Source organism: Prionailurus bengalensis, chromosome A2 (genome assembly GCF_016509475.1).
Source record: "Prionailurus bengalensis isolate Pbe53 chromosome A2, Fcat_Pben_1.1_paternal_pri, whole genome shotgun sequence".
NCBI classification, from domain to species: domain Eukaryota; kingdom Metazoa; phylum Chordata; class Mammalia; order Carnivora; family Felidae; genus Prionailurus; species Prionailurus bengalensis.
Window position 1 is genome coordinate 112,219,555 of NC_057348.1, and position 144,179 is coordinate 112,363,733.

General features: G+C 36.1%; 1 protein-coding gene across 1 annotated transcript; it reads left to right on the forward strand.

Moving 5' to 3' along the window:
- The first annotated feature begins 20,691 nt into the window (after positions 1–20,691).
- Positions 20,692–105,788, forward strand: ITGB8 (integrin subunit beta 8). Its single transcript, XM_043589060.1, has 14 exons — positions 20,692–21,930; positions 47,856–47,941; positions 53,518–53,689; positions 68,928–69,174; positions 70,504–70,669; positions 71,268–71,426; positions 81,678–81,773; positions 85,029–85,118; positions 89,212–89,346; positions 91,906–92,311; positions 94,806–95,031; positions 97,688–97,794; positions 100,747–100,910; positions 101,007–105,788. The coding sequence occupies exons 1-14, from the start codon at positions 21,804–21,806 to the stop codon at positions 101,127–101,129; spliced, it is 2,304 nt and encodes a 767-aa protein (XP_043444995.1). The 5' UTR covers positions 20,692–21,803; the 3' UTR covers positions 101,130–105,788.
- Positions 105,789–144,179: the final 38,391 nt, after the last annotated feature.

A 144,179-nucleotide genomic window follows, 5' to 3' on the forward strand; every position in this document is an offset into this window, starting at 1 on the left:
GGTACACAAAAGTAATTTAAACTAGATCCCCTAGATGGTCTGAAATATTTCCATTCCTTCAAAAAATAGAATTTATTTCTGTTTTTATTGTGTACCGCCTCCATTCCTAGGCCCATCTTGAAAATGGAAAAATACTTAAGTCATGGTATCCAGCTTCAAGAAGCATGCACCACTTATGAATGTAAGAAACCAACATCTTTTTTGTCATAATCTATATTAAAATTATCATTAATTGGATGCCATGGAGTAAATCTAGAAGCCTGAACAAAGATAAATGTATCTCATTTCCAACTTTACAAGGTAAATTCAATTAAACTCATGTTTATTGAACCATTACTGAATGTAATGTATATGCTAAACTCTGCAAATTCCATATAGAACATTCATGACAGGTGTAATCTCTTAATTGCACTTGAGGGTAAATGGGATACAGAATTAATAATTCCCAGCTTTGTATCTTCATATCCATAACTTCACTCCTTTTATTCTCCTCTGAAGAAACACTTGATTGAATCAGGCCAAACATTTCTAACACCCTACTTGTATTATGAAAAAGTCATGTTTGGAGAAGGGAACCAATGCAATCTATAATATCACAGTGAAAAATTAGTTATGAACTCTACAAACTTCTCATCTCAAAATCCATATTGATAGAACATCTATGAATCATGTCAGTTTTTCTTAAAGAAGCAGAAAAGTTTATTAGCATACTCACCTGCCATTATAAATTCCAAGTATTTAGCTCTTGATTTATTTATAGGCCACTATTCACTTATTTATTATTTCAAAAAATATTTATTACACACCTACTATGTGCCAGGTATTCACCATTATCAATGTTTAATAAAACAGACTGGTATTTGCCATCATGGGGCTTGTGAGGGAAACAAAATAAATAAGTAAACAAAATGCATTATGATACAAACTACAAAAGAACTTAAACACACTGTACTGTAATAAAGAATAATGGTGAGGAAAGACAGACCTGCATTAGGTAGCATAATCAAGAAAGGCCTCTTGGAGGGGGCAATACTCAAACTGACACCTGAGGAACAAGGAGCCAGCTCTGCCAAGAATATAGAGAAAAGGCATAAGGAATTGTCTATACAAAGGCCAAAACACTTAGTGAGGGCCAAAGGATCTAGAGCAGAGTGAGCAAAGGGGAGTTTCGTGAGATGTGGAGAAGTAAGACGAAAGTCCATCATTCAGGATGGTGAAGGAGAAGCTAAGGACTTTAGTTTTATTTGAAATAGAATGGAAAGTCACAGTAACAGACTGGAAAAGGAACTGATTTGATCTGATGGCTGCATGGAGAAGGGATTGGGGGCAGCCAAGAGAAATAGGAGAAAGAAGCCTATTGAGGAAACGTAGGTGGGAGAAATGATGTGACATGGACAAGGCTGGTGGCAGTGGAGTCAGAGAAGTGAATATATCTGAAAGGAATTCTGGAACAAAATTCAATAGGACTTGGTGGTAGATTAGATGAATCCTTTGGTTCTTGTGTTTCTTCCCAGCTTATTAGCATTTGCTGATACAAATATAACTCTGAAATGTTGATACAGTTTATTAGATTTAGAGTGCCATATTAGATTTTATGTCACACCTAAGCTTTTATTTTTGTAAAAAAAATTAAGAAAAATCTTAATAGAATGAATTATTTGCATGTCAATAAGGAAACACTTATTATCTAGCACCTTCTACCAATGAGGCAATCTACAAAAAATAATTTTATACATAATGGAAGTTCGTCTACTAAATCACCAAAGCTTATTTAATTTTAACCACTTAGAAGAAATTTTTTTCTCAGATTGTTAAATATTTTCCTGATCTCTTAAACAGAATATATTTAATATCAGTTAAGCTTTTCAAAAAGTCAGACTTACTATGATGAAAAAATAGTTGCTGGACCTCTGTACTAGAATGGTGCCCTTAAAAAGAGTGAGATATAAAAGTGGGTTTCCTATACTCTGAAAAACTACTCTGCTTTGAAATAATTAAATTTTTGTTGTTGCCTCAGTTCTACTTCATTGTGCCAGATTGTAGTCATTCACTTCTGACGCATTCTAACGTGATGTTTTTCCTTTGCTGTAAGGTGGGAACCTTGCTATCAGACTTTCATGCAAGTTAATAGCATGTAAACCAAGTAAAGTATAAACTTTTGTATTCTATTTTGATTGCACAGAGGCTTTTTTTACATGCTGCTTTCTCAAGTATATTTTAGGTCATTGAAGTTGCTTGATCAGCAAAGCTCAGGGAAATGTCTTCTACTAGCATTTATTTCCCACATATTTCATGAGGTTCCTTGAAAATGGAATTCCCATCACCATATACATTATCATGTCAAGTTTCTACAAAGAATCCTTCCTTATGACACAAGTTCAACTACATCATTATAAATGTTGCTTTTTCTTTTGATGCCTAACATAAAAGCATATAAAATTTGTTCATAAAACTAGACTTAAAAAAAACCAGATTTCTTGATTGTGACTATAATGTAATCTCTTTCCTTTTTTTTCTTTCCATTTTGACATGTGTGGAAACTAAAATCAAATGTCCACAAAACTCCAATCAACAACACTACTTTCAAAGTGTCTCTTGACAAGTAACATGTGCATATTACAAACCCAAAGGCATGTCTGAAGTGATTCTTCTGGAGACTTACATTCCTCAAAGCTCTCTCTCTCCTCAAAGTATCACCACTTTGTTTCAGAGAAGAAAATGTGTAAATGTGTAATGGAAATGTGTAAATGATTAAAGCATCTGTATAAACAAAGAACATTCTTAACACGCATAAGAATTATTTTGAGGACTTCTCGAAAAACCAGACACCAGATGCCTAAATCTGATCTGCCAAATGAGAATCCTTGTGAGAGAGGTCCAGATATTGGCATTTAAAACAATTAGTAACCAGCTTATTGATATATGTGGTCCTTAGTAAAATCCTTAGATAACAGTGTCATAGACTCCAGATAACCAATTCTAAATGATTTGCCATTTCAAATTTGTGGCAGTTTGTATTTTCCAAAGATGACTATGGCAATACATACCGTCTTATGTGCTCTTCCTATAAAGTGACATGGACATCTCTTTGCCAAAAAATGGGGTTTATGTTCCCTCTTCTTGAATCTGGGCAGACTTTTGACCACAATGGAAGTGATGTTATGTGACTTCCAAGACCAACTCATAAAATGCAAAACAGCTTCTGAGTGGTTCTCTCGAGACACTTGCCCTTGGAATCCAGCCACCATGCTGTGAGAAAGCCAAGCAGCCACATGAAAAGGCCACGTGTAGGTCTTTCAGCCATAGCTCCTGCTGAAGGCCCTGTCGACAGCCAGCCATCAGCCAGCAGAGTTGTAAGTGAGTTTTCAGATGATTCTAGCCCCCAGTTTTTGCACCACCCCAGTAGAGCAAAAACAACCTCTCTCCTTTAGCCCTGGCAAAATTGCAGATTTATGAATAAAATTAATGTTGTCACTATTCTAAGCCACTATTCTTTACATTTTTTTTTTTAATGCAGCAACAGATAACCAGAAAAAATCCCAAATAGTTCTGTGACTTCTTTGGATAAGATGTAAAGCCTCAGATAAGCCTTTATGCATTCCAGTTTGCATTTAAGGATATCTAATTCTATCCAGCTAGATCCATCCCTGAATCATTGCTAGGTCCTGCTTTAGTTTATTGCCTAGATCTGTGGTTCTCAGCCAGAAGTGATTTTGCCTGTTAGGGGACACTTGGCAATGTCTGGAGACATTTAATGGTAGGCCCAATTTGTGAGGGGGCGGGGGGGAGGAGGTTGGAAAGAAATGCAATTGGCATCTAGTGGGTAGAAGCTAGGGATGATAGTCAACAGCCTACAATGTACATCACCGCCCCACTCCCCAACAATAGTTACCATACCTAAATAGTGCCAAGGTTGAGAAACTCAGACCTAGATCTGCTTCAGCAGTGGGGTATTCCATTCTTACCCATGATTCTCTTCATCATCATATAAATCTGATGTTCTCAATCATGAGAAAATGGTGCGTGTGTTGAGGGCAGGAGGAGTGCAATGAGTTAGAATATCAGGATTTTCAACCTATACAAGTGAGCCTGTGATGTTCAACTCTGGAAACAAATTAGAATAATTTGCCAAATTTTTACTTTTTGTTTTGAAATACTAACTCTGTTTAAATACCAGCTCAATCCCCAACTCTAAGGATTCTAGTTCAAAAAATACTCAATGCCAGTAGTTTTTAAAAGTACTTTAGGTGATTCTAATATGCAGCTAAGCATCAGAACCAGAGACACTGGCCCTTTTACCTGGAGACTGTGACTCTTAACTTGGAGAGAAATGTTTGTAGAGTCTAGAGAGTAAAATTAGAAAATTCCAATAGGTGATTCTGTTGGTACCCCTCTGCCTCTTCCTCCACTGAAAACCTTTGGCCACCATGCATACCTGAACTTAGCCTGCCAGGTTCAGCAAGAAAAAGGACCTATGCCAGACTCTCATTTCATTCTTCTGCACTTATCTGGAAGGGAAGCAAACACTAAGGCTTCATTAATTCTTGTTAAGCCAGTAAACAGCACCATTTAGTAAATGCTGAACAGCCAATTCAGATTGAATGGGCTCAGTCTGCTATGTACCTCTCCACTGATAAAATCAGTTCTATTTGCTGGATTTTCCATTAATTCCCTAAGGTGTATATAAAGACATCAGTCAATATTCTTAGAATTTTACTACTGGAGTGTCAAGCTAAATCAAATAATTTATATCAAATCAAAAATAATATTATGATTTACATAGTTCAAGATGATAACTAAAGTTCTTGATAAGTTTTGAACTTGCCTTGCTATCCCACCCCCCAAAAAACAACCAGTTACGCAAATACATTGCCATCTGCCTCAGATGCTAAGCAGATGAAAGTCTGCTTATTAAAAAAAAATGACTTGGGTGGAGGAGGGAAAAATGTGAAATAGCCTATTATTATAATAATTACCTTGGCAAAAATATGTTATTTCATCATGGACAATAAGCTTTTCTGAACATGTTATTATTACATTACATTTGTGGTAAAAAGAAAAAATCAAAATTGTGTTTTTCTTTTCAAAATCTATTTGTTGAAGGAAAACACCAATTTATTAATTCAATTTCTCAATTATTGCATTGTAACTTTTCTGTTTTTAACCCTTTCCTCATTAAAGCCAAAACCAGAGTCTTTAATGCCATATGTATGATCCTTATCTGTTAAACAAAAAGCTGAATGTCTCTAACAGTTTCAAGTAATAATTATACAGTGTGCCTATATCTGGTAGAAGATGGTCATGATTAAAAGCATTTCCCTCTTAGTTAGATCGCCTAGGTTTAAATGCTAACTCCACCATTTACAAAGTGATCTTGGACATTATTTTAGCTCTTGTGACTAAGTTTCCTCTTCTCCAAAATGTAATAATAAAAGTATTGAGGTAATAACTGCCTTTGAAGATTAAAAGATAAAATGAATAGAAAGTGTTTAGCATAGTCCCTGGCACATAAGATGCACTAAATGAATGAGAATCAAATTTAACTGTGAAATATAACTAATGCTGGTTTATGTTACTTATTCATTGAGCAACTTTGATTAAATCACATTACCCTTCTACTACCCAATTTTTCATTTATATTACAAAAGGCTTAATTCCTAAAATTCAATTCAACAATTACCCAGTGTGCCAGGTTCCTTCTAGCTCTTTATGTCTAAGAATCTGGCCTCTAAAGCAGATCTTTACCTATTTTCCCTATATCAGAGTGTCAAACTTACACAAATATGTTTTATTTTGTCTGTTATTTTAATGATTGTACTGCAAATTCTGTTGCTATAGCTTCCATTTCTTATATCAAGTATGCCTTGAAATACAGGGGTGTTTGAATTTCCCTATCAAGTGTTATATATAATACTTATTTCCTCTTAGACTGAAATCTGAAATGTCAATTCCTACCCCCAGGAAGGCTGACAACAGATAAACTGTCCTACAGACATGGCTTATGTTGTGATACAAAAGTTTCCATATTGATTTTATAAAAATATGAATATGGCAGCATATGTAAAGATTCTTTGAGAAATGCAGAAGTTCCTGTCAGGTTATTCTGTCCTCTTTCATCCTCTTCTCATGTCAGTATCTCAAAAGATGTCTCCAACTTGTTCATGTAGTGCAGTTTGGCTTCTAACTCACCCTTCACAGAGGATGCTCTCCCTGACAACAGCAGTGATCTCCTGAGTTCCAATCAAGTAGGGCATTTGAAGCCCTTATGAGAATTGACTTTTCTATAGCATTTGACCTTCTAATCACTGCTTCCTTTTAGAAATGTTGCAGCTTTTCTTGGTTTCTATCAATGAATCTCTACTATCTTTGTTTTCCTGCCTCACTGACCACCTTGCCTCAGCCTTCAGGTGCTGTTTCCCAGACTCCTCTTCTTGGCCATAAACTGTAATCCTTCTAAATATTTCCCCAAAGAATGCCCATGACTTCATATATCACCTAGAATATTTTTACTTTCAAATCTATAATAACAGTATATACTTCTCTTTTAAGTTTCAAACCTATATTCCCAACTTCCTTCTGGATATCTCCATCTGAAATTCCTACAGGCCATTTCTAAATTATCTTCCCCAGTATATCTTAGTTTTCCTCTTATATTCCTTAACTAATCACAAAATTTATCATAAATATCTCTTTTTTAACCTCCTAAATATCTCTCAAATCTATTACCTCCTCTCCATCACCAAATATCACTTTCTTGGCCCAGGTCCTTTGCACATGTCACCTAATCCTGCTCCATTCTCATCCTCTGACATTCACTCCCCACACTAACCAGAGTGATAAATCCAAAATGCCAGTCTAACCAAACCATCTGCCTGCTTAGAACTTTTCAATGACTCCCCATCATCTTAGGAGAAAGCCTAAGCTCCTTGGCCAATGGGGTGTTCCATGGTCTATTTCTACACACCTCTCTAGTCTCATTATTGGCTACTTCCTCCCACCATCAAACTGGAACCCACCACAAAACTTAATAGCTCTGGGCCCTTGCACATTCTGTTCCATCCACTTCATTACTCCAGTATCCATTCCTCATTCTTCAAAACCCTGCCCAGACTTCTCTCATGTAAAGCCATTCCCAATTCTCCGATGGAGTAAACTTTTCACTTCCCTATACTACTCTATATATTCCAAACATATTGCTTTTATAATCAATATAGGATTATATTGTAGTTATATTTTAATTTTTTAAGTTTATCTATTTACTTTGAGAGAGACGGTGGACAGGAGGGGCAGAGAGAGAGAGAGAGAGAGACAGACAGGGAGAATCCCAAGCTGACGGCACAGAGCTCAATGTGGGGCTCAAACTCACAACCCTGAGGTCATGATATGAGCTGAAATCAAGAGTTGGAGGCTTATCTGACTGAGCCACCCAGGTGCCCCTGTAGTTATATTTTAAATGACTATCACCCTCAGTGTACCATGAAGTCCTAGGACATAAACACTATGTCTTATTCATTATTGTATCCTAGAATTTAGAAGAAAGATAGATGTACACCAAAGCTCTATAATGTTTCTTGATTTAGTAATAGAATAAAGATATAAATTGGTTCACTAATGATTTACTCAGTATAAAATGTATAATAATAAAAACCTAAGATAAATATAGTATTAAGGTTAAAATCTTACTTGCGAAAAAAATTTCAGCTTCATTGAGTTAATTGGCATACAAAATTATAACATATTTAAAGTGTACATCATGGTGATCTGATGTAGGTATACATTGTGAAAGAATTCCCCCCATCTAGGTAATTAACACATCAATCACCTCACATATTTATCTTTTTGTACAAGAATATTTTTCTACCCCCTTAGCAAATTTCAGTTATACAATACAGTGTTATCAATTATAGTTACCATGTTTTACATTAGACTCTCAGACCTTATCCATTTTTCCAAAGCTCTTACTTTTAATTTGTCCTTAAACTTTTCATTCATACCTGGCTTTTTATCTCTTACCTGCACTGAGGTACCACCTCTAATCTTCCTGACCCTGTTCACTCAACTGCTCTAGGTTCTTTTCCATCTCAGGATGGCTGAGCCTTGAGAGAACTTCTTATGTTATGCTGAAAGGGCTTTAGTCACTTACTTAATCTAATATGTCCTACCAAGAAGTTTATCTCTTTGAATCCTTCTTAGTCTTAAGAATCTGGTTTCCTGTCAGCAAAAATTATTTTCCACCTTCCTCAAAACATAAAGATATATGTTTTCCAACATGTCTCTGAATCTTCTGTACTGGGGTCTAAAACAGATAAGAGAAAATGAAGACAGAGTAAGGTTGTTGGACTGATTTTTCAAGCTCTGTTGATCTTCTCAAGTAAAGTCATGTGACCATTGTGCCTCTAGTTGTTACTTCTCTTCCTTCTTTAGACACAGATTGTTTGCTATTAGGGTAAAATATTTAAAATAAATCTTTAAGTTCTTCAAACTCTTGTTATCTTTTAACCTTCCTAATAATCTAAGGAGTGTTGACAAATAGTTCTGGGCCTAAAGTCCTACTAAATATTTTATGCAAATAACAAAACTCGATATTGTTCAGTTGTATGTATACCTTTGCTTGAACATCACTCCAATAGCATCTTCAGTGTCCATAATGAAGAGTCATACTATTATTTAGTTTCAGGACTTAAAACCATCTGAGAAGTGTCTAATTTCACAAAAATAAATCTATTTTAATGAGAGAAAAGCTATTATAATTCCAACCCACTTCCTGCAGGTCAGGTAAAACTCAGAGAGAAGAAGCATAATGGAAAGTGGTGAGGTCGAGGACACACAACAGGTAACAGGCAATCACTATTTGGTAAAAGGAATTGTGGAAACATTGCCAGTAATTTTACTTATGCCACATTCCACTGGTGATAATGTAGTTCCTGCTGCATTGAGATTAAATGGACATTTGATCCTAAGAAAATAAAGAACCGGAGGGTGAAATGGTCATTTGATCCTAAGAAAATAAAGAAATAGGAGGCTCGGCACTGCCTCCTTTGTCCATGAGTCACTAGTGCAGGGACTGCAAACTCCAATGACTATAGAACTTGGGCATGGAACATATACGAACAAACCCAGCCCAGGTATATGAGAAGCAGTAACATGATCACGTTGCAAAATGATAACTATCATAAACAGAGCAGGAGTGGTGAGGACTGTGGCAGAGTGAAGCGCCTGGCAGCTCCTTCTTAGGTGGTAGCAGATATACAGCTCCAGCTCAGTGCCTTGGAGAAATGTAGGTCCAGTTGTGTTCAATAGTCTGACTGGTCAAGAGAAGCTAAAAGTAGGATTTTTTGAGATCTCCCGGCTTTATAGCATTCGGCAAAAAAATTTTTTAAACAATTAAATCACTCTATAGGCAGATAGTATGAGGGCCAAACAAAACATGTGTTCACATTTGATTCTGAAACTGTGTTTCACAGTGAATCAAGAAGATCCAGTGAACTCAAACAAATAATTAGGGGTATATCTGAGAGGAAATTTACTTTTTCTAGCAGCAATAAAAACACTTAATAATTAGGCAGAGATGTGAAATGTAAAGGGCAATTTTCATGTTTCTTTTGCTAATCTTGCCAAGATAGTTTATGGCAATCTTAATAAAGCCAATCTCCTTTCCTTTGGCCATTTGATTGCCTTTGAAGTTAAACACATTGGATACTTTCCATTTACCTATCCAGTTCCCTCTCTACCCTCTTTGTCTCCCAGGAAACTGGCCAGTGTAGATTGCATTAAAGGGCTACTTTAGGGGCGCCTGGGTGGCGGAGTCGGTTAAGCGTCCGACTTCAGCCAGGTCACGATCTCGCGGTCCGTGAGTTCGAGCCCCGCGTCAGGCTCTGGGCTGATGGCTCAGAGCCTGGAGCCTGTTTCCCATTCTGTGTCTCCCTCTCTCTCTGCCCCTCCCCCGTCCATGCTCTGTCTCTCTCTGTCCCAAAAATAAATAAACGTTGAAAAAAAAAATTTAAAAAAAAAAAAGGGCTACTTTAATTCTGGTTTTCATTGGGTTTGGTCCCTCTGAGGCAAGGTCAGGAGTTTGGACAGTAGGAATTGATATCAAGGTCTTTATTTGCCCTTCTTTTGCCCTGCTGGCTTACTAACTGGTTGGTTCCTTTCTTCCAGTCTGGAGGCTTTCTTTATACAGTTCCTTCATGCCCTTTGTGTGTGTTCCTTGAAATAACACCTCTTCTTAACCCTACAAGCCAAAGGTGCTAAAAATTCCTCACTGCTATCAGCCCCAGAAGACCACACTATTACTTGTTCCCTTCCATAAAACCTGCCTTTAGGCTTCAATTATCCAGCTTAACTGTGCTTTCCATTTCCTGCTGGGAGCCTCCCTTAAGATGCCATTTCCAAAGACACAATGATTTCCCAGGGTTGGGCTCTTCACTGGGCAAAATTTCTCATCAAGTCCTTTCATTCTTATTCTTCTGGGTCCTTTGGAAAAGCAAAGCTATTCGGCAGGAAGTATCAAGAGCCTCAAGAATGTATCTAATCTTTGACCCAGTAACCTTCACCTTGAATTTTCCTAAGAAAAGAATCTTTAAATATTTAATAATTTAAATAAATATTTATGCAAATATGTTTATTATTAAAATGGTCAAAAACCGTAAACGACTTACATCCCATCCTAAGGGTATGCCAGGTATCTTTTGCTTGCCTCACCAGCTTTCCACTCCACTATGTTGTCTGCCATAAGGGGCCAGCCTGCCTGGACCCTGGCTATGGCTCCACTATCCTCTTCTATCCTTCTATCCTAAGGGATAGGCTTCGCCCATGGTATGTCTTATAGGACACCAGAGAAGAGAAAAAGAATGAAGTGGGGGCAATTATTCCTCCTGTCCCTTCTATGCAGATGACCTCAGGCTGGCTGTGACTCTTGAATGGAGGTAACAGAACTTGTCACGTGATATGCACACACTCAATACCTCTGGGGTTTAGTAATGCACCCTTCTTTTACTCTTTGAATCCTAAGGATAGTGATGCATCTCCTCACTGTTTCTAACTCAAGAATACAGCATTATCACTGACACTCTATCCCCATGTTTATAAATAGTCCCTTTATTAACAAATTCTCCTCAAATTATCCAGTTTGAGTAAGCTATCTGTTTCCCTGCCAAGAATCTGGTGGAATCAAGGAGCATATTTAAGTAAACTGAATAACAAACTCACTAGGGAATAATATATAACATAGAAAGATATTCATGAAGAATGCATATTAAAAACAAAAATGGTAGATCCAGTATGAACAAAGCCACATAAAAAAGCAAATAAAATTCACCATGAAAATGCAATATATTCTTCAAATTTTCTAAAATAAAAACATGCTACTTTTTTAATGAAATTTTTTTTACAGATTACTAAAAATGAAAGATATTGTAGATTATGCCAAAAGAAATTCTGAAAGATTTTGTAGAAGTGGCATTAGAAACGATTCTCAACAATCAAGTTAAGGTCTCTTTCATGTCTTAGAGAAAGGATGGGTAATAGCATAAGATGAACCATAGAAAGTTTTAAGAAAATAAAAAGTTTAGATTCGTATTTCAGAAGGAAAACTCCTATGGCATTGTGGGGATGAGAAGGCTGGGTGTTCAAGAGAAGGATTAGAAAAGCCTGAGCTGAGGCAGCAGTAAAAGCATTTAATAGGAAGGAAAAGATTACGGACATTTCACTAAAGTGAGATTAATATAATTTGTTAACTAATGAAAGACAGGTGTTATGTAGCATACATCTCTGAGAGAGAATAATAATACCTAGGGTACACTAAAAAACTTGATAATCTTCTCATTAATTTAGCTTGAAAAGGGTTCACATGGCCAAAAATATCATTTGCATTTTTTGTTGTTATTGTATATTATACTGAAATGTGCATCTTTATAAACAATTTTCCTATATTTCTGCATATTTACAGGACTAACTTCCCAGACATGAAATTAGTGTTGCACATATATCTATTGTAAACTAAATATTTTCTTATTGATTTGTATGAACACATGCTATGGTGTATGTTTTTTACCCTTTTATAAAGTAAGTATAAACACTTAGGTTTTAAAGAAATCATCATCAAATTTGTTGATTTGCTCTTTTGAAATTGGATAAATAATCTTTACAGTTTAGAAAGAAATTTTATTGTCAATATCAGAAAAGAAAAGAAATATATAGTCTTGTAGTTTTACACTAAGCCCTTTAATCCATCCTGAATTTATTCTGGTATAAAGTAAGTTTCTAAATTAATATTGTTTTTTCCCAAATAGCAAAAATGATCCTGATACCATTTATTAAATTATTTATTCCTTCTCCATCAATTTTCAAAGGATATTTTGCATTATATTAAGTTTTTATTGATGTTAAGGTCTACTTCTGACCTATCCTATTTACCAACTCAGTCACCTTTTTTTATTATTACATATTATTTCCAAATCAGATTAATTAATATCTTTGAGAAAATGATAGGATCTATCACTTTACACATAGCAAATGTTCAATAAATATTTACATATTTATTAAATGAATGTTGAAATTGAATATCCTGTGCCTAATTTACAAAGAATTTCCTTACTATGTGAAAAGGTCACATTCTTCAAGGTGAAGCATGAAGTAATTCTGAAATTGGAGAAGGGGGACAAGAATGGAAGCATTCCAAGTATAAAAATGCCATGTGAATCTGATTAGAATAATTTAAATTTTGTAGTGACTTCATTCTCCAGAGGCTATGTGATCATGAGAAAACGCTGAGAGAGAAAATGTTAGTAGTGGGCTTACTCTGAGTTATTGAAGTTCAGAAAGGCCTTTAGCTGTGTAATGACGTGCAAATCAGTCCACATACCATCAAGGCTCAACAGATGAACAATGTCAGTGGTGACATGTTGTCTTTTTAATATCTGCTGATACCTTTATTTGGGAAAACCAGCTGTGGATCCTTAACATTGCTATACATTTAGAGTACTGAGCAATAAAGCAATAACATTTAAAATAACTACATATACATATTACCCTCCTGACCACATGTAAGTTTAAGCATGTTGGATTTTAAATAAAAGGCCGTATTAAGTATATTGCCCCTGTCATGTACAAATGAATGAAGCTTTCATATAGTCTTATGTCAAACTGCACAAGGATGACTTCAGGCTGAAAGACTGCAGAACAATTTTGTTTGATTAAGGAGACTTAAAACAAGACCATCATATGGGGCGCTTGGGTGGCTCAGTCAGTTAAACGTCCAACTTCGGCTCAGGTCATGATCTCATGGTTTGTGAGTTCGAGCCCCGCATCGGGCTCTGTGCTGACAGCTTGGAGCCTGGAGCCTGCTTCAGATTCTGTGTCTCCCTCTCTGGCCCTTCCCCTCTCGAGCTCTGTCTCTCTATTTCTCTCTCTCTCTCAAAAATAAATAAACATTAAAAAAATTTTTAAAAAAAAACTAGACCATCGTAAAGAATGCTAGGAATACAGGTGTCTATATAAAAACATGCTCACTACATCCACTGATGTACGTAAAGAATTGTATAGTTACCAGAAAAGAGTTATGTATTCAGCAAAATCAAAATTTTGGGTGATATTTTTACGATAAGATCCAAGTCTTGAAATAAGTATGTATGTATTTTCAATGTTGTTTATATTGTGAAGTTTAAATAATCTAAATTGCTACTGCAAAAACCCTTGAGATAATATATGGTGAATTCTAACATGTTTCATTCGTGACCTTTCCTTTGATTCTCATAATAATCTTATTTGGCAGGTGTGTGTGTGTGTGCGTGTGTGTGTGTGTGTGTGTGGTGTGCGTGCGCGCTATATAAACTTGAGTATTTTTAGTTTCACTGCAAAAATGAATGGAAAATACAGAGAGTTCCCATATGCCTCCTAGCTCCCTGATACACACAGCCTTCCCCACTGTCAAAATCCCGTATCACAGCGGTACACTTGAAACAATGGCTGAACTATACTGACACATCATTATCACCCAAAGTCCATAGTTAACATTAGGATTCACTCTTGATGTTGTATATTCTACAGGTTTTGACAAACGTACTATGACATATATCCACCATTGTAGTATTATATGGAATAGGTTCACTGCCATAAAAATACCCTGTGTGCCATCGATTTATCCGTCCCTTCCCCCTTACCCTAGCAACCATCTTTCTACTATTTCTACACTTTTGCCTTTCCAGAATGTCATATAGTTAAAAGTCAGACATTATGTAGACTTTTCACATTGGCTTACTTTATTTAGCAATATGCCTTTAAGGTTCCTTCATATCTTTTCATGGCTTGATAGCTCATTTCTTTTTAGCACTGAATAATATTCTGTTGTTTGGATATAACCACAGTTTATCCATTCACCTATGGAAGAGCATCTTGATTGCTTGCAAGTTTAGGCTATTATGAATAGAACTGCAATATACTTCCATGTGCAGGTTTTTGTGTAGACATAAATTTTCAACTTCTTTGGGTAAATACCAAGGAGTGCAATTGCTGAATTATATGGTAAGAGGTGCCTTAGTTTTGTAAGAAATCATGAAACTCTCTCAAAGTGGCTCTACCCTTTTGCATGTCATGCCAACAACGAATGAGGGTTCCTGTTGCCCCATATCTTTGCCAGTTGTCAGTGTTCTGGATTTTAGACATTCCACTAGAAGTACAGTGGGGTCTTATTGTTTTAATTTGCAATTCTTGTAGTTATCTTTTTTTTTATTTTTTTTTTAAATTTTTTTTTAACGTTTATTTACTTTTGGGACAGAGAGAGACAGAGCATGCATGGGGGAGGGGCAGAGAGAGAGGGAGACACAGAATGGGAAACAGGCTCCAGGCTCTGAGCCATCAGCCCAGAGCCTGACGCGGGGCTCGAACTCACGGACCGCGAGATCGTGACCTGGCTGAAGTCGGACGCTTAACCGACTGCGCCACCCAGGCGCCCCTCTTGTAGTTATCTTAATTTTGTTGTGCATAAGTGAATAAATCAAGGCTCAGAGAAGGTAAATTAATTAATTAATTGCTCATGGTTCCACAGCTACTAAGTAACAGATTCAAATTTAGATTTTTCAGACCTCAAAGCTCCTGTACTTTTTCTTCTGTGGGTTGCCTTATAGCTAGACAAGAATAAAATTCAAATTCATACATGGAGGAGTCCAGAGAGTGGTTTTTCAGGCTCATTTGTTATTTTTCTTAGTTTAGGTTCCTCCAGAAGAGGACCCTGAGACAAGGAAATACTAGGGAACAGTGGAGAAATGAGGGAGGAAAAAGTGGGCAATGAAGAATATGTCTGAATACAGTTATCTCTGTGGACATCTGTGGCTTACTTCTATAGGGGAACCTGGGAAAATGGTGCTCAATATTGCTCAGAATGTGGTGTGTGATGGTACCAATGTCTGCACCTTCCCAGACTGCTCCAGGATAAAACACGTATAAAAAATAAAAGTTTGTATTGAGGAACTTTTATAAAAATTTGACATTTGGGTGGCATCCATTTTTCTAGTAATTCATTATGTTTTATTGTTTAAAGTACTAATCAATAATGGATTGAAAATTTCAAAACTGGTCCAAAACTAGTGTGAGAAGCACTAGTATAGAACACAAGTCCCAAAGTGATTCCATACAAAGAGCAAGGAAGCTAGAATATTTATTTCTCCATTCCTATTAGGTCAGTCCTTGGTTGAGACAGGGGCCATGAGTGTTCAGTCCGCAGCACTTCTGGCCATGTGGAATGAAGTAGCAGGGCTGGAAGGACACAGAAAGGTCAACAATAGGATCTGCTATAGACTTGACCAATAAAGAATTTCACACAGCTCAAAAATTACTTCAAACGTCATCATATCTCTATAACGATTCTGAGGAGTTAAAGGCTGAATAAGCATTAGTTTGCTGCATATGCTAAAGAAAGATAACAGAAAGCTAGGATTAGACTGTGCACATATAAAATGTTTCATTCACAAGTACTCATGAAGATAACTAATACCACTAACCAAAGCATTAGTTAGTAGGCAAGGTAGTTAAATTAAAGCTTCATCATTACCCAAAATCCATCTGTAATGCAAAGCAGTTGCCTGTGGAAGCCAGGATATGTGAGTGATGAGCGTTTGTCACTTTACAGGGCTCCCTTCATCAACCTAAGGCGGCTTCATGTCATTTTGATGGGAAATGGTATTATATTTTCCACTGAGGAAGCCAAAGGCCAAATATCCTCCCCACTGCCCTCTACCCTCAGAAGGCCAGGGGACTGGCATGTGACTAAAATTCTGAAAATTAGACATTCCCAACCAGGATTCTGAATGTGCAAGTTGTATAAAGATGAAGGACTGCTTAGAAAAGCATTCTTGTTTGCTGGACCCTTACTGCCATTGCTTATGCCTCCCTTGGTTTTTGACCTTGTTCAGTCCTGGTCAGTCAGCCTCCTGCTGATTCTGTGAGCTCTCAAATTCCTTCCAATAACTTCCCTTTTCACTTATGGCAGTCACAGTCTGAGTCTGTTACTTGAAACAAAAAGTAATCACTGATATGAGGTGGTGGACAAGACCCAGGGCTCTGATTATGTCTGCTCAATAATTCTCTTCAAGAAGGTCGGTCTCCTCACAATATGGTTCTTGGTTTCCACATTTATAAGATAGGATTCATTCAGCAGTGTGCTTTATGGAAAATTAGTCTGTGAAATGTTCTCTGAATAAAGGGTTCTTCTTTTGAATAATCCAGTTGCATTTTAGCCTGTATAAGTTCCCAGAAAATCCTCCCGTAAAGGATTTAACTTTAACTCAGCATTTCCCAAACTTAGTCATGTAAGTCTGTTTCTGAAAACACTAACATCTCATAGAATTAATCATCCATAGAATACCTTGAGAAGAGTCATTGGCGCCAGAAATTCTTGTGTCTTTGGCTTTGCCTCTGACACTGGAGTTTGTCTATAAGCACACGTGAGGCCTTTGAGGAGTTTCTGTATTAATGCATTATGGCAGAGGTTCTTAAACCTCATTGCATGAAGAATCATTTGAGGATCTCATAATAATAAATACTGCTGGATACCACACCAGATCTGTGAATTCAGAATCTCCTGGAATAGAACTAAGGAGTCACTTGGTAGGTAATCATGTTGTAGGCAGTCTTCAGTTCTCAGTATGAGTAACACTACCTTATGGAATATTTCAGTGAAAACTGTCTTGCAGTACATCATTGGAAGACACTAGAAGACATGGTTACAACAATACATCCCACTTACTGGATCATTCATCATCTCCTAAGAGCTGTAGATGAAGCAAGCTCATAGATAACTTGTGAACTTCTGCTTAAAACACACTGAACATCTGATCCTAACTTCAGAAAGATATAATATTAAAATATGTATATGGTTTAACTGTAACCATGAGGTCAATAACTTGGACAAAATCTAGTCAAAGGTGGAACACATGACAAAAGAAGCAGTCTCTCCTAAGTCTCTCACTGTTGCTATCCATCCATAGCCTATTCATTGCTAGAAATCAAAGGAGCAGGGAAGAAACTGAATTCATCTAATTTTATGACTTTTAGCAACTAAAAGAATCTGATGATAGGAAGACTGGAATGAATAGCTAAAATGATATTTTTAGACTATCTGTGAATTTCATTTGCTCTCATTACCACAAATGATGAAAAATTAGCCGTCATAAATTTTAAAGCAAGACAGCAGAACATGCTAGAAACAGGAATTAATCAACTGACTATCTTCTGGAACTTTTTTTCCTCTGTTAGAAGCCTTCAGGTAACATGATAAAGGTAACAATACTCTACTTCTTCACAGTATCTTGTATATTTTATTATAGAAAAAAAAGGATTAAGTTGTGGTTGACCAATGGTACTTATTGGAAATAAGCAAAATTGGTGCCTGGGCCCTAATTATTCTTATTGAAAGAAAACCCTACAAATGATTTGCAGGACTCAGGAGAATTCACTTATATATGTATAGCCCAGAATGTACATTTAACTTGTTTGTAAATAACCTGCTAGGATCCCGATCTCAGCTGGGATACTGTTTTATTTTATTTTGATAACCAGAATTATAACCTCTTTACAAATAGGAAGTGTTGATAAATGGCACTGATATTACTCTTCAACAACTCCATAAAACTGACATCCTGATATATATTTGCATGGGTTTCATATAACAAAACATGGAAGTCTTTCTTTTTAAATGACTTCAAATCTCCTGCAACAAATTTACAAACTTTATTTTGTTCCTCTTGCTACACAGTTCTTTTGGCCTAGCATATAAAATATCTAGACATCTAACAATACCGGCAGTCCCTGACTTAACGATGGTTTGACTTAAAATTTTCTGGCCTTACAATAGTGCAAAAGTGATATGAGTTCAGTAGAAACCATATTCAGATCTTTTCCCAGGCTAGTGACATGTGGTAGGATACCTACCTCTCATGCCGGCAGCACCAGCGGGCTGCTGTTCCCAGTCAGCCACACAACCACAATGGTAAACAGCCAATATACCTACCACCATTCTGTACCCATATGACCATTCTTCTCACTCTCAATACAGTATTCAATAGGTTGGATGAGATGATCCACACTTTATTATAAAACAGGCTTTGTGTCACATGGTATCGCACAACTGCAGGCGAATGTACAAGTTCTGAGCCTGTTTAATTAAGGTAGGCTAGGCCAAGCTGTGACATTCAGGTTAGGTGTATTGATGCATTTCCAACTCACAGTAGTTTCAACTTATTATGGATTTATGAGCATGTAACCCCACCATACATTAAAGAAGATATAGAGAGAGAGTTAAAACTTAGTGCATACCTCTTTAATGTCACAAAACTATACCCATTATTTACATGCATTTATATTTCATTTAATATTCTAATTTCCATTTACATTTCCAACACGAAGAATTAGATTATTAAAATGTCATATAACGCTGATGTGATAGTCACTTTACAGTGCAGAGTGCACCTATACACACTTCCTTACAGGGGTTACGAACTGACTTTTTCTCGTCATTGTAGCACTACACGGTCTCAATGGTGGCTACATTCCTTGGGACTGTGAAATACTCTCTGGAAAATACACATGCTCCCCCACTGAAGAATGATTCATGGGAGTTAGAATATGCTCCTTTTATGTTCAAATTTAACGTCTTCACACCATCCCAGCCAGTTTCCAGGCCTTTCCTTTAAGATCACCTAAAGCAAAACCAGAGCTGTTCAAACTTGTAACTAAAGAAAGAAAATAAGTTATGAAGCTGGGCTAGATTTAATTCTATCTATTTAGAGTACATTGCCTATGGTGAATTGTGTTTACAAGGATTTTTTTTTCAGGTTTGGATCATTCATTCATTCGGTCTCTCAAAAGAACCCTTTTTGTACATCTAGGGCAATTTTAATTTTCCAGCTGGGTTCTGGGTTTGCTTAGCTAATTCTGTGGGTCCCAATGTACAGTCCACACCTGAAAAGGGGGAGTTTTCAATGCTGTGGCTTATTAACCAGGTACTTTCCATTCACTCGGTTAACAATTAGAAAACAGAAAAAAAAGAGAGAAAGAAAGAAAGCCTCCTACTTGTTTTTTTACTCCAAATATGGAGATGGAAACTATTAAACAAATAAGAAGGAGGGGAAACTCCCACATATTTCACCTTGACCTGGCTAGACTGGTCTGATGTCTGTACGAGGCGGGTGCTCTATGAAAGACGTCGCGCAGGCTGCTAGTGGAAAAATGAGAGGTCAGACTTTACCACAGGGAACCACTCCTGCCCCTAGAGGAAAAAGAAAACCATCACTCTGTGTCTCAGAATGCGAACAGTGCCTTGTTTTCAATCCGGGGGGACTGGGTTCCCTCCCTCGGTCTAGAGTGGTAGTGACAAGATCCGAGGAGGCGCGCGGCTTCTCTGACAGTTGCCCAGCTTAATACACGCTCCCTTTTTGCACCTAAATTTCTGAACTTCAAGCAGGCAGAAATGCCCTCTCTCACCATCTCCTTAGCTTCTCTCTCCTGCTTCGTTCGCCGCACTTCATAACTTCTTTGTTCCGTTTATTTGAAAGGTGACGCTTAAGGTCAAAAGACTCACTGTAACTAGCAAAAACCCAGAGCCACCACCAGACCCTGGGAAGAGCAAGGCTGGACAGCTAAGGACTGAGGCTCCGCGAGAAGGAGCGAGAAATTTCAGCTAGCAGCTCCGGGTACAGCCTCTGCGGACTGGCCCAATTCGAAGTGTTGGGAAGATGCCGGATGGTCTTGGGGTGGGGTGAATAGTGAGCTCCTAAATCTGCAAGCGAAGTTGTCAGTGCGCACCCGCGGAACAGAGGGTGTTGGGGGCGGGGAGAGGCCCCTGTGTTCCACTTGGTACGCTGCAGCTGCCGGGCAGTGAGTATTTCGGAACAAAGAAGCGCAGAGTGCCCGGGTGAGAGGCTGGGATCTGCGCGCAGCTGCCATTAGTACTTATCAAGTCTCCACGCCGGCTAGGGGAGCGTTGGGGTGTAGGCATTCGGCGAGGAGGGGGAGAGGAAACAGGGCGAGCGATTCCCGTTGCGCAGCTACGCATCAGGAGCTCTGGTGAACGATGGGAATGGCAACTATCAGAGCCAAGGGGGAGAAAAAGAGCTGGAGTGAGCAAAACAAAGAGCGAGTGTGGGCCGCGGTGACTTCATGCCTCACCAATGTCCCGCCCACGCTGCTCGGAGCTGTTGCTGCTGCTGCCGCCGGAGCCGCCGCTGCGCCTGCAGGCGGCCGGGGCGAGGCGCCGGGTAGCGTGGGGCGGTTTCCTAGCAACTCGCGGCCCCGAGCGCGCCCAGCTATCAGCACTTCGGGAGCCCCCCCAACCCGGGGGCCGGAGCGGGACCACTGCTCCCCCGCCCCTCGCCAGCCTCGCTTCCCTCGCCTGCTCGCGGGGTGTACCCCGGAGTGCGCCAGCTGCCCGGGTTCTGGACGGTGGGACGCCTGAACCGCACACCGGGGCCAGAAGGACGAGGGTACGAAGCTCCCGCCCCGCAAGGCTAGGCTACTGCACCCTCGCGGAACCTCCTCTCCTGTGCTAGAGGCCGTGCGCTCCACTCCCGGCGAAGCGGGGAGCTGCTATGCCTCGCTCTGTGTCCGCGGGCGCCGGCGGGGGCTTCTAGGGTGCTGCCGGAGCCGGCTCCCCCAGCTACTGGCACCCCGAGCTTCCTCCCTCGCCAGCCCGGACGCTGCCGTTCTGACTTTGCCCGCCGCTCAGCTGACGAGGCTGCAAAGCTGTAACTAAGTGGAGTTGGCCTCCCTGCCCACCTGTGGAAGAAGCTCGCGCTGATTGATGCGCCATCGACTTTTTTCCCCCTCGGCCTCGCCGGCGTCCCCTCCCACAGATGCAGCATCACCCAGTGATAGTACTTTAGGCTGGTTTTTCCCCCCCGGCTTCGGGCTTTGTTTGGGTTTGATTCTGTTTGGCTGTTCACTAAGCTGATTTATGCAGCAGAAGCCCCATCGGCTGGAGAGAAACAAAAGCTCTTTTCTTTGTCCCAGAGCGGGCTGCGGAGCCTTCGCTCGCGTCGCCGCCCCGGGCCACTGACCGTCAGAGGAGGTGCTTCTCGCGGAGATCGCGGGACCGCGGAGCAGAGCTGGCAGGGCCGGGGGTGCCCTGAGATGCCAAGCGGTGCCGGGGCCAGCATACCTGCACCGCTTGCTACGAGCCGCGGGGTCCGCCTGCTGGGCCTTCGGGAAACGTCTTAGCGACACTTGGCCGGCGGGCCCCGAGGTGCGCCCGTGAGTCGCCAGCGCGCATCCGGATAGCAGCCAGGCGGCGGGCGCTGTGCGGGCTGCTTTGCATTATGTGCCGCTCCGCCCTGGCTTTCTTTACTGCCGCATTTGTCTGCCTGCAAAACTGCCGGCCAGGTCCTGCCCCATTCCTTCGGGCGGCCTGGGTGTTTTTAGTTGTTCTTGGACTGGGCCAGAGTGGTAAGTTGTTTTGTTTTCTTTTGTTTTCTTCTCTTTCCCAAAGGTCTTGGGCTGTGACGAAGCATATCCCGGCCAGGTAAGTGGCCCAGTGTCAGCCTCCTTGCCCTAAGAACTTCAGAAGGGCGGGTGTGTGGCAGCGTCCTCCCTTCAGGCGGCCTGAGGGAGGCCAGGTGTGAAGTGTTTCCGCCCCGGAGTGACAGCAATAACTAATTACACGAGGAGACTCTGTGTGTTGCTCCGGGTTTGGGGCAAGCAGTAATAGAATGTAAGTTTGGACGAGTGGAAGGCCATATTTACATAAGTCACTTTAGGGGTTCTGCTCCATCCTTGAAGGCATTCTTCTTTAAGTCATCTTTGAAGATGCCCCCCATATTTCTGCATGTGGATCCACTAACCACTAACTTGCATTTGATTCAAGGCTGAGGATACATTGGTATAATGGGAGTGAGTTTTCTGGTTTTGAGTCCATGAGAAGATGGCTGCATACAAGTTGCTTCTATCATAGTGGTCAGCCTGAATGAATTAAATACACTACCAATATTCTTTAGGTCACCATTTTTTTTTCAGCTTAAACAAACAAACAAACAAAAAGTCCTAGCTGGTTGATCCCTCAGTGAGATCAGCCCCTGAGACTGAAACACAGAGACAGAAATTTAAACCAGGATTGACACCATTTAATCCAGGCAAGCCACCTCTATCAGAATTGTCTTGATTTGGAAAGGATACTTCTTTATAAAGTATATTGTCCTTATTTTACAAGTGAGGACAGTACCTCCCTCCCTAAATCACAAGGAATGCTCAAGTCGAATAGTGTGTGAAAAGGTGTGGCACTTTTGAATTACATGCAAATTTAAGGTGGCTGTACTGTATTGTTGGCAAACAGTAAAACATACAGTAAGTAATAGTGCTAATCATCAATTTGGGATGAGTTCTTCTTGGTTTTAAATATAGGCCAAACACTTTTGGTCATCAAGCCTTTAAATTCTGTTAGAGCCTTTCTCTGACCTCTGCTGTTGAAGTAGGGTTGTAATTGTTTTGTAGACTAAAATTTTCTTTTATACTTTGAATTGATGTGCCATGTTTCCACCTGAAGCTTATAAAAACGATCAAGTCATAATCTCTTACGTTAGAGTTTATAATGGAAACATCCAGCTAGTTTCACTCATTTGTTGCACATATCATTGTCCAATATTTGTTTCAAAAAGAGATTTACCCAGTTATGTGAATGAGAGTAATTAGAGTAAATTTTTATCTTGTAGTTATATTTTGGTTTATATGTTTATTTCAAAATAAGTGAAATTTAAAGCAAAGGAAATAGTAACATTGTCAATTATCTCTTCAGTGGAACATCCATTAACTGCAACAGATTTTCCACCAAGTATAATTCCATCTTCTGTTAATAGTGACAAAGTATTTTTCTAGATGTAGTAAACACACACACACACACACACACACACACACACACTCAATAGTAAAATGGCCAAGACTGTGTCAACAGAGTATATTTTGTCCCAAATATATTGACAAAGAAAAAAGTGCTACTTGCCTCTAGAATTTACTACTAATAACAATAGTTTAAAAATATTCATGGGCGCCTGGGTAGCTCAGTCGGCTAAGTGTCCGACTTCGACTCAGGTCATGATCTCATGGTTCCTGGGTTCGAGCCTCGCATCTGCCTCTGTGCTGACAGCTCAAAGCCTGGAGTTTTCTTCAGATTCTTTGTCCCTCTCTCTCTCTGCTCTTCCCTCGCTTGCACTCTGTCTCTGTCTCTCAAAAATGAATAAACATTAACTTTTTTTTCATGTGCTTGTAAAGATCAGTCAAGTTCTCATGTAATAGCATTGTATTTTCATCCAGTGACTATAACTGGTTTGAAGCAAATGCTATGAATGGGCTCCCTTGCACCTGCAGTTGTGAAAAGGGAATGCTTATCTGAAATCAGAACAAGACATCCTTTTCCCAGTCTCTGTCAATATACAAAGGTTTCTGATGTATACTGGTTGGCATTGCAGTTAAAATCATGCAAAAAATTTAAATTATAGCCAGTACAACTCAGAAAATTAGAGATCAGCATAAACTGTTGTACTTCCATGATAGAGATACAAGTCTCAAATTATATGTCTTCACAGTGCAAATTAGATGCTTAAAGCAGAACAGAAATTTAGGTATCAGTTACAAAAGAAATCTTGTTCCCTTGTTCAGTAGTTTACACCAAGGAAATGTTTAGGTCAATAAAGGCATACGCTAGGAACCATAAACTGCACAACAACATAACTTTGGGTTTAATTTTTGAAGTAGGGTTTATAGGCCCCAAATACATAGTGGACTTTTAATAATGACTATATGGTGAGCAAGGGGATGTTGTTAATAAAACCTGAGCATTTTTCTAATCTACAAAAATGTTTTTCAACTTTCCCTGGTGGAAATCACCGACAATTGGAGAAACAATAATAGAATAAAATGGTTAATGAGTAACTGGAAAACACTAAAGAATACTTAGTAGTTAATATTTGAAGAGTTAATGTAGCAACACTGTTGTTTCTACATTTGCTCACTTTGCAAGGTTAAAAATCTATTTTGCCTAAATTTTTATATGGCAATATGAGTGACAAATTTCAGAAAGTATTTTCTTTAAAAAAAAAAAGGTGTTAACTGTTATTGCAATGAAATTTTACCTTCGGTGCATAATCAACTATTCTTTTAAATAACAATCAACTGGATTCGCATTATTTTGTAACTGTAATATTATTTTACCTTAGAACATATTTCATATCACAGGTGTTCTTAAATTTCTTTACGCTTACCTGAAGTAAGAGGATATTTAAGATTGTTGCACTATATGCTACTTTGGATGTAAATTTAACAAAATAAAACATAAAAAATAAAATTAAAATAAATAAATAAAATAAAATAGAAACAAAAAGAGAGAATCAAGGCTTCATTTTTAAAAGTCTAGTCTTCCAAATTATTTGCACAATAAACATCCAAATTAATTCTATCTTAATGCAACTAAGACACTTTCTGAGAAAAAAAAAAGCTTGTGCTGTCTATGAAAAGTTTTTATGCTGTATAAGAAACAAACAAACAAAAAACTGATTATGACTTGGGAAAATTCCTGTGCCCCCAAATAGCTCCATCACCTGTTAACAAATGATCTAAAATTTCACTATTGTAATGGGTTTCTTTGGATTAAGTGCAGTACTGACAGTAGGTTTCTTTTCATTTCACACTTCATATTTGGAAATTTTCAAACACATACAGAAGCAGAGAGAATGGTATAAGGAATGCCCATATGCCTATCACCAGGCTTCATCAACTATCAACTCAGGGCCAGCTTCCTTCTTTCATCTCTTCTACTCAGTTCATCTCCTTCCCCCAATAAGATTATTTTGAAGCAAACTTCATATCATTTTATCCCAAAATATTTCAGTAAATCAAAGTACTACTGGAGGAGAAACACTATCATTTGTTTCACAGCATGATTTTTTTAGCTGAAATTTTGGGCTATAGAAATGTTTACTATGTTTAAGGGAAGAAATGCAGAAGTGAGGGAAGAAGCAAAGATAAAGAGAGTTTGAACCATTTACTTTTCAGTGAGTCTGTTATGGCTGCATTAAAAATAGTTCTCTTAAAACTATGCCTATGTAACAGCTTTTTGGTATGCATGTATATGAAAAAGAAAAAAAACAGCATGAGTACATCTACTTCCCCAGACAAACATCAATTATTTTATCACAGTGGAATCACAAGTGAGGAGTATTGCAGACAGAAAGAATGGACAACTCCTACAAGGATTTTTGCTATAAAGGAGAATGAGAAATAGAAGACAAGAGGTATTACAACACGTATGGATATGCACATGCAATGGTCCAGTAGAGAGGAGAAAAACTGTCAATTGAAGAGACAGGAGGAACAACCCTTAAAACTGAAACTCAAAACAAGTTATACCTGAACTTTCTTTTATATATATATAGAGTAAATATATATATATACATATACACATACTGGACTAATGCAGTCTTGGGTCTTAAATACCACTTGTATGCTAACAATTGCAGTCCTGACCTCTTCCCTGATCTCCAGAGAACAGAGCAGACTGCCTCTTTGGCATATCCACTGTATGTTTAAAGGCAAAACCCTAATGTTTTCAAAACCAAATGTCCACTTTTCTCCCTCAAACTTGCTTCTTTAATACTCTTCCTCATCTCACTTTGTGATCAGCCATACTTCCAGTAGTCCAGGGTCACACTTTGGTGGCATCCTTGATTTCTGTTTCTCTCACATTCCACAAGTCAGTTTACCACCTCCACTGCCATGGAGTGGTCCACACCATTTTTTGCTTGAACTCTTGAATGGCTCTTAAACTGGCTTCTCTACCTCAAAGTGTAGCCAGGCTCACTTCTTAAAAATGTGCCTCGGGTTCTATCACTCCTCCCCTCAGAACTCTACATGTTTTTCATCTATCTCAAATTGAAGGCCACATCTTTATTTTACATGGCTTCCAAGATTCTGATGACTTCCTGACTTTACCTCCTAATCCTCTTTTCCTCTCTCACTTTGTTACAATAATGCTTGCTTGCTTCTTGCTATAGCTTGGATGTACCAAACATGATCCTACCTCCAATCCTGAACTCATTGTCCTGTGCCTGGAATGTCCTTCCATGAGATATATTTCTGATTCCCTCTCTCTCAGTTCTTTCAGATGTCTATTCAAATATCATCTTAAAAAGACCTTCCCTGCCCTCCTTATCAACACCATTTAGTTCCTTACCCTGCATCTTTTTTCTTTTATATATTTTAGCACCCTGATATATTATGTATTTGTTTGTTTTACTGTCTCCCTTTTCCCAACCTAGCAACTACATTAAAGCTTATGAGGAAGGTACTTTGTTCTTATTTTACTTATGGAAATGCCAGCTACGTACAGGGTGCTAGGTACATATTTGTTGAGTGAATGAAAGAATGAATAAGTAAATTCTTCTTAATTTTTTCATCAGATTGATTATCTTATTCAGTCTAAGACAAGGCTTCATTTTTTTCCTATCAATCTCTAATCTTTGCAAAAAACAGATGAACTGAATAATCAAGTTCTACTACATTTACGAGACAATAACAGAACCTTCTCCAGAAGAAAAATAAAGGTACTTCTATATTTAGTATAAACATGAAAAAATTGCCCAATGAGCCAATTTGGCTGTGATTTTTTTTGTGTGTGTCCATTCACATTTGATAAAGTTGACTTAATATTGTAACCTCTTTTTTTTTTTTTTGTTTGAAGTATACCATATCTTCAAGTAGAACCATTTATATAGGACTCTAAAAAATAGGACTGACCATGTATAAAAAAATTATCTCAGAATAATTCTGCCAGCTAATAATTTTTTCCAATGTATGTTTAAGGTTTAAAGGTAAATTATTTATTCATGAACATATAAAACTGGTAAGCTAATTAAGCCTTGATTAGACTGAAAAAATTAGTTAATAATTTTAATGAATTATTAAGGGGAGTCAGGAGATATTTTAATGAATTATTTGGAAATTATTTTAATTTTAATAAAGTATTAATGGGGATCAGGAGATATTATTTAGGTGAATAAGGGATATATTTGAATAGGTTTTAATATAGGTAATAAGAAGATAAATATGATAATCAGTTTTCATTCCAGTTTGATTTTTTTATGAGGCATGAGAAATATCATGATATAGCAACACTATATTGCCTTTTCAATTTTCCTGTTCACCATTTTGAAAGAACCTTCCTCAAAGCAAATAAAGTATTTGAGATAACCCAGTCTTTGTTGTTCAACAGTTTAGAGCCTTTTCTGTCCACCTGTGAAATAGCTGGGTGTTAAATTCCTCATTTTGTTAATCAGCACCAGCTCCCCGAAGTCATTTTACTGTTCACTAGCTGGGTGTCAGAGGGTATCGTTTTGATCTCAGCTTCTTTAGATGTTAATAAATAGGAGCCAATCCTTGGACTATCAGTTTTTTTGAAAAGTAATAAACGTTTGCCTTGTTATGTAGCCCTTCTCTTGTTTGTACTTAATAAGTTCAGATGCTCAAAGTATCCCCCCTTGATAATACCTATTGTATAGCATTCTGTCATTTAAATGATGTCTTTGTGCTGGTTTCGTAAGTCTCATTGAGTAACTGGTATAAAAATGGTATTACTTATGATATTACTGAATCTTACTTTATCTGACCTAAGGAAATAGTCTGTTTACATGTTCCTCAAATAACCTAACAACATCCATAACCAACTGTGTACTGTATATGATTAGTCCTTCTTGGTACTCAAAATTAGTCCCTGATGCAGCCCAAGTCTATAAATTTAGAGTTTTGCAAGCATGAAAATGCTGAGCTCTATGTATCTTCTCTAATTATTGATGAAATATATTCTGTAAGCTGTATATTGATTATAAAAGAAGCCATAGGAAAAAATATCTTCTGATGATTCATTTTGCATTTTATTAAATTGAACAATTAAATACTGAGCTTAAGTAGGTGACCTAATCATTAATCTCTAAAAATGTCACTTTCCCAATTATATCCTAAAGAATTCATGTAAGTGTGGCTTCTATATGTAGTGGAAAGAACTCACATAATTTAACAAACTGTTGGGTAGCTCTTACTCTATATCATGCACTCATCTAAATGATTCACCATATTAATTTAATCGTCATATTAATACTATGAGAGAGGTAGAATTATTATCCTTGTTTTAGAAATGAGGAAACTGAAGCACAATGGAGATAAATAATTTGCTCCAAATCACGTAGCTAGTAAGTAGAAGAGATGAGATTTGAACTCTGTTATGTCGCCTCATACCTTTTTCAAAAGCTTCTGGATGTTGCTCTAAGTTATACATTCAGTGTGACTATCACATGAAAGAGGACTTTCACATACTCCTTCTATTGGGATTCCTGGGTCCTGCCCTGTAACAATGTTACTAGCACAGAGTAACTACAGATGAGAGGATACTGATTGGCGAACTGGGGCAGGGTCAAAGCGTACCTCCTGTGGAAGCCCCCAAACACTCTCAAGTTCTCTTAAATGTACCTTACAATGGTTAGTTTCTTATCATAGTGAGAATGAAGAGAAGAATGTGGCTTTATGAGAGTAACCTGGAATGTAACTCTGCCTTCTACAGGATCTCCAATGTGTTACAGATGTGCATGACTTGTGGTTATGAGAGAACGAAAAAGAGACTAATCTACTACATAGCTGGTTACCTGTTCAGCCAAAGTGTTCAAAGGGACAAAATCATGGTATATGAGTCAGACTGTTGATTATCATAGGGCTTTGACATTCCTAGCTGCTTGGAGCTACTCTATTATAGCTTGATGCTCTATATTGTTTAATATATTCATATTAATTTTTCTCCATGAATTTTTACTAAAGTAAGTAGGCCTTCAGCTGTTAAATATTTGCGATGATTAGCCATGTCTAGCAGTATTGGTTAATGAGAGGATTTCCAATATATACTAGGCTAAAGGTATATAATAATATGTTTTCTTCAGGCAGAAGTTTTTGCTGTTGTTTTGTTTTGTTTATTGCAGTTTTATGACTTTGACAATCAGCAGTTAGTTTTCATCCATATTTACATCTATAGATTTTTGAAAGCTGTGACAGGTACATAGATAATGTACGTAGAGTGCTCGTTTAGTGAATCTTCATCCTCATGTGTTCTGGACAACCAAATACAGATACTCTGTAGGACATTCCTTATTCCTTTGACCGAGAAAGCTCTGTTGAGCCTGGTGTCGTTGCACACATCTGGAGTTCCCTTCTCCTTGATGGCAAATTTCCAGGCACTCTTTTGAGTGCCTGAGGGGCATGGTTCTTAAAAGCCCACTCCATGGATGCACTTGTGAATGCCCTTGGGGTATTCCCTGTGTATCATCTCATTAAGGGCAGAACAGCCCTTCTTCTTGTTACTCTTCTTTGAGGAAGCCATCCAAGGAGCACAAGGGACTGTATCTCTTCAGGCAGAAGTTTGATGAGATATCAAAGGCTACGCCTAAGCCACTAGGAAGACAGCAGACAGCAAAACAAAATCCCTGTCCTCATGATGCTTACATTCTAACTGATGAAGACAAATATATATGTATGCATGTGCTTATATGTATATATAAACATATATGTATGATTGATATGTTATATAGATCTCATTACATGACACACGTATTTTATCATACATGTATGTTATGATAATATGTTATGATATATATACGCACATGATAAAAAGAAGAAGAAAGAAAGCAGAGTGAGGAATTGTCCTGAGAGAGACCAGGACAGGCTACTATCATATATGAGAGTCACAGCAGGCCATTTTAATAAGATGACATTAAACTTATTATGTTTTCTTTGTACATCCACTTAAGGCATTTCACAATCTTTTCTATGGTTTAGCTCCTCTAAAAAGGGTGGGGGGAGACATCTTAGGATTTCCAAGTGGATAACAGCAATAGGAATTTTTTTCTCCTTTGATATTAAAGGTTATCTAAGTCTCACGTACAGCTAGGAAGAAAAGTGTTGTAAGGTAGTGGAGGGGTGACAAGATGATAAATAAGTGGGTGAGACTAGTGAGATGCTTAAAGGAAAATGGGTTTTTTTTTAACATCAACTCTTTGTTACAAACAACTCTTTTGTTTGTTTTTTAACATCAACTTGTTTGTTTTGTTAAAAACAAACAACTCTTTGTTTGTTTTTTAACATCAACTCTTTGTCCATAATGGTATCTCCAATCTATCCCCTCCTTTTAAGACAATGCCACTAGAGTGGAGAAAGCCTGAAATATCCTTCATTCTATGAGCTTCCTAATCAGTCTCCATCATTTCAAATCTTTGTCCACATTTTACCTTTCTACTCTGAATCTTTTATGGCTCCCACTGCCTTCAGGCTCTTCCATATGACAGACAAACCCTTTCCAGAGCATCCCATGCCTAACCCTCTGGATCCTTGTTCATGTCCCATTTGCACACCCACCTGGTACCTCCTTAGGAGAGAAACTGCCTGTTCGTTCTGTGTCTCCAATGCTTGGCACCCAGTAGGTCCTAATAAACTATTTGAAGTAAAGGACTCAATGAGGTGAGGACAATAGTGATTAGTTTAAATTGGGTATCTAAGCAAATAAGATTAGTTTAAAATTGGGTATCTGTATCTCTAATCCTCATTAGGATTTGAACTTTAGGAAATATAGTTTTCATTTAAAAGGGAGTTCTATTATAAAAGCTTTAATGCTGTAAAATACACTTGTGTCTGCTTTCTCAGTCCACTCCAGAAAGCAGTCTCTTGGTTTTATAGGCAAATCTTTAGCAAAGATCAAAATAGAGACTTGGTATTTTTTAACCTACTTTTTACAAAGTTGTTTTCCTTTTGAATTTCTGTGATAATTATTTTCACTGCTTATAATTAAGTCTAAAAAGTAATCTTGATCCTTTATCCTCAGAGTGTATTTTAAAACTGATTTCTATTTAGATTATACAAACTGGAATTTATAATCATTTAACCAAATACCAAAAAAGATTTGAAGGGGGACTATTCTAGTCCATTTAATCATTATTCATTCAGATTTTCTTAAAGCATCTACAACTTTGTGTCAGGTACAGTTCTGGGTTCTAAAGTTAAAATAATAACAATAGTTAACATTTGTGAAGTATTTTCTGTATGCCAGATACCCTTCTGTACATACAGAATAAAAATATATCCTTGGGGCACCTGGGTGACTCAGCTGGTTAAGTGTCCAACTCTTGATTTCGGCCTAAGTAATGATCCCATGGTTTGTGGGATCAAGCCCTGCTTTGGGCTCTGCACTGACAATGCAGAGTCTGCTTAGATTCTCTGGCTCCCCCTCTCTCTGCCTCCCCTCCCTCCTCTCAAAAATAAATAAACATAAAAAAAAAACACAACATATCCTTTAATGTCCACAGTCCTCTAAGGTATGTACACTGATCATTCCCATTTTATAGTTAAACAAATTAAAGAGATATTGAATAACTTCTTCAAGATCTCTTAATAATAAATAAGTAATGGAACCAGAATTCACACCTGAGTGGACTGACTCTATACTCTCGATCATCATTACAGACTATCCTCCAGGAGGTGAGAAGAGTCCCTCTTCTGGCCCTCCCCAAAGGCAAGTTATCCAGGCTATATGACTATTCAGTCTTCAATACCCTTTTAGATCATCTCCAGAATTCTCTGCCCAAACAGCCCCAAATTATTCTCAGGGCCATCCTGTGGGTAGACTGTATTCCAAACTCCAGGAGAGGGGGAACAAACAGAGCTTGGAAATGTATGTTGGGAGTGTCCATGTTGGTAAGTGATAGGCTACTTGGCAATGTAGAATAAAACTAGGAGTAAGAGAGAAGAGGAGCAAATCAAGGGCTGGAGGGGACAACACTTTACACACTGCCAGTTCCCAAACAGAAATCTAAAGAGTCAGAATTTCTAAATTCAGATCCAGCCTTGTAGAGCATTATCAATGCATATTTATCAAGATAGGAAAATAGAACTTAACTTCACTTAATGATTTCTTAGTCTGGGTTGTAACTGTTATTTGGTCATGTTATGCCCACCACTATTTTCACTCTTGCTTTTCACGCTAATGAAGTTAAGGACAGACTTGTCTAGTAATTTATATATTACTATAGGAAAAGTAACAAACAATGAAAACACCAGTGATTATTGCATAAGGAAAACTAGCTCATGACAAGGTGCTTTTCTTTGTTAGTAACTAAATGCCTCTTGGTAAACTCAAAGATGTGAAGAGATTACACTGAATTCTATTTTCTTGCCAAGAGCATTATAGTAAGAGTCAAGTATATGCATGTTTTTAGTTTTACTTTTTATTTCCCCTTATTAATTTAAAATATGTCACAGAAAAGAACATTTTACTGACATGAATTAGCCAAACTTTGTTGAATTAGTCAGCTGGCATATATTTAATATCTGTAAGTGAACGAATAGGTAAAATAAACATTTCCATACTACTTTCATGGACTAAAAGAACTATTTTTCATTTTAAAAATAAGTCTTAATGTGACCACCTTTCTGTTTTCAGAGTAAGTAAATTAGCTTAATTTACATATCAGAGAAAAATGTAATGAAAGTCAAAATGGTTTCCATTGGGATTTTATAATTGAATTAACAAAAGTACTGGGATCAATTCTTGCTCCAAAACTACTAATATTAAACAGATTTATCAGAATTGCCTTCCCTAACTTATTTTTAAAAGCTCCCAATTAAAAATTAGTTTAGGAGATAAGAATATGATCATTAAGTTAGAATTGTAGTGTTAAACTATAAGTGACATTACTAGATATATACTCAAGATGATTTTTAAAAATGTTTTTGAGTGCAGTTATTTAAAGTAATAAATGTTCATATTTTAAAACAGCTTATGCGGCCTTAAAAAGTGTCCTTTTCATGATAACCTTACCCATGAGCCAACCATCATTATCATAATGGTTTGGAGATGTGTTCTCTCTCATTCCCAGGTATTTTTGTTATTTTGTTTTACTTTGTTTTGTTTTAATCAGCAAACACTGTTACATTTGTCCAAGACAGAGTCTGTTGCCATTCCAGATCAGCACTGGTGCAGTTTCATTTAGAGAACTGCCCCCCCCCCCCCAAATCACAGTCCCCAGGTTGTATGGAGTAAGGAATCAGAGTAGCTGCCAAGGACTAGTTCAAATCAAAGTTGATGGGAGAAACCAAGTTCAGAAATGGAGGGAAAGTCTAGTAATGAAGACAGGAGGATAAAAGACAAGAAATGTCAGCTCTAAAGAAATGGACCAAAGATGTCTTATTAGGTGTGTGATGTGGGCAGTGGCTTTTGGCCCAAGATATTTTGATGTTTTGCATGGTTTAGGATCCACTTCCTTTTACAATGGAAAAAGTTGGCATTTCAAGATATGCCAGTGGTAAAATGCAGCTACAGTTGAGATACTGTTTGTTCCACATATACATATGGTACCAGGGTCCTATCCTAGGAATTGAACACAAACATTTTCCCAGATACAAGCCATTTTTCTGCTCCCGAGGAGCATATATTTAGTACAATTCCCTAGTAACTGTTATAGATACTGAGTAGAGCAAGAAACTGGGTGGAGAGCTTCATCCTTATGGAATGAGGGATTATTGCTATGCTCCAAAACAGATTTAGAATATTTTGAGGCTGAACAAAGAAAAAAAATTAAAAGAAAATTTCAAAATTCTACAAGATTAGGCTGACAGAAGGTGCCTTAAGTAATGCCAAACTAGGAAATGTCTTTCCTTATTGCCAGCTTGCTAGGAGGCTGGACTAGCTATGCGGAGTGGTTGGTGTAAGGTATTATTTGACTGCAGTAGAACAAAGAATGCAAGCAAGTTTTGAGATGTGTAGGGATTGCTGTAGAACTGGCTGTTCTAGTTGGAAACAAAGAACTCATTATAGCAGAACTGTATTATTGGCCAAAAAAAAAAAAAAAAAGGAAAAAATGACCTAGCTGGTCTCTTTTTTAGTATAAGGCATACCTCCCAAGGTGTTGCTGTATTGTCTTTTTGTGCATTTTGGTTTGAACTTTTATTGAATTTATTGAGTTGAAGAAGAGTGGATTGTAATTGGCAAAAGAAGCTATCTAGAAATGATAGATGGGGCTCAAGTTCCAAGGGAATTCATTTGGAAGATAGTAACACGGATAAAAACACTCAAGAAGAGAGAAATTTTGATTAAAAAGATCCCTTTTGGTGAGTGTTTCAACTAAAACTATCTAGAACAAGAGCCTTAATGTGAGGGCCAATGTAATATAACCACATTGCCTAACCTCTGAGGTTGGTAATGGAAACACAAGGACTAAATGATTATTAGTACCAGTCTCTAGTTTAGAGGATGTAGTTTGTTTGATGCCTCTTGAAGAATCCAAAGGCACACAATGCATGATGACATTTCATGGGACTATGATAGGATGAGAGAGGGGAGTGGGTTCCTCAGCATGTCCTGTGCCCTGCTGAAGGAAGCATAGCCCAGCTGGAGAATGAGGCCTAGTGTTCTCTGTCAGGGTGCACATGGTATTGGTCCAGGACCAATGGTTGGCTACTCTCGGAGGTCAGCATAGCATTGATGCCAGAATTCAATGCTTTCTGAGAACAGGGCCACAGACTAGATTATCTGGTGATAGACATGTGGGGCAGAAATTGACTTCCAGGTGTTATGAAAAGTCAGATATTACTTTCATGATTTCATCATCCAATGGCCTCTCATGAGAATATACCTCATGAGAATTCCTTGCCACGGTCCCTGGCCCCAGGGATCACTAATGGTTCTGCCCAAAGTAGAGATAGTGAGATATGTGGGTAATTTGGGTGATTACATGGGATCAGATGAGGCCAAAACCCAAAAGCAAGGGGTTGAATACATTGTAAAATTTAGGAAAGCATGTGGTAATAACAAACATGGGGAGAGTCCTATTGAATAAGAGCTTTGGACTTCGAAAGAATAGAGGTTGGTATTTCTGGGAGATGAGGAGGTAGGGAGTTAGGGGAGAGCCCTATAAGCAGGCAGTGAAAATGAGAACATTAAAGCATTGGTTGAAGATTTACCCAAAGAAAGATGAACTCTGATAAAGCTGAGTTTTGATGAGGGAGAAGTAATAGCTGGGCCATTTGGGTACATATGGAGAATATGGAACAAGAATTTCATAGGACAATACAGACAATAAATTAGTTAGTTATATAGTATCACTATTAAATGTCCTGAATTCACCACCCTATGGTGGTTTTTGTGGGGCACCTGGGTGGCTCAGTTGATTAAGCATCCAACTCTTGATTTTGGCTCAGGTCATGATCTCACAGTTTGTGGCTTTGAGCCTGGCATCGGGCTCTGCGGTGACGGTGCAGAGCCTGTGTGACATTCTCTCTCTCTCTCTCTCTCTCTGCCCCTCCCCTGCTTGTGGTGTCTCTCTCCCAAAATAAATAAACAAACTTAAAAAAAAAGAAGTATACACAAAAACTATGAGGTAAAGCCTTGTCATTTGACATACATGTATAAAGATGTACTTAGTCAACTTCCAGGAAATGAAGTTAAACTAGGCAATTATTAATTGAAATAGTTTAAGATAATTGAAGTATTATAGAAGATTAAATTTCTATTCTATAGGGCAGGTGAAAATTTTCTTATTATAATTCAGAATTTTCTTTGTGTGAGCCCAAAAGTAAGATGAATTTTATAAAAGACACTCAAGTATTGAGGATCATCTTTGGCACTGAGCACAGAAGAAACTTTACTGTAGAGAATAGAATATAAAATATATTATTAGGGGTGTCTGGGTGGCCCTGGGTGAAATTAACTCTTGATTTCAGTTCAGGTCATGATCTCAAGGTTTGTGAGTTCGAGCCCCACAGTGGGCTCTGTGCTGACAGTGTGGAGCCTGCTTGGGATCCTGTCTTTCTCCCTCTCTCTCTGCCCCTCCTCTGCTCTATCAAAAATAAATAAATTAATTAAAAAAAATAAAATATATTAATGTGTACTTCATGCTGTATTAGTATTATTAGCGATAATAGTATGAATTACTAAGATACTTAATTTTACATTTGGTATTAATATGTACTCCTTTCAATTTTTCATACTGATGAGGACTTACAAGAAGTTCCCAGTAGAATATAAAGACTCATTTTTGAATTGGAAAAATAATTTTATCATCTGACAACTGGGATCAGTCCATTTGAAAGAATATTAATATACCCCTTGACCTGAATAAAAATCATGCAAATCAGATAGTACAGTAGGGATAAATGACTTTAGTTACCCACTAATGGACCTGTTAAGTATCTGTAAGTTAAAGAATTTATGTAATATGTCATTGGCTTACTTTTTAAAAACCACATAATTTACTATTTTTGTATATACTATCAGGAAAGGAATATATTTCCTCACTGTGCACTGACTGTCCTTTAGCTAACAAAAAAATACTCTGTCAAAGTTAATTTACAATGCTAATTTTAAATACGATGTATTGGCATAATTTACATCAATAAGCTGCATTTCTTTAAAGTGTCAGTGAGTTTTGACAGATGTATAGGCCTGTGGCACTACTGCTACAATCTGCATAAGGAACATTTCTATCCTTCAAGAAGTTTGCATGTGCCTGTGGTTCAAAATGGTGAATGATTCTCAATTACCAGATTACTGATGGGCAACTGGATATACCTAACATACAGGGTTTGGGTGGCTTTTTTAAAATAAATCTTACAGGAGTACCTGGGTGGCTCAGGTGGTTGAGCATCTGACTTCAGCTCAGGTCATGATCTCTTGGTCCATGAGTTCGAGCCCTGCGTCGGGCTCTGTGCTGACAGCTCAGAGCCTGGAGCCTGCTTCAGATTCTGTGTCTCCCTCTCTCTCTGCCCCTCCCCCACTCACACTATGTCTCTCAAAAATGAGTAAATGCTAAAAAATTTTTAAATAAGTCTTCCCATATTATAAATTGTATCTTAAAATATTCCCATAAGTTAACAGGACTGTGCATGTTATAAAGCAAATGTCCTCTATCCAATCATGTCATTTTAACCCAGACTCTGCATTTTGAAGTGTTTTTAGAGCACATAAAAAGGAGGAGGATTTTTTCTACTTCATCAGCAAGGAAGCAAAACCCCAGCAAAGTTAAATTATCAAGCCAAGGTCAGAGAATAGGCAGTTAGGACAAGAACAAGTTGCCGGCTTCCCTGTTCCAGATTTGGCTTCCAGGGCAGAACTGGAAATTCACAAATGGAAATAGCAACTGCAAACACCATCTCAAGTGCTTCTGCCTAATTAGCATTCAGCCCAGAGCTGTCCCCTGGCAAGAGGTTGGGGAAACACGGTTGTAAAAGAAGTTCTCCCTTGTGCTGAAAAAGTGCCAACCAATCTAATTTAGGCACTCGGCACTCAGTGAGATGTTCAGGCTGGAGCTTTGGTATTAAAACTCAAAGTCTCCTTGTGCGTGGAAATGAAATGAACTTTGAAAAGAGCACTGTAGTATTTAGGGAGGTCTTTGGTACTGAGGACAGAAAATAATCCTGCTGGGGGAATCTAACATCCTCATCCCGAGAGTGGGAATAATAATAGGAAAAATAATGACATACTACTTCTATGAAAGAACCAGCTTGAGGTACATAGGAATTATTACTGAGTCATCACTGAAGGACTAATAATAGTTCAATTAGTGAGAGTTTTAAGTCATACCTTGGTATAACTGTCTTTATGTTATTCTCTGTTCCATATAGGACATTATTTAAGAGAAAAGCCTCTATAATCAGAACAGGGTTCAAACTTGGTCTGTGTACTCATTAGCTGTGTGACTTTAGGATGAGATTCTTCCCTAAGTTATAGTTCCCCATCTGTAAAATAGGCATATTAATGATTTCCTCATAGGATTTTTCTAAAGTTTCAATGAAATCATACACCTATTTTTGGTATTGTTACATAGAAGAACACCAACTGGTAGAGGGCCTAAAACAGTAATCACTTAATAAATATTTATTCTTTTTTTTATTTTCCCTAATTTATACAGTTGCATATATAGGTTTGCTTTTTTAAGTGACAGAGTAAAATATAAATACCTTTTTCGTCTTTGAAATGTAATTGCAGGAAAATCAAATGCTAAATGAACTAAATTTCACTTTGGGCTTTATTTTTTTTTTATTTAGAACAAAATTGTTCATGATATAAAGTGTTTCTTTGCTGTTCTAATCAAGTGCATACCTGCAATGTGACTTCAGGTTAAAAAAAATAAGGTATAAAATGCATTCCTACTATCCTGGGGCATTTCTTTTACACACTTAAGTATGGCATTTGAGGTTTTGATGTGAATAGCAGTGTGATTTTTTTTTAAGTGGGAGAAAGGAAATTCATACCTTGGAGAGGAAAATAGGAAGAGCCCCTGGACCTCTAGTGTGTTAGATTAAAAACATTATTTAGAGGAACAGAGTGGGAAACCGGTGAATATTTTGGCTTTTATAAAAAGGGAGTGTGCCTCATAAACAGGACAGTTGGAATGTATGGAAAAGTTCCAGTTAAAACAAGGCACAAAGCACATGACTAATATTGCTTTTCCAAGTTAGACAAATGCAGCTTTAACCAGAATATGCCTCAGAGGGGCCTCTGGAGCCCTCCCTGAATCTTGAGATTTTTGATCCTTGCTCAAGTTCCAAGTCTGAAGAAGCAAAACTATACTGAGAGATGCTGTGCCCTGACCCCTATCTTTCTTTTTGACTGAGTGTCTCTTACTTCCTCGCAAATTTCCCCCAGATGAATAAGTGTCAGAAGACAAACTGATGTGCTCAGGTAAGAGAGCAATTGCAAAAGTGAATTTGATCCTCTTCAGGAAAAATTCTTGTTACACATTGAAAACCTGCTTGGACCACCAAGAGAAACTTCCTGTCAAGAAAATAATATAAACTGCAAAGTCATTTTCAAGTGCAAACAAGTATTCTTCATATTCTTTCATCTCTTTCCCACATCTAAGAATATGTCAAAATACATGAAATATAAAATATAAACATATATGTTTATATACACATAAGCATATAAACGTGTGTGTGTGTGTACACACAATCTAAAAACAATCACAAATTTCAACAAGATTGCTGCATTGCACCTGTCTGGTCCTCCTTAATGTCAAGAGATTACTTCATCACTAACTCATGGCATTCTCTTTCTCCTGACATTTTCTGTCACCTTAGCATGGATTTCCTTGTATATTGTTTTTATTTCTTGTTCTGCACCACCAAACTCAAGTACATTTAGGATGACCTTAGACTTCAGCTTACCTGAGAAGTTCCAATTTATACCCGTTGCACCAGTGTATTTAATAATGGCCTCTTTTGTGTTAAAAAGTGTTCTGATGTAGAGCATAATTTATACGATCACCCACTGTAAGCTGCAATAATTTTTTCAAAGCTAAGTTGACTGAAGTGTGTGTATATGAATCACAATGAAACATTGGTGATATGACCTCACCAGACCACCCTTCTTGTGATGGCCCATTTCAACACAAATGAGTGTCATCAGTGGCTTCATGATGGTTCTTCTTGTAAATTCCATCATGAACTAGCATTTTGATTTATGCCATCCTAGCCCACTTCAAATTCTGACTCACGTTGGGATTGCCCCAAACAGGGCAGGGCAGACAAATGGAATGTGTAGTATTGCCCTAACATTTCTTAACCTGCCTGGCATTGAACATGGCTTTCTCCCCACTTTTGTTCTCCAAAAGTCTTTATGCTAGCATAAAACCCTATTGAGGTCACATGAATTTTTTCTGTGTAATGAGGGAGGTTGAAACTTGTCCTTGAAACATAAAGATTACAATAAAAACCTAATAAACCTGATTAACAAGAAGAAAAGATTAGTGCTATTTCATAACATTGGCATTACAAGGAAATTCTGCTCAGTAAAAAAATACTCAACTTTACAGGGGCAAAGAACATTTGCCTAATTGAAACTTGATGTAGATCTGAGCCATAATGAAACATCAAGCGAATCTGGTGGTTTTGCATCTGATAATAGTGGCAATAAAAATGTGACTTCAATTCAGTATCATTCCCTTGACATATTCAGAATTCTTTTAGAAACTACCCTTGCTTTAACACAAATTAGTAGAACTGTACATTATCAGAAAATTAGATGTAAAAAATTTGCCCCTATAGGTAGGTTCATTTTTTTTCACATTTGAAAACATCAAGATGAGTTCATCCAGATATGTATCATTAAGTAAGTATAATTATATTGCCTTTTATAATAAATAGGTTTTAGAAATGAAGATTTCTTTAATGTAAATAATCAAGAGCTATAAAAGCCTCAGAAATTAAACTACCAGATCAACCTCCACTTAGACTAGCATTTATTCATCACACATTTACTGAGTGTGTATCAGATGCTATACTTGGATTTTGGGGATAGAAAGAAAATATATGCAAGCACCTTCCCTCTACAGTCTAGTAGTCTTACTTTTCCAAGGGAAAACAAAATGTATCTCTTCAGAGTGGATGGTCTATGTCATGTAAAGTAATGTTATGCCTAACATTTCTAAAAAAGCATTTACATTAATCCTGCTCAAGTCTTTCTTCTATTATCTTTCAAACCCAGGTGAATTTTCCTCTTACTTCAGAAACAGCTCTGAGAGACAACCCAGAATGGGGGCAGCAACTCCATGGTGCTGTGAGGGGCTGGGCCCTCTTTACCTTTGTCATTTAAAAATGTTTTTTTAATTATTTTAATGTTTTTTAAAATTTATTTTTGAGAGAGACAGAGCACGAGTCAGGGAGGGGCAGAGAAAGAGAGAGACAGAATCTGAAGCAGGCTCCAGGTTTCGAGCTGCCAGCACAGAGCCTGACACAGGGCTCAAACTCCTGAATCATGAGATCACTACCTGAGCCAAAGTCAGACACTTAAGTGACTGAGCCACCCAGACGCCCCTACCTTTGCCTTTCTTACCCTTGGCTTCCAGTAGGAGGGTTCCCTCAGGGCTCAAGATGGCTGCTGCTAGTCTAGACATCCTTTTATAAGACTGGGGCACCATGCCCAGCTGCTCTGAGTTCTGGCCTGTTAACAGTTCACAGTTGCCACGTTGGTGGAAAATTGGCTTCCCTCCATCAAAGAGAGCCACATCCCAGCAATGTGTAAAGGTTAAGCCACCCCAAGTCTCAGCCCTCTCTGGACTGACATCAGTCAATGACTGACTTATGGGAGGGTATAAAAGCCAGACCCACTCTTTACCTCAAAGTGGGACAACTTTGGGGTATCATTTGTGCTCCAAGTTCTGGGTGGAATCAGGCTAAGACCAGAATTTGACTGCAGCAATATCTTTGTGCCTGGCCTTCCTGACCTTACCTTACTTCCCTTCTCAATAAATCACTTTCCAAGAATCTCTAGCTCAGGTTCTTTCTTTGGGGAGCTAAGACAATTATTTTTCTCTTATAATGTCCTCATTTCCTCACCTTTTCTCTTGAGCCACAACATACATATTGAACATTATTGAACATATTGAACATACCACGACCTTTTCCTCCAAATATATTTTGAGACTATCAAACCTAATCACTGGAACGGCTAACAGTGAAGTCAAGAAACAAAGGAATCCAAGCTGATTTTCACCAAACAAAAATATGGGTATATTTTTTAATTGCAAGTAGAAGCAAAATTATTTAGACAAAATGGTTTTTCCCATAAAGATACTCATTTTCATTTCCATGGCCTGAATGCTTGTTTGCTACAAGTTTGAAACAAACAATATGGTAAAGGCAAAGGGGAGAGAAAAATGCTCTAGGTTGGGTATTATTGCTGCTAGACAATAGTATTTTCTGAATATATAATTTAGTACCAAATTACAAAGATTAAAGTGAATTTTTCTACCAATTCTATATGAGTACAGAACTATGAACTATGCATTTGTTGCATAAAAATTATTGTAGTAAGCTGAAGTTCTGGCACAGATGCATTATTTTAATTTTAATTATATCTTGTTCTTTGTCTATTCAACAGTAAAGTTATGTTTCATATAGTCTAAATGCTAAGTTAAAGAACAAATGCAAAATGTTAATAAATAATGTGGTTTTGTATTATGTTTATATGAAATCCAAGGGGAAAAAAAACAAAAAGAAAAATACAAGTACTTGTACTATTTCCTTGCTCCCTCTGTTTTGCAATACTCCCTTAGTCACTAGCTTCCTCATGATACATCTCTAGCTCTTCAGAGCTTCCTTATTCAGATCTACCAAGAGCTTCCCATGCTTCTGCCTTTTCTTCCATGCCCCTTTACCTAATCTCTCTTAAAATTAAACTGACTTTGGTTTTGTTTCCTGTGCCTGATTTTCAAAGAAGTAGTCTTAACCACCTCTTCCCTCCCTATATTTTTGTAGGGTCATTTAAGAAACAGCACCTCAGTCAAAACTTGGAATAACTAGGTAACAGCAAGTGATTCAAACACTAATCTATTGCTTCATTTTTATTTTTACATCAAATGATAGCGTGCTAAATTTCTGTGCAAAAGAGAACTTTCAATAATCAGGTAATATATTTTGAAGACATCTGTAACAATTACATGGCCATGATATACATCTAGAATAAGCAAACTCCAAAATAAAGCAAAACTTTATTCTATGTGTGCTCAATTTGTCTGGTTTTGACTGCTATCAAAGTAGAGTATGTATTCATTGTAACAGTGTTTATTTTTTTTAAGGAAGTAGCTTTAAATAATTATCCAAGTTTAATTTAATTTGTATAGTAAATGCAATTAAGAAAAGGATACTGCCTGGAAAAAAATGCATTTCTACATTCTTCACAAATCATTCTGTCTATTCTTAATAGGAGAATCTAGAATAATTGATTCTGAATTTAAAATACTAAAATCTGTATCAGTTTTAATTGTTGGTTCTTCCAGATAACTTTGGGCATCCTTTAAATTTTGTTGAAATTTTGTGGTGTAGACTGTAGAGCAGAAAAACATTAGAAATGTTTCCTAAAACTTTCACTTTCTCTGATCACTTGACTTACGGAAAGATCCCAATGTAAACATTGAACCCTATGTTCTTTTTTAGTTACTTTTTTGGTCCATTTCCCTTCTCTTCTTACTTCTATAGATTAAACATTCTCAAAATAATATGAATAAACGTATCATCCAAAACAAAGAATACTTAAGTGACAGTCACAAATATGTAGTTTCCTGATTTTTGTGTACTTTATCCTGTTGTTGATGGATATTTATTACACTTTATGACAGACTGTTATAAAGGTCATTTCACATGCGTCAGAAACATTTAATTCTGGGAAATAATTAGAAAAATATTCAGATTAAGTCAAGGTACCCTTTGAAGAATGTGAACAAAATGAAGGTGTTGTAAGAGATTTTCAGTAACCCAGTATAGTTATGCCAAAATTGTATTTGTAACAGATTGGATTGATGTGTGTATATTTGACTAAATTGGCTTTTAAGAATCATCTTAAATAACTAAAATAAAAGCAGTAGCTTTTTATTTTTATATATTAGCTATATTTTTAAAACTGTTAAAGGGGCACCTGGGTGACTCAGTCAGATAAGCATCTGCCTTCGGCTCAGGTCATGATCTCATGGTTTGTGGGTTTGAGCCCCACATTGGGTTCTGTGCTGACAGCTCAGAGTCTGGAGCCTGCTTCAGATTCTGTGTTTCACTCTCTCTCTGTCCCTCCCCTGCTCATGCTCTGTCTCTCTCTCTCTCTCTCTCGAAAATAAACATTAAGAAAAATTTAAAAATAAGTAAATAAAAATGTGTTCATGACCCAAAGGACTTTCATTTGAAAGATGATTAATTACATTTATGACAAATTTAAAGACATGTAACACCTCCCTTTTCTTTGAAGCTAGATCTAAATATGCATACAATATATGTATACACATATAATAACTTACACATGTAAGTTATTATAACACTAATTATAATAACATTGCAATAATCCCTTTGCTGAGTGTCTATTATATCCTACACACCATGCGTGGCATGCTTATGCTTGCTCATTTCATCTCATATCAGTATTTTGATATAGGTATAATTAGTTCTACATTACAGTGGAGGAAATGAAGCCTCAGAATTTAGGTAACTAGCCTAAGAACACATCGCTGTTGAGTCACAGTGCTATGGAAATTGGGAACTTTATTTCTAGTGACTATTTAGCAATGGTACCTCATCACATCTGTTACCTCTAGTTGTAACATGAGTAAAAGTAAGACTCTCAGCCTATGCTCAGAGATCAAGGAATAGAAATTTTCAGAATGTACACACTTACATGACATTAAATTCTTTACTAATTTCTGTTTTGGTAGCACACTTTTTAATTACATGGGGTTTGTGAGGCAGTTAGGAATAAGGCAAATGAGCACAAAAGAGGGTTCTGAAGATACATGGTATAAAATATGATTCTGCTTCTATTGTCTTTCCTAATTTCCATTAGGATCCACAAAAAAAAAGTATCTTTAATAAAAACACAATGCTAAATAATACAGTGCTATGCCACGTCACTGGATGGGCAGCTACCACTCTCATAGAGTGGGAAGAAGAACCACTCAAGCACACCCTCTAATAAGGTGTCAGTGCTGAGGACTGCTAGGAAACCTCCACTGGAAAGCAGCCTCCTGTGATGTTGCATCCGTAATGGGGCAGCGAATGGACTGAGTAGACCTAGAGGCTGATGACAAACTGCTTGTGTCTGTAAACAGCACTCATGCATTGATGTGTGTTCAGTGTAATATTTCTACTTACATGAACGTGCCTGGCAAACACACACACACACACACACACACACACACACACACATCCCTTTAGCACACATTGACTAACTGCCTCCCTAGTAGCATGTCCATTCAGTGTAAAGAACTGCTTTAATTGGTGTGATATTTGCATGTTAGGTATTCCCTTAATGTGTATTTAAAATTAAAAAGAAAAAGCCTTAAGATTCTGCTTAGCAGAGTGTGTCTGGTTTGTCTTCTCTAAAGTCCCACCATGACACTTTCCGGCAGTTAACATTTGACATTATTCCCATGGAGTTCAATTTATGGCCCTCCTCCAGTTCTGCAGAATCATAAGGCCTATGCCATCCATATCCATTTATGGGATCATTTTACCTATAATTATGTAGACTGAGAAATGTCAACCCTAGAACCTGAGAAGTATTGACAGGACCAAAGTTTGTAGCCCTGTTGGTCATCATTCTTAGGTATCTGAAGTTTGAGAACAGAAGTTGGCACTAGAACTTTTTTAAACAAATGGTCAGAAGGCAGACTGTAAAGAAAACAGATTTTTGCTTGTAAACTCATTATTTACAACTTGTGTCTTGGAAGTAGGAGACTGACCTGACCTTGAATCTGGGTTAACTTAGGACACAGTCTAACAACTATTAGAAACAAAGACTATAGTCATAGAAGCTTCAGCTTCCCTTCCAACAGAGTGCAATCTTAACTGCCAAAGTCCTACCTATTGAGTGAAAGAGCTAGTCAAATCTAAACTGAAATAGACTTAATTCCACATTCCAGTCAGGTCAAGTTTAAGACTTAGTGAAGGCTAAGTTAGGTCTGCAAATGTGCTTGATTTCTTTCTGAGAACAAAACTAAGAAGGTTACTCTCTCCTCTGAATACTTCAGAAATAAGCACCTTTTATAGGTTGGCAGGCTAAGCCAGATGGAAGGATTTTAGGCTATGGAGTTTTCATAGTTAGGTGGCCACCCTAGTAGTAAAGGCAGCCCAAACATCAGTTATTTTAGCTAGGCCAGGTTGGGACAGATCAGTAAAGAAGTTCTAGATAATGTTTATCAAAAGCTGGTATAAAGCCAAGGACAAAGGCTGCAAGGGGACACAGAGAGGAGATAATGGAACTGCCGTTAAGTGTTCAGGAAGGATAGTTTTGGCTTAACCTGTTGGTTGTCTGGGGAAATACAGAGGAAGGGTGCTCACTATTACCCCACTTAGTACCTCTCTGCTATATTTACTCTCTTGGAGTTTCTCTTTTTATCTTCCCACTGCCAAAGCCCACCACATGCCACCTCTAGGTCACAGCAGCTTTAATCCTGTATTGTAGAATGTTGGGGCAAGTTGAGAGAGAAGAAAAAGAAAAACTGATTGGATGGGGACAACCAGAAATTTTGTGGGTTCCATCCCTTTTCAAACTACCACATCCCTGTGTGATTGTATATACACACACAAACACACGTGGCCCTCTTTCATTACATTTTTTTAAAAAGATAAACACAGATTAGAAGAAAAAAAGTGAAATGTCAAAGAGACATACTAGATATCACTGCCTTTATGGAGTCATCCTTAAACATACCCTCTCCCCCCAACCCCTATCCTTCCCTCCAGAGCAGAGAAGCCCCTAACTGTGTGCCCATAGTGCCTTGGTGATATCTCTCGTTGTGCTTATCACATTGTATTTTATTGTTTGCCTATATAGTTATCTCCTCACCCAGACTGTGAACTACTTACAGCTAGAATGTGTTATTTACTGTATGCCTGTGGGTGAGATGAATAAAATGCTGTGATTTCCAGTGTCCAGTGATTTCATAGTAAAGGATGGACTGTAGGAAGTATGTGATTATTCCACTAAAAACTCATGGTAAAATAATTTATGACTCATGCTTTATTATATTTTATGTGTTTAATCTCGTAATGATGAGCCTCCTTATAATGATACAAGTAGTTAGTGGCTAGGGATAAAGGTAAATAGTTTCCAGGCACAGCCACGTTACTAAAATGTCACAGCCAAGTGGGAATCTATGGACAAGTGAATTGGTCACAATCTGGAAGTGATCTAGTAAGAAAAATTACATTGGGTAAACTAAACTCATTCAGTTACTTTGTATCTAAAATGCTGAATCATGCTGCTACATTTGGTTCTGATACCCATCAAGCCAAAATAATCAATATTAACACAATCAGAATCCCCATTTATTCTATATGTCATCATTTCTCAAGAAATCAAGATCATTTTTCAGAAAGTTAATTCACTATAACCCAACATAGATTGACATGTTCAGATTGGGGTCAGTGTATGACTATATTTACAGGGAAAAATTCTAGATCCAAAAATGCCTCATTAGTTCAGATAATATGAAATATAGTGAAACATTAGCACACTAAAAAAATGTGGATCGTGTTTTACTATTGTAGTAGAATTCAAGCCAAACCCCAAACCTACCTAAATTACATTTTAATCACCCTACTTTTTTCCAACCTTATAAAACCAAATAATAACTATCCAGGAAATGTATCTGTTAATTGTTATGTAGTTAACCTTGCCCCTTCCCAAAGAAATTATGTATTTTTTAGTGTCATGTACTTAAAACTATTGGTCAGCTTATTTTGGTTTTCAAAATACATTTTGGTTTAGAATTGTATATACTTCTCAATATGAGAGTAACACCTCATTTTATCCTCCATTACAGAAGACAATAGATGTACATCCTCGAATGCAGCTTCCTGCACCAAGTGCCTTGCTCTGGGTCCGGAATGTGGATGGTGTGCTCAAGAGGTGTGCCTTTTTCTTTCTTATTTTCTTTCTTCTTTCTTCCTTTCTCTTCTCTTCTCTTTTCTCTTTTTTTCTCTTTCCCTGTTCTTCACAGTTGACTTCTCTAGGCATGATTTTATTGCCCTAATATTTTGTGCTTTGAAGGTGCATCAGGAAAAAGAAAGACAATGCTGAGCATCAGGAAAATTTTATTTGGTTGTATGCTTAGAAACAGCATATCTGGCTAACTATAAAATAAAGTATAACCTTTTCATTAGGAAAATTATGGTAATTTTGAAATGAAGTGCAAGCCATTTTATGTTTTCCATCTGTCCTATAGAGAGAATTGGCAAACACAGATAGTGACTTTTGATAGGTCAGTAGGTTTTGTGTGAAATTCTTGCTACAGCTTGGGGCATTAGGTTATATATCCTAGTTGGATTGTAGTCTTGTACTTGCTTATTAAAGAAAAGCAAGTTAGTTTATAGGGCTGTTTCATTTGCTTTTATTTGAAATACTTAAAGATAAGTTATTTACTCCATTTCATAACATTGTATATCAATTCATTAGTTACTTAAGAAAAATGGGATGCTTTTCCTTTGACATGTGACCCTATTCGTGTGATACTGTGTACATTTAAATTCTGTGGAATGGAGAATAAATCAGAAATCTTTTATTGTTCAAAATTAGTGTTTTTATATTCTAACAAGAGAAACGTACCCCAATAACAAACTTCTTAGTAAAACAAATATAATGCATTCCTTCTTTCCTGGCTGTGAAGTTGTTTTGTGAATTTTTTCTTTTGTTGATATTCTTCCATCAGAACTACTTTACATAATAAGTTGCAATGAAGAAGCCATCTATAATCTGGGGTTCTTTTGTGAAATTACAGAGATAACTTTACATTTGTTTATGTAGCTCTTGGGAATTGGAACAAGGAGATATTTAATGACCTTTTGCTTGCTATGAAGATCTCTAGCTTTTGCCTTCTCTGATTTTGCTCAAAAACTGCACCTACCATCATCTTTCCAACCTCTCCTGTTACTACTTGCCTATAACTTATGCATCTCCCAGAAGGAAAAAGAAAGCTAAAAAGTACCAAAGGATGGTGGACATTACTTTCTTCTAAAGCAAGTCAGTAAAGAGACAGAGGAGGGGTTCACAAAGTAGTCTTAGCCATGTCTGAAAGTGTCTCCTACTGACAACCCAAAGTCTTCTTGGATATACTCTAGCCTTTACCAGTGAGGAAATCAGATGTCACTCGAAACTAGGCAGTGCTTCACCAGAACCCATGGAATGAGGCAATGTCAGAGAGAGGACAATTCCAGAATTTCTATGACAAGTCCCATCACCTCCTATGAGCCAAATGACCAGACAGAACTCACTCTATTCTCTGAGCCTTCCTTTCCTCATTTCTATAACCCTGAGTTTGGAATTTACTTCTAGGTTTTTCTGTCAAGAGTGTTTCATGGCTTTATATTTCCTGACCCTAGGCCAATACTCCATTTTAGATTTTAACTAAGGAAGCCATGAAGTTTGTGTCAACTTGATGTCAGCTGCTCAGAACTTTATTAAGTGTAGCTTAGAGGAACTCTCAAAAGATGATTAAGAAACCCAGCTGTCAGCCAAATGTAACATGCCAGCCATATAAAATTCCAAGTTCCAGAGAGACCCCTTTATCTGATATCGCCGCTGGCACAGAAAATCTGGAGAGGCTCAGTTATGGGAATAGCAAATGTCAGTCCTGCCACAAAAGGAAAGATTTTGAGTATTCAGAGAAATTGGTGGCCAAATGGCAAGAGGTAATCCAAGGAGAAATGTGAGGTGGCTGCCAGAGCACAGGAGGCAAACCCATGTCTGCTGTTGATCAAATGTTTCAGAAGAGGATCTCAGAACACATTTGGAAATCACTTGGCTGTTTGTGTTCCAGAATATCCTTCTGTGTAGTACAGGGCCATCTAATTCATGTGTTGAAAATGCAGGCTCTGAAATGAGGTCAACTTGGGTTCAAATCCCAGGACCATCAGTTTCTAACCATATAAACTTGCATACATTACTCTAACTACTCTGAACCTCAGTTTTCCTTAGCTCTAAAATGGAAATAAAAATTGTACCTATGACATACTGTTGTGAGGATTAAATAAAACCGTATGTGACAAGCATTTGACACAGGCATTGCTTAAGAAATGGAGTTGTTACTAAAAGAACTTGAGTGAGACTCCAAAGCAACTCATTCAGGTTTAGGAAACCAAGAGGACTGTGTTAAGAACACAACTTAGGGGGAAGCAACCAGTGTTAGGACTCAGCTACTAGCACATCATTAACAGAAGGAGCTGTCCACTCCCTGCAGGCTGACCTGACATCCTTGAGAAGAAGAATACAATGATTAATTTTGAAAGATTACCCACCATTAGACACATATGCAACTGAGGTCTATTATTTCTTAACCAACGAGAGTGGAGGTATGGGGAAAGAATAGGCTTTTGTTTTGTTTAGTTTTTTTTCTGTGTTCATGATCAGAATAGTTAAAACTAACAAATTAAGCTTGGTTTGTATAATTTTCAAGGCTGGTCAAAAGTAAAAGATCACTAGAAAATTTGGACAGGGTATATTCGATTTGCCTACATTCTTGTATAGCATGTTAACCTGATGTTCTAGATGTTTTGCCTGCTCTTTCTCTCCATGTTACATAAAAATAATTGTAAAATAATTAGGATGGAAAAGACCTTATCAGTATTGCCTAGTTTAACGCATCAAGCTCCTTTTTAACATATGTAAAAGACTTGATGAGTTTTGAAGAATTCTCTTCTTCTCCTGCATGCTATGTCATACACAGATTGTGATCACATAGTCAGAAGTTCAGAGGGCAGCCTTCGAACGTAATTATACTAAAATACAACACAAAGGTATTCACCGTCAAAAGGAACATGATAGAGTTCTTTCATTTCCGTGCAGATTGCCATGTTTGGAAATCAGAAAGACTCAGAAATAAGAAGAAAAAGCTTTTCTTATTTTTTCCACAAATAATTATATTGAATGGATAAAAGTAACAAATGATGAAAAGCTACCTGAGGTAACTTCAAACCTGGGCTTTTCATTTACAAATGGGATTTAGATGCAGAAGGAGTATGGTTTTGCTTGTGTATTTCGTGTAGAAAAAATAAAACACAAGCATTAGAAGAAATTAAAATGACACAAAACACCACAAATTAAAAGGGTGTGGTTTCAAATTCTTTTCTTTTATACAAAGTGGAAAGTAGGCCGCAGTGGGCAGGGGCAGCATTCCATTCTTTATTTTGATGTCACGGTCTTTTCTTCCCTTCTCAAACCTAATTGTCAAATTGGCAGTGCTTTTCTAACTCCGTTTTTACAGCAGAGTAAAAACAGCCATGCTGATTCAGACATTGCAAAATAATTGAGACTATTTTGCCTATTTCAGCAAAATGATTTGACATTTAAAGGTCAAATGGCATAGCGTGATGTATAGTTGCAGTGAATTAACCGTAGTCCCTTCTTTTCCATTTCTGTGTACACAAATAACAGAATCCCTAGATGAAAAGAAAAATCAGAATTACTTGTATTTTATTTCTTTTCTTGATTTGAAGTCTTGGTGTTTTTCCATCTATTAAATGCATGTAGCCCTTTGTCTGTGGCCTGTCATGAACATAGAGGTACCAAGTCTTAAGTACCCTCAATATTGCTCAAACTCTAGGACAGGAAGGATCCTCTCATCTATCTTGGAGCTTTCTGAAGGAACGTGATACATATGATAGCAATATATGCCATCATTCTTTGAGCTAAATCTTATATTGAGTACCTCTAAGTTTTATCAATGGACAGAATAAATTTGGATACAAGAAATTAAGGTTTTGGAGATTTTTAAACATCATGATAAAAATCTGGGTATATGGTCAATAGCAAAGCAAATTGAATTTTTCTATTCCCATGAAGTCATTTACCAAATGACAGCTGGAAATCTTGATTGAAAAGAATATATCCTCTTAATATATCCTCTTAATATCTCTTAATATATTTATATTACAAGGGTGCTTCACACTCTAATTCAGGATCAGTACTGTAAATATCAGTACAGTAAATATTTTTTAAGTTTTATGGGCCACATACTGTTTCTCTTGTATGTTCTTTTTTAATCACTTAACAGCATTTTTAAAAGGTAGAATGCATTTTTTTTAGCACTCAAGCAATACAAAAACAGGGCATGGATTATTGTATTTGTACCACCAGGCCTAGTTTTTGAACCCCTGTTCTAAATTAAGAGAGGAATTAAAATCTTTGTGTGAATGTTTTTATATTGCCTACCACCATCCCATCTATACTAGTGACACAGATGTTACTATTCATAATTAGTGATCTAATATTCAACTAATATTGAACTTGATAATTTCCTTCTTCCATAACCCTTTGAAATTCTATGCTTCCCCTAAATCTAATGCCTATAATAATTACATTTACTTGTTTAATGGCTGGATTCATCAATGGCCTATTGACTCTTTGACAAGGTCTCTGTCTTGTTCCATTCTGTATCCTCAGCACCTAAAAACTACTGACCCTGTGTAAGTATTCAATCTGTATTCTTTGATTGAATGATTAATTTGAAATCCAATTCCCTGGATCAGCTGAACTGAAGAAGGAATGACTGAATGTCAGATCATAATAGCCACTGCCAGTAAAATCACTGAGCAAATAATCTAGCTACTGTGTAAGCAAATGTTCCAAATAATTCAGGCCAACATTATATATAATAAAATATATTTCTATACTTTTTAATACATTTCCTGTTCTTAGGGGAAAACATGAATGGTTACATGAAAAATAAAAATATCAATTTTTTTTCTCAGGATAAGTTAAATTTTAAGCTTGTTCCACTAATTCCAAGTTTCTTGAATGGCTATTGAATAAAGATCAACTAACCAATGCTGAATGGTAATAAAAGTTCTAGATTCACTTGCAAATCCAGTATAATTTTAGCTCCAATTTTCTATCTTCCAGCCTCATTATGAACATCTTTCTTGGTTTATTAAATTATTTATAGGCTATTGTGTGTCTAAGATGGGGGATTTTGTGGTCTAAGAAATATACATCTCCAGTTCATCCTTTTGTGAATTTTCAGCACCTTACATTGGGCATGTGACTCCTGAGGACCCTCTCTCATATTCTGAACATAAAAATTTATAATGCATACACCAATTGGGTTATTTGAGAACTGAGACTTACATTTGGAATGAATGAATGGTCTATTTTGGATAAATTTTCTTTTGAAGTAGTCTTTCCAATGTAAAATATTTAGAAAGAATTAAGTTGGAATGATTTTACAGTGATCAGTTAACAATATTTAAAGTACTTGGTTTAAATCTCCTCTTTAATTTTCTTCTTTTTAGATAAGATTTAGGAATTAAAGCTTTATTTAAGACAAATTTTTTTAGTATTCTTTTTGGAAACAAGCAGGTATTTTGAATAGTTGCATAAGTTTTGTGACATTGGAAGATGGCTTCTTTACAATATTTGCTGTGTGGTTTTCTTTGGTTATAATTGAGACAGTATGCACTAAAAACATCAGTGATTTTCCTTCTTTTAAACAGGATTTCATTTCAGGTGGATCAAGAAGTGAACGTTGTGATATTATTTCCAATTTAATAAGCAAAGGCTGCTCAATTGATTCGATAGAATACCCATCGGTGCATGTAATAGCAAGTGAAAATGAAATGAATACACAGGTGACACCAGGAGAAGTGTTGATCCAGCTGCGTCCAGGTTTGGTGATTTTCAAATAAATCTTGATGATTCAGACTTTAAATTACATTTAGCTTTATTTGCTTATATTTAATATTTTGTGAAAGGCAATATTATTGTAGTAGAAATAACAGCGGGCTCAGAATAAAGAAATCAGAATTCTGATCTTTTTTTTGTGCCTACAGCTAGCTAGCTGTGTGGCCTCGGACACTCTGCAAACCTGACCACATTATATTATAATTATGTGTTTCCAGACTTGATCACATTGTAGTGTAATTGTGTTCCAATTCCATTGCCAGCTCTTGAAGAAAGAGAACATGTTTTATTCCCCTTTTTCTCCAAAGCCTCACAGAGTGCTGGCTTTTAGTAAGCACTCTGTAAGTATATGTTGACTTGATTAGTTGATTAATTAATTAGTAAGAGATGTAAATTAAGCTAAGTCCTTAGAGCCTTTGCGATAAACTTTTAAACACAAAACTACAATTCATAATTATCATAATTGAGCTGCTTTGTGATGGCTCCTGAGAGTAACACATAGTTCTCCTCCTATACCTCTCTTATACTTGCCATTTCATCACATTGTATTACACAGTTTGGCACATGTAGTAGGCCACCGGAAATTATTCATTTTCTTCCACTGCTAGAAAATCCCAGTGTACAAGCTACATATGACAAGATAATTTCAGGTACATAGGTATGCATCAGTCAATTAGATGCATTTAGATTTAAGCAGTATGCAATTGCCTTTAAGTCTTCATTATTTCATTCTGGGTGGTCTTGTCCTGGCATTAAATTTTTAAAAAACCATTATTGACACATGACCTCCCTTTTCCAAAGCTGAGCTATTTCTCCAGATTCTTCAGTTACCAGAAAAACAAAGTCTATTTCTTTCTTGGCGTCAGGCATATTCCCAGCTTCCAATTAAAACTATGCTCTTCACCATATAAAACAATTATACAGCCCAGTATGGACATATACAAGCAACAGTTGGAAAGGGATACACAAAAATGAAGGTAATTAGGTTGGTAAGATTATGCCATTCACCATCTTCTATTGCTACCATAACAAAATTGTGTACACTAGGGGACTTAAACGACAGAAATTTATTTTCTCACAGTCCTGGAAGTTAGAAAGTACAAGATCAAGGTACTGGCTGATTTCGTTCCTGGGGAGGGAGAAAAAGAGACACACAGAGAGAAGAAGATGGAGATGGAGGTCTCTGGTGTCTCTTCCCATAAGGGCACTAATCTCATTAAGAGGGCCCCACCCTCATTACCTCATCTAAACCTAATAATCTCCAAAGGCTCCATCTCCAAACAACATCACATTATGGTTTAGGGATTCAACATGTAAATTTGGAGGGAACACAATTTGGTCCATAGCTCTTGATATATAAAATAACATTTTCAAAGGCCATGGAGTAATTTTAGATATTAGTCATATTTTAGACAAGAATATTTAATTCCAAAAAGCAAAAAAATATTTTTATAGGTCAATATGTGTGTACATTGTGCTATAATATTTGAAGTCAGTATAAGAGAATAAACAAATATTAAATAACAAAGAAAAGTTTCTCCTAAATAAAGTCTGTCTCCAAGAATAAATCAAAACTCTAGTCATAGACCATTTAATAATAACAATAACAACAACTGACATCAAAATACATGGGATGTCGGGCACCTAGGTGGCTCAGTCGGTTAAGCATCCAACTTCGGCTCAGGTCATGATCTCACAGTTTGTGAGTTCGAGCCCCACGTTGGGCTCTATGCTGTCAGCTCAGAGCCTGGAGCCTGCTTCCAATTCTGTGTCTCCTTCTCTCTCTGCCCCTCCCCCACTTGTGCTCTGTCTCTCTCTGTCTCTCAAAAATAAATGTAAAAAAAAAAGTTAAAAAAAATACATGGGATGTGAATGAAGTTGCTCCCAGAAAAATTAAGATCTTTAAATACTTTTATTATTAAAGAAGAATGAACAAAAATTAACTAAGCATCCAAATTAAGATACAGGAGTAAAAAAAAAGGCCATAAGGAAAACAAGGGGAAGGAATTAATAAGTTAAGAAAAAAATTAACAAAATGAAAAAGAGAAATAAAAAAGGAAAATGAATGTATAAATCCAAGAGCTAGTTCTTTTTAAAGTCCAATAAATAGACAAATTGCTGGCATAGCTAATTAAGAAAAGAAGAAAAGAAGTAAATAACCCAGTTATATAGATTACAGCCAGAGAAACAAATATTAAGGGAAAAAGCCATTAAGAAAAAATTAATCACAAAAATCTATGGTAAAATGTATAAATCTTAATAATATAGGTAATTTTAAGGAAGATATGCATGATTAATATTGACTCAAGAAGAGAGTGAGCCCTAAGAAAGCTAATAAAGATCAAAGAAATTAATAACATTATAAAATTATAAAATACTCACATTAGGTCTAAATGTTTTCTTCAGAATAAATGATTTAATGTTCACCCAAACATTAGGAAATGCATTATACCTGTACTACATAAACTCTTCCATTAGTTTTAGAAAAGCCCTAGAAGCTACTCAGTTTGTACAAGGTTAGCATAACCCTAGTATTAAACCCTTAACATATTAAGAAATCACATTAAACCATATGTGATAAGAAAAACAATGCCAAAAGGAAAAAATATATGTTTGTTATCTCAACAGATGCTGAAAAATTATACAATAAAATTTAGTGTCTATTCTGCCAAAATAAAAATTTAAGAATAGTTCCTTAATATATATTAAAATCCTTCTGGAAGTTTTATGTAAAAGCAGTGAGACAAGAAAACCAAATATAAGTTATAAATATTTTTAGAAGATAAAGCAGAATTATCATCATATGTCTATCTCATAAATCCAAGCAAATCAACCAAAAATAATTTTTAAAATAGAAAACAAAAAATAGGGGAACCTAGCTGGCTCAGTCCACAAAGCATTCAACTCTTGATCAGGGCCATGAGTTTGAGCTCCACCTTGGACCTAGAGTTTACTTAAAAAAAATGAATAAAAAAAAATACCTCAGCCTTTGTTATATAAATAAGGTATGCATATTAAAATAAATATATAAATATGCACATAAATAAATAAATAAATAAATAAATTAATTAAATGGCAGGTTTTTTAAAATATTCAAATCAATGGATTTCTTACATAATATTAAATATAATTTAAAAAGGGATAAATTCCTAGCAGCAATCTAAAACTCAAACTGTCTAGGGATAAACTTTAAAAAGAAAATGTATAAGATCCACTGTGCTACCTAGAAGATATGAATAAATGCAGAAGAATTTTATGTTGCTGATTAGGAAGACAATATTATGGCAGAAAGAGTTAAGATGCCAGAGTAGTAAGGGGATCCTGGGCTTCTCTCTTCTCTTGAACACAGCTAGGTCAACATCAAACCATTTTGGATACCTAGGAAATTGATCTGAGGATTAACAGAACAATCTTCATAATTTGAGAGAAAGAACATGGCAGCTTCTCTTAACAAGCAAACCAAAACACACCTAGGATCTAGGACCTAAAGAATTATTTTTAATTTTTTAATTTTTATTTCATTCTATTATTACTGTTGTTGTTTCTTCCTCCAAAATGACAAGATGGAGGAATTCCCCTCAAAAGAAAGAACAGGAAGAAATTATGACCAGAGATTTAATCAATGCAGATGTAAGTAAGGTGTCGGAACCAGAATTTAAAACAATGATTTTAAGGATAGTAGCTGGGGTTGAAAAAAGCATAGAAGACACCAGAGAGTCACTTCCTGCAGAGATAAAAGAACTAAAATCTAGTCAGGCCAAAATTAAAAATACTATAACCAAGATGCAAACCCAAATGGAGGCCAAAAAAATGAGGATGGATAAGGCAGAGGAGTGAAAGAACAATACAGAAGATAAAATTATGCAAAATAATGAAGCTGAAACAAGAGGGAAGCAAAGATCAGGGATCATGAAGACAGACTTAGGAAACTCAGTGATTTATTAAAATGTAATAACATTTGTATCACAGGAATCCCAGAAGACAAAAAGAGAGAAAAAGGGGCAAAAGTTTATGTGAGTAAATTATTGCTGAAAACTTCTGTAATTTGGGGAGGGTGACAGACATCAAAATTCAAGAAGCACAGAGAACTCTCATTAAATGCAACAAAAGCTCATTATCTCTAATACATATCATAGTCAAATTCACAAAATACACAGACAAGGAAAGAATCCTGAAAGCAGCAAGGAAAAAAAAAAAGCCCTTAACCTACAGGGGAAGACAGATCAGGTTTGCAACAGATCTGTCCACAGAAACATGGCAGGCCAGAAAGGAGTTGCAAAAGATATTCAGTATGCAGAATGTGAAAAAATATGCAGCCAAGAACACTCTATCCAGCAAGGCCATCATTCAGAAGAGAAGGAGAAATAAAAAGGTCCCAGACAAACAAAAACTAAAAGAGTTTGTGACCACTAAACCAGAACTACGATAAATTTTAAGGGGAACTCTGAGTGGAGGAAAAAAAAAAAGCAACAAAGACTAGAAAGGACCATAGAGCATCACCAGAAATATCAACTCCATAGGTAACACAATGGTACTAAATTCATATATTTCAATACTTAGTCTGAATGAAAATGGATTAAATGCTCCAATCAAAAGACATAGGGTATCAGAATAGTTAAAAAAAGAAGATCTGTCTATATGCTGCCTGTAAGAGACTCATTTTAGACCTAAAGACACCTGCAGATTCAAAGTGTAGGGATAGAGAACCGTCTGTTATGCTAATGGACATCAATAGAAAGCTGGAGTAGCCATACTTATATCAGACAAACTAGATTTTAAAACAAAAGACTGTAACAAGAGATGAAGAAAGGCATTATATTGTAATTCACCGTCTATCCATCAAGAAGATCTAACAGTTGTAAATATTTATGCCCCCAACTTGAAGGAAACCAAATATATAAATCAATTAATAACAAACATAAACATACTGCTAATAATCCAATAATAGTGTAGGACTTTAACACCCCACTCACAGCAATGGATAGATCATTGAAGTAGAAAATCAACAAGGAAGCAATGGCTTTGAATAACACACTGGACTTAACGAATGGACTTAACGAATATATTCAGAACATTTCATCTAAAGCAGAATATACATTCTTCTTGAGTGCACATGGAACATTCTCCAGAATAGATCGCATACTGTGTCATAAATCAACTCTCAACAAGTACAAAAAGACAGAGATCATACCATGCATGTTTTCAGATCACAGCACTATAAAATTTGAAGTCGACCACCAGAAAAATTTGGAAAGCCCTCAAATATATGAGGTTAAAGAACATCTACTAAAGAATGAATGGGTTAACCAGGAAATTAAAGAATAAATTAAAAAAATACATGGAAGCCAATGAAAATGAAAATACAACAGTCTAAACCCTTTGGAATGCAGCAAAGGCAGTCCTAAGAGGGAAGTATATTGCAATTCAGATGACATGATACTCTATGTAGAAAACCTGAAACCAAAAATTTTCCAGAAATGTCCCAAATACATAGCCTAACCTTAGGCTATGTAAAACTAGAAAAACAGACAAAAATAAAAACAAAAAACTATCAAAATAAAGTCGAAAGCCAGCAGAGGAAGGGGAATAATAAAGATCAGAGCAGAAATAAATGATATAGAAGAAAAAAAAACAGAAAGGATCAATGAAACTAAGAGCTGGTTCTTTGAAAAAATAAACAAAATTAATAAACCCCTGGAAAGACTTATCAAAATGAAAGAGAAAGGACCCAAATAGATAAAATCACAAATGAAAGAGGAGAGATCACAACCAACACCACAGAAATACAATTAGAATACTTTGAAAAATTATATGCCAACAAACTGGGAAATGTAGAAGAAATGGACAAATTCCTAAATACTCACAAACTACCAAAAATGAAAACTGGAAGAAGTAGAAAAACTTGAACAGAACCATAACCAAAAAATGAGAATGATTCAGTAATAAAAAAATCTCTCAACAAACAAGAGTCCAGGGCCAAATGGCTTCCCGAGGGAATTCTACCAGACATTTAAAGAAGAGTTAATACCTATTCTTCTCATAGTGTTTCAAAAGATAGAAATAGAAGGGAAACCTCCAAACCCATTCTATGAAGCCACCATTACCTTGATTCCAAAACCAGACAAAGACTCCACTAAAAAGGAGATTTACAGGCCAAAATGAAGAAGGATGCAAAAATTCTCAACAAGATACTAGCAAATTGAATTCAACAGTACATTAAAATAATTATTCACCATGATCAAGAGGGATTTATTCCTGGGCTGCAGGACTAGTTCAATATTCACAAATCAGTCAAGGTGATACATCACATTAATAAAAGAAAGGATAAGAACCATATGATCCTGTCAATAGATGCAGAAAAAGTATTTGACAAAATATAGTAATTGTTCTTGATATAAACCCTAAACAAAGTAGGGATAGATGAAACATACCTCAACATCATAAAGGCCATATAGTAAAGACCCACAGCTAATATCATCCACAATTGGAAAAACAGATCCTTTCCCCTATGGTCAGGAACAAGACAGGGATGTCCACTCTCACCACTACTATTTAATATAGTACTGGAAGTTGTAGCCTTTGCAATCAGACAACAAAAAGAAATAAAAGTATCCAAATCCACCAGGGAAAAGTCAAACTTTCACTATTTGCAGATGACATGATACTCTATGTAGAAAACCTGAAACCAAAACTTTGCTAGAACTAATACATGAATTGAGCAAAGCTGCAGGATATAAAATCAACATGCAGAAACCTGTTGCATTTCTATACACCAATAAAGAAGCAGCAGAAAAAGAAATCAAGGAATAGATCCCATTTGCAAATGTACCAAAAACGATAAGATACCCAGAAATAAACCTAACTAAAAAGGTAAAAGATTTGTACTCTGAAAACTATAAGAACACTTATGAAAGAAATTGAAGAGTACGTAAAGAAATGGAAAGCATTTCATGCTCATGGATTGGAAGAACAAACATTGTTAAAATGTCTGTACTACTCAAATCAATCTACACATTAAATACAATCACTATCAAAATACCAGCAGCATTTTTCACAGAGCTAGAACAAACAATCCTAAAATTTGTATGGAACCACAAAAGACCCTGAATAACCAAAGCAATGTTAAAAAAGAAAAACAAAACTGGAGGCATCACTATTCCAGATTTCACGCTATAATACAAAGTAATAGTCATCAAAACAGTATAGTACTGGCACAAAAACAGATACATAGATCAATGGAACAAAGAAGAAAACCCAGAAGTGGGCCCACAACTACATGGTCAACTCATCTTCAACAAAGCAGGAAAGAATATCCAATGGAAAAAAGAGTCTCTTCAACAAATGGTGTTGGGAAAACTAGAGGGCAACATACAGAAGAATGAAATTGGATCACTTTCTTACACCATACTCAAAAATTAACTCAAATCGATGAAAGACTTAAATGTGAGACAAGAAGCCATAAAAATCTTACAGGAGAACACAGCCAGCAACCACTTTGACATCTGCCAGAGCTACTTCTTATTAGACACATTGCTGAAGGCAAGGGAAACAAAAGCAAACATGAACTATTGGGACTTCAGCAAGAAAAAAAAAATCTTCACAGCGAAGGAAACAGTGAACAAAACTAAAAGGAAGCCTATTGAATGGGAGAAGATATTTGCAAATGATATGTCTGAAAAAGGGTTCGCATCCAAAATCTATAAAGAACTTAACAAACTCAACACCCAAAAAAAAATAATCCAGTTAAGAACTGTGCAGAAGACATGAATAGACACTTTTCCAAAGAAATGGCCAACAGATACATGAAAAGATGCTTAACATCACTCATCATCAGAGAAATACAAATCAAAATCACAATGAGATACTATCTACACCTTTCAGAAAGGCTAAAATTAACAACACAAGAAACAACAGGTGTTGGTGAGGATGTGGAGAAAGGGGAACCCTCTTACACTGTTGGTAGGAATGCAAAGTGGTACAGCCACTCTGGAGAGCAGTATGGAGGTTCCTCAAAAAACAACATATAGAACAACCTTACAGTCTAGCAATTGCACTATTAGGTATTTACCCAAAGAATACAAAAATATAGATTTGAAGCAGTACTCAAACCCCAATGTTTATAGCAACATTATCAACAATAACCAAACTATGGAGAAACCCAAATGTCCATTGACTGATGAATGGATAAATAAGATGTGGTGGTAAATATATATAGAGAGAAAGGGAGAGAGAGAGGGGGAGGAATATTACTCAGCCATCAAAAAGAATAAAATCTTCCCATTTGCAAGGATGTGGATAGAGCTAGAATGTGTTATGCTAAACGAAATAAGTCAATCAAGAAGGACAAATTCCAGGGGCACCTGGGTGGCGCAGTCAGTTAAGCGTCCAACTTCAGCCAGGTCACGATCTCGCGGTCCGTGAGTTCGAGCCCCGTGTCGGGCTCTGGGCTGATGGCTCAGAGCCTGGAGCCTGTTTCCGATTCTGTGTCTCCTTCTCTCTCTGCCCCTCCCCCGTTCATGCTCTGTCTCTCTCTGTCCCAAAAAAAATAAATAAACGTTGAAAAAAAAATTTTTAAAAAAGAAGGACAAATTCCATATGATTTCATTCCTATGTGGAATTTAAGAAACAAACAGATGAACATATGGAGGGCAGAGAGAATAGAGGGAAACAAACCACAAGAGACTCCTAATGATAGAGAACAAACTGTGGTTTCATGGAGGGAAGTGGCTGGGAGATGGGCTAGATGGGTGATGGCTACTAAGGAGGGCACTTGTGATGAGCATTGGGTGCACTGCATTCTACTTCTCAAACTAATATTGCCCTGTAAGTTAACTAAAATTTAAATTAAAAAAAAGGAAGACAATATTACAGCAATGGCCGTTTTCTATAAACATACTCTATAAATGTAACAAACCCAAATGAATCAATAAATAAGACAATCCCAATCCAATTTGAATGAAGATTTTTAAAGCAAATCTTCAGTGATACTCATTATGCATGTATCTTTGTATAAAATAGAATATTCATATAGGATAAATTCTTATAAATAGATTTACTAGGTCAAATATATATAAATTTATATAGGTTCCCAATGTATATTATCAGGTTATTTATAAGAAAAATGGATGTCCAGTTAAGGCTCTCAGAGTCAACCTTGCCTTTTCATTCTTTTTAATCTCTTAAGTTTTTACATGTAACTCGTCTGTTAGCTGTTTTCTTTTCCCTTTATCCTAGAATTAAAAAGCTGCAACATTTTTCCTAAGCTTACTTTAACCATCTTTAGTTCTTTTTGTGTATGTTATTTGCCTTTCATACAAATTTTCCTGTTTTTCTAACTGAACACTAATTTTTAGTAGCTTATACATGAAGCTTATCATATATTATTTGCCTCAAATAAATATGACTATATCCTCTCAAAATGTCTTTCTCTGTTTTATATACTCGGGATTTGAAAATTATAAGGTGAATTTTTTTTTCTATTATTGTGTTACACTTAAATATACACATTTAAATGAATTTAAATTTAGTTTGTTCCTTTTTGTATATATAATGGTGGTTGATTCTTCCTGAGACTAAAAATTAACAGTTCAGAAGGTGCGTAACAGTTTCAGTGCTATAGATAAACAATAATAGTAATGGTGATGAGGCAGGAGAAAAATGGACAGGCATGAGAGATGTCTCTCATTAGCATCCCCAGGGGTTGGTGATTGATGAGCAAGGAGACACTGGAGCTGTGGCTTAAGTAACAAGGTGAGAGGTATGGCTGCCTTCTGTGGAAGGTTGGTACTGAGTTCAAACTGAGACATCTTAATTTGAGGTAGTGACTTACTGTATCTGAAGCTGAAGTTCAGCAGGAGGTACAGGTTGGATAAAGATGTGGGAGACCTCAACGTGAGTTCTTAACTAAGGTCACTGAAGGCAGTATGGGGAGTAGAAGAGTGAAAAGAGAAATGCTTAATGTCTATGTCAATCACTATGGGGCTTGATTCTATTTAGTTTCCCACTACTATTTGGATTTCTGTATGCAAATTAGCATAATTGTCTAATGGGTGTAAGCCATCTTTCCAACATAGCTATGACAGAACTCTATATTATAATATACATATACAACAAGTAGTTAGTAAATTACATTTAATAAGTTCATCTAAAAAATGCATATGATGGGGCACCTGGGTGCTTTAGTCAGTTAAACATCAGACTCTTGATTTCAGCTTAGGTCATGATCTCACAGTTCATGAGATTGAGTCCCACATTGGGCTCTGCGCTGACAGTGCAGAAATAACCTTTAAAATAAATGCACATGGCACCAGTTGTTTTGTTTTGTTTTGTTTTAAGTTCATTTATTTATTTTGGGAGAGAGACAGCTCAGGGGAGAAGCAGAGGGAGTGGGAAAGAGAATCCCAAGTAGGCTCTGTGCTGTCAGCGCAGACCCAACTCAGGGCTCAATCCCATGTCTCTGGGATCATGACCTGAGCCAAAATCAAGAGTTGGATGCTTAACTGACGGAGCCACCCATGCACCCTGACATGCCAGCTTTGAAGCATAACATATGAAGCTACACTTTACCAACTCCAGATATATAGAAACATCACTCCTCATGATATGAAAGTCCTCTCTACCATGACACATATAATGCATACCTAAGTGTAAAATGAATTTATCCCCTAATATTGATATTGATTTGATTTATTTATAATCACTTATTCTTATCTTATAAAATTCATTATGTTCAATGTAGCATCTATTAAGAATCTAAAAAATTTTTCATGAATACTTCTATTAGATCATATACTAACTCAACTTTTTAAACAATGTTGGTAGGATTCTATTGTATATTTAATATATGTAATATATATTATTGAATCTTTAAAATTTTAAAAATTTAAAAGTGACACTTTCTTTTACTTTTTACTTCTTAAACTATACTTTTTTTTTCTTATTTTTACCTATCAATCTTATGGAAAAATAGTAACAGAAGCTACTGATCCTACTTGATGTTCCCTAAGAACACTGAAATGAAATCTTTAGGAAGGTAGGAGAGAGAAAGAAATCCTCTAATTCTACTTCAGAAGTAATATAATGTATATGATAAGGATAAGTATAATCTATACCTCACTAACTTAAGAAAATGTTTCAACATTAATTCATTTTTGTATTGTAAAAAAAATCCCTTTAGTGTAGCTTAATTTAAAATATAAGATTTTTCAGGTATTCTTCTTAAATTAAAAAAAATTAACCATAAAAAATATAGAAGTCATTCATTCTTTTCCCCTCTACCCCTTGGCACAATCCCTTATTTTATCCCCCACAGAAAGTCAGAAACGTGCTGGAGTCTGTGCCTTGATGTTTCAAACCCATCTCATTCTGGGGCCTTCTTCCCCCACCCAAGTACAAGAAATTGGCTCTTCTTTCTTCCTACTAGTTTTCCGCAGTTTCTTTATAGTTTTTCAATTTCATCTTATGTAGAACGTTTTTAGTTATCTTTTCTTAATGTCCCACCATGGTTGTTTCAGCCAAATCTTCTGAGCTGTTAACACCATTATTTGAGTGATTTAAAACTCATTCTCACTACTTTTCATTCTTTGCGCTATTGACACCAGTACTGGCAATAGCTCTAAGTAGGTCTCAGCTTTCCCCCAAGTCCTATTTCTTATTCTATGTCACAGACTCACTTCTTCCCTTTGAAGTTAATTGACAGAAGAAAGGATCCGAGCTTTTAGAATCTCAAAAGGTATAAGAATGAAACTTTCTTGGAAATAATATAAGTAGTAGCATAAACATTTGGGGCCAGATGATATTCTTTCCTCCTCTGTGGGAAAGAAGTCATAGATATTAGCATCTCAGGAAGGTAAATTTGTGGACCTTTTGAAATGCTGTATCAAAATGTGCTTCAGTGTAGTTTAGTTAAACACATCTATGAGTGCCTATGCATGTACCAAATCCAGAGGCTTCAGAGATAAATGAATAGTTTTTACCCTAATGAGGCTTATAATTTAGTAATAGTAAAAATGATAATTACTAATGTGTGTGTGTGTGTGTGTATATATATATATATAATATATATATTATATATATAATATATATAAATATATATTTACATTGTACCAAATACTGCAGTAAATATTTTACATAATGTTACTTAGTAGCTCTTAGCCACTAAAAGAACCCACCTCTCTCAGAGTAGCATTTATGACATTACTGCCTACATTGATAACCTCAAAGCAATGATGATCACAGATACCAAATCTTATTTTTACATGTGTTTCTTTCTCATCCATTATATTCAAAATTTCTAATGTCATCTGTCTTTTGAGCCCTGTGTTGGTGGTACCCCAGTATGAACTGAGTGGAGATTTTATATGGGGACACAGTATCCATGTCCCCATGAAAAGGTATTTCTACTACCTCCAAGAGAATGTTTCTTCCTCCTGTATAAATGAAGCCAAAACCCAGCTAGAAAGCATATATGGAAATATCTCAAGCTCATGGGAAAAACAATAATCCAAGCATGGCCCCTTCAGTCTCCTCCTTAACAAGCAAAGTGGAATTTGGGATTAGTCTATCTAGGGCTGCCTACTTGAGCTGACAACTAGAACCTTACAGGAACCTCAAATGCCTTGCAGTTTAAAAGAGGTAATGTTTGTTTTCTCCAGCAATGACTAAAAAGCCTGTGCGTGGGAAGAGTCTCTTTTCCCCTTTATTAGAAACTTGTCTTACTGAGGCCTCAGCCCAAGCTGAGGTCTATATACTTCAAAATCAAGCTAGGGGCGCCTGGGTGGCGCAGTCGGTTAAGCGTCCGACTTCAGCCAGGTCACGATCTCACGGTCCGTGAGTTCGAGCCCCGCGTCGGGCTCTGGGCTGATGGCTCGGAGCCTGGAGCCTGTTTCCGATTCTGTGTCTCCCTCTCTCTCTGCCCCTCCCCCATTCATGCTCTGTCTCTCTGTCCCAAAAAAAATAAATAAATGTAAAAAAAAAAAAAAGAAAAAAAAAAAAAATCAAGCTAGAGCAGCCTAAACCCTCCAGCCCTGACCATTTGGCAAGGCTTCTATACAGCCATCTTCTCTGAGGCCAGTGAGACCACGATTTGCTTGCAAGGCTAAGAGCAGCTACTGTATGCTGAGAGCTCTTGTATGGCTAACATTTGGTTGGGCCTCCCCTAATATCTTAGTCCTCTAAGGAACTATGCCTTTGCAGATTCTGTTGGCTAAGATAACGAACCAACTTTATAACAACCTGCATAATACACTAAATATCTAGGGCATTATTCAATAACTCCATGAAAACACACAGCCTTTCATCTTTAGACAGAGACACAATAAACTGTAATGATCACCAAGATGAAAATACCATGTGGTCAGTGCCTAAGGTCTTCAGCTTATACCCAAGTCAACAGTTAAAAAACAATTACACAACTGGTAAAAAATAAAAAAAATAAAAAAAAAGGAAGAAGCTGATCCACACATTAAACCACATGAACCACACTCCCCAATTATGTTCCATTTCTATTTCTTATCAACTTGGCTCTGTCTAGATTTCTGACATTCTCCTGAATTGAACCTCTCCATCCAAATAGCAAGACATTTCCACAGGGACAGGCATTCTCGCTAGCTACTGGGAAAGCAGAGCTGAATATACGCTCTTTGGAGGCAGCCCAGCTCCTAAAGGGAAGGAGTGAGGGAGTGGGATGGGTGGCCTTCACATGCCAAATTCTCCTCCCAAAAGCTTGGACACAAAATAAGAGTGTTACAGTAAAGGGATTTCCAGCACATACAGGCAAATTAGTAATGAGTAATTTCTCCCATCATTATTATTACATGCCAGAAAAACCTTATTATATTGAATACATTCTGTAACTGACTTGAAAACATCTGACTTATAAAATAATTTGCAAGAGATTATTGCTACTTCTGAAAATATGATTTGATAAATTAGAGGATTCTTTTGATAGGTAGATCAGGCTACCTATTGTATTTACAAATTGGTGTTTATTAAAAAATTTTCTGCTCAAATTATTCTCCACTGATACTTAATGACTTACGAAGCACTTACTTTATTGTTTAAAAGTGTAAATTCACAAATTACCTATATTTAAATTGATGACTTTTTACCATATACTTACAGGCTTCCAATTATGGAATGAATAAGTCATGGGAATAAAAGGCACAGCATAAGGAATACAGTCAATACTGTAATAACAATATAACAGTACCAATGGTAGCTACACAGCATAACATAAAAACTTGACAAATCACTAAGTTGTACACCAAAAACTAATGTAACATTGTGTGTCAACTATACTCAAATAAAATAAGTAAATAATAAATAAAAATAAGTTAAAAATAATTACAGAACTACCAACTCCATAGAGTACTATATCCTTATATACAATGATACAGGTCCTTGTAGCAAATGATAATGGATAGAGAATTAAATAAAATTGCACTGCAGACAGTTGTTGGGAAGCTCCCACATTTCTCCTCATGGTGACCCTCTCCTCTCATCTAGTTCCTTGGCCTCCATGATCCCTCCTCAACATATGTTTATCAAGTATCCACTATGCATTAGACAAATTGTGTTCCCTACATTGCCCAGGTACCCAGTGGGGCACTGCTGGGTACCATTCTTTAGATTACTGTCTCTTTCCTTCTCACGATTAACTGTCGGGAAGAATCTCATTATCTAATTCATAATGACATACTACTTATTTTGAATAGGTTAACATACTGCTCAGTACTAGAGTTTTCACATCTCATACGTAAATATGCCTTAACCCAAAGGGATAAATTTGCATCTGTATCCAGTGAGAGGTAACTTTTCTTAAGATGCCTTTCTAGTTTTCCTCAAACCAAAAGCCACTTTCAAACCAATACAGCCACCTACTCTTGAGATAGAATGCTACTTGCTGTACTGTGCTATGCTTTCCTAGATACTAAGGGAAACACAGGTTCATGTGGCAATATATTTCCTATTGCATTTATACTGGCCCATATGTTATTATCTGTGCACTACAGAATTGTGACAAATCCATTGTAGAAGCTGGAAACAAATAAATTGATGAGGTTTTCAAACTGCTTTAAAATTATTCCAGGATGTTCCTAACTTCATTCATTATGTAAAAATTTGTGGTAGTTGTTCTGTAGATAAAATATAACCGATTCATTGAGAGCTTATCCTGAAATGTTTACAATGAATATTATATGACGTTTGTGTTTCTTTGAACTAGAAGCGGAAGCTAATTTTATGCTGAAAATTCATCCTCTGAAGAAATACCCTGTGGATCTTTATTACCTGGTTGATGTCTCAGCATCAATGCACAATAATATTGAAAAATTAAATTCCGTTGGAAATGATTTATCTAGAAAAATGTCATATTTCTCCCGTGACTTCCGCCTTGGATTTGGCTCATATGTTGATAAAACAGTTTCACCATACATTAGCATCCACCCAGAAAGGATTCATAATCAATGCAGGTATCTAGAGGTTGATGTGAATTTCACAATGCCAAATTAATTTTTTTCTTAGAAAATCTATTTGTTTTTATATAAATGACTTACTAAATTTTGTATTTGTTTTATTAAGTGAGAAATGAAAATATTTGGAGAGGAAGTATGTTTTTATCTGAAAACTTATGAGCTTATAACTTGGACTTCTTGTTTTATGTTTTTTCAAATATGATTCAGTTTTATCACAAAAAAAAAACCCTACAAATAATATTAGTAATTTTAGAAAAAACCCAATATTCAGGCTACTATGTATAGCAATACCTGTTTGAGAATCCTGTTTTTGTCCTTTTTGATTGCTCCAAATTTGTTAAATGAAGGTTGGTCAAATTTAAAGTGCTTATATTGCCAGTACTGCAACTGTCTTTCCTTTACTGTGTTGTGACTAGGTTTGTAATTTTGTTGTTTAAGATGTGACTTCAAAGAAAGCTCTGCTGAAAGAGCCTCTTTTCTTATCATTTTGAAACTCTGATTCTAAATGGCATATGCTCCACTATGAAACAAGAACTAACCTTAAAAATAAAAGTTTCTCACACAGTATCCCAATTATCCTGTCGAGTTGTGAGGCAGAAATGTGTTCAGTTCTTCGTTAATATAACATTTTATTTTAACATCTTTCTTATTTCCATAATCTGCCCAGATCACTTTAGAGTGTACACTCTAATCTGCCCAAACAACTCTGCTAACTGTTGTAATGGATGCATGTCCTCATGGAGCTGTGTGCACCTTCTCCTGAACGTGCATGTGCCTGAGAAATTGTTCGCACTTTTGGGGACATCATGGGATTCTCAAAACAATTTTAATAAACTTTCATGATTCGTTGATACTTTCACCCCAATTATCACTTTAAAAACTAGCATAATATTTTAAATATCAAACAATGGTATAATGTTTTCACTAAGTTCCTAAAAAACATTTCCCAAAAAGTGTTTTTCAACTATTCCATGGTCAAATATGATAGGAAAGCACTGCAAATTCTTATCTCCTCTTAAAAACTAGCCATGCATATTAGCATAACAAAAGCTCTGTAGGTGTCCTATATTGAACACGCTTAGTCTTTAGTTTTTGGATACCAAACCATTATATTCCTATTTCCTACTTGCAAAGAAACATCCAACAGTATTGAACTTTTCTGTGATTTTATAAAGTACTGCTTTTCTCTAATAAAAGTTCCTTGGCAAAATATTATTCTATGTTCTTTTTTTAAACCAAACCACACAATTTTACTGTGAGTAGTATTTTGGATCTTTGAATGAAGCATAGCAAAATAGAATTTGCATTTCTTCTTTTTTTACACAGCGACTACAATTTAGACTGTATGCCTCCCCATGGATACATCCATGTGCTATCTTTGACAGAGAACATTACTGAGTTTGAAAAAGCAGTTCACAGACAAAAGATCTCCGGAAATATAGATACACCTGAAGGAGGTTTTGATGCCATGCTTCAGGCAGCTGTCTGTGAGGTAAGAAGTTTCATATCATTTTGCTCAGATACAAAATTCCCCAAGAATTTAAGATTTTTTTTTTCCTCTTTGGTGTATAGAGTCAAAACATAATATAGAAGAATACATTCTTCTGACTCTTACTTGTCACCAGTGTTATTCATTTTGGTATGTGTTCAGGACAGAGGGGCTAAATTGGGAGAGGGAATAATAGGGAATAAATAGGAAAATATAAAAGGGAAAGAATAACTTACGCACTTGGAAAATCCTTTCCAAAAGGGCTACTATTTTTCACTTACCACTTTCCAAAGAAGAGCCCGAAATAGCCTGTTTTCCTACTCACATTGTGTTGGTGCTCTGCACTTTGTAGCCCTGGCTTGTTCTTCCTCTGGGGGAGCGCCAGAAATCTCTAGCTGTGAGATGTGCAGTCAAATGGCTATGGTAAAATAGAGGGTATACAAATAAAAGTTAGTGTTATTTAGGAAACAGCATTGTATTTACACACATCATTCTAGCCTGACATAATGTTGTTAAATTCCCAACTTTACATTTCTTGAGATCGAGACCACAGTACAGATCTATGGTATGGTACAAGATCTAATTACATGTTTATTTTAAGAGTCATATTGGATGGCGAAAAGAAGCTAAAAGATTGCTGCTGGTGATGACAGATCAGACATCTCATCTTGCTCTTGATAGCAAATTGGCAGGCATAGTGGTGCCAAATGACGGAAACTGCCATCTGAAAAACAACATCTACGTCAGATCTACAAGCATGGTAACATAGCAATAGATTCTTAGTAGTTATGATTCTTTTGGCCAAGATATAGGTTTAAACTGACAATTCACCTGTTCTTGTACCAAGAAATTATCTGAATGGGCATGATCCAGAGTTCGGATACACCATGAGAGAAAAGTTATGTAATAATGCAATCGGTAAATGCTGATTGATATATTAAGACTAAAACACTTTAACAACATCTAGTAGCTGACTCTCTGATATGCTAAAAAGCACTGTATAATTTGTAAAAATGAAAGTGATATAGGAGCTTACTGTGTATGGAATTAAAGAACATTAAAAGGAAACGTGTGTGTATATGTATGTGTGTGTGTGTATATATATATATGTATATATATATATATACATATATATGTATACACTTTTTGCTTTATATTAAAAACAACTGGATCTGCATAGTTGGTATCTAAAAACAATATTAAGGATTGGTAAGAAAAGTGTATTTGGCCTGAAGAATCCTCACAGTATAATAGGGAGAACTAAATACAGACTAAGAAAAAAAGGAGTAAAACAAGCTTGGCTTTCAATATTCTGGACCTCACACCTTCCGTCTGAAGCTTATCTATATTTAGGGGATCTTTTTTTTAAATCAGTGGATAACTGGATTGCTTCCTGAGGATTAGCTTCAGCTCTGAATCATATACTTAATACAGTCTCCTAGAACCACATCTTTCCTAGCATTAGCTACTCTATATGTGGAAAATCAACTTTGGGAAGCATCATTTATTTCTGACGCAAACTTATTTATACACAATGTTAGAACAAAGCTTCCAACTTACTCAGATCTTGGTATCCCAGTGTCTACATATTTTTTCCCCTGGTTTTATAGGAAAAAAAATCCGACAGTTCTGTTCATTAAGTAGTTAGATCCAAAAAACTTAATTATTTATGTCCTAAGAACATAGCAGCCAATTAAAAATAATATACATGAATCATCAAAAAATACATGTGTGTATATTTATGTCATTCGTAGTAATGAACTTAAGAATAGAAATTTGCCAAGCCTCAGAATCAGACTAGACATCACCACCCTCATTTCCTGTTCCACATTGATTTTCATGCTGCCCAGTTTTGAAAGATATGATATCATCTAAAGGAACAAAGCCAAATGTAATCTTAAAAACACAAACTACCTCCAGCTAGTAGTTCATGGCTACCTGACAGATGTCAAATTATCACCTTGAAATTTAACGATATTCCAAGGTGCTCTGGTAAGTGTACCGTAGTGCTCCAAGGCATCTCATCCTCAAACACACTTTGGGAATTTCAATATTGGAAGCATATAAGTTATGTAGAAATTTGTGTGGTTCCCATAAGTCAAATTTAAATAGTTTAAATTTAGTTAATCTGGAGCATCTTACCAGACTTACTAAATATCTAGAGGAGCAAGTATTACTGCATAGAATAAGTTCATCCCTTGGTTGGTTTAGCCCTCGATAGCAGCCTCAAAATTTAAAGATTTTAAAAGGTAACTAGAGTTTGAATTTTAAAATTGGGGATTTGGAATTATTCCAATAATGTCTTTCCCTTTTCTAATTCTCTTCTATTCAGTCACATTTCACTTTGGTAGACCCACCCATTTTAATTTAGTCATTTCTTATCTTTCCTTCCTTCTATTTAACCTTTTTAAATCTGAGATAGAGTTCTAATTATTTACTAGGGAGTGGAGGAGGAGACAAGAGTAACTATTCTATTGTGAGCCAAGGAGAAGCATTTTTTTAAAGAAAAAATAATAATCACATTATTCTCAAATTGCATTGCATTATCCTTTTGAATTTTTGCCAAGTCACTGAAGTCATGTCTTTATAATTATATTTAGAGGGTGCTGCTGTCCATCTTGGAAAGATTCCTTAAGGCAAAGAAATGCTCTCATGATTTTAGACATATACCATGCCATATAACCTTATGGAAATTAATTATAATTCTGGTGGAATTTTGCACTGTGTTTGGGCTCTTATTACATCAGGAATTTGGATAATCTGTCATCACCTCCATTTGCCTTCTTGAACTTTGTTCCACCTACTTAATAGAATGAAACTTCCACATGTCACTGATGTGTATTGAGTAAACCAAGGAGCAGTGTGTTTGTTAATACCTTAGAAGAATATATTTATCTCATTTATCCCAGGTCTTTGTTTTAAGGGATCTTCTTCCTAAGAATTCTCATTCCCTTCATTTCCAGGGACACTGCCCTAAAACAAAAGAAGTTGAAGCATATTGATTGATCCCTCGACTATGCATTTATATCTGCAAGATGTGCTACTGCTCTGAACCTTCCTATATCCAAAGCTACCCTGAACCTGACTCTAAGCAGAGTTACCTGCTTATTTTAACATGATCTCCACCTCTCTCCTATTTGGCCATTATAGAGGAAATTAAAAAGGTATAAGTTAGACAAGCAATTAAACACTTCACTTACTGGCTCTACCTCCAGTGGCCAACACCAGCAATGCTGAATGGTATCTGGGCTTCTTGGTCTAAGACTCTGGTTGTTTTATTTATAAAAGGAAATAACTGATAAAAGACCTTTTATATGACTAAATAACATGGGCCAGAGTTCTGCTACTTGTACATATAGCTATTTCATGAGGGTCAATGTGACTTCCAAAATAACAACAACTACCATGTTTGGGGTATTTATTAACTGAAACCACTATAGCAAACACTGCATACAGCATCGAATTTATCTTTACAGCAACTGTAGAGTAGTCATAATTAGCCTTTTTTTTTTAACAAACAGAAAAACTGAGGGTAGAAGTACTTAAGTAAGTTGACTAAGGACAGATAGCTAAGAAGTTTTAATAAGTAGCAGAGGTGGGGCTCAAGTAGCTCAGTCCAGTTCAATCATAAATTAAAATCTGTATTCTTTGCCACAGTGTCTCAAGGGAAAAGTACAAGAAATACAGCAGTGAAGTCCTTGGTGTAATTTCTGATCTAATTTCCTGGTTGCAGTCTTACTTATGAAAGACATAAAGCACATAATTTGTCTTACATGAATAAAGAAGATAGAATTAAAAATAGTTTCTATTTACACATTATTAAAATTAGTATATGGCTTTTGGAAAATAATATTATACTATTGAATAAATTACATTTCCACTGCTTTTTCTCTAATTCCAGAATGAAAACTTGAGTAATATAGTTTTATAACTTATCCAGTAATAATGGCTGTTTAAAATATGGCATTCTTTCTAAAATAGTAGGTATTAGTATAAAAATCATTAATGGTGTAGAAGAAAGTTATTAATACTGGGTCTAGAATTTCAACCTGTTTCTCCACCCAGTTCCTCCAGGATGATTCTCAGCCTCCCTCAGAGACTTCCTTACAGTATTCACCCCATGCTTGGCAGTGGCCAAGAATAACACCAAGGTCTACAGTAACAGTGAAAGGGAGCTGAGGAGCAAAAGTTGGAAGAGGCACACCAGCCATGCAATGAACCCTTCCTTATTCGTGGATTTTTAAAGGTTGTTATGACTGTCTGTTCTGGATGGAGATATGCAAATTGGCAAAATCCTACCACAGTCCTAAATGTATTTAGTAGCTTAGATTTGGTGTTTCTTTTTCTATCCAGCCTTTTTTTTTTTCTTTTTTTGTCTCATCATATTATGGTTCAGGGATTCTTCATCTTTCTTATCACATAACTCCTCAGAATCCCCTTGCTTTGGGATTCATAGTTCATTCCCTCCCCTGAAGCCTCAATTGGATATACTCACCGCTGAACTAGTCACCATCTTAGAGGACAGAAGCTGAACTGCAGAAGGCATATTAGGCATTACTAAAGAGTTTTGCTTCTTTATGGGTGAAAACGGTCAATATTCTGCTTGTGACTTCTCATGTAACTTTATTTAACATGTTGTTCACTTATAGTAAGCCAGTTAGGAAGGCTTTTTTTTTTCCTCCATGTATCTCAACTACTTGGAATTATATTCAGTTTTTCCAGAGCTGCCGCTGAAGATAGGAAGCCTGACAAGATGCTTGACTAATTTAATCTATAACTTTGCTGAGTTAACAAAAGTTAAAGTTATTATATTTATTTGTGTTCCTATTTTTCTGACAGGGCTATTTCGGACATTTTCAAATGTCTGAGAGCGTCATTTATAATTAATGCTATTATATAGCATTCCATGTAAGGAGACAATATTAATCTTTTAGTAAAGAGACTTTTTACTTATTTTTGCTGCTCTGTGACTAAGAAGTAACTTAGAAATAACCTCAGAAAGTGTTAAATGTTTCCCTTTTTCTGCTGCTCATCTTCTTTGTCTCAGACACATATCAATAAAAATGCTAATTCATTGAGCACTTATTTTATGCTGGCACATTGTTGAGCATATTGTTTATGCTATCTCATTCATATCTCTTCAACCCATTTTATAAACAAGGAAGCTGAAACTTAGAAACCTCAAGTTAATTTATGCAAGGTCACTGAGGTACTACAAATATCAGTCAAGATCCACACCTATGCTGTCTAATACCAGAATCCATTGCTGTGCTTATGCTGACTGCCTCCATTTATTACCCTCAACCCTAAGCTCTATGATCTATCTGCTGGACCCTCCACATACCTTAGCTCATTAAATCTCCAAATCAACCCAACAGAGTAAGCATCATATACCCATCCACAATGATGGGTATATGGAGAGGGAGGGCAAATACCTTGCTCTGAGTACTTGATTCTCAGATCTCTAGCTTGCCCCCTATACCATAGTCTTCATACTGAGTACTGACTGCTTTTCAGAAGCCAATGAATGCGAGTGATTTTGGTGACACTGAAAGAAAGCTAAATTAGGAGTCATTTAAAAAATAGTTTTAAGCATATTCAACCCTGAAGTCTTCCCAAAATAATTATTCTAAATGTTTTGAACACCTAAAAATATACTTTCCAAGCCTAAGTTTATACAATAGTCCTAATTTTACATGATACTGAATGCTGTTTCTAATGAAAAATAAATCTAGAATAACCCCTAATCTTCTACCTTTTGTCACAGACTGAGGCATAACAGCACAATAACTATTTAAAGTAAAATGGAGAGACTGTCTAAATCAAAACCATCCTTTTAAGAGCATTAGTATTTATTTAGTTGCAGGGAAATTACCGATTTGTAATTATGGGAATAATAATAACAGTAATTCTAATATGGCTCCACTGAAGCATGTAATAATAATTTTCACCTTATTTCTTACTTTTTTCTGTTTAAAACTACTTAAAACTATAACTTCTAAAATTAATTAAAGAGATAAGACCAGTTTAAAGTTTTTTAGCACCTTTGGGCTTTATGAATATGCACAATCAGGAAAGTAAAGGAAATGTCACCTGGGCAGAATGCACCTAGAAAATTTTATATCCTGTTTTAAGTCCACGTGCAGTTGAGTTTTTTTTTTTAAATAGTGTTAAAATTTTTAAAACTAACAAAATGCCTCTGTTCAGCTTATTGCTCTCTTAACTTTTAAATTATAAATATGCCATAAGAACAATAATGACTTCAATAATAACTTTAGAATAGATCTAATCTGAATGTTTCTCATACTCAAAGAAAAATAGCCAGAGAATGATCTCTGCAAACAATATTTAGTTGGTTTTTTTTTCTTTTAAATTGAAAGCAAAGGCTGCACACAGAAACACCTGGGTTAGGCTTAGAGTAGTCTGGCACTGCTTTTATAATGGCTTTGAAAATGAGCTCTGAAAAATATAATGGTTTGCAAAAGTGGCACAATAAAAATAAAATGTGATGAAAATATTTATGAAATAGAATGTTCCAATTAAATGATATGTTTCAGTTCCGTCATATTTAAGCAGAAAATTTTTATTACCACTCTTCATTGAAAAGCTTACAAAAGTTATCAGTCCGTCCCCCTCCTTCAGTAACTGGGATAGCATGATTACAATGATAGTGTGTTTGCCAGGAGCCACAAATTCAAACATTTGAGGGGCCAGGTACAAAGGCAAAACCAATGAAGCAAATGAAGCATAGCTTATCCAAGCATAGCCCAATATCTAACCTTTAGTAATGTCCTCCAAATGGCTTTTACTAAGCAGTATTTTCTTGAAAGCTATCTTTTATTAAGTCCTATGGTACTTGTCACATTACGTTATATAACATCACCCAACATCATAGTGAGATAGATATTGCTAGTGCCTCCATTTTATAAATAAGAAAATGGGGGCACTATAGGGATCAGGAATTAGTCTGTGGTCACACAGCCTTATATATAGTAGTGCCTACAGTAAATGCCATGAAGTGTCACATCAGGACATGAGTTCCTAGTCACCATTAATCTGGATTTAATAATTACAGAATGGTGAGTAAAAGCCTTTATACATATTAACTCCCGTAACCCCCACTGTAACTATGAAGGGTAGGTACTACTATTTATACCTGTTTCATAGATATGGAAACTGGATCACAGAAAAGTTACAACAGTTATCCAGCATCACATAGCTAGTAAAAGCAGAACCAGGAATTAAAGCCCAGGTGGTCTGTTTCTAGAGCCCCTGCTCTTGGTACGGTTCTCAACTGGAGTGATTTTGCCCTCCAGAGGACATGTCAATCTCCAGAGACATTTTGGTTGTTACAAACAACTGGGGAAGGCAGGAGATACTGACATCTAGTAGGTAGAGGCCAGGGATGTGGCTAAATACCCACAGTACACAGGACACCAGTACACCCACAACACAGAATACATAGCCCAAAATGTCAATAGAGCCACTGATAAGAAACCCTGGTCTATGTGATTACCACTGTGCAACTATGCAAATGGAAAATAGGCAATTGCCAGAGATGGAGACTGACAACACATAATTTAAAGTCTTTATCTCTAAATAAATCTCTGCTATCAGAGTACTTTCATTTTATCTCTTTCTTCTAAAACGTGAACTGTAAAAATATAATCCAGATAATTGCGTACTTTATTTAACAAGACATTGGCCTTTTTTCATCTTATGATGATATTCACTACTGTAAATTCTCTATTAGCTTATAAAAATTTTTACCATCAAGTTCAGTTTTATGAAAAGAATCTTAAACACTTCTCTTTTTCGTCACTATTTATGCACATTATTAAAATTCTCCCATACACTTCTACACAACTATCTCTTTAACTGGAATTGCTCCCAATGAATCTTTCTTACCTCCTCTTTCCTTCTGACATTTTTAAGTTATTTCCCACAAGTCACAGCGAAGGTGTTGGTGAAGAAGAAAAATGTGAAAGGAATCCTTTTGCCCTTAATTACTTAGCAGCTGTCTTGGCACATTGCTTTCCCTTTTCCCTTTTGCCCCTGAAATGCCTGTTATCTCTATTAATTATTTTCAGAGTTTAGAGAAACAATATGTAATGGGTTGGACAGAGGGGGAGTTAGAGATGAGGAGCACTGACGTCACCAGAATTGGACAGCTGGCTGAGAGGGAGTGTTCTGCTAGTGAAATACAAGACAGAAAAGATAAAATATTTAAAAGATAATATGCTGCATGGAGGAAAGGGGAAGGGGCTTCAAAAACGGCCATTAATCCACAGCTCTCCTGTCAACAGTGGTTTATTTAAACATCTGTTAAACATTTGTAATTTTAACAAATCTACCTCAAAGTAGCTGGAATTTTCTTTTAAAACAGATTTCTTTGTAGGGTTCAAAAAATGTGTCTTTTAAACTTAAAATCCAACTGACCTCTTAATGAGCTTCTGACCAAACTAGAACCTTCTAGATTTAAATTTTGTGTACTTTTGGTCAATGTGACTTCCTGTTTTTGAAAAGGGAAAAAAGATTAAGAAGGCTCCAAAAGCTGCTTACATTTGGAACTGTTCTTTAAATATTGATTTTATGTGAGTTAAGTATAAACTGGTTAAAAACATATGGATTAAATTATCCTTAAAATATGAATGGTTTTAAAACTTAAGGGGGAATGCTTGGCAAACTGTGATTATTTTTTGTCAAAGTGAAACTATTTCAAAAGTAGTTGTTACCATTAAAAAATATATTCCCAATATAAATAGATTTGTTGTTTCCTTCCTGGACTTGTTCTCTTTAATTCACTAGCATTATGGAAATTGTCAGAAATGTATTTTAAGAGTATACATAGTATCAACAAGGCATAAGAATTTATCTAGCAGAACTTATATTTTGGGAATTGTTTTTCTATTAGTTTACAATTATATTCTTAAGAATTGCTCTGGGAAGAATTTTTTCTGATGCAAATCCATGTGGTAATACTTCTTAAACCTCTTCATAAATTAGTTTCATATCACATTTAAATGAAGTTGATGTAAATTTGATTTGTTTTTTTACCACAATAATAAGTTATATAGAAATGAGATGTATTTGTTATAGTTATTATCTTAGTCCATTCTGTCTGCTGTAACAAAACACCATAAACTGAGTGACTTGTAAACAATAAAAATTTATTCCTCACAGTTCTAGAGGTTGGGATCTAAGATCAAGGCACTGGCAGATTCTGGGATCTGGTGAGAGACCCTTTCCTAGTTCATACATGACACCTTCTAGCTGTAATGTTTTCACCACCTCACATGGTGGAAGGGTCTCCACTGACCCTCTTTTTCTTTTTTTTTAAAGTTTATTTATTTTGAGAGAGAGGACACATGTGTGAGCTGGGGAGGTGTAGAGGGGAACAAAGAGAATCCTAAGCGAGTGCCATGCTCTATCTCACAACCATGAGATCATGACCTGAGCCAAAATCAAGAGTCAGATGCCCAAAAGACTGAGTCCCCCAGGCATCCTATGGCCCTCTTTTATAATAGCACTAATCCCATTCATGAGGACTCCACCACCTTCATGATCCAATCATCTCCCAAAGGCCCATTTCTTAACACTATCACCTTAGGGGTTAGGATTTCAATGTATGAATTTGGAGAGGAGGACACAAATATTCAGATCATAGCATGCTAGTGATAGTATTTTTAACAACAAGGCTGTTATCTTATATCTATGTATGTAAGTTTAATATGTGGGTATCAGCTTAGGCTATAAGAGAAACTAGTCAAATTAATTCTTTTACTAAGTTCACATAGTTTGCCAAAACACAGAAATGTTAACCAAGATGGTTTAGCAAAATCTCCTCTTAAAGAAAACACAATTAGCATTGGAAGGTGAAAGGAGGAGTAAAAACTACAGAGGAATTTGAGCTTGAATCACATGATATGTATTAGGTTCAGCCACATGATCCTTAGTTGCAACTTAGCTAATGCAACTAAGTACCAACGAACAGGTGAGGACCACTGCAGGTGAAGTTTGACATCATCCCTCTGAGAACTGTCTAGTTATGAAGTTGTTATTTGAGAGCATCACTTTAATTTCTGGAAGACCATTTGTATAAAGAAAAAATAAAGTACTATGTCTAACTATATAACTTTAGATACCATTTGATAGTTGGCAGATTTCTCATATTTACTAAATTGTATACCCTTTCTCCTACTCTTCCCCAGATTTCTCACTAACACAAGAATAAGTATAGCTCAGCACAAGTTTTATTTATCAAAGTACAACAGATTTATCATATATCACATGACGAAAAGGTTAAGTGTACTGATAAGCTGAGAGATCTGAATACCTCTTGTACGAGCTGCTGGAAATAAAAATCATAACTGCTATTAGTTTTGAGTACCTATCATATGTAAGAAGCTGAACTAAATAGATCACATGCAATTGGTATCTTTTTAATCTTGCTTGCAATCATGGAAGGCAGAAACCACTGACATGTTACAGAGGATGGACCTGAGATAGAATTTTTACCATAAAGTGACAACCTGGGATTTGAGTGCAAGGTTTTCTGCTTTTGTACTATATCATGTTATATATCAATTATATATGTATTTATGTTTATACATGCATATATTTGTATTTCAGCACTTGTCACTAAATTTCAGAATGTGACTGTCACTAATGTGTCTCTATTTCTGAATAGTACATTATCTTTTAGTGATAACACTGTGAGACCAAAGTTAATCTAAAGAGGTGCTGAACACACTTTGCATAATGTTGATTTAACCTTCTTCATTTTTCTGACTTACAGGTTTATATAGGGCTTTTATCTAGAAAATATCCTTAATATGTTGATATTGATCTTATTTTTTTTAATTTAAACGTCTCTAATAAAATCTTAATCCTTCCCAACACAATATATTTTTATGTCAGTCATATGGTTTTCCTCATAATAGATGTTTGGGTATGTATGGGATTGAGCTAATAAATTTCAATCCCTTCTTTTTTTCATTATCTTTTTCAGGAACATCCCTCACTAGGCCAACTTTCTGAGAAGTTAATAGACAACAACATTAATGTCATCTTTGCCGTTCAAGGAAAACAGTTTCATTGGTATAAGGTGCGTGAATTCCAAAATATAAAAACTAAAATGTTTGCATTGGTAGTTAGAATACTTCTTGGGTCCCCAGGTAAGGAGTCTGGAGTTATTATACTTTTTACTATCTGAATTTTATAAAGTAGTAGCTAATGTATACTACACAGTGTCATAAGTAAACATTTATGTATAAATTCTTTGTTTGTAACACTTAGAACCAAGTGTGGGCACTGATACTTAGTGTGGTACTGTGACATTAATGGAGAAGACTTTTATCAGGTAAAAAGTGGTTCACATTCCAACTGCACCTTTCATGTATGGATTCCTGCTTCTATTCAATCTCTGGGCATATTCTTATAATAGATTAGGTTGGGGAACATCAGCTTAGTTTTCACTGGTAACAACATACCTAGATTTGGTCTAGGCCTCCAACAAAGGAACAAGAGGAGTCACTGAAGTGGCTGATCCAGTTAGAGGTTTCCTATGGAAGAAGAATCTTGGTTTTGTCCACAATCCTTCAGGCCAGATGAGACCCACAAACAGAACAGATGTTTGGCAAAACCATGTCACTCTGGTAGCATTGTGGGACCCACCCCCAACAAAAAATTGCTTCTGTGACCCTGCTGTCATATTCTTTTCACAGTCTTTTAGGTTCTTTTTTCCAGAAAACTCTCTTTTCTTCATTTTCATGATGTGACTCCTTGATTTTCATTGCACGTGTCTGTTCACTGGATCTCCATCTCCTTTGTTATCTCTGCCTCTTCTTTCCACTCTCACTGTCCTTTACTTATTTCTTTTTTTAAAAAAAAAATTAATGTTTAGTTTTTTTGAGAGAGAGCATGAGTGGGGGAAGGGCAGAGAGAGAGGGAGAAACAGAATCCAAAGCAGGCTCCAGGCTCTGAGCTGGCAGCACAGAGCTCAATGTGGGGCTCGAACTCACGGACCACAAGATCATGACCTGAGCCAAAGTCGGACACTCAACTGACTGAGCCACCCAGGCACCCGTACTTATTTCTCTCAATACTTCAGAAAAACTAAATATCCTTCGGTTTCAATAAATGCTTGAATCAATTTGCATTAGCCATAAAGCTGGTATTCCCTCCACCAATTTCCCAAATACCTGACCACTTATATGTATCATCTGAAAGCACTACTTTAATCATGCCACTTCTTCCCTTAGAAATCTACAGTGAAACTTTAATCAGTTCCCTGTTTTCCCAAGCTGATACACCATGGAACCCCTTTTTAATGTGACAATTATTAATAGTCACAGAAGTAGGGCTCTACTCCAAATTAAATGCCCAAACTACTTTATTAACAATAGTAACAGATTCCACTTACTGAGTTCTTACTATGGTATGGCACTGAGTTTATTAACATGAATTCATATAATACTCCTAACAACGAGGGAAGTATTACTAATTTAAAGCCCACTTTAAAGTTGAGGAAACACATTCACAGAGGTTACATACTTGCCCAAACTTTCCTAGCAGCTTAAATCCTGTGTTCTTAACCTCTAAGTTTAATAGTTGAATTTCAAATTATCGTCTAACTTGTTACTGCTCTAGCCTCTTCCTGCTTTGCTACGGATTACTTAATAGTTGCTGCTCTTATTGGCTTTAGCAGTTTCTCCCTACTCCTTTAAACAGATTTTCATTGACTGATAAAACCATAAAACCAGGTTTATTATTAATTGAATTCTGTGCAAAGTAGGATCTGTGAAAAGTAGGAATCAACAGGCTCCAGAAGCCGGACGAGTCCTGTGAGGAGGCCTGTGTCTATCCTTGGAGTCACCTACTTTGGCTGCCCAGACATACTTTTATCAGTCACCTCCATCTGGGTTGTAACAGCCTCCTAATCCATGTCCCACATTCATCCTCCACTTGGCTGCAGAATGATCTATTAAATCACAATTGTGACCACAGTTCTCCCTACAGCAAAATATTCCGTGGTTCATTCTGATTTAAAGGATCAAGTCTTTAATGTGGCATATGAGCTCATCTCGTTCCTGTTTGCCTCTGTGCACATACACTCACCCACTCACCAGGCTCTTTCTTTCCTTTGTGCCTTTGTTCTTGTTATGTATCCTCCATGCCTGGAAGTCTCTTTCCCTCATTATTTGGCTCACTCTTAGTCATCCTTTAAGATACAGCTCATGAGTCACCGCCTCCAGGTAACAATCCCTGACAACTTTTGCAGCCCTCAAATACTTGCTGGGTATCCCTCTCCTTCAGGTCTCTGCATATCTCTATTCATGTGTGCATCGTTTTTTGAAGTTGTCATTTATATACCTATGAAATCCTTAAGGATGGAAACTCCAAAGTGGTACCTAATAGGTATACAATAAAGGTTAAATAATTGGCTTTTAAAAATCTATAAGTGATAAATTTTCCCTATTACCTAAGATAACAAATTGTTAATGTCCAAGTAGTGGCTGGCATATAGCAGGAACTTAATGATATTTGTGAATGGTAAAATGAGTGTATAAATGGATTTCAAGTCTTTCTATAATCTGATTCCTTATAAATATGCAGCCTTCACTCCAGTCAGACTGGTTTCTTCTCTTTTCTTACTTCATCTAAACCAGGTAAACCTTTAAGCCTTCACTAATTCTCACTTTCTCACTAGGAATACCTAGAGTTTTCTCCATAATTGTTAAATGCCATCCATCAAGAATACCCACTCCATGAAGGCTCCACTTGTGACAGTGATTTTTTCTCCAGTCTGGGCCAACATGTCCTATAGGTCACTCCACAAAATAGTAGTTCTGCAAAATATTTATATATGTTACATGAGAAAAAGTTTTGTGATTTAAAAATGTTGGAAACGCTGCAACAAATGCTGCTAAATTATTTCCAAATTGCAGGACTTCTCTGAACCTTTACTTTGCAGGTGTGCATTTTGAGTACTTAAAGGGAAGAAACCATATGGAGAACTTTCCAAACTTACTTGCCCTCAAAACCCTTTTGATAACTATGTTCCATGGAACATGAGAAATAATTTGGGAGATGCTGGTCTGTATTTGATTGGGTTTTTAGATCAACATGTAATTTGTGCATGCATACAGTCTCATGCATATACACATACACACACTCCCATTTCAGATGTATGTGTTTTGGCTGCCCTACTTGGTTGCTCACATTTTTCTTGTATCTTATATTTTGTTTCATTCATGTAATGGCTCAACTTCCACTAATAACTATAAAAATGTTTAATATTTGTTGATTGCTGAACCACCATATACCACTGTCATGTAAATGCTATTGGTATGTTTTCTAGGACCTTCTACCCCTCTTGCCTGGCACCATTGCTGGTGAAATAGAATCAAAGGCTGCAAACCTCAATAATTTGGTAGTAGAAGCCTATCAGGTACGTATATATTAAACACTATTTTTTTTCATGTAAACTTTTAACCCCAATTTCTGTGGCAGGATACAAATTAAGGCCTTATCATCTTGAGAGGAATGGTGGACAGAAAATTAGGTTAAAAGTTAGGAATTTTAATTTAGCCCTGGCTCTACTACTAACTAGTCATGAAACCTTGGGAAAATCAATTCAGCTTTCTGTATACCTCACTGTCTCATTGACAGTAAACGTGGGTCAGGCTAGAGCCTATCTAAATTTCCTTCCAAATCAAATGTTAAGTAAGTCACTAAATCACGGCTATAGAATATACTTTATTACCATAAATGTCACAATTTCCTATGTTGTAAAGGTCAAGAAATCCACACTATTTAAAGCAGCAACCTATCAGGTGGAACAATCTGGGATATAGAGATGACTGGAAGGACTCTGTTGGGGTTTCCTAGGTCAGTCACTTGATTGTTTAATCAGTTATTTTAACAGTTTTATGAAACTAATTTGATTAAAAGAATCACCTTAAGAGGTATACTATTTTATTGAATTATAGTTGTATGCTCTTCCCAGTCTAACGAAGAGTGAGTACCAAATGTAAAGTTTTACAGAAACATCTGCTCTCAACACAGGTCATTACTGGATACAATAATCATTGTTAAGATGTTGTAATAATTTTGATTGTTACTTTAATACCACTGAGAATCAGATACTTTCCATACATGACCTCATTTAATCCAGACAACTGATCCATAAGCGAGATGTTGTACTCCCATTATGTACTTATAGAACCTCAAAGAAGGGAAGCAAGCTAACCAAAGGTGAAACAAGCAGGAGAAGCAGGACCAGAACCCAGGTCTTCCTTAATTCTAGTTGCCAGGTGCTTCCTTCTGTGTGATACCACCTGTTTTTCTTCCTTCCTTCCTTCCTTCCTTCCTTCCTTCCTTCCTTTCTCCCTCTCTTCTTTTCTTTTCTTTTCTTTTCCTTTCTTTCTTCCTTCCTTCCTTCCTTCCTTCCTTCCTTCCTTCCTTCCTTCCTTTCTTGCTTTCTTGCTTTCTTGCTTTCTTGCTTTCTTTCTCTTTTTTCCAAACTATCCAAAGATAGGCTTATTCTATCTTGGATTTATGGGCCATTGATAAAGTCTCACTTCCCAAATTTTCTGATTCTCTTCCTGACACATAGAGATGAATAATGTTAATAGTAGCTCAAGCATTATAAGAAATCTCAGGCTTCTCATTTTCTCCATGAAGCATCTGTCTTCAACTTGAGCACAAAAGGTAAAGTCAGGAAGCAGGCACATGATAGAAAATGACTTGTTTAAACTTTTTCCTTTAAAAATGTTTTTAAATGTTCATTTTTGTGAGAAAGGAGAGACAGAGAAAGAGAGAAAGCACACGAGCAGGGAGGGAGACAGAGGATCCAAACTGGGCTCCTCACTGACAGCAGAGAGCCCGACGCAAGGCTCAAACCCACAAACCATGAGGTCATGACCTGAGCCCAAGTCAGATTCTTAACTGACTGAGCCACCCATGTGACCCTCAACTTTATTCTTTTAAAAGGAAAATAGGTGCGCCTGGGTGGCTCAGTCGGTTAAGCGGCCAACTTCGGCCCAGGTCATGATCTCGCGGTCCATGAGTTCGAGCCTCGTGTCGGACTCTGTGCTGGCAGCTCAGAGCCTGGAGCCTGTTTCAGATTCTGTGTCTCTCTCTCTCTGACCCTCCCCCATCCATGCTTTGTCTCTCTCTGTCTCAAAAATAAATAAACGTTAAAAAAATTTTTTTAATTAAAAAAAAAAGAAAAATCTTGTAAGACTTTTTTTTTTGCCAAGGAATTGTTCTATGCCTCAAAAATACATTGGATGAAATAAGGAAAACCATCTTTAATTATTTTTATTTCTCACTATTACAAAAGAACATTAAGTCTGGGGAAACTTCTCATCAAGGAAAATCAAACATACACAATTCATTCCCATCTGCAGTTTGTTCCCAGGAATAATCAAAATAAGGAAGGGATTTACAGTGTTAGAAATCACCCCAGTTTTTATAGTATGAACACATTTACTAGTCCAAACAAGAAATATAAATTGACAAACTTGACTGTGTGTCAGACTATGACAATAGAAAGGGAAACAGCAGCATTTGGTTTTATATTCTTTATTTACCAAGGTTAGGTATCCAATGCCTTAGCAAACTGCAGTTCTGACTGACCTTAAACAATAGGAAAATACTAGCAAATCCAACGAGACTCACTCTGGCTAACTAATCTCCTTTATGTTAGGATTCTATTATTATTTTATACATTTTTATAATTTTCAAAATTCTTCTGAAGTTTTATTTTGTCTTCACAGTCCAACAGAAATAATTCACAATGCATTGAAGAATAAAGATACTTCACTCTAACTTTTAAGTTTTTGCATTTCCTTTGTAAGAATTTTATAAAATTTACATACAAATTTAGTGTATGGTGAATGTGACCGCATTTTAATTTTATCCTTTACAATAGCACTGCCATTAGAATTAAGATTAAATAAAAATCATGACGATAATAACTTAAACTGAAATTAAGATATTAAAAATAAGTTATATTTAATACAAACAGAATTAAATATTGAAAAATAAATTCTGCCTCTGTATCTATTAGATATTAAAAAGAATCTTGATACTATGTTTGGAACCTAATTTCTAAATCTCAAAACTGGGCAAAATTTTAGATATTTGTCTTCACACCTTGCTTAAGTGAAAAACATTAGTGTAACAAGCTTAACTTTTTAACAGAAAGAATTTCAGAAGAGCAAACTGAGAACACTCATTATATTAGGAATGTCCTTCTGATCTGTCAAACCATCACCATATCAACACCATTTGTATACCATTAGAAGTCGCAGTTAGTTTGCTAAGAGTGTCCAAGTAAGTGATTACAATGGATGAGCTCTCTGAGAGATTTAAAAATTTGGCTGACACAGTCTTCTCTAATCCAAATAAAATTTACTAATTTGAAAAAGTATCTTGTTCTAGATTTACCACTGTGGCCAACTATTAGTAAGCATACATCTCTTTATTGATTATACAGTTGAAAATTAAAATTTACTCAAGTAAAACATTAGAAGCCTTTGGAAAAATTGTCTGTCTTCATATCTTGCTATTCATCTTTCCTTAGGTATATATTTCATCTTTTCTCCTTCCTTTTGTTTACAAGTATAAAGTTAAGGACTTTTGCATGTGGTAGACTGTTTTATGAGATCAAATACACACAGATCTTCAGTACTTATTTAATGCAGCTAGAAATGTTTGTAACCAAAGATTTGTGACGGAAGAAATTAGTGTGTGCTTGATACATGATAAGCATTACATAAACATTTTTGAATAATTATATAAATGAGTGAATAAATGCACTCATAATGTTTGTAATGGTTTTCCTGTCTAGTAAATGTTCCCACTGTCCCACTTCAGTATCAAGGATTAGAACAAATTTGATTAACACAAGTAAGCCCCAGGGACTTGGCAAAATTCCTAGGGCATGCTTGGAGAATTTACAGGACATATCTGGCAGGTAATTCTTAGGCCTACAGTACAGAAATGCTCTCCCCAAAATTTACCTTTGAATTCTGTATCAGTAAGGTGTTTTAGGTTTCATGATAGCCTAAAGTGTTTGAAACTGAAATATTTATTTATATATAACATAAATGTCAGAAGTGTGTTTCAGATTTTAAGCTGTTAAGATTTACCCTCTGTGATGATATATGTGTTCTCAATGTTTTATTCAAATTTTGTCACAAAATATAAACATTACTGGATTTAAAATGATTATTTCTGTAACACAGGCTGAAGGAGAAATATCTCCAAAGTGATTGAAATGCATAGTCATGGCAATATGTGAAAAAAATAGAACAATTTAAATGCATATGGTCTAATCCTTCAGTATTTCTTATGTATATAAAATATAATTGGGTCATTATGTGGAAACAGTATATTTATTCATCCTTTCATAGGGACAGACTCTTTGATTTAGTTAAAAATTAAATCTAGAATCATTTAATAAGCTTGACTCTGTTTAGTTGTTTACATTTGAAATTTCTATGATATACAATTAAAAAATGATGTCTCTGCAGAAACTCATTTCAGAAGTGAAAGTTCAGGTGGAAAACCAGGTAAAAGGCGTCTATTTTAATATTACTGCCATCTGTCCAGATGGGACCCGAAAAGCAGGCACAGACGGATGTGGAAATGTGACAAGCAATGACGAAGTATGTGGGTGTGCATTTTTCCCATTTTAAAATAAACTAAGTTGTTTGGCAAGTTTTCTCACAGAAAAATCAAACCATTCTGGAAAACTTTATTTACTACTGACTCCAAGGATCATATTTATATAGTTCAAAGTAATTTTTATTGTCTCTTTATAAAGTTCCTACTTGTTTTAACTCCATTTATTTGTCTTAAACTCTCAAATTAAGTAAATATATATTATATTAAATACTTATTTAATGATAATAACTTTAAACTTCTGTGTCACAGCCAGTATATATCAGTAAAGCACATCTTTTCAAACAAGTAGTGTTTACACTTATGATGATGATGATACCTACCTTTTTGGTTGCAAATCTCAGAATAAATTTGAAATTGAAGGTAATAAGCCACAAAAAGAATGAGAGTGATGGAGCAACTGATAAAGGCTATGAATTCCAAAATCTTTCACTGTGCTATTGTCCCAGTACTCACAATGATCTAGGACGAAGTGGGGACATTTATTAAGAACAATAAAAAAGAAGTGTCATTTAATTAAAAAGGGATAACCTGGAAAACAGAGGGTCCAGATTATTGCAGTGTTAAGAAATAGGACCAGGGGTGATAGGAATTCTCCCAGTATCAGCACAATAGAGGGTAAACACACAGAAATATGCTCTTCAAGGGAATTCTTATTAGATGAGGTGATTTTCAGTGAGCCACCTTGAGGCATCAGTTGCCTAATTTTTAAATGAACAGATTACAAAATTTAGAATCCCTTTTCCTTTCATCTCTCAAGTTCTATGATGTTGTTATTTTAGTGTCATGCTGTAGTTCAGAAGTATGGTAGTATGGTTGCTCCAACAAGCTGGCTATTTGAAATCAATTATGGCTAGTTTCTAATTCTGTAGGTCCCTGCATAATCACTTTTTGGATTTTGTTAAAAAGACATTATATAAAAAATATATATTTGGTTTATAAAATATACAATTATAACATATAATTTTCATATAATATATAAATATATATTTTATTTCCATTAAATATAGAAAAACTTTGTGCTAGCAAAAGTTTCTGAGAAAGGGTTAGCCTTTTAGAAGTAGTTCTTTCTTTCAAAATCAGTTTTGGCAGAAAAGTTTTCCTTCTTACTTTTTTTTTTCTTTTACTTTGTCTATAATCCCTTTTTCACCCTCACTTTCAACTAAGTAGTATAAACAGTTTGACTCTCAGAAAGAGTCATATGACCTCTTAATTATATAAACCCCAAATTTTGCTTTATTAATATTGGCAATGGCCACATTATCCTACACATCTGTTAATCCTTAACATTCTTTAAGACAAAAAACCATTTTAAGTAAAATACTAACTGCATTAATTTTAATATTATGAAACTGATGTTAATTTCTGATGCATATATGTAATATAAAAGCCTAAACTTAGATCTTTCATACCTTGTGTGTGTGTGTGTGTGTGTGTGTGTGTGTGTGTATTTGTGCTAGGCTTTTTGGTCAGAGTGAATTTATATATATGGATATATCCCCACCCACATATATTCATCCCAACAAAAAAGGCTACCACAAAATTTTTAAGTTGTAATGGATCTTAATCTAAGATGGAAAAAAAAAACATACAAGCTTATTTGCCAAAGTACCTGAAAATTATAAGGTAGGCTAACAAATCCAAAAAAGGCACATTAAACCAATCATGTTGTGCAAAAAGAAAAAAATAGAGAGAAAGGAAAAACTTGGCAGGATCTGTTGTTTCACAAGGGAAACAAACTCCTGCCAACCCAGATCTTTAGTTGTACGCTCATGTCTCCACTGAGACAAATGTAGGACCCTGTATTGAGATCTTAAGATCTAAGAGAGTCCTAAATCTTATTCCCTTAAGTAGCATCAGAGAAAGCCTCATGTTTTCCTTCATTAACACCATGTATAAACTAAAATTTAACCCTGAATCTTTACTTGGGGTTTATATATATATATATATTATATATTATTATAAGTAAAAATAATTTATTATAAATAAATTTATTTATACATTATATATTGTTTATATATTAATATTTATATGTTACATATTTATATATTTATATATTATAAATAAAAATTGTTCATCTGAACATCCTATCTCAAGGTTTAAACCAGTAGAGCAGTAGTCCTTTAGTTTATTTGATCTCTCCCTTGTGCCAAATATTCGTTAACCCCACATTTTAAGGACTTAATTCAGAAAATGGTCTATTCTCTCTCAAGTTTGCTAAGAAATCAATTGAGAACATCAGTTAGTCATTGGAAGTGGAGTAGACGTTTCAAATAGACTTAAACCCATGTCCATTTAATGGTACAATAGAGACAAGTAGCAGTCATTGCTTCTTTTGACTCTCTGGTTCATTAATTAGGAAATAAATAAAATGGAAAAGGGATGTTACATCTATATATGAAAGAGTGCCTGTGTAATTTACAAGTGTTATAAATTTCTATAAGATGGTATATTATTGATTCAAAAAATCATTCACACATAAAGAGTAGTGATAAAAATAATCAAGACATATAAATATATTTTCTTTCTCTCCCTCCATTTAGGTTCTTTTCAATGTCACAGTTACAATGAAAAAATGTGATGTCACAGGAGGAAAAAGCTATGCAATCATCAAACCTATTGGTTTCAATGAAACCACTAAAATTCATATACACAGAAACTGCAGCTGTCAGTGTGAGGACAGCAGAGGACCTAAACGAAAGTGTATAGATGAAATTTTTCTAGATGCCAAATGTTTCCAGTGTAATGAGAATAAATGTCATTTTGATGAAGATCAGTTTCCTTCTGAGAGTTGCAAGTCACATAAAGATCAACCTGTTTGCAGTGGCCGAGGAGTTTGTGTTTGTGGGAAATGTTTATGTCACAAAATTAAGCTTGGGAAAGTGTATGGAAAATATTGTGAAAAGGATGACTTTTCTTGTCCATATCACCATGGAAATCTGTGTGCTGGTAAGTATAAGTAAATATATACATGTAGTTTTTACTAGTTACTATTAAACTAGCATATATATCAAAGTCTCTTTAAGTCACATCTTTATAATTACCAACCCTGAATCTGAATTTAATATTCAAAATTTCAAAGTCTATGAAATTAGGCCATGGCAATGCATTTATGGCACATGATTCTGCTATTTATATTTTAAATTATTTTTGTACAGAAAATAATTGAAAATAAAAACCAAAAATTAAGTGTTATTCTCAACCATGCCTTGATTTTATAAAGGTAAATATCAGAAAAGGAAATTTCTGATGTCTGGCAGGTTGTCTATAATCAGAGCATTCTTCTAGAAAAGACTTGATTCATTCTCATAAGTAGTCACTCCCTCTAGCTTTTTCAAAGGATAGTGAGCTTTAAAAACACAGTTTCCATTCACTGGAAAATTCTTAATGCATTATTATAGATGGTATTATAAATTTGTAATAATTTAAATCTATCCAGTTTATTTTTGGAACAATGCAAGCAACAGAATTATCAGAGAACAGCATTCTTCAAGAGAATACGGGTTTTGTAAGTAATCTAGAAGATTAGTACCAGAGGCCACACACAGACCACGTTTAAAAATGAAATAATTTAAAATAAAAATATCAAAAGTACTTTTTGGCTAATTCAGTTTACTGCCACCTAGAGGTTAGATTCTAGAAAATCTATGCAACATTTGAAATTTAATACAAAATACTGTTTTTAAATGAATTAATTTTTCTATGACAGTGTGCTAAATCCACTTACTGTTACAACACCATTTTAAAAATTTTTGCATTTTGGTAAGCAAATATTAATTAAATTATTAATGAACTAAAATATTTCATTATCATAACCATATGGAAAGTAACAAGCCTATACAAAATGAATTTTCTATTCTTGTGTCAGCTATAAATTTGCCATATATCACATAAATATGCAATGAAAAATTGACTTTTTATTCTGTTATATACACAAAATATTTTATATGCCAAACATGTATCCTGCTATATCTTGTATCATTGGTAGAATGGATTATAGATAAGTTAAGAACAAGCCAGCAATTATCTTCTAATATTTAGAACTAATCCTATTTGGAACAGGGAAGAGGAAGAATTCTGATATCCCACAGATATTGGGATAGCAGCTTGAAATACATTGGGAATCTCAGTCTCTATTTATAGTAAACTATTAAAAATCAATATACTAGCTCTTCTGTATGACTATTCTACCAGCCCACAGGCAGTTGAAAATCTGCTTTGAATTATTTGTGTATAAGTTATAAGTGCAAAATGTAGCTGACAAACATTTTCTTCACTAGTTTCCTTTGAGAATAAAAACATATGTTCACAGGTCAGCTCGCTAGGATTGGGCGTGCAGCCTACATATAGGGAACAGGGTCTGGCAGGCATTTGTTTGGCCTGGACCTCATTAGTTTTACATTTAGCAATTGAGTTGATCCAACAGTAGACTCTATGGAGCAGTTACCCTGTGAGGTGCTTGCAATAAGGGGAGAGAGGGAAGGAGGGAGGAAGGAAGCCAGGAAGCAAAGGAAGGAAGGAAAGAAGACTCTGTAGCCAAATAAGCTTGAGAAACACTACGTAACCCTGTAATATATACTCCTTCTTGAGGATTTCTAATCCACATGGGCATATTAAATTTTGGATGCTTCCTGAAGTCTAAAACCCATTTAACTACATATAACCAATGTTTCTCTTCAACTTACTTGTCTACATGCATGCCCCCAACCCCAACACACAGGTGTGCATGTGCATACACGCACATGCACACACACACACACACACACACACACACATGCACACACACACATACATACATACATACACCCACACTCCACCTTGCTTTCTCTCATTTACCACCTAATAACAACTCACAGCATACTTTAGGACATGCCTCTCTAACCTGCTAAATAATGTCTTCAAGATGTGAAGAGATCAGTTCAACTCCGCCAGAGATCTTATCTTTAAACATGGCACTAACAGAACTGAAGCACTAGAAGGGTTTGCCTTAACAGACCTTCAAAAGTATCCCAGGCCCTTAGCAATAATGAGAAACTAAGAGAATGATTATGGAGGCTATTAATCAAATACCCCTGGTTTTTGGATTTCAAGACTGACAATTAACATTACTTCAGCCTTTGTAGCTTTTTTGTATTTGTGTGTTTTTAATTTAAAACTGAATGCACAGTGACCTTCAGGTAGTCAGGCAGCCACTGCAGTGGGGCATATGTCACAACTGTCAGCACAAGAGATTAGCATCATGGGGTTTATCTACAACAGAACAGCTTCGAAAATAGACGCTCCTAAAACCTCTCGTTGTTTATGTCAGACGAATAGAAAACGATGCTGTTTCCATTCAGTTGACTGTCAGTGTTTCCATGGATATGGGAGGGGAATTTATGTTTGGAAACACTGCACAAAGTCAGTGGCTCCAATAACTTAGGTCCTGGAGTGTCTGTTGCAGGGCATGGAGAGTGTGAAGCGGGCAGATGCCTGTGCTTCAGTGGCTGGGAAGGAGATCGGTGCCAGTGCCCATCAGCATCAGCCCAGCACTGTGTCAATCCAAAGGGCCAAGTGTGTAGTGGAAGAGGCACATGTGTATGTGGCAAGTGTCAGTGCACTGATCCCAGGAGCATCGGCCGCTTCTGTGAACACTGCCCCACGTGTCACACAGCCTGCAGTGAAAACTGGTATGTGTTCTCCAACTCCAAACATACATGAAGCAGTTCTTCACCATAGCTATGTTCATCCTTTTATTTTGCCTTCCTTAATCTTAGAAGTTGCTGGATCTTCTCTACCAGATAAATTTGTTATCATCATGCTAAAAAGGAACTGAATAGGGACTTTAGGAACAAGAAAACTTAGATCCTAACTTTTGGCCACTAGATAGCTGTGAAAGCATTGGAATTGATCTAGGCATTCACTGCTTTACTCTTTTTTTTTTTTTTAACGTTTATTTATTTATTTTAGCAGAGAGAGAGAGAGAGAGAGAGCACATAAGCAGGGGGAGGGGCAGAGAATCCCAAGCAGGCTCCACACTATCCCCAACATGGGGATATCCCCAAGGGGATATCCCCAACATGGGGCTCCACATCTCAACATGGGGCTTGATCTCATGAAACGTGAGATCATGACCTGAGCCAAAACCAAGAGTCTGAGGCTTAACCGACTGAGCCACCTAGGTGCCCCTGCTTTAGCTTTGTTGAAACAGGTTTGTTGTTTTGAAGAATAAGATTTGGTGTTCATAAGGGCTCACTGTTTTTTACCCAGCTTTCATGAGATATAACTGACATATAGCCTTGCTTACACAAGGCTTAAGGTATACAACATGATGATAATTGATGGCAGTTTACCATCAATTAGCTGTTTGAGCTAGGGTATGTTGTCGAAATTCTCTGTGCCTCAGTTTCTTGATATTGAAAGTGATGATTATAATAATAATACTTTGCTATATAGTTCTGTGACAGAATTAAGTTAGATGATTCATGTGAAAAAAAACCCATTTTTACTTGGTGCATAATAATCCTAGAATAAATATTAGCTATTATTATTGGGTTTTTTAATTTTTGAGTTTTTTAAATTATTTTAAAAATAAAGAAAGATACTGGCTATGAAGCACCCCTGGAAAAAAGTGATGTATAAGTAATAGGTGATATGTTAAGTGAAGATGGCATTATTGTTTGGTGACAGTAACTAATTTTCCAGTAACAATTTGAGCCTGTTCAAAGACCACTACTCTAAACATCATTGTGCCTTCTAATTTGTTTTATTCAAAAATTTTAAGACATTCACTTTCTCAGATTGGTAGCTCAAGTAAAATTTTTAAAATTATACATGGTAATTTATGTAAATCTCTTGGAAATGCAGTACTTAAACATAATGATGGAGTTATTTCTAATGAACCCAAGTGAAACTTGAATTGTGTATTCACTGATAAATTTTTCTAGTAGTATAACATTTATCTTCTAAAATATTTTTGCTAATTTTATTTGTAATAAAAGTTTCTTATGTATTTCTTGGGTATTTTCTTCTCAATACAAAAAAAATCATTATTTTGACTGTACACATTATTAAAATAGTTTTAGTGATTAGAATATAATTTTGCATGGTATTAAATTCAGCCAGTATTACAAATAAATATTTTGGCTTTCTTTCCCAGTTTTACAAGACTACTATCCTAAAACAGTACTCTATTTTGATATTTTATGTCTTGCAAAAAATACTATGGGCTTACAACTGCCGGAGTCCAGCTCCAGCAGGTCCAGGGGTTCTAGAAGGATGAACAGCATCGGAGAAAAAGTGAAAATAAAACAAAAATAAAAAATAAAAATAAAAAACTGAAATAAAAAGCTAAAATAAAAAACTAAAATAAAAATGGACACAGACAACAGCAGTGTGTTGAACTGGCCAATTTATTGCAGTAAACGTGGCATTATATATACTAGTGATTTCCTTGTAGCATACGTCAACTATGTTTTTTCTAACATTACCTAATTTTGAAAATGTTCCTATGTATAAACGACCTTTAAGAAATAACATGGTGAGTTTACCCTAACTTTCCCGCATACACTTTGATTATAGATTAATTTCTTACATTATTCCATTATGCACCTGTGTTTATCTATAATCTACAAAGCATTTGCTTTGCTGTTCTCGTGAAAGGCCCTCCATTTCTCAACACCTCAAGTGGAACAGTTACAGGGACATGACCTCCTAACCACATGAGGCCAGAACAATGTGTTTGCCTCGGTCCAAGGTGCCAGAAAGGGGCTGAAAAAGCCTTAGAAACCCATGCCTCATACATTCTCAGAGAGACAATGCACCTAGGAACCAATGAACCATTCTGTAGTTTAACAGACTAGGTTCAGTCATCATCTGGAATGCCTCCAGAGGGCCAGGTGGGCCTAGGGGTTGAAGTCACCTGTGCCCAGAGATATACTCGTTAGTTGCCGGAGTGAGGCTTTCAAATCAATGTCTCTCCTTTACAGGCCCTCTTTGCTGGCAAAGGTATGAGGCTATCCTTCCTGTAAGTAGAGGAGTCTCCATAGGGGGTGGCAAGAGCTAAACCTAAGGCTGCACAATTTCTTGGGGAGCCTTATTTTCTTCCCTAATGGTTCTTTTCCCAGGGGGCCTGCCGAGGGCAATTCCCCAACAGACAATACCCCAGGTAGTTTTAAGACCTAATTACCTAAAAACAGGAGTCCAAGAAGCTTCACTGTCGGTGGGCCGCCCTGCAGTCACCAATCCGTTCACAGCCCGGGCCCTGCCCCTCAGGCCGGGATAGCTTGGCTTCCAGCATACAACCTATTCAAAGATTAAATGTTTCGTTTCTGTTTGTCTTTATAGGAATTGTGTGCAATGTCTTCACCCTCATAATCTATCTCAAGCTATACTTGATCATTGTAAAACTTCATGTGCTCTCACAGAACAGCATTATATGGACCAAACATCAGGTAAACCAAAGCTTACTAATGAAAGCACTGGAGAGTATCTGTAGAGAATCATATTCCCCCAAAGAGCCCATAATCAATCATCCTAAAGAAAGGAAAAACTGCTTCAGTGTTCTCAGTCTTCCAGAGATGGTACTTTATAAAAAGCAGCTGAGTATATTTGCCATAGTTCAGCTGAATGAGTAGATCTCCTGTCTCAATTATCCAGCTAAATGCCCATGCTGGGCCCCGCTATGGAAGCACACCAAGCAGAGTGTCTACAGAGGCCTCAGTGAGCCAAGAATGGAAATTTCCTATGTACAGTCCGTTTCACCCTTAGACATAAACTCTATGGAGACATTCTTCTCTTTCATAACCCAGCTTACTTCCAGTTACAACCTTCCTCATGTAAAACCGAAACTCTCCTTTATGTTTCAGGTGAACCAAAAATTCTAAGTAGCAATTACATGCTTTTGCAAAATATATGTCCTAAAAAGGGCCATCCCTTTCTGGTGTTTTTCATTCTGACATAAATATAATTTATGGGTGAGTGATTATAAAGGCAGCCTAATGGAAAGGGCATGAAAACTTTTAAGCTTAAAGCATGTTCCTTGATACCAATAAGAAATACCAGCCCTCTTACAAAATTTCCCTGAGCCTCAATTTCCTCATCTGTAATGGAGATGATAATACCAACCTCAAAGATTGTATGACAGCAAATGAGCCAGTGAACATGACAGATATATTTAAATTAAAAGATGACACACAAATGGGAGAAACATGTGAAAACTGTGTTCAAAGACCACTTTAAGACAAAACTTCATTAGAACTCAAAAGCCAGTATCTGACTTTGCTCAGGTGTTAAGGTGTTGAAGTACACATGAATTAGAACTTAAGCTTTAAATTATGTCTTCTTTGAAAGAATTTCTACTGCTACTATTATTTCTAGTCTCTCCTCCAACTTATGAAAATAATTCCAGCTCTTACAGAGCCTGCACAGAAGAATAAAGTTTCCCCAGTTTTGTTTCCTTCTTCTCTTGCATCCACACTGATCTTAGTCCATAATAAATTTGGCTTTGAAAACAGCCCATGTGCTGCCAGCTGGGGCTGCAGCAATCACTCCAGAAAGCCAAGTGCCTTTTCTAATAAATAGAGCCCTTCCTGTCAACATGTCATTTATTATGTTAAGTAAACAAACCTACTCTGACCTAAGTGTGGTTACAAAAAGTATTCCCTTAAAGGTCCTTAGGAAAAGCCCTTGCCTGACCTAAACCAAGATGAGAGTCATGGCCAAGGCTAAATGTTTGGCTATCCAAAATGATATTCTAACATTTTAAAATGCATGCAGACTTGAGCCTTGAAAATGTCCTCTATCCTAACCCATTAGAAATATTTGTAAAATGTAACAGTAGCTAGGGGGCTCCCCTCCCTTTCACAACTATGGTGGAAGGAGAGGAAAAGGACATTTGTTAGCCACCCCTATTATCTATCCACTCAATCACACTTAAAGGGTGTTTTGCTCTTCTGGCTAAGCTCCTCCTAGGCAAGAAGCCAAAAAGTGGGATCAAGCCACGTGTCCCCTTTAAGGATCTGCTTTAGCCTGATGGACTAGTTCTAAGACAGCCAGAGGAAATGACAGTCTGTCAGGATGAAAGGCATGCATGTCATAGACCTGAAGGTCACTCTGGAAGACTCCAAGGGCACCACTTTTGAATAGAGCATCTTGGATTGTCTCTGTGTGTGAGAACAGTAACAAAGGGAGACTTGTACTCTCATTTGGTGTTTCTATTCCAATTAGTAGCCCTCTGGACTCCCTCTACCCTTTCTTTCAAGGACCGTTGTCATTGACCACAAGAAAACTGGGCTCGAAGTGTTCTCACTTGGTGAGGAGCCCTTACGTTATTCCTGAGCTCTTGGTTTATTCAAAAGCATGCTTGGTCATCCCTTGGGAATTCAGACAGAAATTACCCATGTTTGGGTAAGGTCTAAGACTTGGAAGGTCCCCTCTCAAAAGGCCCTCTCAGGGAGACCTTCATACATTTAGGTGAAGTCCCCAAAGTCTGGAGAATGGGTAGAAAATACTTGCCTCTTTAAGCCAGGAGGTAATTTTGTGAATCTGGGGCAGCTGGTGAGTTCTGTGGAATACTGACATATTGTGCAATGTTCCCCTTAAAATAGGGTAATACTTCTGGCATCCACAGAGCCTGCAGACTTTCCAACTAGAGTTTGCCAAAGGTCTGGTACTAAAACAGAGACCTAGTATGTTCCTCCTCTTAATGCAGCATTTCCTTCGCCAGCTAGTAATTATTTGTTCTTGAAAAAAACACACAGTGAATTTTTAGAAGCAAAATATGACAGATTTGGTTAATGGACAAGTAAAAACCAAATTAATAAAAATTGAGGAAAGAGATTTGCATATTGTCCCGAGTTGGACACTCCTACTCCCTGGAGAAGCTACTTGTAATAATAATGGAAATTTACACTACGGTTTCAAAGGAAATAGCTATTCATCTATTAGACTAGTACTGCTTTTAGCTTCTGCATTGTTTACTTTACTTTCCATTACTGATGTGCAACAAATGAAGAGCAAGCATAACCACAGAAACATATGCTAATGCACAGAGCTGTTAAATAATTTTTAAATCCTGTTTCCCACTTAGTGACCAACAGTACACACCACAAAAACTGTCTCTTCTCTGCCACAGGTAAAATTTTATTTGTTTAAGGGATTTGGACACATTCCAGTTAATACAATTAAAGAATGTCTCCTGGAAACATTTTAATAATAAATGTGTAATAAAAAAATTATGGAGTTTATTTTTGAATCAATAGTAATGGTATTCTTCTGTTTTAAAAATGCAGGTTTGAAAATATCTCTGGTCCTATTAATTGAGACGGAGAACATTGTTTGCTTGTTAGAATCCTTTGATTTACTCATTCTAGTTTTAATCCATTTATTTGTTTGCTTCATTACAGAATGTTTCTCTAGCCCAAGCTATTTAAGAATATTTTTCATCATCTTCATAGTTACATTCTTGATTGGGTTGCTTAAAGTCCTTATCATTAGACAGGTGATACTACAATGGAACAGTAATAAAATTAAGTCCTCGGCAGATTACAGGGTGTCAGCCTCAAAAAAGGTCAGTGGATTCTAAAAAAGAATTACTATCAGTATGTCATTGTCCTCTTCCAATATTTAGGCTGTTAATTAATGATAGTATTTTTTCTCCATCAAGGACAAGTTGATTCTGCAAAGCGTTTGCACAAGAACAGTAACCTACCGACGTGAGAAACCTGAAGAAATAAAAATGGATATCAGCAAATTAAATGCTCATGAAACTTTCAGGTGCAACTTCTAAAGAGATAAAAAGTACTTTATGGGAAACTGGATTTTTAATAATTGCTCCTAGAAAATATACTGTTAGAAGTCACAGGAGGAGACAAACTGTTCTAGATCATGCTGGTTGCTGGTTGTCCACTTGAATGAAGACTGACAAGCATCCTCATCATCATGTGACTCACATCGCTGCTGAATTTTTCAGAGAAAAATGTGTCTTACTACTGTTTGAGACTAGTGTCATTGTAGCACTTTACTGTAATATATAACTTATTTAGATCAGCATAGAATGTAGATCATCTGAAGAGCACTGATTACACTTTACAGGTACCTGCCATTCCTGTGCTTCCCAGAGAGAGACAATGCTGTGAGATAGTTTGGGCACTGTGTCACTACAAGGGTACAGTAATCCCTCCACCGAACATGTGGATGAAAAAAATAACAGGCAGTTATAGTACTGTTGCCAAACACTTCTACAACTGGCAGTGACTAGACAAGAACATCTAGATGAATAAATGGTTAGTGTTTCACTCATTCAAGAGGTTAATAGATAAAACCTTAATCTTGAGGGAAACTTCTTTCGAAACTGTGTAGTGTTATGCATCTGTTTATGTTTTCTGCTTTTTACAAGATACTAATCCCAACATTCTCTCCTCTTTGCCTTCATGTTTTTTCTTTCTTACAGGATAAGTTTATATTATGTCACAGATGACTGGATTAAATAAGTGCTAAGTTACTACTGCCATAAAAACCTAATAATACAATGTCACTTTATTAGAACACTGATGTTTTAAAAGCTGAATGTTTAATAAGGGACACTGTAAAGTCACATCAAAATCAGAACAGCTTCGTTGTGTGCAGACGTGGAGTCTTATATCTTCTTACCTGATAAACTGGATGTTCCACCATTTCATTTGTCTAATCATCAGGTTGAAGTTCACAAGGTATTTAGAAACTCTGCCTCAAGCAAAGTACCACATTTTTTAGTGCGCTCTCTCAGATATTAAATCCAAGTAGATATGAGCATTTTTCAAATTAAAAGCTATAGTAAGCTCTATTCTTTTTTGCATTTCAGTACAGCCTAAGAGATTCTGTCCCTGAATCACCTCAACCCTACTCACCAGAATTTTAAAGGTATACAGTGGGAGGAGGATAGACAATAGCTTAGAAGTAAGTTAATTCATCCTCTTAGTTAGTCAGGGAACTGAGGCTCACAAAGTTTAAATGATTTCTTAAAAAACACCCAAGTGATTAAGTGGCAGCATTTGAAGAGAAATTCTATCTTCGGATTGCCAGGCTAGTGTTCGTTGCACAATATCATGCTACCTCTTGAATCTTTAAAATATTTGATTGGCAAGTATTTTTAAATGTGATTTACTGAAGTCTTAAGTATATGAGCATGAGAAAATTTCAAAGGAAAACAGAAAAGAGTAATTCAAACTGAATTCCACGACTGGCTTGTAATCTTTCTTGCTAATCAGCTTCTAAGAGAATTCAGCATGGCCTAAGTACAGGGAAGTCCATTCAAACGACAGCCTGTGAGTTGTGTAGTGCTCAGCCTGAGAGCTTGATATAGAGGCCATCAGCTTTTGTCTTCCCCAGTGGAAACTTCTTCACAATTACCATATCCCTACAGACTTATTTGGTCTGATTTTATTGGCTAGAAGTCCAATAGTCCTGTGTGTAGTACAGAGCTTTGCCTATGAGAACAAAGGAATTTATTTAAAATGCTTTCTTATAATTAACTTCCCAAATTTGCTGTCTTCAAGCACTGGACGAAATGCCAGGATATTTGCATTTTAATGAGACGAACTCCCACCCCTTATTTTACCACAAAGAGGATTTAAAAACATATAAGTGTTCTGGAGCAAACACAGCAGTCCCATTAAATGTCCCCTCCAGCCACGCAATTAGGATGCTAAATTGAACTGTATTTTCTTCCCCAAATGAAATTGGGGACATTGACATAATTCAGTACTGTGACTCACTTGTGTAAGATACCTTTGATCACCAAGGATAACATAAAAATCGTATTTTGCAGCCTGCCCGTCACACATAGCATCCATTTTAAAAAGAAAAAATATGGATACACTATAGCTCCCCAAAAGGAAAAAGTGGAAATTATCCATTTATTAAAATGCCAACAATTTTAAAAATTAACATTATAATGTTCATAAACTAATCTCCATGTAGAATGAGTTATCCAAAGGAGCATAATAAAATGAAACCCTTAAAAACCGAGGGCTTCTGTTTTTATGCTGTCACTAGTTTGCACTAATATAATGGACCAACGCTGTTATAGGAAAAGACAGACTTTCTCATAGGCAGTTCAAGGCTTGCTGATGATTGTAGTTATGCTTGTGATGTCTTGTGCTTTCTTTTTTTACTTAAAGACCTAATTCTTAAGGTTTTAGAGCTTATATTTTACTTGAATAATGGATATTTTCCTATAAAATGGCTTTGAGAAGAGAATTAATATTTGACTAGTTAGAATTAATTAAAAGGTAAGGGAAAACAGGGTATGCTTAGATTAAATAATTTATGTAAATAGAGCCTATTTTCAACTAATATGACCATAGGAGCCTTTTGAGATTCATGATATTAAACAAGTAATGAAATTTTAAATAATTAACAAAGAACTTGAACACTTTTGGTACGACAGCATTTTTGTGCCCTAAAGTATGTAATGATTTAGACATGTGCCATATATACACTACAATATAACTGTATGCATTTTGTTTCTCTGGGGACATCTTTACACCACAGTGTACATGGATTTCTAAACATTTGAAACCTTTTTTTGAAACTTGTTAATATATATGAAGTCATAGACATTCTCTGAAAGACTCAAAAATTCACCAAAAATCTGATTATGTACTGAATGTTCAATACAGCTTTGATTTATAAGGATAAAAAGGAAATCTAAGGTTATCAGAATAGATTTATTTGGAGGCAAATTTTTCAAAACTCAAAATTAGTGGGTGAAAAAGATGCAAAACTTCACAAAAGAATAAATTTCAAATTAAAAAAAAAACATATACTTAATTCCACTAACGATATTCTTGTGTATGACAATAGGTATCCATGAGACACTGAAATATGATCATGATGAACTATGAAAATTTTTCTCCATAGAATTATATTCCTTCTGGTACCTGGTATAGTTAAGTTATACTCAATGACTTTTCCTTCCTTTCCTTACTCCTAGTTTTCCTACTCACTTTTCCTAAGAGCTTGCCTAAAACTCCAGGCTCAATAAGGCTAATCATGAAAAATAACTGAATGTAATGATATAATGAAGTTCTTCATTTCCAAAAATCTCTTAATTATTTCAAAATTCATTATGCACCTGAGCCAACACACACCCATTAAAATTAAGAATTTAAAATTTTCACACCCATTTGAGCTTCTTTCAGGTCTAAAGGATTTGAGATCTAGATCTTTTAATATAAGTATCAAGTGAAATATAGCTAGTTGGGAGTTCAATCATGTGCACATTGTATTCTGTTTTATATACTCTTAACATTTAACTTATGATGATCCTTATTTATATTGACCTTATGAACTCCAATTCATGCAATGTAAACTGAGATATATTTTCAGAGAAATATAGAACTAGCATTCTTTCAGATAATTTCCTTTTTCTTTTATAATTACTCGATGGCAATTTTTTTATGGGTAACTGATTATACATATTCATATTTCATTGATTCTAAGATTTCTACTTTTTCAATTCGCATCTCTAAAATTGTGATTGTATCTTACAATCATTGGCATCTTAGATGCAGTGTTTAAAGTTGTTCTTATATAACATTACACTAATTCATCTTTAAATGTTCATGGGGATAGGGACATTCCTTTTCTTATAAATATTTCAGAACCAATTTATGGTAACATGTGAAGCCAATTTTCAGTACAACTGAATCACATACAACTCATCATGGAGCCTATCTGATTATGAGCTCAGATCCTGTAAACCTTTAGGTTGTAAAAGCTCTTTCATCTTCCTATTTATACTTTATGCTACTGGCTACGATTTCAGCATACCTACCTTAACTAGTAAGAATGGGTGGGTTTCTCCCAATTTTGCTAACAAATTTTTAATCTCTCTATGCCTTTCTAAAGAATACTTTCATATGATCATCTCAGTTTTAAACAGAATTAACTGGAAAATATATGAAACCATTGTAATTAGATTTTGTAGTATCTTGTATGTCTGATGTCAATAACAAAAGAAAAATATGATACAACCAATCAGTACTGTAGGAAAAAAACAAACAATTGTCCCCTCAAGTCCTCCTACAATTTTATTCTTTCTCCTTTCTGCTCTTTGGTTTGATTTTTTCTTTGGTTCTGATAAATTTACCTTCAAGCCCATGTAATGACTGTCATTAAACTGCATATTTAAGTTATTTGAATTATGTAAAACAATTGTTCAGCTATCTGGGCAGCTGTTAATGAAACACCTGAGAGTAATAACACTACTCTTTTATCTACCTGCATACTTTCCTGCATAAAATCTATCTTCATAAGCTAACTCTCTTATTCAGATTTCCAACCTCTATGGCCTACTTCAGTTAAAATTATTTAACCCAACAATAAAAAAAAAAAAAACCCTGCAGTTATCAAGGATGGAAAATGTGTGATTTGTGTAAAGAACATTTACTAACTTTACACTATACCACAGATAAATGTGATTTTGATAAGAATTCTCCACAATAACAAAATTTATGGTACATAAATTTTATTAAGAATATTGAATATGAAATATTTTAATTCTAAATTGTAAGAAAATATAAATTTGCACATAATATAGAAATTCATTTTATGTATATTTAATACAACTTTAAAAACTATTTTACATTTACCAGCTACTTCATTAAAGTTTTTTAAAACCTCTGCAAAAATAAAATTTAGAAATGTTTTTAAATTATCAGTAATAAAACCTTATTTGTCTCATTTAACAAATCCCACCTTTGTAAAAAAAAAAATAATATAGAGTGTATTTTTAAATTAAAATATTTGAATATAAAATAGCTCTTAAGAAAAACAAATTCTCATTAAACAAATTTCTTATTATTTCTGGCTTTAAATTATACATGAAGTTAAATTGCCTTAAATGACACAGAAAATTGGGAAATATGATAATTTCACAAAATATACTATGAAACTGTTCATGTAATTCTAATTGACTACTAACTTCTGTTTTATGTATTTATTAAAGAGCTGACACTGTAGTTTGTTGTGAGATGTTTATTTTTCTAACAGAGCTTATAACAGTTATGACAAGGCATTTAATTAATGCATCATTCTGTTTAATATAGATATTAATCAATGTGAAATTTTATGTTTTAAAATAAAAATGTAAAGATCTAAGAATGCACAAAATGCTTCTTTGTTTACCATTGTGTGTAACATGACCCTTGGAGCTGCCAGACAATAGCATTCTCACATGAGGAAATGTAGAAACATCCATACATTGTCATTGGTAGAGGACATTACATAATTCCAAAAAGCTACTTGAAGAAAGTTGTAAAGCCGATGATACTGAAAGATGTAGGGCCATCCAAATTTCTCTATTCCCTTTTGATAGCTGCTCAAGCAACAGTGGAAGTAGAAAGAATATCCAAATTACAAAGAACTGAAAAATTAGCTAAAAGATATATCAGGCTTTCTTTACTAGCCAGAGACTTCTACCATCACCTTGATACAAATGTAACATGTTCATAAATTTCAGTCACACATTCTGGAGAGCCATATTTAACAACTGAAATTTATGGAATACCCTTGTGTGTTTGTGATTGTGATTGTTGTGTTGTGATCTGAGGGCCGAGAGTAAAGCACATGAGGGGACAAGTTAAAAGTTAAATAAGACATGTAGACAGATTGCCTGTCATTAGGAATTTTAATAGTTTGAAGGAAAATGTATATGTAGCACATCTATAAGTAGAAGTTGCACTAGAAAGATCAGATGGAAGCTGTAAGTAGGTCCCACAAGGACTTTATTTTTGAGGATACATCCCAGTTGGCTTTGGGACTAGTCTTTCAGTCTCAGAATCATGATTTTGTTGTGAGTGCCGTTTGGCCCCATTTTTTCCCTTCTATCTTCGATAATAGGACCTGAATTTCAGTAGAGCACACAGCTAAGACTGAACTACCTAGACTCCTTTGCAGCTAAATGTGTTACAGGACTAAATGATGCCAGTGAAACGTGCAACTCTGGATCTCACTTCCTCTTTCCCTCTTTTTGTTGCCTGAAACAACTGGAGCAGCTGTCTTGGCAAAGGAAGCCCTATACTGAAATTGTCAGAGCAGCCCCTTCAATCATCTGCTCACCTCAAGACTGACACCTGGTGGGGAAACAATCTGTATAGCTAAACGACTGTATTCGATGTTCTAGCAGATAATCTGCACTCTAACAATGTATGCTTTATATAATTGTTTCACTGATTATTCAGCAATACTAATACCACTTCCCTCAATTTTTCAAATAAGAAAAACAAGGCACAGAGATATTAAGAACTTTGTATACATACACACAGCCAGCAAGTTATCAAGGCAGAATTCATACCCAGATCTGTTTTACGCTCCATAAATGACTGATCATGTTTTGTGAGGATAGATTTTACTAGTTTAATTAGCTTTACTAATTTATTTCTCTATATCACTCCCAAATGTGCAATAAATTAAGTTGGAGAGTTAATGTATGTGCAAAAGTACTATATAGGAAGGAGTGAATAGGCTTTAAAAACGAAAAAAAAAAATTTGGTAATGTACTCAGATGCTGGAGCTAAATTGGAGCAGGTCCATAGAAGAGAGCATTTGGCCTAGACTTTGAAGAAAAGATGAGTGTGGACATGCAGAAAGGCAATTCATGGAGAGTTAGGGGAATGGTAAAGCAGACAAGACTGGGAATTCCATGTAATACCACTGAAATCTTGTTGAGATACAACATTAGATAATGAAAGGCAGTAGCCTACAGGTGCTAAGTTATGGAGAACTTGATTCCCAGGGTTAGAAGTTTGAATTTGGGGTAGGGAAAAGCAAGCTCTAAAGCTTTAGAAGAGTGATGTTGTTGGAATTATATAGAGCTTGGCATATACTTATATAAAACAAATATATTTTTTAAATTAAGCATTAATTTCATATCCTTTAATACTAAATGTCAATATTCAATTCTATTAATGTTGAATCACTATGTTGTACACCTGAAACTAATGTAACATGTGTCAACTATACTCAATTAAAGGTTCCTTTTTAAGTATTATTAAGTATTAATGGTATTAAATGCTTTTTATACCAAATTTAAATATTATTTAGTACTAATATAAAAAAACTGGAAGTATACAAAATCAGGAAAAAAATATTAATTCTAACTTCCTAACATCAATCACTTTCACATCTACGCATATTTTCATTTTATTTTTCTCTGTACTTTTATCACTTCTATTGTGCAGATAATGCATATTTATTATAAAACATCCAGGGGCGCCTGAGTGGCGCAGTCGGTTAAGCGTCCGACTTCAGCCAGGTCACGATCTCACGGTCCGTGGGTTCGAGCCCCGCGTCAGGCTCTGGGCTGATGGCTCAGAGCCTGGAGCCTGTTTCCGATTCTGTGTCTCCCTCTCTCTCTGCCCCTCCCCCGTTCATGCTCTGTCTCTCTCTGTCCCAAAAATAAATAAAAGTTGAAAAAAAAAAAACATCCAAAAACACCTAGACACTACAACTTAAATAAATATTTCTCTGGTCTGACCACCCAGCATTAAACATTGCCATATATTTTCCAGAGAGATATACCTGTTTGTACCTAAGACAGAAATATGCTACGAATAGTCTAGTATAAAAATACTTTTGTTCAGAAATGGAAAGACATTCCCTGCTCATGGATTGGAAAAATAAATATTGTCAAAATGTCAATACTACCCAAAGCTATCTACACATTCAATGCAATCCCAATCAAAATTGCACCAGCATTCTTCTCGAAACTAGAACAGGCAATCCTAAAATTCATATGGAACCACAAAAGGCCCCGAATAGCCAAAGGAATTTTGAAGAAGAAGACCAAAGCAGGAGGCATCACAATCCCAGACTTTAGCCTCTACTACAAAGCTGTCATCATCAAGACAGCATGGTATTGGCACCAAAACAGACACATAGACCAATGGAATAGAATAGAAACCCCAGAACTAGACCCACAAACGTATGGCCAACTCATCTTTGACAAAGCAGGAAAGAACATCCAATGGAAAAAAGACAGCCTCTTTAACAAATGGTGCTGGGAGAACTGGACAGCAACATGCAGAAGGTTGAAACTAGACCACTTTCTCACACCATTCACAAAAATAAACTCAAAATGGATAAAGGACCTAAATGTAAGACAGGAAACCATCAAAACCTTAGAGGAGAAAGCAGGAAAAGACCTCTCTGACCTCAGCCGTAGCAATCTCTTACTCGACACATCCCCAAAGGCAAGGGAATTAAAAGCAAAAGTGAATTACTGGGACCTTATGAAGATAAAAAGCTTCTGCACAGCAAAGGAAACAACCAACAAAACTAAAAGGCAACCAACGGAATGGGAAAAGATATTTGCAAATGACATATCGGACAAAGGGCTAGTATCCAAAATCTATAAAGAGCTCACCAAACTCCACACCCGAAAAACAAATAACCCAGTGAAGAAATGGGCAGAAAACATGAATAGACACTTCTCTAAAGAAGACATCCGGATGGCCAACAGACACATGAAAAGATGTTCAGCGTCGCTCCTTATCAGGGAAATACAAATCAAAACCACACTCAGGTATCACCTCACGCCAGTCAGAGTGGCCAAAATGAACAAATCAGGAGACTATAGATGCTGGAGAGGATGTGGAGAAACGGGAACCCTCTTGCACTGTTGGTGGGAATGCAAATTGGTGCAGCCGCTCTGGAAAGCAGTGTGGAGGTTCCTCAGAAAATTAAAAATAGACCTACCCTATGACCCAGCAATAGCACTGCTAGGAATTTATCCAAGGGATACAGGAGCACTGATGCATAGGGCCACTTGTACCCCAATGTTCATAGCAGCACTCTCAACAATAGCCAAATTATGGAAAGAGCCTAAATGTCCATCAACTGATGAATGGATAAAGAAATTGTGGTTTATATACACAATGGAATATTACATGGCAATGAGAAAAAATGAAATATGGCCTTTTGTAGCAACGTGGATGGAACTGGAGAGTGTGATGCTAAGTGAAATAAGCCATACAGAGAAAGACAGATACCATATGGTCTCACTCTTATGTGGATCCTGAGAAACTTAACAGGAACCCATGGGGGAGGGGAAGGAAAAAAAAAAAAAGAGGTTAGAATGGGAGAGAGCCAAAGCATAAGAGACTGTTAAAAACTGAGAACAAACTGAGGGTTGATGGGGGGTGGGAGGGAGGAGAGGGTGGGTGATGGGTATTGAGGAGGGCACCTTTTGGGATGAGCACTGGGTGTTGTATGGAAACCAATTTGTCAATAAATTTCAGAAAAAAAAATACTTTTGTTCAAAGCATTTCAAGTATTTTTCCATGTCAATATTTCAACAATCATTTTAATAAGTGTATGTTATTCCATCCATAAATGTGCCACTATCTCTTATATTCACTGAGTAAAGAATGAGCAGGATATAATACCAAATACAAAATCTTGGTTAAAAACTTCAGTATTCAACAAGAGGAGATTGGTTAAATAAGTTGCTTTTGAATGGGTGAGATCTGCATATTTATAATGGCAGAGAAGAAGGAACCAATGTAGAGAGAAATGTTTATGTTGGGAAGGTTTGAATTGGTCTAGGGTATAATAGGGAAGCATTTCGAACTGTGACAAAGAGGAGTCAGTGAAACAAGCTTACAAAATTTTTTAAGAAGTAAAAATCTAGAGAAAAGTACAAAGGGAGTTGAATATGAGCTACTATTGCAAAGAATATTTGAGAGAATTTGGAGACTGGCTAGATAATCAGTGATAAGAAAAGAAGTTAGTCGAAGAGAATTCCAATGCCAACTCTGAAAGTCACTACAGACTTCTATCCAAATTGGATAAACCTTCCAATCTGGTCTCACAGACCACATTGTTCTTGCCAATTCATGACTTTTAGACTAAATTCTAACTTCATCAAAATATTTGGCCAGACAAAACTAAAGCTGTGAATATTTAAACCATGTCAACGATCATGTTTTCAAAATCATCAAAATAGGCCTAACTGCAAGATAGACAGGATTTCCTTAAAGCAGTTGTTTGTATATGAAAAATTTGATCAGAATTAGAAGTAATGGTAGGCTGCACAAGAAAAATAAATGATACCTTGGCTTTCAACTTGGCAGTCCTTTAGCTCTTATTTGGACTGGTGCATTATTTAGTGCTTAGGACCTGGTACTGTTTAGACTTCTTCCAGTGAATTGCTTTAAGCTTCAAAAAAATCCTCAGACTATAGTAGTGAGAGGAAAACACTTACTTCCTTTATTGGGCTTTGTCATATTCTGTGCTGTTTTTTTTCATTGTTATGACTACAAACTACACTCTCACCATCATTAAGGTCATGAAAGATCATTATCCACATAAGAAAACCTTAATTTGACATTAGCAACAATTATTTTTTATATTTCCCTCTATTAATTATAATCTATAAGTCCATGGTTCTCAATGGGCAGTCCCCAGACCAGCAGCATCAATGTCACATGAAAACTTACTAGAAACTCCAAATATTCTGAACCAGAAACTTGGAATGGGGCCCACTGATCTGTGTTTTAACCTACTCTCTAAGTAATTCTAATGTGTGCCAAAGTTTAAGAACCATTTCCATAAAGAGTGAAAACTAGCATCAACAGACCATAAGCTATGGGTTATGCTTACTAATCAGTACCTGATAATCAATATTCAGTACAGGCACTCAGTAAATAACTGCTGAGAGAGTCAGTGATGTTCTGTTTTCTCTGAGCCCCTGAGACATGTCCCTGAGAAAAACCTGTGCTCAAAATTTCTCTGTCATTTGTTATAGTTAAAATCAAAGTAATAAAATGATTGTCTTGCATGTTATTTTTAAAAATAAGGTTGACTTCAATTACTTTTTATAGGAAACCTAACATCTCCAGTGCATGTAGAGGCCCACATTAAATATTTTGATTATCTATAGCCAGTTATCATTTTTCTGTCACTGAAAACCTCTCTGTTTTTTTCCAAAAACTAAATGTATTTATATTTGTGTGCATTGTAAACAGTGGAGGATCTCCATCATTACCCAAATTAACAGGGGAATTCCTAACATGGCCTTTGGAATTCCATCCTGGTCAGAAGACTCAATCAAATCTTCTCTTCACACCCTTATCCCCACCAAAGTATACAACATATCTCCTTCTTCTCTGTTTAGTGACACAAGTATCCAGGTCTATTTGTTGTATTCAGGAAATACAAGGAGGACGGCCACACCAAGGACAGCTAGGCACAGCATCCCTTCTATTCTATTCCCTGGTCATTGGAATAGAAAATGCTTATGTTCCCTCTTACTTTGAGGAATCACATCTATTTACTCTTCTCTCAGGTCTAATTCACTTCTTTCTCCCTTGCCCTAGACCTAGTGTAGCAGGATTCTCACACAGAGAGTCATGACATCGAGGCTTTTCTTCTAGGAAGCAACTTAATTCGTGCAGCACTGCTCAATTGGGTTTGTACCCAAAAAACAGAGCCTGGAATGTCATGTGACATAGTTTTTTAAACACATTTTCTATTTCTTTGTTTCCCATATACGGCAACACACAAACATGCCATCTGATTAAGTGTCTCTTGTTACAAGGTTGTGAGGGATGTTGTCAAGTACATGTATAGCCAAGTTGCCTTCAGGTTTTTATTTTGTTTTGTTTTTTCTCTCCTTAGGGAGGGAACCCTACCACACTAGGTTTATATTCTCTTGAAAAAAAGTAGATCTATGGACATGTATCCACATTTGTCTCTAGTCCACTAAATTTTGCACTTGTTTTGGTAGTATTTCTGCTTTTGTGTGGGCTTGAAAAGGGGAAAACAATGCTTATATTGCCAATGAATAGCAAAATGGAAAAGAAATACATATGTGTGTGTATTTAACAGACAGACCCAAAATAAAAAAAAAAATGGTACTGAAAATTGGTTCTGGGACTCTGGATCCTTTGAGCCATGGAAAATATAGAGAGGGCAGAGATGGTAGGGATAAAAAGATCGGTTAAAAAAAATTTTTTTTATAGATCTCTGCTTTGACTCTCTATTTCACCTCTCTCCAGGGATAGGGTGAAACATATTCCCTCTAACTGCCAGCCTAGTGGGACTTCAAGGGACCCACCAGAGGCTCTAAAATGTGTTCCTGCATCTGGGAGACAGAGAAGTCTGATGTCTGGCTCATGCCAGAAAAAGAGGCTCCATCAGGAACACCAGCGTGGCTTAGTCGGTTCAGCATCCGACTCTTGATTTCAGGTCACATCATGATCTCATAGTTCCTGGGTTTGAGCCCCACATTGGGCTCTGCTCTGACAGAGCAGAGCCTGCTTGGGATTCTGTCTCTTCTCTCTCTGCCCTTCCCCCTCTCTCCTGGTCTTTCAAAATAAAGTGCCCCAATGTTCATAGCAGCACTCTCAACAATAGCCAAATTATGGAAAGAGCCTAAATGTCCATCAACTGATGAATGGATAAAGAAATTGTGGTTTATATACACAATGGAGTACTATGTGGCAATGAGAAAAAATGAAATATGGCCTTTTGTAGCAACGTGGATGGAACTGGAGAGTGTGATGCTAAGTGAAATAAGCCATACAGAGAAAGACAGATACCATATGGTTTCACTCTTATGTGGATCCTGAGAAACTTAACAGAAACCCATGGGGGAGGGGAAGGAAAAAAAAAAAAAGAGGTTAGAGTGGGAGACAGCCAAAGCATAAGAGACTGTTAAAAACTGAGAACAAACTGAGGGTTGATAGGGGTGGTAGGGAGGAGAGGGTGGGTGATGGGTATTGAGGAGGGCACCTTTTGGGATGAGCACTGGGTGTTGTATGGAAACCAATTTGACAATAAATTTCATATACTAAAAAAAAAAAATTAAAAATAAATAAATAAATAAATAAATAAATATTTTAAAAATTACAAAAAAAGAGAGACTTCAACATAGATTGGTGCTGATAACATATAAGGCTATGCTCCGGGTCTTATCTTCTCCTAGGATGAATGGCTAGCACTAGGTATGTCTACCTATTTCTAACTGTCTATTCTTACTCTATAGGTTAGAATATAACTTGAAACAGAATAAGTAAGTGCCATTTTTCTTCCTTTCAAATATCAAAACAATAATCTCAGACTCTTCTCAAGAATGATTTTGGATATAATTTACAACTCCCTCTCCCTGAGCACAGAATCTGAAAACTACAAATAACATGTATTGAAAATTTTTCCCCTTGGGGTGCCTGGGTGGCGCAGTCGGTTAAGCGTCCGACTTCAGCCAGGTCACGATCTCGCGGTCTGGGAGTTCGAGCCCCGCGTCAGGCTCTGGGCTGATGGCTCGGAGCCTGGAGCCTGTTTCCGATTCTGTGTCTCCCTCTCTCTCTGCCCCTCCCCCATTCATGCTCTGTCTCTCTCTGTCCCAAAAATAAATAAACGTTGAAAAAAAAATTAAAAAAAAAAAAAGAAAATTTTTCCCCAAATACTGTTTACTATGTTTTTTAAAAGGAATTAGAGGAGGGTGTCTAAGATGGCAGCATAGAAAGATCCTGAACTTGCCTCCTCCCACAGACACACCAAATCTACAACTATAAATGGATCAATTCCCTCTGAAAAAGATCTCAAAACTAGATGAACTGCTCTGTACAACAAAGAACAAAGGAACACATTGAGAGAGGTAGGCGAGGCAAACACACAGTCTTATTTAAAAAAAACACCTACCCCTAATAGAGGGACACACAATAAAAAGGGATCTCACCTGAGAGGAACTTCTCTCAGAGGAGCAAGGGGTTGGTGCCCCACACTGGGGACCCCTACTCCTAGGATCTGCACCAGAGAGACAGCCCCAGGATATCTGGCTTAGAAAACCAACAGGGCTGATATCTGGAAGTCCCAAAGTGCTAAAGGAAACAGAATTCCCCCTCGTGGATGACTCACATGCAGTCTTGCTCATCCTGAGATGCAGTGAAAAAATAGCAGTTTGAAAAGCACTTAGACTATATGAGAAAGAGATTCACTTCCTGATTTGAGGGCATCAGCTGAAGGGGCTGAATCAGTGGAGACAGTCCCAGAAGGGGGAAACTCTGGTGGGTGCCATTGCTACATTCTCCACACAGCCTGCTAGCACAGATGGGTGAATTTGGATAGAGCACCCTCCTGCCACTTTGCTGGAATAGGTGAGACAAGCAATCATAATATTTGCTGAGGCCAGAGAGTGTGGGTGGTTGCAGCACTCCCTTATTCCTAACTAGGGCAGATCAGAGAGTTCTTCTGCTCCCCAGCTAAAGTTTGCAGTGCAGCCAATTGCAATATTCTCCCTCCCCCTGGCTGGGGCTGGCCAATATGAGAGCTCAGAGCATTCTCTTGCTCTCAGCCTAAAGCTGGTGCATGTAGAATCAAGGCACTTCCTGCTGCACTGCTGAATCCCACAGAAGGGTGCACTCAAGACATTATTCCCCTGCCTTTCAGAAGCCAGCAAGCCTGCCCACCCCCATCCCCCACTCTCCAGCTGCCTTGCAAAAGCCAGCAGGCACATGCAATCCACACAAGGGATATTCCTTGATTGCCTGGCCCTGGTGGCCAAGGGGGCTGGCATTCCAGAGCTCCATGGGACTGTAACAATTGGAAAGACAGTTCTTGGCAGGCCACCACACCCAGGGCACTGCACAGACAGCAGACTGAAACACAAGTCCAGTCTTCCTGTAAAAAAGGCCCATTTATTTAGCCTGGAGTTTCAGTCTGAGGGATAAGCCTCAGGATTTCCACACATCTAGATACTAAGGAGGCACTCACTCCCAGGGAACATAAACAGGGAAAAGCCATCTTTGCATACCCATTGACCTCATTACAGCTCAAGGAGACTTCCCAGAAATAGCTTATACACAACTGTCACACAGAGGACATCTCCATATCTAGTTTGCAGACCAGTAGAGATTACAACTGTAGCCATACAGAATTGTATATGTGTGCATACTTTAAAAGCTGCTGCTTAAGGGTCTGGCTTCCAATCAGCAGCAATGAAAATAGGTGCTAAATGAGATTCCTTCCTTTGGATCACTAACAAATCTTGGCACATCCTCAACAATGGGGACATATCAGGAATAAATCAGGTGGTTCAGACAAACACAAAGGTTCCAAAGACAAGCAAGAGCTAGGGCAAGGTTGTCCTAGGGCAAGAAGCTAGGGCAAGAAGCTAGGGCAAGAAGGATCATCACCTACACCAGACCACTCTTTCAAGACTGAGAGAGGTAGCTCTTACACCTAATACATAGAAACAAGCACAGAGAATCAAATAAAATGAGGAAGCGGAGAAATATGTTCCAAATGAAAGAATAAGATAAATTCTCAGAAAAGGACCTTAATGATATGGAGATAAGTATTCTACCTGATAAATAATTCAAAGTAATAGTCATAAATATGGTTACTAAACTCAGGAAAAGAATGGATGAACACAAGAGAACATTAACAAAGAAATAGCAAACATAAGTACTAAACAGAAATCACAAAGCTGAAGAATACCAACACTGAACTGAAAAATACACTAGAGAGAATGAACAGACTGGATGAAGTAAAAAAAAAAAAAAAAAGGATCAGTGAGCTGTAAGATAAAGTACTGGAATTCACCCAGACAAAGAAGAAGACAAAAAGAATTTTTTTAAGATAACTTAAGGGATATCTAGGCTATCAAGAGGAATAACATTCACATTGTTGGGGTCCCAGAAGGAGAAGAGAGAGAGAAGAGGGGCAGAAAATTTATTTGAAGAAATAATGGCTGAAAACTTCCCCAACATAGGAGGAAAAAAAGCAAATATCCAAGTCCAGGAATCCCAAAGAGTTTTAGATAATATGAACCCAAAGAGAGCTACATCAAGACATTATAATTAAAATATCAAAAGTTATGTTAATCTGGTTTGTTTCTTAAATTCCACATGAGTGAAATCATATGTTATTTGTCTTTGATGGACTTATTTTGCTTAGCATTAATACTCTCCAACTCTATCCACACTGCAAAAATGTTTCATTCTTTTTTATTGTTGAGTAATATTCCATGTCTTCTTCACGCAGTCATCAGTTGATGGACATTTGGGCTCTTTCCATAATTTAGCCATTGTTGGTAATATTGTTATAAACATTGAGGTTCATGTATCTCTTTGAATCAGGACATTTGTATCCTTTTGCTAAATACCTAGTACTGCAACTGCTGGATCATAGGTGAACCCAGGGGAAGGGGGGGGGGGGGGCAAAGGGGGAAGGAGAGGCAATGCAGGAAACACATTCTTAACTATAGAGAACAAACTGAGGGTTACTGGATGGGAGATGGGCAGGGGGTTAGGTTAAACAAGTGATGGGTTTTAGGAAGGACATTTGTTATGATGAGCACTGGGTGTTGATGAGTCACTAAATTCTACCCCTAGAACTAATATTATATTGTATGCCAACTTATTGGAATTTAAATAACAATTTGGGGAAAAAAAAGAAAAAAACATGTCAAAAGTTAAAAAAAGGTAAACAGAGAATCTGTTTTTTATTTTGTATTTTTTAAAAATTTTTTTAAGAGAGGGAGAGAGTGTGCATGGGGGAGGAGGGACAGAAGGAGAAAGAGAGAGAATCATAAGCAGGCTCCACACCCAGCATGGAGCCTGAAATGGGGCTTGACACAGGATTCAATTTCAGGAACCATGAGATCATGACCTGAGTCAAAATCAAGTGTCAGATGCTTAACCAACTGAGCCACTCAGGCACCCTGCCAGAGAGAATCTTAAAAGCAACAAAAGAAAACCAAATTGCTATGTACAAGGGAAACCCAAAAAGGCTATTAGAACATTTCTTAGTAGAAACTTGGCAAGCCAGAAAAGAGTGGCATGTCATATTCAAAGTGCTAAAAAGAAAAAATTTCCAATCGAGAATACTTTACATGGTAAGGAGACCATTCAGGTTTGAAGGAGAGATAGAGTTACCAGATAAGCAAAAGCTAAAGGTATTCACCACTACTAAACTGGCCATACAATAAATATTACAGGGACCTCTTTAACCTGAAAAGAAATGGCATTATTAGTAACAAGAAAATACACAAAGGTAAAAATCTCACTGGAAAAGGTAAATATTTGCTAAAAGCGTGGATTAATCCCTTATAAAGCTTCTAAGAACACTAAAAGTCAAAAGTAGTAAAAATTAACTAAAAATATAGTAATTAGCTAATGGATACATAAAATAGAAAAATGTGAAAAGTGACATCAAAACATAGAATGTGGTAGGTGGAGTAAAAATGTAGAGTTTAGGAAAGTGTTCAAATTTAAGTTGTTATCAATTTAAAATATACTGTTATATTCACAGGATAATACATGTGAACTGCATGATAAGCACAGGGCAAAAAATGATGGTAAATACAGAAAAGAAAATAAGCAATCTAAACATAATACTAAAGAAAGTCACCAAATCAGAAAGGAAGAGAGAAAAGTAAAGAAAAAAAAGGAATAGAGAGGAACTACAAAAGCAGCCAGAAAACAATTAACAACATGGCAGTAAATACACACTTATCAATCATTACTTTAAATATAAATGTGCTAAATTCTCTCATTAAAAGACATAGAGTGGCTAAATAGATTAAAAACCAAAACCAAAACCAAACACACAAACAAAAACCAAGACACACATATAAACTGACTATAAGAGACTCATTTTATAAGTAAAGACACACACACACACACTGAAGGTGAAGGGATGGAAAAACATATTCCATGCAAATTAAAATGAAAAGAAACCTGGTGTATTTATATTCAGACAAAATAGACTTTAAAACAAGGAATGTAATAAAAGATAAAGGGAGCACTACATAATGATAACATAGGAACATCAAAATTTATAAAGTAAATATTAACAGATCTAAAGGGAGAAATTAACAACAGTACAATAGTCGGAGATTTTAACACCCCACTTACAACAACAGATAGATCATCCAGACAGAAAATCAATAAGGAAACACTGACCTTAAGCAACATATTAGACCAAATAGACTTACAGATATATACAGAATATTTTATACAAAAGCAGCAAAATAAACATGCTTCTCAAGGAGCACATGGAACATCGTCCAAGACAGATCACATGTTCGACCACAAAAGAAATTTCAGTAAGTTCAAGAAAACTGAAATCATATCAAACATCTTTTCCAACCATAATAATCTAAAACTGAAAATCAATTCTAAGTATAAAACTGTAAAAACTACAAATATGTGGAGATTAAAAAATATGTTACTGAAAACTACTGGGTTATAAAGGAAGCTAAAAAAAAAAAAACCTAGAGACAAATGAAAACAGAAATATGACCTACCAAAATCTATGGGATACAGCAAAAGCAATTATAAGAGGGAAGCTCACAGTAATACAGGCCTACCTCAAGAAACAAGAGAAATCTCAAATAAACTTTACACATAAATGACTAGAAAAAGAACAAACAAAACACAACGTTAGAAGGAAAAATTAAAAAGGTGAAAGCAAAACTAAATGAAATAGAGAGTAGAATAACAGTAGAAAAGATCAATTAAACTAAGAGTTGGTTCTTTGAAAGACAAACAAAACTGACAAACCTTCAGCCAGACCCACCAAAAAGAGAGAGAGAGAGAGAGCTCAAATAAATAAAATTAGAAATGAAAGATAACAGTTATAACTGATACCATATTAATATAAAGGATCAAATAAGACTACTATGAAAAATTATATTGCCAGTGAACTGAACCACTAGAAAAAAGTGGATACATTCATAGAAATTTAAAATACTCTAAGACTGAATCATGAAGGGAAAAAAAACATGATTACAAGAACTACTAACAAGGAGATTGAGTCACTAATCAAAACCCTCCCAACAAACAAAAGTCCAGGACCAGACACCTTCATTGGTGTTCTGCCAAATATTCAAAGAAGACTTAATACCGATCCTTATCAAACTCTTCCAAAACGCTCAAGAAAAAAAAGCTTCCAAACTTACTTTTAAAGCCAACTTGGCCTTGATACTGAAACCAGACAAGGACATCACAGAAAAAGAAAATTATAGGCCAAAATCCCTGATGAACATAGATGCAGAAATTCACAACAAAATGTTAGCAAAAAGAATTTAAAAATACATTTTAAAATAATACTATAATGAAGTAGGATTTATTCTGGGGATGCAAGGATGGTTCAACATGTCTAAATGAATCAACATGACATACTACATTTTAAAAAGACCAAAGCAACAAAGACTAGAAAGTACCAGAGAACATCACCAGAAACACCAACTCTATAGGTAACACAATGGCACTAAATTCATATCTTACAAAAATCACTCTGAATGGAAATGGACTAAAAGCTCCAATCAAAAGACAAAAGGTATCAGAATGGTTAAAAAAAAAAAGATCCATCTATATGCTGACTACAAGAGACTCACTTTAGACCTAAAGACACATTCAGATTGAAAGTGAAGGGATGGAGGTGTGCCTGGGTGGCTCAGTCTGTTGAGCATCTGACTTCGGCTCAGGTCGTGATCTCACAGTCCGTGAGTTTGAGCCCCGCGTCGGGCTCTGTGCTGACAGCTCAGAGCTTGGAGCCTGTTTCAGATTCTGTGTCTTCCTCTTTCTCTCTCCTCCCCCGCTCATGCTCTGTCTCTCTCTTCTCAAAAATAAATAAACGTTAAAAAAATTTTTTTAAAGAAAGTGAGGGGATAGAGAACCATCTATCGTGCTAATGGATGTCAAAAGAAAGCTAGATATAAGATATAAGATAGCCATACTTATATCAGACAAACTAGATTTTAAAACAAAGATTATAATAAGAGATAAGGAAGGACATTATATCATAGTTCAGGGGTCTATCTGTCAAGAAGATCTAACAGTTGTAAATATTTATGCTCCCAACTTGTGAGAACCCAAATATATAAATCAATTAATAACAAACATAAACTCACTGATAATAATACAATAATAGTAGAGGACTTTAACACCCCACTTAGGGCAACAGACAGATCATCTAAGCAGAAAATCAACAGGGAAACAAAAACAAAGGATATGGCTTTGAATGACACACTGGACTGGGTGGACTTAACACATATATTCAGAACATTTCATCCTAAAGCAGAAGAATACACATTACTCTCAAGTGCACATGGAACATTCTCCAGAACAGATCACATACTGAGTCACAAATCAGCCCTCAACAAAGTACAAAAAGATCAAGAAGATACCATACATATTTTCTGACCACAACCCTATGAAACTTGAAGTCAGCCACAAGAAAAATTTGGAAAGCCCTGAAATATGTGGATGTTAAAGAACATCCTACTAAATAATGAATGGGTTAACCAGAAAATTAAAGAAGAAATAAAAGAAAATAATGGAAGCCAATGAAAATGAAAACACAACAGTCCAAACACTTTGGGATGAAGCAAAGGCAATCCTAAGAGGGAAGTATATTGCAATTCAGACCTATCTCAAGAAACAAGAAAGGTCCCAAATATGCAATCTAATCTTGCCCCTAAAAATGAAAGATAAAAATGATATGGTCATCTCAATAAATGTAGAAAAATCATTTGACAAAATTCAACATTCAATTATGATAAAAACTCTCAACAAAGTGGTTATAAAAAGAACGTAGCTCAACCTAATAAAAGCCACATATAACAAACCCACAGAAAATCATACTCAGCAGAGAAAACCTTCAAGCTTTTTCTCTAAGATTAGGAACAAGGCAAGGATGCCCACTATTCCCAGTTTTATTCAACATAGTATTGGAAGTCCTAGCCACAGCCATTAGGTAAGAAAAAGAAATAAAAGACATACAAATCAAAAAGAAAGTAAAAATGTCACTACTTGCAAATGATGTGATAAAACCTCAATACTACACACACACACACACACACACACACACACACACACAATCTGTTAGAACTAATAAGTGAATTCAGTAAAGTTACAGGATATAAAATTAATACACAGAAATCTGTGGCATTTCTATACATTAATAATTGACTATCAGAAAGATAAATCAAGAAAACAATCTCATGTACATTCACATCAAAAAGATTAATATGGGAATGCAAGCTGGTGCAGCCACTCTGGAAAACAGTATGGAGGTTCCTCAAAAAACTAAATATAGAACTACCTTACGACCAGCAATTGCACTACTAGGCACTTATTCAAGGGATACAGGTGTGCTGTTTCGAAGGGACACATGCACCTCCATGTTTATAGCAGCACTATCAACAATGGCCAAAGTGTGGAAAGAGCCCAAATGTCCATCAATAGATGAATGGATAAAGAAGATGTGGTGTATATATATACAATGGAGTATTACTTGGCAATCAAAAAGAATGAAATCTTGCCATTTGCAACTAGGTGGATGGAACTGGAGGATATTATGCTAAGTAAAATTAGTCAGAGAAAGACAAAAATCATATGACTTCACTCATATGAGGACTTTAAGAAACAAAACGAACATAAGGGAAGGGAAACAAAAATAATATAAAAACAGGGAGGGGGACAAAACAGAAGAGACTCATAAATATGGAGAATAAACTAAGGGTTATGGGAGGGGTTAGGGGAGGGGGATGGGCTAAATGGGTAAGGGGCACTAAGGAATCTACTCCTGAAATCATTGTTGCACCATATGCTAACTAATCTGGATGTAAATTTAAAAAAAAAGTATATACATTGTACGCATGAAAAAAAAATTCCCATCTCAAGAAAGCACTCAATGATTCATTCAAATTAACAGACATTTTATTAAACTTTATGAATTTGCATTTTAACATAGGACAACATCTAATTTGCTGACACCAATAAATAAAATTCAAATTAGGCAAAATTGGAGTAGATAAATTTGGGGGAAATTTAAACTTACCATTGAGCTTCAAAATCACCCAATAAATGACTACTTAATCTAAAAAAAAGAGTAAAATAACTAGGAATTAATTTAACCAAAAACATGAAAAACCTGTACATTGAAAACTATGAGATGTTGATGAATGAAACTGAAGAAGACAAAAATAGAAAGATAGTCCATGCTGATGGAATGGAAAAACATACATTGTCTACACTATTGAAAGCAATTTACAGATTCAATGCAATCTATATCAAACTTCCAATGACATTTTTCACAGAACTAAAACAAATAATGCTAAAATTTGTATGGAACCACATAAGACCCTGGAAAGGCAAAACAATCTTGAGAAAGAGGAATGAACCTGGAGGCAACACACTCCCTGGTTTCAAACTATACTACAAAGCTATTGTATGTTATTAACACAAAAACAGACACATGGATAAATGGAACAGAACAAAGTGCCCAGAAATAAACCCATGGATACACGCTCAATTAATTTATAGCAAAGGAGGCAAGAACATACAATGGCAAAACAACAGTCTCTTCATTAAAAAGGTGTTGGGAAAAATATACAGCTATCTGCAAAAGAATGAAACTGGACCACTATCTTACATCCTACACAAAGATTATTTCAAAATGTATTAAAAATATTAGTGTAAGACCTGAAACATAAAACCCATAAAAGAAAACATAGATGGTAAGCTTCTTGACATTGGTCTTGGCAAAAATAAACAAATGAGACTGCATCAAATTCAGAAGCTTCTGCACAGCAAAGAAAGCCATCAACAAAAGAAAAAGGCAACCTACTTAATGGAGAAAGTATTTGCAAGGTAAGGAATTAATATCCAAAATATATAAAGAACTCATATGCCTCAATAACAAAAAGGCAAGCAAGCTGATTAAAAAATGGGTAGAGTATCTAAATAGACATTTTCCAACAAAGACATACACATGACCAACAGGCACATGAAAAGGTGCTCAATCTCAGAAATTATTAGGCATATGCAAATTGGAATGACAATGAGGTATCACCTTATGCCTGTCAGAATGGCTATTATCAAAGGACAAGAAAAAAACAAATGTTGGTGAGGATGTGGAGAAAAGAGAACCCTCATGCACTGTTGATGAGAACATAAGTTGGTGAAGTCACTATGGAAAATTTTATAGAAGTTCCTCAAAAAATTTAAAAAAGAAGTATCATGTGATCCAGCAATTCCACTACTGGTTATCAAACTGAAGAAAACAAAATACAAATTGGAAAATATATATGCAACCCAAGTTCATTGCAGCATTATTTACAATAGCCAAGATATGGAAAGAAACTAAGCATGAATGCATGGATAAAATGAATGGATTAAAAAGAAGTGAGATATATATTATATGTCACTGCTATGACATGAATGAACCTTGACAGTATCATCTTAAGTGAAATAAGTCAGACAGAGGAAGACAAGTATCTCATGATTTCACTTATATGTAGAAACTCAAAATCAAAACAAAGAAAACAAAAATGCGGACTCATAGACACAGAGAACAGATTGGTGATTACCAGAGGGGAGGGAGGTTGAGGGCAAGAAGTGGGCAAGAAATTTTATAACTTCCAGTTATAAAATATGTAATTACATGGAGATACAATGTACAGCATGGGGAATATAGCCAATGTTTTATTAATACTTCATAAGGTAACAGATGGCAACCAGACTTACTGTGGTAGCCATTTCATAATGTATACAAATGTCAAATAATGATGTTGTGCACTTGAAACTAATATAATATTGCATGTCAATTGTACCTCAATAAACTAATTAAAGTTTATATTTCAATGCATTTAAAATATATGAGATTAATTTGCATAAAAATATTAACTTTAATCTGCAGATTGATTTTGCAAGTATTGGTTACTTTTCACTAGGCAATTTCCTAGCTTCCTGGTATTCGACGACCATGGTTCTCCCCTTTATCCTTGGATAAATTGTGAAAAGACCAATTATTAAACTTCAAGATTTCATTGCCTTGTCTCCTGATTACATGGAGTCTATTTGGGTAAGTATATAAGTCATATATATATATATATATATATATATATATATATATATATGTATAAGCAATATATATGTGTACGTGTGTGTGTGTGTGTGTGTATATATATATATATATATATATGTCTTTGAATCACAATTGGATTTCTAGAATGGTAACTATATGTATCATTTTAAATTTCTTCTATTAATAAAAGATAAATATGCAATTTAAGTTTCTTCCTAGCTCCTTAGTCATTCAGTAAGAATAAGCATACATCTTAACTCTCTATTCTGGTAATGGATAGATAAGGGCCTAATTAGTCAGCAATGATTTGAAAACAGGAGCAGAATAGAAGAAGAAACCTACACACTTCCAAAGAACTGGGGATAAAGTAAATGCATTCTTTTTTTTTTTTTTCAACGTTTATTTATTTTTGGGACAGAGAGAGACAGAGCTTGAACGGGGGAGGGGCAGAGAGAGAGGGAGACACAGAATCGGAAACAGGCTCCAGGCTCTGAGCCATCAGCCCAGAGCCCGACGCGGGGCTCGAACTCCCGGACCCCGAGATCGTGACCTGGCTGAAGCTGGACGCTTAACCGACTGCGCCACCCAGGCGCCCCATAAAGTAAATGCATTCTTAAAAATGATGGTGAGTGAAGGTGTCAGTTGAGTCTTTATGATGGGTGTGGGTGGCTCAAAAATAAAGGAGAGAAATGAAGAACAAAATGTCACAGCAGGAACAATTTCTATCACTTATCTGGCAGCTCCCCTCACCAACAAACACACACTCTCATATACACATACACACACTCATATACATAAACTCTGTATGAGTATTAACAGTCACAATACAGCTGCCCAAGACCTCTTTTGGATGTTTTCCTCCTATGTATAATTTACATATAATATAATGCATGGATCTTAAGTTTACAACTTGATGAGTTTTGACAAATGTATACATCTATGGAACCACCAACTCAATGAAGATATAGAACATTTCTCATTTCAGAAAGTTCTTTATTCCCCTTTCCAGTCCATCAATCCCTCCTGTGATGGTTAATTTAAGTGTCAACTTAATTGGGAAAAAGTGTCCAGATATGCAATCAAGAATTTTTCTGGATATTTCTGTGAGGGTGCTTGGGGTAAAATTTACATTTAAATTAGTGGGCTTTGAGTAAAGCAGATTGTCCTCCATAATGTGACTGGGCCTCATTCAATTAGCTGAAGTGGAAGTTGAATCAGCTTGTTCTATCACTGAATAGAACAAAGGACTGGCCTCCCTCAAGCGAGAGGGAACTCTCCAGCAGGCTGCCTTTGGAGCAAAATCAGCAGTTTGGACTTCATCCGCAAATCAGCACTTCCTGGTTCTCCAGAAGACTGCCGTTAGACTCCAAATGCAACTCTTTCCTGAGACTCAGGCTTGCTGGCCTCCTCCATTAGATTTTGGACTTACTAAGCCTCAAAATTACATGAGCCAATTCCAATAAACAAACAAATGCTTGTAAACATAAAATATATATTCATCCTATTGGAGAGAGAAAGATGTATCTCCATCCTATTGTTTCTGTTCCTATGGAAAATCCAGTACACCCCTTTCATGCAATCACCGATTTCACTTATAGCCAAACAACTTTCTTACTTGCAGTTTTCCTTTGAATTAATAGCCCCTCTCCAGACATTTACCCAAACACAATCTTCTCATAGCAATACTAAAGTATGGAAGCTAGCATAATATTTAAATACATTATTTTTGCTTTTTTAAAAGTCAGGTTCATTATGGTATAATTTCCCTATAGAAAAATTCACTCTTTTCAGATGGATCTTAATAAATACATGCATATAGTTGTATAACCACTACAACAAACAAGATACAGAATATTACCATCATGCCCAAAAGTTTCTAATGCGGCTTAATAGTCAATTCTCTCTTCGTATCCCCAGGTCCCAACAACCACTAATGATTCCTAACCCTATAGTCTCCTTTTTCCAGAATGTCATATAAATGGAATTATACCATACAATAGCCTTTTGTGTATGTTTTTTTTTTTTCACTTAGCATAATGCTTTTGAGATTCGGCCATGTTGACCTGTGTAAGTAATTCCTTTTATTGCTGAATTCCACTGTATGGATGTACCACAATTTGATCATCCATTCATTCATTAGTTTACAAGCCTTTGGACTATTTCCAGGTTTTAGTGATTATAATAACACTGCTGTCTGCATTCTCAAAAATGTATCATACAGATACATTTTTTATTTCTCATTTAAATACCTAGACAGAGAATTTCTAGGGCAAATGGTAAATGTGTGATTAACTTTACCAGAAACCACGAAACTATTCTGCAAAGTGGCTGTACCATTTTACATTCCCAGCTGCAATACACAAGTGTTCCAGTTGCTCTGTATCCTTGTTAGGACTTTGTAGTGTTAGGTTTCTAAGAGCCATTCTAATAGGTGTGTACTGCTCACTGCTCTATCTTTGTGGTTTTCATTTGTACTTCCTTAATGCCTAAAGATGTGGAGCATCTTTTCATGTGTTTCTTTGCTATCTGTAGTAGTCAGTGTCTACTGATGTCTGCCCTCCAAATAATCCAGAGATATTGATATTCAAATCTCTATGTTGCACTCTTCTAAATTTAATAAGGCTGTGTAACAAGTAGTATACTCTGGAACTGATGGTGTGTAACTTCTAAGGCTACATCATGATAGCTATTGCTGCTTCCTCCTTGATGTATCTTGGCTCACACTTTGAGGTAAGCCAGCTGCCAGGTAATGAGGGAATTCAAAAATACCTAGGGAGAGATCCACACAGTGAAGAATTCAGGTCTCCTGATAACAGCCAATATCAACTTGTCAGCCATGTGACTCAACCATATTGAAAGCAGATCTTCTAGCCCTTAGGTAAGGCTTCAGAGGACACTCAAACAAACAACCCTAGCTAAGCTGCTTCTTATTTTCTGACCTACAAACACTGTAATAAATGTTTATTATTTTAAGCCAGCAAGTTGTTTAGTAAATTGTTAAGCAGTAATAATTAACACACCATTCATATGTTTTCTTTGGTAAAATGTCTGTCCAAACCTTTAGTCTATTTTTAAAAATGGGTTGTCTTCTTGTTACTGAGTTAAAAGTTCTTCATATACTTTGGCATAAATTGTTTACAAGGTGTTATTCAAGTATTTTCTTCCAGAGTTTGGCTTTTTTTTTTTTATTTTCTTAATAGAATCTTTCAAGAGAATAGATTTTATATTCTGATAAGTTAAATTTGAGTGTGTATGAGACAGAGAGAGACAGAGAGGGAGAGATTCATGCTTTTGGAAAGATTCATATCTAAGAAATCTCGACCTAATGAAAAGTCAAAGGATTTTTTTCCCATTTTTCCTTCCAGAAGTTTTATAAATTTAGGTTTTACTTTTAGATATAGAATTCATTTTCAATTTAAAAATATGAGGTGAGTTCATTTTTTGAAAGCCTAATTGTTTCAGCACCATTTCTTAAAAAGACCATTCTTTCTCTATAAATAAGCTTGGCACTTGGTAAAACAAATCATTTGATTAGGACTCTATTGAATATATAAATCAATTTAGAGAGAGAATTGACATTTTAATAGTTTTGATTCCTCTGGTGCATGAACAAGATATATTCTCTCCATTTATTGAAATGTTCTTTGATTTCTCTCATTAACAATTCATAACTCTCAACATAAAAATCTTACACATATTTTGTTAGATTTATTCTTATGCATTTTATATTTTGATTCAATATTTATGGCACTGTTTATTAATTTCAAATTTTAATTTTCCATTGTGAGTATAGACAAATGTAGTTGATTTTTATGTATTGACCTTTTATCTTGTGACCTTACTTAAACTCACTTATAAATTTTAGTATCTTGGGGTGCCTGGGTAACTCAGTAGGCCAAGCGACTGACTTCAGCTCAGGTTATGATCTTGCTGTTTGTGGGTTCAAGCCCCACATCAGGCTCTGTGCTGACAGCTCAGAGCCTAGAGCCTGCTTTGGATTCTGTGTCTCTCTCCCTCTCTCAAAAATAAATAAACATAAAAAAAAATTTTAAATAAGTTTTAGTGGCTTTTGTTGTAGATTTTTAGGGATTTTCTATTTAGACAATTATGTCACCTATAAATAAAAATAATATTATTTCTTCTTTTGTAATCTGTATGTCATTTATTTTTTTTTAATTAAAAATTTTTTCAATGTTTATTTATTTTGAGACAGACACAGAGCACCAGTGGGAGGAGGGGCAGAGAGAGTGGGAGACACAAAATCCGAAGCAGGGTCCAGGCTCTGAGCTATCAGCACAGAACCCAACTCAGGACTCCAGCCATGAGATTGTGACCTGAGCCAAAGTTGGACACTTAACCGACTGAGTCACCCAGGCATTCCTGTATGGCATTTATTTCTTTATATTACTCCATTGTACCAGCTAGGACTGCCAGTACAATGTTAAATAAGAATGATGAGAGCAGACACTTTGCATTATCTCCAATTCTTGGGTGAAGGCATTCACAGTCTTTCATCATTAAGTAAACTACTAGCTGTAGATTTTTATATTTATGCCCTTTATGAAGGTGAGGAAATCTCTTTCTGTGCCTCATTTGCTGAGAGTTCTTTAATGATGGATGTTGAACTTTTCCAAATGTTTTTACTTCATCTACTGACATGATCAATTTTTTTTCTTTGTTTTTTTCTTTGTTGATATCACTTACATTTATTTTTTTTTTCAATGCTGAACTAACCCAGCTGCTTTTAAACACCCTACACAGTATAACCTCACATATTCTACCATATTTTGCACATGGTGCAATCACAAAACCTAATCTGTGGTACCTCACTACCTTCTTAACGATGCTCATCCTCTGACCCACAATGCTCTTTTCTCTTCACCTATCTGAATCCCTGTTTTCTTTCAAGGTCAAGTTTAATTTCACCTCCTCCATAATCCTTTCTCCAGCTATCTAAATTCCCTTTCCATGGGCTAATCATTGGATGTAAGCACTCTTCCAATCCATTTTTTATCAGCAAAAGCCATGTCCAGAAGAGCAAGAAACTGCTTGGGATCAGGGGATAGAGACAAGAGTCAGTGGAGGAGAGTAATGATGAGGCAAGGTGGCATAATATTTCAGTATTACAACTGGTGTTTTTCTCCTAGTATAATAATACAGGGAATTTCTTGTTCTAGTTATGGGGAGATTCCAGTAATGTTATGCTCATAGATAATCCTCCTCCCACCCTTACTGCTCTTGGAACAATTCTGGAAGACTGTAGTCCTTTATTTATGATGGAACTGCAAAGATAAAAAGAACCTCCTGTTTCTCTGAAAATCCTTTGTAAAAATATATATAAAAGAATAAGATAAAATGTTACATTTATTCACTCACTAAATCCTCAGCAGTACCTTGTGTGAAACACTGTGTTAAGCTTTGTTGGAGATATAAAAACAAACTCTATCTGACGTATCTAAATTTAAATTACATGTAAAATACTGAATCTACTTATACTTTCTTGTACTGAAATCTCTATTTCTTTGTAATTCCCCACCTCAGGCACACACTCAGCTTCCTTCTACCCAAGGAAAAGGGGCTATTTAATACACAAATACTAAAATATGTGGTCACATAAATAAATATTATTAACATAAAGTTAACACTATTTTGAATAGTTTTACACAACTAGTTCCATTATCAAACAATTGTGAAATATAATATTTAATTTTTAAAAAGCATTTTGAATATTTTCTCATAATCTCTGAATAGAAAACCCATTTGAAATGTAGCCAACTGGTTTTCATTAAAAATCAAAAATGAAAAACATCGTGGTTAAAGCTGGGCTTCAGAATTAAAACCGTATGGGAGCTCTGAACAGTGCAACTTTTGGCACTGTCAGGATTTCTTGTGATGAAACTGGCACCTGTTTTCATGGAAGTATTTTGCCACCTATGCATTTGGACATTTTCAGTTTTGGCCTTAATAACAGTATCCAGATGATTATTAAATTACCTAGGTAAGGAATTTCAAGTTGTTAAATATTCCTTTTTAAAATGTATTTGTCTTCATATAGCAGACATAGTACAGAGTAATTGCCTGGGAAAACAGAAATTGCCAAATATTGGACTAGTATCACCCCCATTCAGATCAGAATCTTAAGAGACAAGAGTAAAACTTTGGTGATTTCCATGCTCCAAGATGAAAAACAAAGAAGATAGTCTTATACTGTAAATGACAGTGGGGATTTTTCTCCCTTATATTAGAACTCAGCTAATTAAAATTCAGCTGGAATTTACAGTACTCAATGGTCAAATCAATGTATGCCTTGAACTACAAACACAAGTTGAATGCAATAGGAATTACAGAGTAAAATACTGGATGAATTGCAGTTTTATGTTACCCACAGTCAAATTCTGTGCACAAGTCTTAACTCTACCTTGAATAATTTAGGAGCCATCTGCCTGAGAATGTCTGTGTATCCCCCTTTATTCTATCCTTTGATATTCTGATTTTTGATATGCTTTTCTAGTTAAGCCTTGTCAGCCTAAAGTAAACAATTTATTAGTTTTAGTAAAGATGTGATGGTAGAAGAATAAACAGCATAAAACAGTTTAAAAAGGAATGTTTTCAATGTATAAAGCTATATAAAGAGTATTCTTCAGTGCCTTTTTATAATCATCCATGAAAAAGTACAGTAGTGCCCCCTCCTTACCCACAGGTCACCAAGCCCCCCAGTGGATACCTGTAACAGGAGATAGTACTGAACCCTGTACATACACTGTTTTCCCTATACATACATACATACATACATACATACATACATACACACATACATACATACCTAAAATAAAGTTTAATTTGAAAATTCTAGCACAGTAATAGATTAACCACAATTATTAATAAAAGAACAATATATTTTAATAAAAATTATGTGAATGTGGTCTCTGTCTCTCTCTCTCTCTCTCAAAATCTCTTATTGTACTGCGCTCACTCTTCTTGTGATGAGGCCAGGTAATAAAATGCCTACATGATGAGATGAAGTGAAGTGAATGATGTAAACATTGTGATGTAGCATTAGGTCCTACTGATACTCTGAGGAGAAGTCAGAAGGAGGATCATCTGCTTCCAGACTGTGGTTGACCACGGGTAACTGAAAGTATGGAAAGCAAAACCACAGATAAGGGAGGACAACTGTATAAACAGTCCAGTGTATTGCAGCTAAGAGGGAATGCAGGAAATACCCAGAGGGAAGAAGAATACCTTGTTCACCTTTTGCTAGGTCCTGCAGACCATACCAACGAACTACCTCCACAGACACACAGAAATCTTCCCTCTGTATAACCCCTGATCCTTCTTTGTATCCTTCTTCACACCCTCCCCTTTGCAAGGTGTGTTTGCTGTATTATTTGAGAATATTCAGATCTCCTATAGAAGACAGGAAAAGCAAATGGAATCAGTAAAACTCATGAGAAACATTAAGCATAAGTATAAAAGTAGCTTGTGAGACACAAGAAAAACTCATAATATGTTAAGCAAAGACACTAAGTTAATAACATGTGAAATACGTTAGACATAAATAAAGTAAAAATACCACTAGTGATAAACATAGGTGGAGATGGAAAGATCAAAGGCATCAAATACTAGTATGGCACATGAGATACCAAATCTGAATGTTCTACTAATGTTCTACAAATGTCCATAAGATTTTTAATTACCCTCCATCTCTTGATGACACCCATTCTGGTTCATGTGTCTTCTGCCTGAGACATGCAGATTAAAATCTACAACTGTTAAGACAAGCCAATGGGCAAGCTATAGTTGTGGTCAGGTATATTTGCCCCCGTGTCTCCCATAGCACAAGCATTTATTGACTTCAAGCACCTTCCATTGGCTGAGTTCCTTGTTCAATCTCAATACTATTCCTTTTAACCACACTAACAGTGGGGGGGCTGATAACTTAGAGAGAAGGATAAGACAGAGAAGCACTGTATAACACAGAAGTCACATCATGTGGTCCTACTAACCCCTTTACCCTTTCCCAAGTGTGTTAACGTACCCCATCTCTTTTCTCTTGCTTCTTACTCTTTGCTTTATGTTGATTCAATAAATAGTGAGCTTTGATAATTTTAGTTTAGTCTCTGAGTGTTTCTGTTCTGTGACCTTTGGGAAAGCTTCTCTGATGGTATACTTGTAGACTTCCATTATATCAAGGCAATTTTCCATGTGACACCCCATTACCAACCACCTCCAAGGTTGCTCTCAGCTTCACTGTCCTGGCTGGTAAGAATAATGACAGGTATTCAAGGATTCCAGAAGGCCCTCAATGCTTTCGAGCTCCCCAGACTTAAAACCTTTTGCTGTCATGTACACCTAAACAAGCGCCTCCCTATACTTGAGACTTCTGTGAGTAGATTAATTTTCTTTACATAAACTCTCATTTTTGTCTGACCTTTAGGTTGTCATTTTTCTCTTTTATTAGTTTTATCATGAATAATTTCTCTACTCTATACTATTACTTGAAAATGTTGTATTATTATTGAGAGTGTTCCTCTGATTCCTACCCTACACCCAGTTCCCTTCTCCACAAACACCAGATATTTTCAGCTGCCCAAGTCTGGTAAGGACAAAAGGAAATAACCAATTTCCATTGAAAAATATTTAATATATGATTAATAATAAAGTAATTATAAAAATAATTAAAAGTTCTTTGGAACTCTGAATTAGGTAAAGGAATTTTCAAACTATATTTTTTTGATAATCACTGAAAACTCCTTGAGAAATAAATATAATACTAGATGTGTGACCACTGACAAGTTCCTCAACCCCCTGTGCCTCAGTTTCCTCATCTCATAAAAATAAAAAATAACAAATGTGTCTATCCTATAGGGTTATTGTAAGTATTAAAATAACAAACTCATGTAAAGTGCTTAGAATAAATCACTAGCACTTAATCATTTCAACCTCTTATTTTGTAAATTGTTTTTTATTCTTTCTGTCACATTCATCTTTTATAAAGAATAAATAGCACTGTAAGTATTCACTATTTATAAAAAATGTAGACCAGTTTTAAAGACAATAATACTTAGAATGAGACTTTATTGAACTCTTACCATATTTCAGGTATTCTGCAAAGTACTTTATCTAGATAATCTCATTTAATGGTCAAAACAACCTTAAGTTGTTTGGATATATTATTATGATATATTTGATATACAATTATCTCCTTTTAGTACATAAGAAAATAGAGACTTACCATGATTAGTTTGCCCAAGATCACACAGTTAGCAAATATAGCCAAACCTTAAACTAGTGAAATGATCCATTTCTATCTCTCTGAAGTCCATAATGTTAAAATTGTGTTTTAGTACCTTCGCCAAAACTTCTTAAAATACCTCTCCACTCTATAATTTCCTTCTTAGTTTCATTTACATTCATTTTTATGTAGTAATATTTAACAATGTTTTGCAGTTTCTTTCACTGTTTTTATGGTTAGAAAGTCATTCCCCACTCCCAAGACAACATAGTCTGCAGTACTTTCTAGTTGTTTTAGAGTATTTTTTCTTTATTTACATATTTAAATTATTGATGAATTTGGTATTTATTTTTGTTTTTGTTTTAAGTTTACTAATTTATTTTGAGAGAGCACGTGCAGGCACAAATGCACATGCAAGCAGAAGAAGAGAAGAGAGAGGGTGAGAGAGAATTCCAAGCCAGGCCTGGACTGTGAATGCCACTATTTTTGTTTTTATTATGAGGTTGGGGATAACTTGATTCTCTCCCCATATAATTATCTAATTGTCATTTCTTTTGTAATATGTGAATTCATCATAATCACACAAACTGAAGATGTATTTTTGCTTATAAATTTAAATTATGGCAATTTGAAAACATACTCTACTATGATGTTAGTAAAGCACCATTTTTGTGCAGAAAATTTAATACCTTCACTCTAAATTAAAAATCTCTCAAGAATATGTTAATTCCAAGGGGCTCCTGGGTAGCTCAGTTGGTTGAGCATCTGACTCTTGATTTTGGCTCAAATCATGATCTTGAGGTATGAGAGATCAGCCCTTCATAAGGCTCTGCAATGACCACACAAAGCCTTGTTGGGATTTTCTCTCTTCCTCTCTCTCTGCCCCTCCACCCCCCAAAATAAATAAATAAACATTAAAAAAAAAGAATATACTAATTCTAAAAAAAAAAAGTAAGAAAAATAATAAACCACCCATTTCCCCGTGTTGTGCAATAAGATGGTGGCACCTACAGCATAGCACTGTGTATTCTAGAAAATTATACCCTTGGTCTGTGCAGCTCTGGTTTGTCAAACCTTATAGCCAGCTGTAATCTTAGCTGGTGGGTCAATTTGGACTCCTGCAGAAGCTGCCTCCTCCACCCCCAAAGATTCAAGTGGATATAATTTATTTGGGAGGTGATCTGAAAAGATCCTGATAGAGAAATAGGGAAGAGAAACAGACATGGAAAATGACCAACAAAGAATGTCCTATCAAACTCTTTACCACTATGAGCAACTGGAACTTATGTCTGAGACAGTGTAGACCTCATTCCTCTAAGGTGTCCACACTAGGAAGGAGGGAACTGGAGATTTTAGGTAGCAACTCCAGTCAGCCTATGGTTGAAAGCTACTAGCTGTGGGCCTAATTTTCCAGGATTTCCAGAACCCTCTGGAGGCAGAGCTGGCTTCAGCAGTCAGATGAGGGGACACAAGTTTGGGTGGTGTACTATAATAGGGAGGTCCAGAGGATTAGGATGGGGACTGATGACTTCTGCTCCAGTTGGTAAACAAATGTCATTAGTCAGGGTTCACCTTGAGTAAGTTGCTGAATTAAGGGAACTCTTGGGGCACATTGGTGGCTCAGTTGGTTAAGCATCTGATTTTGGCTCAGGTCATGATCTCACAGTTCGTGGGTTCAAGCCTCGAATCAGGCTCTATGCTCAGAACCTGGAGCCTCTTTCAATTTCTGTGTCTCCCTCTCTCTCTGCCCTTCTCCCACTTGGGATCTTTCTCTCTCTCTCTCAAAAATAAACAAACAATCAACGAAACTAAAAGGCAACCAACAGAATGGGAAAAGATATTTGCAAATGACATATCGGATAAAGGGCTAATATGCAAAATCTATAAAGAACTCACTAAACTCCACACCCGGAAAACAAATAATCCAGTGAAGAAACAGGCAGAAGACATGAACAGACATTTTTCCAAAGAAGACATCCAGATGGCCAACAGACACACTCATCATCAGGGAAATAAGTATCAAAGCCACACTGAGATACCACCTCACACCTGTCAGAGTGGCTAAAATTAACAACTCAGGAAACTATAGATGCTGGCAAGGATGTGGAGAACAGGAACCCTCTTGCACTGTTGGTAGGAATACAAACTGGTGCAGCTGCTCTGGAAAACAGTGTGGAGGTTCCTCAAAAAATTAAAAATAGAACTACCCTACGACCCAGAATAGCACTTCTAGTGATTCGTCCAAGGGATACAGGAGTACTGATGCATAGGGGCACATGTACCCCCAACGTTTATAGCAGTGCTTTCAACAATAGCCAAATTATGGAAAGAGCCTAAATGGCCATCAACTGATGAATGGATACAGAAGATGTGGTTTATATATACAATGGAATACTACTTGGCAATGAGAAAGAATAAAATCATGCCATTTTCAGCAATGTGGATGGAACTGGAGGGTATTATGCTAAGTGAAATAAGTCAGTAAGAGAAAGACAGATGCCATATATTTTCACTCATATGTGGATCTTGAGAAACTTAACAGAAGACCATGGGGGAAGGGAAGGGGAAAAAAAAACCAGTTACAAACAGAGAGGGAGGCAGGCAAACCATAAGAGAGTCTTAATTACACAGAACAGAGGGTGGATGGGGGGCTGGGGAGAGGGGGAAATGGGTGATGGGCACTGAGGAGGGCACTTGTTGGGATGAGCACTGGGTGCCGTGTGTGAGTCAATTTGACAATAAATTATATTAAAAATAATAAAAAATAAAATAAACATTAAAAAAATTAAGAAAATGGGAAATCTTCAGTCATGACTCCTTTGTGATCACTGTGAATGAATTCTGAATACTTACTAGGATGTCTATCCATCTATTCTATCTATTCTGATCTTTTACTGAAATATTTTAATTACAATAGTTATGCATTTCAAAGCAAATCCCCCCTTTTTTATATTTTTATTCAGAACATTTTTAGCTAATCTCATTTGTCCACATGAAATTCAGAATTTTGCATCAAGCCCCACATCCACCCAAGAAAAAAAATCAATTAGTAATTATATTATGATTTCAAAAAATAATTTAGTAAGAATTGACCTCTGTATAAAGAAGATGTGGCGCACACACACACACACACACACACACACACACACACACACACCAGAATATTAGTCAGTCATTAAAGAGAATGAAATCTTGACATTTGGGAGAACATAGATGTACCTAGAGGGTATTATGTTAAGTGAAATAAGTCAGACAGAGAAAGGCAAATGCCACACGATTTTACTTACAAGTGAAATCTAAAAACAAAACAAATAAAACAAACAAAACAAAAATAGAAACAGACTAATAAATACAAGGAACAAACTGGTGGTTGCCAGAGGGGAGAGGGGCATGAGGATGGGCAAAATAGGTGAGGGACATTAAGAGGCACAAACTTCTAGTTATACAGTAAATAAGTCACAGGGACGATAAACATAGCACAGGGAATATAGTCAAAAGGGTTATAATAACTTTGTATGATGACAAATGGTAACTATACTTATCAGAGTGAGCACTTCATAATGTATATAATTATTGAATCACTAGGCTGTATACCTAAAACTAATATAATCATATATGTCAACTTCAATTCAAAATTTAAAAAAGGGAGCGCCTGTGTGGCCCAGTCAGTTAAAGCAACTGACTCTTGATTTCAGCTCAGGTCATGACCTCACGGTTCATGGGTTTGAGCCCCACATTGGGCTCTGCACTGACAGCACACAGCCTGCTTGGGATTCTCTCTCTCTCTTCCCTTCCCCCATACACTCTCTCTCTCTCAAAATAAATAAAATAAACTTAAATTTTTTTTAAAGATTTGACCTCTTTAGAAACAAAAACATTATTCCTATACAAAACTACAAATTCAACTCTTCTTTCATACCTTTCACTATATTATTATAGTTTTATTCATAAGCCAAACAAATGTTTTGGGGGATTATTCCTTGATACGTTATAAGGCTTTCTCTTTTGTTATTCAATAAAGAATATCCCATGTCCTTTTTTCATTAGACCTTTTATATAGATGTAAATTTCATATAAGAAAGTTACTGACTTTTATAAACTTCTCTTATTATAGACAATCTGTTTTTCTTACTTCTAAGCATTTTTCATAATTTTCTTGTGCTGGTTAGGTTATAACTAAATTATCTGCAAAAATTGTCATCATCTCTTAAGACTTCATAAAATTCTACCATTAAACATTTGTTCCTTTGAGCCAAAGCGTCTTCTGTAAGGTGCAATATCCTTCTAAGAGACTAAGAACATATGTGGCTCTTAGCAATTATTAACTTATTAATGTGAATTCACCAATCAGATCCTCTATACTTAGTTGAGATAATGTTATTAACAGAGAAAAAGAGAACATACTGGTAAAAAGAAAGGGCTGGGGATTGTTTCTAGGCCTGGGGAGGCAGGATATGAACAAAGTTATTAATCCTGGCTGGGGAAATACCAAAGAAGACTTCTCTGTCTTCAGCAATAATGCTTAGAGAAGGCCGTGATCTCCAGTGGCCTTCCCACTTATCAACCTGGCCCTTTTCCAGATCTCATTCTAGCTACTGCTTCCACTCTACTTGATGACAACAAAGAACAGAGTGAGAAATGCTTTCACAAGAAGTTTGGCTCAATACCCACACATTTTCTGAATTGTCTAGGGCTGCATGCTTGGGATATGAACAGTAGAATATTCTGGATTTGATTATTACACAGCTGGATTATGAAATATTTTGCTAAGTTTGTAGAAGTATGTTACTATACACACAAAAATAAAGAGGTTTATTACTTTTTACTCTAGGATCCTAAGACATTAATGATTTTTTTAAAAAATACCATAATTTAACATTACAAGTAGACAACCTTGGGTAGAATATTAAAAGCATTTTAAATATGCTAGGAAGGAAGAAATTATCTGCAAATTCTAAATCTCTCTCTCACCAAGCACCATATGACTGAAAATTCTAGGGAAGAAAGGAAAGGAGGTAGGGGAGGAGGGCAGAAAAACAAGAGGAAGAAACTTTTTTGCAGCTAGAAATTCAAGTAATTTGTCCAGTGAAAGAATCAGATCTCATTGCCATTTCTGTATTTTATTTTTCTGTAATTAGTAGGCCTTTCTACAAACTGTCTTCCTGAATATTTTTGAGGAAATATTATTTTGGGGGTTCTCCAGATGGAAGTACTTTTCTGAAAATTAGAAAAGCCTAAGAAAATTACCTTTAGAAAATATAAAACCTTTGGTTGTGAAACGACTGAATTTCAAACTTGTTTTTAGATCCAGTGAGCTAAGACTTCAAAAAATTACTCAGGAATAGCTTCCATTATTATACTTTTGGTAAATAGAATGAGATTAACATAGTCCAATGTTTTGGAAATCATTAAGTAGAAAATGTCAAATCCTAAAATGTAAAGCTAGAAGCACATATTTGTTCATCAGAACCAAGTGAACACCATCTGTTATTTTCTTATCCAGCAACGTCAAAACCTTAAAATCTCACATTTTATACGATGGGGTTATTAGAAAAAATAAATAAATTAGCATTACACAAATATTTAATTATAAATATTTAAATACAAAATTCAGTGAATAAATATCAGTAAGTCTTAATCATAAGTTGGAATATATTCATTTTTGAGTAATTTTCTATGAACTGTAGTTCTTTATTTTGTTTTTAACTTTTTATTAAAGTAATTTCTACACCCAACGTGCGGCTCGAACTCACAACCTTGAGATCAAGCGTCACATACTCTTCTGACTGAGTCAGCCAGGACCCTTGAACCCTGGTTTTTATGTAAAATGTTAATTAATGCAAAATAAATCAGAAGTTTAATCTTGACTTGCTTTTAGAAAGCCAGATTAGGGGCACCTGGGTGGCTCAGTTGGTTAAGTGTCTGACTTTGGCTGAGGTCTTGATCTCATGGCTCATGAGTTCGAACCCCGCATCAAGCTCTGATGACAGCTCAGAGCCTGGAACTTGCTGTGTCTCCCTCTCTCTCTGATTCTGTGTCTCCCTCTCTCTCTGCCCATCTCCCACTCACACTCTCTCTCTCTCAAAAATAAATAAATATTTAAAAAAAATTTTTTAAGTCAGGTTAGCTTACAAAATAAGGCATATTTTAAATCAAAATGAAAGCCTTCGTATAGTTTAACAAAACATTGCTATATTCTCTTTCACATAAAATCATCTGACACCTTCAATATTTTTTGCTGTCCCAGTAATTCATGTCACTTTTTGCATAATGAAAATGGACACTGGGTACTTAAAACTTAAAGAGCTCTTAAAAATGCTTGTTGCTACCAGTAAGTGCAGTAAATGTCTGGCAATACCTTCACCTTGTAGTTGAACTCATTAAGTACAAATAGCATTTGTGCCGTAGAAGTGACGTAATAGCAATTACACAAATAATCCAAAAATTAATTTTTATCTTCCTGTCTTTATAATGCTACTCTTCTACAATATTTTGGTTCCCTTTTGTTTAATAATGAATTTATCTGGTATTCTCTAAACCCTTGGAATTTCCAGAGTTATAACTATGTCTTTGTTATTCGTGGTGGGCCTTTGGAACCACACATGAGTTTATACTAACTAGGTGACTGAAATAAGATGAACACAGCAGGCCCTTTGATGATTTATGCTAACAAGATAATTCAGAATGGTGGCTGGCCATGCCCAAGAGATCAAGAATGTGATTGGAGGGTTGGAGCCTTGAGCAAGATGGTAACAGCTCAAATTCTGAGGAGGAGAGAAGGACTGGAGATTGAGTTTAATTACATGGACAATGATTCCATCAATCATGCCCACATAACAAAATTCCATGGAAAACTCTGAACACTGAAACTGGGATGAACTCCCAGACTGACAACACATATACTGTCATACACTGATGTGCTGGGAAGGCAACCTATCCTGACTCTGGAGAGAGGACAACTGAAGCTTTGTGTTTGGGACCATCTAAACCTCACCCATGGGTCTCTCCCTTTGATTGGATGTGATTTGTATCCTTGGCTAAATTAAAACTATATTCATAAGTATTGCATTTTCCTGAGTTCTGTGAGTCATTCTAGCAAATTATCACACCTGATGAGATAATGGGACTCCCTAAATTGGTAGCTAGCTGGTCAGAAGAGAGGGTAGCTGACGGTCTCCTTGCAGTTGATGACTGAAATGAAGGAACTCTTCTGGAGGCCTGTGCTCCTAATCTGTGAAGTTGGGACTAGTTGGGGTCAGAATCTACTGCAGTCCTTTTTTTAACTGAAGTCACATCACATTCTAATGACATTCTTTTAAGTTCTTCTAATCTTTTCTTTTTTGCTTTCCATCCTCTATTACTGAGTCCATTTAGTGATTTTATAGCCAAACTGTAAGACTGAGATAGTGGTTTTTTAAGTATAATTAGGTTAAGGAGGTCACAACTTTTAGTGTCATGTTTTCCTGTTATCTTCCTAGGGGGTGGAATTTTGTTCTTACATCAGGATTCATTTTCCCAAGCCATGTTTCTGACCATCATCTTAACTTTGCTAGGTAACTATCTTAATATCCCAAAAGTTTATTTCTTTTTTATAAAGCCTTGACTCCTAAGAGAAGCCACATTTTTTAGGATGATTATCAGAACAAACTGATTTGAAAAGCAGATTTTTCTTATGACTTAGCACTCTTTTGCCAGCTTATTAGATTAGTTCTATTTTAAAGGAACAATTATTCTTTAACTGCCTGACAGTTTTCACTATATTTTTAGTTGCATTTTCTATTACTTTTATGAGCAGATCTCAATGGGTATTCACAAAGTAAACAAACAAGTTAGCAAATAGTCTAATAAACCTTGAGAATTACTCCATCTCTTTCCACTGCTAGGACAATCAGATATTACCAAGGTTAGTATTCAAGTTATAATGGTCTCTGAGGTCTACATTAAACATCCTATACAGACTCCTGACTGTATGAAGTAATTTGCCCTTAATGGGAAATGCACTAGATTCAGTATTCCTTAGGTTATGTAAAGTGTTTCTTTGTCAAGGGACTCAGTGTTCTCAAGGAAGACCTTGAAGATAAAAAAGAGAGCCTTGCATTTCCCCACTGTTATCAAGGAAACTCATGTTACTGATTTTGTTTTTTGAGATAAATTTCAAATAAGGAAATAAGATCAGAAAAACTTACCCTGAGGAAATAGGATCAGAAAATGCAAATGTCTTTGATATGGGTACAAGGAATAGTCTTTCAGGAATGTTAGCAGAGCACCATAGTTCACTTACCTAAGCCAAAACACAAGGCCAAAAGCTTTGCTTTCTACTTCCTAAAAACAGTGAACCTATGAGATTCAAGTAAGTGAATTGAATGACTCTATCAGGAAATGTTTCTGTTATTTAATTCTCACGCTATTTCTGTGTTTGGTAACTTTGGTTACAAGGGTTTGAAAAATGAGGAACTGAGAAGCAGAGTCATACCCACTTTATAGGAGAAATTTAACATTGCACGTTGTTTAATTTCCCAGGAGATAAATGGCTTGATGTTGTGCAGAATCAAGACATCATGATAAAGGTTATTTAAGGACAACTGTCTAAAAGGAGAAAACTGTGGAAGGTTGGCTGAACCAGGAATCATTTGACTTCTGAATTCCCCATTTTCTTTTCTCCCATCTTACTTCTTAGGCAGAAACTAAATTTTTAGGAAAAGGCAAGTATACTTACACCTCCTTTTTCTGTCCAGCTAATTTTTACTTCAAATGGCCATAGCTGTACCCTAATGGAAGAACACTGGCAGGAAAACAATCAAAATGCACAATATTTGGGCATAGCTATCTCCACTTAGTGCAAGAAATTCAACATGTCCCAGGTAAACCTAAATCTCTGTGCTCAGTGTTTATTTTATCTCCTCAACAGAATATTATTCCTATTTATTTGGTTTGTTTATTCACTGAAATCCTGCATTATTCATCACTTTAAAGTTGGGACACTTTAGGGATGCTAACCTGGATGTTTCAGTCGGTTAGCATCCTACTCTTGATTTTGGCTAAGTTTGTAGGATTGAGCCCCGGGTAGGCTCTGCACTGATAGTCCAGAGCCAGCTTGGGATTCTCTCTCTCCCTCTCTCTCTCTGCCCTTCCCCCCACTCACATGCACAGTCACACTCACTCCTGCTCTCTCTCTCTCTCTCAAAATAAATAACCATTAAAAAATAAAGTTGAAAACTTTAAAATCAGAGTATATATAATAAAAATAATTATACAATATGAATAAAAAGACAGTGGACAGACAAGCATGCAAATAGACAACATAGGCCAAATCTGTTAATCTGTAGATTATGTAAGAACTTCAGCTATTTTAGATGGGTTTCTGAGTTTCCAGGTGAAGTAAAATCATTCAGTTCTCCTTGTAGAGAGAGAAATTTCATGGGTCAGGCTTCTAGACAGGAGACTTCTAGGAAGATTTGTATGCAGGAAGTTTACTTGTGATTAGCACCTGGGATTAGGGAAAATTCAATGGGAAGAGAGAGGAGTTGAACTATGAAGCCATCAAACGAAATCTTTCATTTGAGGAGCACTTAAACTGGGGCAGCTCTGAAGAGTTGTACCTATTGGATAAAAGAGCCTTTATACCTCTCAGCCCCTGAGAAGTGGAGTAATGTTGGGCCAAGTGGCTCTCTTTAGCAGAGGGCATTTGAGGGTGAGTGGGAAAGGCCTTTCCTACAAGTCATCAGCTGTCAATTCTCCTAG

Coding starts and splice junctions, on each gene's coding strand:
- ITGB8 (XM_043589060.1), top strand. CDS start 21,804: ATGTGCCGCTCCGCCCTGGCTTTCTTTACTGCCGCATTTGTCTGCCTG. Junction 69,175..70,503: donor AGGATTCATAATCAATGCAG/GTATCTAGAGGT, acceptor TTTTTTACACAG/CGACTACAATTTAGACTGTA. Junction 100,911..101,006: donor GGGTGTCAGCCTCAAAAAAG/GTCAGTGGATTC, acceptor TTCTCCATCAAG/GACAAGTTGATTCTGCAAAG.